Source organism: Chenopodium album, chromosome 21, assembly GCF_948465745.1.
Source record: "Chenopodium album chromosome 21, dcCheAlbu1.1, whole genome shotgun sequence".
NCBI classification, from domain to species: Eukaryota; Viridiplantae; Streptophyta; class Magnoliopsida; order Caryophyllales; family Amaranthaceae; genus Chenopodium; species Chenopodium album.
The window spans coordinates 11,923,800-12,066,593 of record NC_137854.1 but is presented as its reverse complement, the minus strand read 5'-3'; the positions used below and the strand labels follow the sequence as shown (position 1 = coordinate 12,066,593).

The 142,794-nt window shown below is 34.6% G+C and overlaps 9 protein-coding genes and 1 pseudogene across 11 annotated transcripts; 4 read left to right on the top strand and 6 right to left on the bottom strand.

Moving 5' to 3' along the window:
• Positions 1-746: 746 nt before the first annotated feature.
• LOC145600975 (uncharacterized) lies at positions 747-7,917 on the bottom strand. The gene is made up of 14 exons (XM_081656865.1): positions 7,466-7,917; positions 5,147-5,258; positions 4,831-4,943; positions 4,617-4,739; positions 4,349-4,521; positions 4,161-4,236; positions 3,547-3,633; positions 2,417-2,497; positions 2,291-2,323; positions 2,004-2,057; positions 1,871-1,912; positions 1,401-1,479; positions 1,245-1,315; positions 747-1,123 (listed from the first exon to the last, which is right to left on the bottom strand). The coding sequence occupies exons 1-12, from the start codon at positions 7,679-7,681 to the stop codon at positions 1,432-1,434; spliced, it is 1,158 nt and encodes a 385-aa protein (XP_081512991.1). The 5' UTR covers positions 7,682-7,917; the 3' UTR covers positions 747-1,123; positions 1,245-1,315; positions 1,401-1,431.
• A 1,732-nt stretch (positions 7,918-9,649) lies between these two features.
• On the bottom strand, positions 9,650-16,868 carry LOC145601533 (uncharacterized). The gene is made up of 4 exons (XM_081657567.1): positions 12,811-16,868; positions 12,629-12,716; positions 10,910-11,037; positions 9,650-10,213 (listed from the first exon to the last, which is right to left on the bottom strand). Exons 1-4 carry the CDS (start codon positions 16,626-16,628, stop codon positions 9,904-9,906), a joined length of 4,344 nt encoding a protein of 1,447 aa, XP_081513693.1. The 5' UTR covers positions 16,629-16,868; the 3' UTR covers positions 9,650-9,903.
• A 19,501-nt stretch (positions 16,869-36,369) lies between these two features.
• LOC145602417 (putative glutamate carboxypeptidase AMP1) lies at positions 36,370-46,010 on the top strand. The gene is made up of 10 exons (XM_081658610.1): positions 36,370-37,290; positions 40,080-40,322; positions 40,625-40,777; positions 40,854-40,922; positions 42,099-42,186; positions 42,941-43,024; positions 43,126-43,214; positions 43,649-43,762; positions 44,901-45,035; positions 45,410-46,010. Exons 1-10 carry the CDS (start codon positions 36,370-36,372, stop codon positions 45,587-45,589), a joined length of 2,076 nt encoding a protein of 691 aa, XP_081514736.1. The 3' UTR covers positions 45,590-46,010.
• A 1,150-nt stretch (positions 46,011-47,160) lies between these two features.
• On the top strand, positions 47,161-52,193 carry LOC145601955 (uncharacterized). Of its 2 annotated transcripts, none has more exons than XM_081658046.1 (5): positions 47,161-47,372; positions 47,582-48,629; positions 48,711-48,860; positions 49,960-50,145; positions 51,585-52,193. In XM_081658046.1, the coding sequence occupies exons 2-5, from the start codon at positions 47,604-47,606 to the stop codon at positions 51,663-51,665; spliced, it is 1,443 nt and encodes a 480-aa protein (XP_081514172.1). In that variant the 5' UTR covers positions 47,161-47,372; positions 47,582-47,603; the 3' UTR covers positions 51,666-52,193. The 2 variants fall into 2 exon arrangements, with proteins under 2 accessions (XP_081514172.1, XP_081514171.1); XM_081658045.1 differs by having other exon boundaries at positions 47,162-47,372; positions 47,556-48,629; positions 51,585-52,188.
• Positions 52,194-71,904: 19,711 nt separating this feature from the next.
• On the top strand, positions 71,905-79,524 carry LOC145600125 (putative phospholipid-transporting ATPase 9). Its single transcript, XM_081656014.1, has 11 exons — positions 71,905-73,588; positions 73,998-75,376; positions 75,812-75,922; positions 76,086-76,362; positions 76,475-76,563; positions 76,644-76,752; positions 77,276-77,485; positions 77,583-77,708; positions 77,814-77,912; positions 78,020-78,211; positions 78,549-79,524. The coding sequence occupies exons 1-11, from the start codon at positions 73,190-73,192 to the stop codon at positions 79,170-79,172; spliced, it is 3,615 nt and encodes a 1,204-aa protein (XP_081512140.1). The 5' UTR covers positions 71,905-73,189; the 3' UTR covers positions 79,173-79,524.
• A 1,625-nt stretch (positions 79,525-81,149) lies between these two features.
• LOC145602309 (putative calcium-binding protein CML15 pseudogene) lies at positions 81,150-82,071 on the bottom strand (annotated as a pseudogene).
• Positions 82,072-84,566: 2,495 nt separating this feature from the next.
• Positions 84,567-85,381, bottom strand: LOC145603015 (uncharacterized). Its single transcript, XM_081659148.1, has one exon. It carries the CDS (start codon positions 85,200-85,202, stop codon positions 84,660-84,662), a length of 543 nt encoding a protein of 180 aa, XP_081515274.1. The 5' UTR covers positions 85,203-85,381; the 3' UTR covers positions 84,567-84,659.
• Positions 85,382-86,910: 1,529 nt separating this feature from the next.
• Positions 86,911-93,956, bottom strand: LOC145601132 (uncharacterized). 2 transcript variants are annotated; one of them, XM_081657077.1, is made up of 9 exons: positions 93,816-93,951; positions 92,111-93,240; positions 91,066-91,473; positions 90,894-90,980; positions 89,306-89,376; positions 89,144-89,220; positions 88,883-89,030; positions 87,912-88,073; positions 86,911-87,832 (listed from the first exon to the last, which is right to left on the bottom strand). In XM_081657077.1, the coding sequence occupies exons 2-9, from the start codon at positions 93,198-93,200 to the stop codon at positions 87,242-87,244; spliced, it is 2,634 nt and encodes an 877-aa protein (XP_081513203.1). In that variant the 5' UTR covers positions 93,201-93,240; positions 93,816-93,951; the 3' UTR covers positions 86,911-87,241. The 2 variants fall into 2 exon arrangements, with proteins under 2 accessions (XP_081513203.1, XP_081513201.1); XM_081657075.1 differs by having other exon boundaries at positions 92,111-93,956.
• A 10,074-nt stretch (positions 93,957-104,030) lies between these two features.
• Positions 104,031-109,853, bottom strand: LOC145601358 (uncharacterized). Its single transcript, XM_081657367.1, has 8 exons — positions 109,439-109,853; positions 107,765-107,889; positions 107,634-107,671; positions 106,998-107,108; positions 106,827-106,906; positions 106,445-106,481; positions 104,555-104,596; positions 104,031-104,454 (listed from the first exon to the last, which is right to left on the bottom strand). Exons 1-8 carry the CDS (start codon positions 109,721-109,723, stop codon positions 104,369-104,371), a joined length of 804 nt encoding a protein of 267 aa, XP_081513493.1. The 5' UTR covers positions 109,724-109,853; the 3' UTR covers positions 104,031-104,368.
• A 1,651-nt stretch (positions 109,854-111,504) lies between these two features.
• Positions 111,505-122,011, top strand: LOC145602208 (uncharacterized). Its single transcript, XM_081658382.1, has 13 exons — positions 111,505-111,956; positions 112,036-112,169; positions 112,747-112,864; positions 113,950-114,031; positions 114,109-114,179; positions 114,286-114,327; positions 117,126-117,250; positions 119,315-119,408; positions 119,569-119,638; positions 119,716-119,900; positions 119,981-120,086; positions 121,318-121,404; positions 121,598-122,011. Exons 1-13 carry the CDS (start codon positions 111,850-111,852, stop codon positions 121,697-121,699), a joined length of 1,323 nt encoding a protein of 440 aa, XP_081514508.1. The 5' UTR covers positions 111,505-111,849; the 3' UTR covers positions 121,700-122,011.
• Positions 122,012-142,794: the final 20,783 nt, after the last annotated feature.

Below are 142,794 nucleotides of genomic sequence, written 5' to 3'. Positions count from 1 at the left end.
CGATAAATTTGGACGGCAGTGTTTAACATCCCCCAAAGAGAATGGATGAAGAAGAAGTGACGGTTGGGAGTATGGACTTAAATGTCCAATGTGTCATAGAGTCTTAAGGATTCTAAGGTGATCAAATAGTTTCATTCGTTGACTCGTCATATGATATGATAATTGTATAGAAAAATCAAGTAACACAAACCACCCAGTCAACAAATGAATGAAGAACGTGAGATTGAAAATTATTTCACAATATTTTGTCAAGTTGGAATTAGTCTTGTTTTTGTCATACAATATATCATTTACATGCCCATCAGGCCATCACCGATTCACCGGCCCCAAATTCTCATAAACCATAGAGTACAACTATATAAGGCAGTAATAGAGATTAGAGTATATTTGAAATTAAACAAGTAATAGAATACTCTAGCTGTTTTAGGAAGTTCCCCTTTCATTTTTATTAGATACACATATCAAGAAAATATAAATGTAATACAAGTTGGTATATGTCGATTTATGATTACTCTATGAAAAGTGAAAATGTTTAAGAAGAAAAATAGTTTAAAAAGTGGACTAAAATAGGATAACTCAATACGGGATAATATTGATTAAACAAAACGGAACAAAGTATAAGTGGGAAGAATTTCATTAAATGACGTAAAGCGAAAAGTGGAAATAACTTCATGTAATAGAGTGAATGTTTCGTAAAAGAGAAACAAAAAAATAAAAGATTGTACAACCAAATCGGTTGGAATATATTCTCGCCAAAGGTATTCCTTTATTAATTTTCTTCCATGGAATGCTTTAGCTAATTACTAATTAGTTCTCTATTATAACTACAATATTGCTTACATTAAAAAATTAGACTTAAAGTGTGACCTAATACAATTCTTAAGATGGCATTGCATGCAATTTTGCAATTCAATGCATATATCTACAGATTCTACACTTTCATCAAAACAACCTCAAACTTGTACAATAATTATATATGCAATAGATTAATAGAGATTCCTAAAACTAAATAAGGAAAGCCTCAAGATAGAAGCGGCGATTCAAGGTTAGCTAAGTCATCCTTTTGCTCAAGCTCAGACTGTGATTCAAATCTTGATCCCAAGGCGATCACCAGAGCAACCATCTGTAATATAAAAGTACATGTAAGCAAACAGAGTTTCGGGTGACAGTTGCCAGTTGGGAGAATTGACGAAAGAAAATGGACAAGGAGAAAATAAGCAAGAAGGGAAAAGGAGGGCGTGTACCATGGATAGTGATGAGCATATAATACTAAAACCTTTACAGTTAAACGGAGCATCTTCAGACAAGAACCATGCTGCAAGGAGAATGGTAGAAAAGTCAGAAACATATATGCTAAAGAGACGTTCATGTGTTTGACATTTAATGATAAAATGACTCACAGGTTAATGGGCTCATAACAAGTGGTGATAATTAACTTGCAATGGATTGGACACCGGCAACAAAACCTTGAGCTTTACCCTGCAATCACAAAAACAACATTTTTAATAAACAACAGAAAAATAGATCCATGACTTCCTCAAGGAAAATATCAGTGCATTCAGAAAGTATATGACATATTATATGACATGAATGCTGTCTTGATGGCCCAAAAAGGCGGTGATCTGGCCTCTCAGTGCACCTGAGAACTGTAATAACCTCTGTCTGATCTGATCTAAAATTAAACTGATATTATCTGTGTTGTGACATTGTAAGTTTAATGATTTTAGTTTATTTAAATAATCTTAAGCTAACCAAATCTAAATTTTAAGCCTTTAGTATAGATAGTTTGAAAGCATCATCCTTCAACAATATGCATAAATAATAATTTGGAAATCGGTGGGAAAACTTAAAGAAGAGAGCATATACAAACCTGATTATTAGAACTTGATCCTTTTGAAATAATAGCATAAGTCTGCAAAATTAGTAGGCCATGAAATAATATTAGACAGATGTAAACAGTATGTAGCGCTGGACCAGTAAAGGCATTGGTTTCAAGTACTCACAGAAGGTTTCACAAGCACATATATAACTCCGAATGAAGCACTCAAGTATGGTACCTGCAATGCAGCTAAAGAATATTAGCGCAGGTAGAAGGTTATGAATATCCTCAGGGTAAATCTAATGCTGCCAGCTACTGAGCTACTATCAGGCAATCGCTTGTATATACTAATGATCTCACAACAGAATAAAAGTACATGTTCATTGACTTGGCATTGGTAAATTTGAACCTAGAGTATAATATAATCATCCCTACATCAAGTTGCTAACACAAAGTTTTAGATGTGCTTACCCAAGCTGCCCAAGCAAAACCATAGAACAATGCCTGCAAAAGGTATTTCAATACGGAGTAAAAGTTAATTGAGTGTATTCAGTTTTTACAATTAGTTAGACAAATAGAACTTGATTCATCACTTACATAAGCTATTGATGCAAGTAATGCTGCGCATAATATCACTCTTTCTCCAACCAATGGATTGATAAGAGGAAGCACCAATATCTAAGACAGACCACAAAGTAGAAAATAATCAAGAAAGAAAGTAGAAGAGCTGTTCAGTGTATTATTTTCTGGCATTAGCAGCACATATAAGCTTATTGATCTGTATTTGTTCAATTTGACTGCTATATATAATCATAACTAGATAAAGCCCGTGCGATGCACGATTTGTTTGAATTTTCTAAAATATATTTTTTTGTATTTATGTGCTAAAATTTGTTGCATATCCCTACCTTATAAAAAGTAGAAACATACTCTTATGAATAGTGTAATGGCAATTATACCCTTCAAAATGTGTATTTACATACATACCCTCATTAATATGTAGATGCTATTTTAATAAATAGTGTTTAGACAACTATACCCTCTAAAATATTTATGTACTTTTATGCTTTCATAAATGTTAGTTGTCTTGAACATTTATACCACCTAAATATAGTTTATTACATATTTTCTCTTATTGTTTTTTTTTTTTTTTAGGAAAAATTTCTCTTATTGTTAATTTAACTAATTTTGTGATTTAAAAGCCAAACCAAAAAAACCTTCAAGATATGGCTAGCTATGACACGCGCATCGCGTATCGCGTTAGCTGCCTTAGTTTAGATAAAATTCTTAATATCAAAAGATAATATTTTATATTTAATTAATTTAAACTTAAAAATATCATTTGTCAATTTTGCTTACGTGGCATTTGAATTATTTAATTGTAAAATAAATTAATAATCTCTTACTTAATTGGCTACAACCAAAATCCTACGTGGCGCTTGTTGCATATTTAGATAAAATTCTTAATATCAAAAGATAATATTTTATATTTAATTAATTTAAACTTAAAAATATCATTTGTCAATTTTGCTTATGTGGCATTTAAATTATTTAATTGTAAAATAAATTAATAATCTCTTATTTAATTGGCTACAACTAAACTTTATAATCCTACGTGCGCGCTAAGAAAATTAAATCCTATGTGGCTCTCTAAAACTCGGGAAAAAAGTCCCCTTTATATATATATATTAGATTACTAATTTCTTAGTTTGTTGTACAAGAAATACCTGAGAAACAATTGAACCAGCTCCAACAACCATCAATATCTCAGAAAATTGATTTTTATTAAAACCAAAAGCTGCCTTCAGGTAGTACTGCAAGGAAATGATAGATATATCAAACTTCATAGCCCGTTAACTAAGTCTTTAACTCCTTATTACATACACAAGATGCCTTACTCATGTTTGAAAGATTGAAAGCAGATATAACACAATATGTCAAGCATGATGACTTAGACAGACACGTGAATTATAAAATTCCATGAGTCTTTAGTTTGAACCATCCAAATTTACACCAAATTAAAGAAAAGAAAAAAAAGTTAAATTTAGGAGAATTTCCTTGCTGATATGTCAACAACAAAGTCACAACAGGGTCAAGAAGAATGACATTTTGTTATATATACACCGACCATTTTTATATGACTTGTGAAAGCTTCAATTTTATGTAAATCAATTGTAACAAACAGATATGAAGGTTTTGATAAATGTGATAGATTATCGTTTATAAAATCAAAGTGAATTAGACATGCCAAAAATTCAGGGTAAAGTAGAGCAGTCTGAGTAATTCCTAATAATTGAAATCAGATTTAGGTGCTAAGCAATATTATCGTCATGAACCTTACCAATAAAACACTGCTAATCCCAGACATTCCTAGTTCATAAAAGAAAGAGACTAGAGAAATTCCTCGAAGTGTTGGACTGCAGCAAAGGAAATATCATCAATTAAGTTAGCACGGCACTGGTATAAAAAAGTTGATCAGTAATCACAAAGAAACTGGGAAACAAGCAAATGGGTGTACAATGACTCAACCTGCTAACAACTACACTTGCAGCATATTTCATAGAATTGAATCGCTGTTTTGGGAATGTTAGGAACTTGCATAATAATGATGACTGTGGATCCTGTCTTTGTCTTTGTTTAACAGTTTCCGGTAAAAAGAACACCATATAAACTGGGCAAAAGATCAAGAGAGCAATTGAAACCTGGAAGAATCAAGAAAACATCTTTATTGGTGATTCATCTTATATTTATTAATTAAATCTTATAATAACAGTTGACAAAGGTACAATGAACCTACCACAAAAATGTATTTTTCCGGCAGAAATCGAGCCAGCACATTCCCTAGTACATGTGATGCTGAAAAAAAACCAGTGATCCAGCTAAATGCTGCAGCTCTTTTGGAATCCTCAATCACATCTGCCTATGAAAGGACAAATTTAGATTTAAGTAATTAATACTTTGTATAAATTGTTTCCAAATTCCAAATGATGAGTTGAAAATTTGGTTCTTACAGCATAGGCTACAGCAATGCAGAAGATACTCCCCTGGCTTATTATGTAGGAGATTGTTCGAAGAACATAATAAGCATATACAAATTCTCTGGATTGGTTGATGGCAAGTAAGGCTGCAAGAAATTAGAACAATGAACATTAAAACTATTTAGTTTAATTACAAAAAAGGGTTTAGCAACTCCATATTTTGATCCAATTTAAGTCATTTTGACCCAAATAGCATGATTTAAGGTACCAAAACACGATAATGTTCCCTGTCTTAATGAGTAGAAAAAAAATTCCTTGAGTTTTACTTGAAAGAGTGTTTATAACATACTGAAGGGAATTATTGTGGTTGATAGAGTAATAAGGAGCAATGGTTTCCGCCCATACTCATCAGCAAGCTGCCCCAACAGTGGAAGTAACACCATCTTAAAAATTCCAACAACCTACATGTTTCAGATACTTGTATTAGAAACTTATAAACAAGGCAAAATTATACTTCGTATCTACTTATGATTAAAAAAAAAAGAAAAAGAAAAAAAAAAACATACACTAGTGTCCAATGAACACCACAAACAAGAAATGCATTCAAAAAGTATTACATCAGAGTTCATAATCCATTGTCATCAAGTATAAGTACATAAAAAATTAAAAACATGGTTACCAACTTTCTTATAAACGTTTTTTTATTTTTAAATTCAACAACCAGAAATAACAAAGTTTTATTTTATTGTTTTCCTTGCAATCCATAAACAAACGAAAACCAATCTATTATCACACCATCAATGTCATTTACGGAGTATTTGTTATCTAGAAAGCCAAGCATTGAAACTTTTTCGTCACAGTGTCTATTCCTAGAGGAAAGAGTTCTTCAACATTTTTTTGTCCAAATTACTGAAAACGTAGTTTAGTGCAAGTTTTTGCATCATACATAATTTCACTTACAGAAATTTTAATCACTTTTTTTTTATTTATTTTTATTTTTTTTTGTACTTTTTATCTTGATTTTCTTAGTGTATAGAAATATCTGCATTTTTGTGGTGAGACAATGACTATATTTGTAGTTTCATTGCATAAATTTGTTTCTTATCCATTGGCTGTTGCTTTTCCTTTATTTCCTACAGAGAGTATGTGATTAATTTTCTCTATCATTGGGGAGCCCATAACTCTACCATGATGGTTCAAGATAACATGTCATAATCTACTTTATCTCCTATGATAATGACAACTTCAAGAAATTCTTGCACCAATACAAACAAAATCAAGAAAATATGTTACACCCATAAACAAAATAATAACTTACTGTATAAATCTCGTTACATAAAAACAAATTTAAATTGTTTCATTGTGAGAAAGTTTTGTTTCAACTTTCAAGTGTGCGTGCACACACAGCCACACCAAAAAAAAAAAAAAAAAAAAAAAAAAAAAAAAAAAAAAAAAAAAAAAAAAATTTGTTACATCCAAAATTAACCAATATCTAACGGTTTTTTTTTATTTTTTATTTTTTTATTTTTACAAAAGGCAAAGGATGTAAATGAGATCAATCACATATATGTAGTACTACCTTCGATTTCTTTTAATTGCAACTTTGGTATTATTTGAGAGATATAAAATATTTCAAAGTTACGACTAAAAAAAATCGGAGGTAGTATTAAAGTTCTTCCTACCATATAACCAAATGAGCTAATTGGCGTCACATGCATTAATATGGAGGACTTAAAACTAGAATAGACTAGTTAAATTGAGAAATTGCGAGAGAAAAGGACAAACAAAATTTTGTCAATTTTCAGATAAACTTGCAAAGAAGAGTCCATACTCAAAGTGTATGGTGTCCCTCTCTAACAGCCAACTGCCCGCCATTTTCCTTTCTTTTACTTGTTTTTTTCCTTTATTTGTTTACGTACAAGCAACTTTTTTTTTCAGACATAAAAGCCAATAATAAACATTCTTTAAATATTAATTTTTTTTAAGAAAAAAAACATAAAGTAGCAATTAATTCCCAAGGAAAAACCAACTTAACGAATTAATTAAACCAATAAAATTAGTGACTACTGACTAAAAGCCAAGAAAATAAAATATTTCATGAACCTTCACAAATCACAATTGCCTTTACAAAGTTTTTTCTTTCTCTATTTTAAATACTATGGCATCAAAATTCAATTATTAGTTAGCACAACTTGTATAAAAATTATACATTAATGTACACTAAATAACAATTTAATCTTATTGATTAATCAGTAAAGATACTTTTTTTCACGAGGATGGCTTTAGACTTTTCTACACTAACGTCAGCTTATATCCGAAAATAAAATTATTATACTCTATCCGTCTCTAAATTACATTCTTATTTCTAGCCTTTATTCCTTACATAATAGAGGAAATATAATTTAGTAACTGAAGGAGTACTTATTTGTAAAAAAAACACTTAAATTTAAATTTTCTTAAACAAATAAGGATTAAATTAGATTACTACTCCGTAATTTTGATCAGTTTAAAAATGAAGTAACTTTACTCCGAATGTACAACATTTATTATACACCCGTTTGTACCTAAAAGTTTGTGTGTTAAACCAAATTTACTTTTTCATTATAAAAAAAAAACGCGAAAAAAATAATTAAAAAAAAGAAAAGTGTAAGGAAGAAGAAGAAATTACAGTTTGTTGAACGCCGTTAAGATAAATAGCTTCAGAACAAGTAGTTTGTTGAGGACAAAGAGCACGAGTAGTAACATCTACCAAAACAGACACCGTCATTTCCTCCGCAATCCAATGTACACATAACGGCAATAGTAAGTTCATCAATGGCCTTATTTCCCTCATTCCTTTCCCAAACTCCGTCGTCATCGTCGTCGTTGAGATTGTTTTTGACATCGAAATCAACTTGAACTCAACTATGTATAATATGATGATTATATCTAACAAACAAAAAAAACAAGGTAGAGATGATAAAAATGAAGGTGAGATTTATGAAATAGCTTTGAAGTGAGCAGTATAAAAGGACAAAAACAATAATCTGGGAAGACGTAATTAATTGAATCGAATGAATAAATAGCTGAGAAAGATCTTGATTTTTTTTTTTTTTTTTTTTTTTTTTTTTGGTGGGCGATTAATTTGGGATAGAGTGAAGGAAGAAAAGATGTGGCAATATATTAGTCGTAGAAAGGAATTAAAAAATGGGAGCGTGAGAAGAGGGGGTGAGTTACTGTGGAACATACGCTGGCGCGTGTTGGTCGTGTGATTAGGACTCTACTACTTGTGCCCTACCTTCTAGCTTGCTTGTAAATTTGTAATCCATGTTTCTCAATCCTCACATTCTACATAATCCTCACTTCTTATAATTATGTTTTTTTATTACAAGGTTTTTAAATGGGATATTCTCTTTGTTTTAGATTAATTGGTTGGGTATTGAGCGTTCTTGGAGCGTTACATAATTAACATTAATTATATCGATTGTTGAGGTAATTTTGGTATGCATATCAAACTAAGGGTCTGTTCATATTTACTTAATTTCAGTTCAGTTCAGCTCCAATCAATTCAATTCAGTTCAGCTCCAATCAATTCAGTTCAGTTCAGCTCTTAATTCCTTCTCTCATAAAATATTCATTTCAGCTCAATTCAGTTCAGTTCAGTTAGCTCCAATCAGTTCAGTTCAGTTCAGTTCAGCTCAGTTTAGTAAATGTGAACAGACCCTTAATACTTCATAATATTCAAGTTATCTAACGCCTCAAGACGTTCGTTAGCAAGATTATAAACTCCTACACCTTAACAGATGAGGGTTTATTTGATTTTTTTTTTTTTATAAAAAAATTATCATATTAAAAAAAATACTCGTACTTTTTTTTTTATGTATCATTTTAAAATTTTTGGAGATAAAAGAGAAAGAAAAAAGATGAACCTCATGTAATACGAAAGAAAGAGAAAATTTATTAACTAAAAAGAAAAATGATGTATCTAAATTGAGACTTTCATTCCTCTAAAATAAATAAATAAGAAATAAAATATTAAAAAAAAATAATAAAAAAAATAAATAAATAATTGCCGCATCTAACAAAAACATGTGATGGTTTGTTTTAGTAAGGCACCCCTTAAAGTTTCCATTAATTACATTAGAGTAATTATGAATGTTTTTGTACCAACTAATTCAAGTGGTTTCAATAACTTACAATAAGTTAAAACCTTTTCTAAGTCCATTTGCATTAAATTTTTTTTTTTTTTTTTTTTTAAAAAAAAGGAATTATTCTGCTGATTATTACTCCGTGTGTTACTGAATAAAATTAATATTTATTTATCAATTTTAATTAATTAAACAATTATTACCTACTAGATCTTTTTTTTTAAGGCATGCTTGTTAATATACAATTTCAATCACTAATACTCCGTATCTTTAATTATCTTAAAAAGCTACTAAGTTGTACTTCCTCCGTTTCTTTTTACTTGTAACACAGCCTTGTGGCACGTGTTTTGAGGTCGGGTTTATGTAATGTAAACGGATAAATTATTCATTATAATTTTTACAAATGATACTTTAACCCTATTCTAATCTTCGTGTAAAAATTATATTGATAAAATCGCTCATTTACCCTCACTAATCATCTCCTAAAACTGCGTGCCTAAAAGGTGTGTTGCAAGTAAAAGAAAACGGAGGAAGTATTACAAAACTTTTATATTATTAAAATTCACATTTCTAATAAGATCCCATTTAATTAGAAAGTGTTATTTCTGATTCATAAATCATGAAAGAGTAAAAGCATATTATGTGGATAGTGTCTACAATAACATTCAAAACAAAACATATCCGTCATGTGTGAGGTGTGACAGGAGTCAGGACTTGAGTTAAACTGATATAAAAGTGTGCCTTATTTATTAATTTAATATTTTGGAAAAAATCAAAAATAAAGATATCATAAATTGAAAAAATAACAAGGTTTTGGACTTAATTACTTTGTCAATGTTCTTAAAAAACTAATCCATGGAAGAGTCTGACTTTACAGGCGGAGATTACGAAAATAGAATAATGAACATATAGAACTAATAAACACATTTTAAATCATTGATCTGTACATTTCAATAAAACTAACCATCGGTGTTTACTTTCATGCAGATTGATCAGACTGATGTTTTGAAGGATGGAAAACATTATGCATCTTATGCAACAATTTTGATTTATGGTGTGGTTTCGGAAAGCAAGAAGGTTGGCCTGATTCATCGGATGATGATGTATCCTTCTCCTTGGCCTTAGCTTTAGCCTTTCTCCTCTTGAGTTGGAAGAATTGCTGCATTATGTCGGCACATTCTTCTTGCAGTATCCCTCTTCGAATATCCATCTTTGGGTGGAAAGGATGTACAGGAGCAGCTGGCTTCTCTGTCTCTTCTGAAGGATGTTCTTCAATGCCCGGAAAAAGCCTACAATGCATCCACATAAGTAAATCTATGGATAAGTTTCTTTATTCAAACTTTACAAGTTAAGGTCTGCTTTAAGGAATTCGTATGGGCAACAAAGCAAGATAGTATTATACGCAAAATTTCAGGATTGACAATTTTTTTAACCTCAACTAAAAAAAAATTTGGCTAAAAAAAATACAGTATTGCTCATATGTGCAATATGATATGAACTCAACCATTAATATTCACACTATTAGTGCAAAATACGAAGTATGAACTAAATATAGTCTTCAGGCACATATATATCTAATGAGGCTCAGCTGCTCAGGAACATGAGATAATGTCTGTTTTTTTTAGGAGCATTAGAAATGCCTATTAAGGGCACTGGCAGCACAGGTGGGATGAGGAAGGAAGGTGCATCTCGCCTGAAAGTCAAAACTAAAAAGATACAAGAGGGTCATCTATTTGCAGTCAGATAGTCAGCTACACCTATTAACATATACTTCATATAAAGTTACAATGGTCACTAACTTGCTAATGGAAGCATTCTCCGACATAATTCGAAATAGTTAACCAGTCATACTCATAATCCTTATGGCTAATATTTTAAGGAAACACCAAAAGTAAGTTTCAGATAAAGTAATCCAAGTGAATGTATAGTCCATACTCCTTAGAGACAAATTAACTGCTATGAGAAATAGTTTAATTCATCTATACCTTATCCAGCTGCCATCAGCTCCAAGAAGCTTATTAGGAGCACCCCATACAAGGGTACTGATTCTGGCTTGAAGAATGGCTCCAGCACACATGGGACATGGTTCCAGCGTTACATAGAGAGTGGTTTCCTGAAGAAGTAAAAAGGGAGATAATTTCAGGGCATACAAAATCAAAAGAGCTCCCAACAATAGTAAATGTTACACTTCGATTTTTCCACTGTTGAAATCAATCAGAGAATATAGATAGGGCTGATAGTTATATACACATAACAAACATCATTATTTTTATCATGCGGAGAAAAACAAAAAAATTAACTGTGAAAAATAAACCACAGCAAGAGGACAAGGTGTCCTCACAACGAAATACATTTAAAAATTAACCAGTTTCCAACTCACATATTGTATAGCTTTGGAAAGTCCCAGCCACATTGACCCATTAAAAAAGATGCTAACAAAGTCGCTTTGGTTACAGGGATCAGTAATATCATGACAAGCATAACTAATGGTCTTTTTTTTCACCTTTAAAACGTTCGAAAGGGTGAGGATGGATACACTAGGAAGAAAAAACATGAGGATACATGTGATAATGACAACAAGAATGGCAATAGTTCCATAATTTACTATCATGTACTATAGGAATTTCTCTTACTATGTATTTAGAGTCTATGAATGGCCTGAACCCCAAGATTCATACTACATCCTTAAAAAATCAAATAAAATCAAAGGAAGCACAAAGATACCGCATATAACAAAAATTACATCATCGGCAATCAGGACTTGAGCAATCTCAAAAAATTGCAGTTTCATACTTTCATTATAGCATATCTACATAATTTACCCATTGTATACTAATTATAAAAATGTCCAACACATTCCACTTAAATTTTAAATGTTTGCGTGGTTATTCGTTGCATTACAAATTTACTGCACATAGTCATTGCCTTACAAATAAACATACACTAATGAAGTCCACATTCAGGTAACATAGTTCTGGCAGTTGAAATAGAGAAAAAACTCAGGAAGACTTACAGAACAGAAGCACAAACAATCAGAAGATTCACAAAATATACCCATATGCATCCAACACATACAGATATCGGATACTTATGATAGATGAAATATTGAAAAATGAGGAGGGTGACAAACACATGCATAAGCTAAACAATTGATTAAGAAACCCTGCACCACTTCATCAACTTGTTTTAAGACATGTTTCAACATTACACTACATATGTAAGCATATGTGAAGAATCTGGCCATCTGTTTCAAGGGAATAGTCTAACTTCCTAAGTATCTCATATTTTGAGCTTCAATCTGGACAATAGTGAATCTAGAGAAGATTTTCCATCCCGAACCTTTACAAGCTACCCAAGCCAAACATCAGCAAACTGAAGGAATTTGTACAGTGAATGCACCAGAAACTTATCCAACCCAAAAGTCAGCATTTTATCACAATGTCTTACAATATGAAGGTAAGTAATTGAAATGGACTTGAAACTTATCCAACCCAAAAGTCAGAAACTTATCCAACCCAAAAGTCAACATGTTCCATTGTGGGTAAAAAGAAAAATATGCAAAATCAGAACTTTTAACTATATGAAGGTAAGTAATTGAAATGGACTTGAAAGGCCCATAAGTCCTCTCTTTGGCACATTTCACACAGACAAGGTCTACTAAAAAGAAACCGCCGTTGAAATTTCTGCAGTAGAAAGGAATTTACCGAAAGCCGCCATGTCCGAAGGAAGTTCGAGGCCTCCCTTATGCAAAGCATTTCAGCATGGGCAGTGGAATCCCTCAATTCCTCTACCCTGAAACATGCACAATAATTAGACGATAAAGTTTAAAACATAAGCAGAGAAAATAGTCTTGAATTCTTATTCTGGGAATCACAAGTATACTTACAGATTGCACCCACGAGCAATGATTTTTCCGTTTTGCACCAGTACTGCACCAACTGGAACTTCCCAAGCATCAGCAGCTTTCATTGCTTCTGAAAGCGCTTCCCTCATAAAAATTTCATCAACCTTCCGTTGCTCACGTTCACGTCTATAAGCATCTTCCCATTCATCATACCTTTGCAAAACTACCTTGCTGCGTTGAAGCTTCTTTCTTTTTAGTTCATCAGTTTCCTCAGAAGCAGTAACATCAGTCTCTCTTACATCAACAGCAGAATCCCTTTGTTCTCCTGAAGGACTAATGGGTGCCTCATTTTTCTCAGGTTCATCAATATCTTCAAAAGCATCTGATCTTCTCAAATGGCTGACAGAAGGTTTCGATAGATCCATAGAAGGGCTGGATAGTGACATAAGTCGGGGAACATTCAAGTTGATATTTTCACTAACAAAGGCATCTCCTGATAGTAAACTGCTCTTTACTACACTAGAAGAGGATGAAGCACCTGCATCAACTTTGCTCAATTTGTCATCCACGTTCACTACTATATCCTCCTCATTCTGACTCCTAGTGGTCTCCAGCAATAATTGATCAGAAGTAGCCTCTTGCAGCAAGCCTAGCTGCTCTGCTTTAATGTCATCCTCATCTGCTTCATCTGCCTCATTTCCAGAGAACCATGATTCGCCACCAGCAGATCCACTAGGTGAGGTCTTTCCTTCACCAGGAGACTTCTGTTTTTCTGAATGTGAACCCCATCGAAGTCTACATACATTAGCAACAGTGCTCCACAAAGACTTTCCTGTCCTAACAACAGCAACACTACCAGAAGATGGACCCTCTAACAACTCCATTTCTGAGGCTTCATGAACAAAGTGATCCTTCACATCCCACATCTGATCTGAGGATCCCTTGGTTTCTGAATCTGCAGATGAACGCTTTGAATCTAGCTTCTTTGCCTTTTTCTTCTTAGGATCAGGACTAGCAATCTGAGATGGACGCTCTGAACCTTGCTTCTGTAAGTCTATCTTATCAAAATCCGATTCAGTTGATCCTTTCAGCATATACTTTTCATCTTGATGCTTTGAATCTAGTTTTTCTAATTTCTTCTCAGTGCTAGTGTCAGATCTTGATGCTTCGAGTCTCATCTTCTCAGCAAATTCACCAACAATCTGAGTTGATGTTTCATGCATACGTGCAGCTGAAACTAGCGCATCCCCATGAGTATACTCCTCACCAGACATGCTCTTGCTACCATAGACTTCAACATAGGATGATGAAGTTCTTGATGGAAGGTGTTTAAGTGAACTACCAGAACTAGCTTCTTTGGTCTTTCCCATATTTTTTCTCACGGAGCTGCTTGATGCTTCTTGAAACTGGGAGCTGCTTACAGATTGGTATGATGGAGATGTCATCACTAGCTTTCCACTTTTAACTTCTTCCCCACTAAATTGTTGAACAGCTGTCTGAGAAATTAAAGGTACTGAGGGTTGGCTTATAGTTGCTCCTCCAGAAAATTGTCCAGTGACAGGGCCCTGCACCTCAGATCTAAGTGTAGATTGAACAATTGTTTCATCAATCCGCTTGCGTTTCTCTACTAATTCCTCTACTGATTTCACCTTTGATTTTAAATAAGTTTGCTCGTTATATACAAACCTATCAGAACCAGACTGACTATTGACCTCCAAATCGGAAGAATGAACTCCTGAATCCCCTATCTCAGAATGAGGCACTATACTGGATTTAGTATTCTTAGTCACTTTACCATCTGATTTTTCACGCAACCTTTTTACTTCCTCAGCTGCAACAAGTGAGGCTGTCTTTTCCTCCAAATGCTTCATTCGAATTTCTGATTGCTGCTGTGACCTAAAGATATCTTGAGAATAACTAGCATCAGTATCCATGATACCACTGTAATGTTGGAGCTTTCTCCCTGCATCCACTAGATTAGTTCCCAAATAAATATCATAATGCTGCTTATTCTCCTCCTTATGGGAAGTTTGAAGTGAAATCGAACTCTTTTCCTCCTTTCTACGTCTACTCTCAGACTGGTTTTCTGTAGTAGTTTTTGACTTTTCCACCAAATTACGCATCTGTGCTTCTGATTGTTGTGTTTCCCTTAAAATGCTTTCAGCATGTATAGCATCAGTAGAAATTATATTATGATAATGTTGGGATTTTCTCTCTGTGCTGGTTTGTCCAGTCACCACATGAATTTGGTCATGTTGCTTACTATTTTCCTCAACTGAACTTTGGTGAGAACTTAAACTCATATCGTGCTTCCTTTGTCTATTTTCAGGCAAACTTTCTGCAGTTGTGGTCAATTTAGCACTCACCCCAGTCAGCCCAGCATGCCCTTGGAAGTCTGATTGTGTCTTTCTTTTTTCCGTGTTTCTACCACATGTTTTGCAATACTCACATCCTGTATCTTGAGCTGAACCGACCACTTTCAAATCATCTTCCTGGCTAGATCTTCTCCATGTAGTAGAGCTTGATTCAACATTTTCTCTATTTTTTTGTGTCAAATATTCATGTTGACTGCTAGATTTAGAGTGTCTACTAGATCGATTGTCGTTTTGAATATGGGAATTTGACTGCCCAAAAGATTTTACACCGGAAGTAGACTGTTCTTGATAATTCAAATGCTTTTTTGAACTTGAGGCAATCATAGAACTGCTTTCTTGAGCCTGGGATAGCTTAGACTGCCTGAAATATCTAGAATCAGTTTCTACGGAATCTTCAGTAAGCTTTTTCTCTGATTTCTTTCTCCAATCCCGCTGAATAGAGCCACCAACTTTGAATTCATCACGTTTACTACTTCGCAAATCCTGATCTTTCTCATCTCTATACCTCTCCCAGTCTTGCTCAGTAGCTTCACTAATTACAATGCCCCCACTTTTCCCTGAATCCTTTTTCTGGCTGGTCGACAACTCTCCAACAAACTGATCTTGCTCTATCTCAACTTCCACATCACTCCCAAAGTCCCCTGAATCTGAAAGAGAATAATAGGATGAACTAGATTTTCTTCTCTTCAACCTTCCATCCTCATCTATAGAGCTATTCTCCCTTTCTTCATCCCTCTTATTACCCTCATACCTATCCTGAACCCTACCCCCCGACTCCATTCTATAATTCTTCCAATCACCCTCCCTATACACAGAATCCACGTTCAGCTTTCTATCCTTTAACCTCTCATTTACGACATTCGGCTTTCTATCCTTTAACTTCTCAATCACAACATTAGGCTTTCTATCCTTAAACCTCTCGACATTCGGCTTACTCTCAGCTTTCCCTTCCCGAGGAGAGCTCCTTATTTTCCCCCTAACAACCCCACATTCTTCAGCAACCTCCTCACTCAACAAACTAAGCATAGCATCAACATCTCCAAGTGCATTACTTCTAAAATGGCGCTTAGGCCTACCTATCCTACCCCTAATCTTATCAACATCAATACCCCTCTTCTCTTTAACACAACATTCCTCATTACAACTTTTCCTACCAAGTCCACCCACTCTCTCCTTTACACACCTAGATTCCAAGCAACAACACCGCCCCACATCGTAAATCGAAGACCGATAACAATACCGATCACTAGAACCCAATATAAACCTCCTAGAAGGAGGGCATTGAATCAAGGTGGACTGCCTTAACCCATATAAAACACTAGGGTTTGTGGGTACAACTAATTTACAAGAATTAACAGGAAATGAACAACAACAAGAACAACAAATTGATGGGCATTTTTCAATTGAACAACAAGAGTAATCATTAAAAGCAGAATAACTTCTTAGTGATATAATTGAGCTACTACTGTATGTTGTATACATCATAAAAAGCAATTCTTGAAGCTGAAATAGAAAGAGGAGAGAGAAAGTAAGATGGGAATTTCTTACCTTGAGAGGAGAGAGAAAGAAGAGAAGAGTTTTAATGGAGGATTTGAGATGGAATTCATGTGGGTGTGTTGAAGAGATCAGATTTTCAAGGTTTGAGACGATGATGACGATGATTTCACTGCATTTGTTCTTTTTTCTAACCAAATGGGCACTTGGCAAATGGACAAAATAATTTCGTGAAAGGATATCGAGAATTCTCAGAGCATCAATAATGGAGTTTCTTAACAAATAAAAACTTTTGTCAACATCCGATGTACAATAAGTGAAAAACTAAATGATGCCCTTTTTTTACTAGGTAATGCTCGCATTTAAACATGAATAGATGAACATATCCTCATCTGTATTCTACGTTTTTCATCTCGCTAACTTAATGTAACATTCTCTCCTCCCAAAAATTAAATCACCACCAACCAAGCCACCACCGACCGAAAGCAAGGTTGTAGCCGGAGTTTAATGCGTGTTTTTTAAAAAAAAATGGTTGGAGGCCAAATGCCTTGTTTGTTCAAATATCCAAGTTGAAACTGCCTAAAATTTTTAAGAATCCTAGAGAGAAACTAAAATGCTAGGCGTTTCTCCCCTGAGTTTTGAAAATTTTAGGCATTTTATTTTTCTAGTTTTTTGCTTTTTTGTTTTTTAGGCAAAATTACACTCATTGACACCAATTTAATACTACCTCCGTTTCTTATTTCTTGCAACAAATGAATATTTTATATCTCACAAATAATACCCCTTTGTTGCGAGTAATAAGAAACGAAGGTAGTAGTATGTTGCAAATATTGACACGAACTTGTATCACTTGTTAAATTAACACCAACTTGCCCAAAAAAGAATAAAATTGACATCAAAGGCACTAATCATTCAATATTACTCAATGTTTGTTTCTCTCTCCATAGTGAAGAAGCTCTCGGATCCCCCAACTGTCGATGTAGGTCTAATTTGACTGAACCACGTAAATTCTTATGTTCTTTGTTTATCTTTTTTTTTTTTTATTGTTTTCTCGTTTTTTATTTTCATTGACTTGTTCCACATTAATCAAAAACAATTACACCCCTATTTCCTAACACTATTAAATCTCCAATGTTGTTGGATGCTTTGCTAAAATTATTGTGGTTGATTGGCTTTTAATTAGGGGTGAGCAAAAATTCCGGGTACCCGAAATTCGAACCAGAAGCGAAACCTGTTAGGATCCAGCGGGTCCGGAATTGGAATTGGAATTGGACCCTGGTGGTTCCAATTCCGGGTAATAATTTAAGGACTCGATTGCAACCGGTTCCGATTCTAATTCTCAATTTTTTGGAACTAGAACCGGTTGGGTACCCGTTTACCCAACATATATTTAACTAAATATATTAAAAAACAAAAAAAAATATGTTGAATATAACTAATTAGTAAAATAAAAAAAATATATTAATATTTAATATAAATAAAATAGCTTAATGCATATAAAAAATATAAGTATTAAACACTAAAAGTGAAAATAACCAAAAAAAAAAAAATTATGATCTGTATTATAGTTTAACACTTATGTATATAAGTGGGTATCTGGTGGAACCAATTCCAATTCCTAAATTTTAGGACCGGTTGTACCGATTCTAATTCCGGTTCCAAATTTTAGGACCTGGTCCCAACCAATTCCGGGTCTGGATCCTAAAATTTTGACCGAGTTCCCGGTTTGCTCGCCCCTATCTTTAATTGATAACTTACATGCATGTAGAGTGTTTTATTCATGATTGCAACCTTTGGACTGATGTAAATTATCATAAATTTACGGCCTGGTTGCTTATAATGTTGTGATTTCTTTTTATAATATGTGGTGCATCTCTTATTTCTTTGTTTTCATTCTATTTAGAAAAACTCAAACTATTGGGTGCAGGGACCCGCACCCAACAGTTCGTGCAGCTACTCTCCTCTTTCTCTTTCTCTCTCCTTCTTCTCTTCCCTACTCTTTCGCTTTCCTCTGGTCCTCTTTTTTTACATCAAAACTAAAATTAAAATAAGAAATTTACATTAATTATATTCCATAAAACACCTGTCAAAAAAAAATATTCCATAAAACAATCATAAATTAATCAAAATTGATGATTTTCCGATTGAATCGAAAGCTGCTATTTGCGATTTTGGTGGTGCGATTTGTGCCCTGCAATTGCAAACTCCACCCTTCGACTTGCAATTTCTTCCCTTCGACCTGCGATTTGCGATCTCCTTCGACCCCCACCCTTGACCTACGATTGGTGGGAGTGAGTGCGAGAAGGAATGGAATAAGGAATAGTGGTTGTGTTGGTGGTGGGGGCTATGACAGGGGCAGTGGAAAGAAGGCAAGTGTAGGCGTCGTTCGAAGTGCGCCTACGTAAAAGCATAGTGTGAATATGCTTGGCACTCATAGGAAGTGGGAATTGACATATACGATTAGGGACAAGGAAAGTAGGGAGCCGCCAACAAGTTTTTAAGGAACTTGTAAACCGTTCACGGATCATTTAAGGCAACCACGATTAAGGGACAACGAAGGCAACAACGATTGACCCGTGAAGGTTACACCCCATTCATAATCCATGAGATTACTAACTCCATATGGTTCGGAACCACGAAAGGAGGATCGGGGATGATGGTACGAAGTGAGTCATGGAGTCACATTCGCCCGTATTGGCCTCTACTCGATTCTTATATCGAAAAGCATTCCTGTGATCTCAAAGGCATACAAACAAAATTCAATTCGCTCCAAACTATTATTATGCTAAATTGGTTTAATATTAATGCAACATATAATTCTAAAATATCGTGATCACTTGATTAAATAACAAGATTAAAGGAACCTAAATCGGTTGTCCAAATTATCTTATTAGGCGTGATTTTCAATTACATATTCCCTTCAAACATGCAATATGGTGATCATAATAAATAATAATAGAATGAACATTAATATTGGAAGCAATTCAACAATAAATCCAACAATATAAAATCGTCAAAAAAATAATAGAAATAAAAGGAACATGATTCCTTACTTTGATTTTGTTTGCTTGCTACTATAAAAACAATAAACGCGTTAGTAACTTCAAGGAAAATTAAACAATAATTAAAATGGAATTAAATTAAACTAAATGAGAATTGATTTGGGGCCAAACCCTCAAACAGTTCTACCTTTCACGCCGTGGTTTAAGGACAGAACCCCGGGTAAAGTACGGACTCCTTGGAGTGCTTAAGGAAGGTATTTTGAAAGAGAGAAAGGTAGGTTAGTGTTTAGGCTAGAGCATAGAAGAGAAATGAGAGAATTAATTAGTGCCCCGTACATCAGAAATGAGGGGTTATTTATAGGAAAAATGTGCTGAGGGAACACACGGAACCCTAAAATGACAGAAACCCTAGAACAGTTTCCCGTGACACGGCAAAATGTACCGTGACACGGTAAACTCCACCGTCAGACGGAAGAGAATCCTGTGACACGGTGCACTTTTGTGTGATGCGGGATACTTTTAAACAAATGGGGGAACAAAACGCGTCAGGGTTTACACGGAAAAGACACGAACTGTACCCGTGTCACATCAGGTTTCCCGTGACACGGGATTCTTTGCCGTTAGACGGGAAAGATTCCCGTGGCGCGGGATTCCTTGCCGTGACACGGGACAGTTTTTACCCTTTTTTCCGTCCAAATTCATTTTTTAACCCTAATTTCATTCAGCATTTTAAGTGCCGATTGATAATTTCGAGCCATTTTTCTGATTTATTAAAATCGGGCTAAAATAAGATAATAAATAAAAGGTTTGGGCCAAAATAAATAATAAAACAATAAAAGGTTTGGGCTGAAATTAAAACTATGCTTTTACCAAACACCAAGACTGATCCATGGACTATTCAAAAATACGGATTTAATTAAAGTTTAAGCACTCTCGGGATTAAATACTAAACCCGACCAATAGTGGCGGTGAAAGATTGTTCATCATCGGTTTTGGTTTTGGGAGACATTTTTAGGTGTCTACAGAAGCCCCCACTTTGACTGAGTTTGTAGAAACGTAAGTTTCGAAAACGATAGTCAAAGTAGTCGATAGGGACGGAGAGTGATTTAAGACGTTTTGCCATCCTAAATCACTCTGTATACGCCGATACCTGCAGAAGAATGTTAGTTCCACAGATAAAAGTGTAAAGGGATAGCATACGTATCTGACACCAGTGTATCGGTGACAAATGATGCTTGGTATCTTCCTATGCTTGAAGGAATCCACCGGATGATGTTTCGCTGAAATGCTTTCCATGCCTGAGGAAAGCCGACTGATGAATTTGGTAGCTTTCTATGCTTGAAGAAATCTACCGGATAACATTTTCCATGCTTGAGGAAAATCGACAGATGATTTTGGCGGTTTTCTATGCTTGAAGAAATCCACCGATAATACTTTCCATGCTTGAGGAAAGCCGACAGATGATTTTGGCGGTTTTCTATGCTTGAAGAAACCCGCCGGTTGAGATACTTTCCATGCTTGAGGAAAGTCGATAGATGACAATTTTCCATGCTTGAGGAAAAACTTGTCTGATGATGAAATTGCAAGTCTCTGTGTATCGAGAACCTTGCGCCGTGAATCGTCTTCACTTGGGAGATGATCACTAAAATGATGAAGGTTCGATTGTCCCCGAACGTGGGCTGTAGATGATCTCTAAAATGATGATGGTTCGATTGTCCCCGAACGTGGGCTGTAGTTGGTTCGCTTGTCCCCGAACGTGGGCTGTAGATGATCCGCTTGTCCCCGGACGTGGGCTGTAGTTGGTCCGCTTGTCCCCGGACGTGGGCTGTAGTTGGTCCGCTTGTCCCCGGACGTGGGCTGTAGTTGGTCCGCTTGTCCCCGGACGTGGGCTGTAGTTGGTCCGCTTGTCCCCGGACGTGGGCTGTAAATGGTCCGCTTGTCCCCGGACGTGGGCTGTGGATGAGACCTGCAAAATAAAATTTGCCAAGGGACTTGTCTAGAAGGGACTCGTATAGACTATGATTGACTTGACCAATGACTTGACCAAGCATGACATGACATGTGTATGACTTGTGTATTGAGTGGGTGTGTGCACAAACACAAGCAACTGAAAATGCAAAAGAAAAAATTTTCCGTCATTTTCGTCATGAGTGGAGGGTACCGACTTTCTCCCGTAAAAGAAAGACGTGAAAAAAAAGTTTTGTTTTCGAACTTCCCTTAATGAGAAAATTTTGAAAAAGTTTTTGAACTTCTTCTAAAGAAAAATACGAAAAAGGAAAAGAAGTTTAAAACTTCATCGTTGAGCAAAGCGAAATGAATCGCATGGATTTTCTTCTTGTCGGATTGAACTGCTCGTCTTGAAAATAATGTATGCATGATACATGTTCTTAGGAAGGAGGCTAAGGATAATTACATCATGTGACACGATAGATGAATAAACTTAGGTCATGGAGCTAAGTATCATATACGGTGTATAGAAATGATCTCGAACGTCGCTTAGGTCTGGAAGCTAAGCACGTATATAGATAAAGTGATTATTGCATAATGAACGTTTCTTAGGTCAAGGAGCTAAGCACGATATGCTTTGTATGATTGACATATAAATGTTGCTCAACGCATTATGCGATGTGTGAAACAATGAACAATGCTCAGCATCGCAGAGAGCACTTCCATACAAAGAACAAATAGGTAGGGAGAAAGAGGATCCCCTTGACGTAAACCACACTGAGGATGGAAAGACTCGGAAGGAGCACCATTAACTAGCACTTGATACGACACCGTAGAAACACACTGCATGATTAAATGAATCCAATAGGGAGGAAAACCAAAGACCTGAAGCACCCGGGATAAGAACTCCCAACTAACCCTGTCATAGGCTTTGTTCATATCCAGTTTCAGTGCCGCATAAAATCGTTTTTTGGCTCTGGAAGCATTCATGAAAGAAATCAACTCATGTACCATCAAACAGTTATCTGACATTAGCCTATCAGGAATAAAGGCATTTTGGTAGTCTGAGACTAAATCTGGAAGTACACCACGCAATCGATGAGAAAGACATTTAGTAATGCATTTATAGACGACATTACAAAGGCCAATAGGACGGAATTGAGAAACAGACTCGGGGTGATCCACCTTCGGAATTAAAACCAAGAACGTACGATTCCAATCCTTAAGTAAATACCCATGTGCAAAAAAGAATTGAACAGCGGTGATCACATGGTTTCCTACCTCATGCCAATAGCTTTTAAAAAACGCCGAAGAAAAACCATCCGGACCTGGAGATTTATCGTCTGCAATGTTGAACATAGCCCGCTTAATATCATCGGCAGAGAAAGGAGCTAGTAAGGACTGGCGATGCGTATCAGATAAAGACGGCAAATGAAGAGATTCCCAAGAAAACCGAGAAACAGAGGATTGAACCGAGGATGGGCATTGCGAGTCTCCACTATAGAGAGCCTTGTAGAAATCCATCGAACGAATACCCCCCGCATCCGAAACCCAAGAACCGTCATTATCCCGCAAACCCAGAATACAGTTTTTCCTCCTGCGAGCCTGAACAGTTGAAAAAAGTAAACGGGTATGCTCATCACCCAACGCATCCCATTTCAATTTGGCTCGCTGTTTCCAAAATAAAAAGGCCGCCTGAGCCACAGCAATCTTCTCCATTCGCACTGTATGGAAAAGGCAACGGTCGTAACGAGAGTTAAGAACAACAGACGCTTGGAAACATCAGCAACCAAAGATTTCCAATCAATACCCCACATCTTCTTGTGAGTAACACACCAGGCTAACAAACGATGACGAAGAATACAAAGCCTTCGAGATAAAGAAAACATTCGAGAACCCGGAACATGTATTGCAAAGATAGACCTCACCATGTCTGCCACATCTGCAGATCTAAGACACCAGTTTTCAATTCTGTATGGCCTTTTACAAGTACCTGTAGAAAAAGAATCACTCAAAATAATAGCTGCATGATCAGAAAACAAAATAGGTTGGTGCTGAACAAAAGTAGCAGGCCTATCCTGTAACCAAAGAGATGTATCATATGCTTTGTCCAGTCTCTCAAAAGCAGGATCTGACACTATTCTCCCATTAGTCCAAGTAAAAACAGGTCCTGTAAAGGGAATATCTATTAGACCCATGTCTAATTTCCATTGTATGAAATCGTGACGGCCAGGAATATCCAAATTTCCCCCTACTTTATCCGATAAATATTCAACCTGGTTAAAATCGCCGACTAACACAACATTCGGATAAGTAGCTAAAATATCAGAGATATCTGACCACACCGTCATACGGTCAGAAACATGAGGCGCTCCATACAGAAAAAGGACATATTTTATTACCAAATTCTCCACAATCCGACACAATATAACATGCGGAGAAATCAAAACAGGATTAATCACAACTGGGGAAAACCAAAATACACAAAGCCCACCACTAAGACCTACCGAATCTACACCCACAAAACCTGAATATGACAGGGAAGATAACTTTTGCATTGCAGAATTTACACACACCATAGTTTCAGCTAAAAACACAATATCGACACCCTGAGAGCGGACTAAGGATGCAATGTAAGGAACTTTAGGGGAGTCCGCTTGACCCAAACCCCTACAGTTCCAAGCCACAATCTTCATCTACCTCCTGGTGGCCTTAAACGGGCAGCCACCAAGCCCTCAGAAGAAGAATCAGATCGAGACATCTGAATTGGAGAAGAAGTACCGATCCCTTTACGGTTCTTAAAGGGAAGACAGACAAAATCCGAACCTTTATCCTCAAAACAACACAATAAAATTTTAGCAGAACTCGAAGACGATCTCTTCATAGGACCAACTGACTTCACCCATCCCCACTGTTTCCCATGATGTTTGAGTATATCCGACCCAACCCTCTTTACCGGCAATGGACGTCGTGCTAATCTCTTAAAAGGAGGATTCAGGTGTCGTAGAGAATGTAATCTGTGTGAGGAGAATAAAGGATTAATCATTTTGGGCTTAGAATTGGGTAGGGGGGTTTTAGAGGGTGAGAAATGGGATGGGGTTGGAATGCGGGTAGGATTTCGAGGTGGAAGATTAATATGTTCTGTGGATTTAAAGTACATTTTCCTCTTTTTTGGGGAGGAGAAGGGTGAATTATCCAACACAAAGGGTCTTTTTCTTAAGTGGGTACTCTGGGGTTTGGGTGGGACAATGGCTTTGAAAATACTCCTAAGAGTCACTCTAGATGTTCTATATTTTTCAGTCCTTTTTAGACCAATATTTGCATTGGAGAGATTATGATCCTGATCAAACGTTGATGTACACAATCCAAATCTATCATCCACCAAAGAAGTAGGCCTGAGAGAGGTCAAAAGACAAGAATTCTTCTTATGTCCAACTCGATTACATCTAGAGCACATAATAAATAGATTCTCATATCTGATATTAATCCATTTAAAATCAGAATTGCCAATGTCCAAGAAGAAACCTAGTAATAATGGTTCAGAGACATTAATTTGGAGCTTTACTCTAAGCAAGCATGTAATTGAACCAGGCAGAGGATCGTCAACACACAGAATGTTCCCAGCCAAAGAGAGCATCGGTCTAACAACATCTATCTTGCATAAATTTAGAGGCACCTCATCAAGTTTAACCCATATAGCAGCCTTACTGAAATTGACATCCCTGATTGAGGCACCCGAAGTCCAAGGTTTGAACACTAGAAGAGCCGCCTAGTACGCCAAAGTTCCCTGCTCCAACATAGCATCTCTATCACGAGCATCTTCACATAGAAACAGAAAGGTATTGTTGAACTTCTGAACTTTAATTTCCCCAAATCTTACCCACTGATATGACACCCAATCCTGAATTCGACGTTCGGAGAAGTGCCGATAGTCTACAAATTTCTCGAGAACTAGATGCCGATGGAAATTGGAGTATTGAGGTTTTTAACAGGACTGATTCCCGCTTGGATAGTTATTAAAATGAGACGAAGTCATAATAATTAAACGAGGGATAGAGACAATCAAGGAACTCGCAATAAAAAAAACTAGGAATAACAATCAGAGCTATGAAAATAACAACCACAAAAAACAAAGCCTATGTTGACGCAGAACAAAACCATTTAATTGAAAGTAACACTAAACTTTAATCTCAACCTTAAGGAGTAGTGAAACTGATTAAGGACAAACCGTCGCCGCTGATATAGAATCGTCACCGGTGAACATGAAGAGCCGCCGGAGATTAACAACAAGCAGAAACAAATTGAACTGAAGGTAAGAACACGGAACATCGACTCAAACACCTCCAATTTATTTAATAAAATTGGGGTTTCTGACCAAAAGAGTGTAAAAGTTATGTAAATTTGGTGATTGAATTGAATAATTGAGCGGTGGAAAAAAACGGTTGTCGGTGATTAACGATGGTTGTGTTAAGGGCTCTAGTAATTTCCTAGAGAGAGAGGCTCTCTACTAGAGAGAGAAAGTTTTTTTTAAGAATCTAATTAGTTGTATATGCATTTATATATTGAACTACTGTTGCTTTGCTTTTTAAGGTAGTATATGTATCTGTTATCAAGTTTATTAATTTAATAAAATGAAAATATATGTATATGTTATCAAGTTTATTTATTTAATTAAATGAATTTTCTAATCATATTTTTTTTGGGCTATTGTGTGTGACATGAGGTCCAAACTGTTAAAATAACTATACGTGAGATTTTGATCCAAGTGGCAACACTTTGACCATATCTTACTTCAAGACTTCTAACTAAAGCTTTATATATAAATTCAATGTTTTTGTGTTTGAGTAAATTTATTTTTAGTTGTTTTAAACTTTAGGCTTGAGGGATTTTATATCAAATCATTTTCCGTCGTACTGGGCAGAACACTTAAACAAAATAATTCTGAATTATCACGAATGTCTCATTTAGCAACTAAATGGACAATCATGTTTCCTATCCATTTTACTTAAGACATTCTAAAAATATGAGAAGATATCATAGTTTTCTAAACGTGATAATTAAATATTGTTGGAGTTTTTATATATTTCCCATAGTTAAACTCCAAGTCTAGATACATTTGCTTCAAAAGATCAATCAAAAAATTTGCCTTAATTGAGTGACATTAATCACCAATATTTCTTTGTGCCATATTACACTAATACTTCCTTATTTATCCCAGCCGTTTGCATCTTGATTGAAAGGCTAATTTGAATCCTCTTGATTGATTAGTGGTGATGACTTGATTTTAGGGAATTAAAATTCTCCTTTGACTAATCATGTGTCCAAGTACGTTATGCACATCATAGCATCAATACTATATATAAAACAAGCCTTTGCATTTCATGGGAGGACGAAAAGGAGAGACTTTTTTTCTTTACTCCAAAAATGTTACACAAAATAGTTTCTGGTTTTGGGCATTGATCATGGTGTTCTCAATCTAGCTCTCCGTGGTACACCGAAGAGTTAGAGTCGTGTAACCCTAGAGGTCGATTGCTATGAGTCCGTGTGTACAAGTACGGGGCAAATTCGACTTTAGGGCAGTGATGTTATGTCACGCCACGACATTAAATCAGATAAGTTTGTTCTATTATTAATTGCTATTAGTCATAATTCCTACAAATATATCATGCAATAGATAAATACCCTCTTAATATGTAATTCATCATGCTGTAAATGTTACCAAGGAAAGTCGTAAATTCTTACAAATACATTAGGTTGCGTTTGGATATGCGAATTTCATTTCAAATAATAAAATTCAAATTCCGAAATTGAAATTCTACATTTCAAATTCAAATCATGTGTTTGGGAAATATGATAATTTCAAATTTAGGATTTCAAATTCAAATACCTGTTTGGGAAACAAGAGAATTTCAATTCTAGAATTTCAAATTCTAGTTGTTGTTTGGGAAAAACAATGGAATTCCAAATTCTAAATTTCAATAACTAAGTTCCAACTTAACTCTAATTATCTCTAAACTTACAACACTACTACTCATCTATACACAAAATGATCCAATCTAATTTTTGATCATCGGGTAAATTTTTCAGCATGTCAAACTCATCAAGGGTGCCATTTACGAATCTCTTAACCGCCCTCAAAACTTGGTGTCGAGATATTCCAAGTACACTAGACACCTCCTTGTAGATTTCTTGACTAGTTGGCCTTGTTGATTTACTCATCACGTACTCCTTGAAAGATTCGGCAAAGCTACTCACAGCATCTGCAAGACGATCCCTTTTTAACCTTTTGTTTGATTCTCCAGAAGGTGTTTCTGATGTACTTGCATTATCATTTTCATTCTCCATTGCTGCAGCAGCTTCTTCATGCTGCTCAGCTCCTTCACCAGTGGCTCTATCCGAGGCAAACAAAACACATATATCATCCCAATTCTCAATGAATTTATTCTGATATGCAGCGGCTTGGGGAGCTTCCTACATTAGCAATAATCAACATCAATGTAAGGCAAACTATAATCAGAAAAACAACAATAAATTAACATATAATCAGCATCACAACAACTCTTAAGAAGATCAGAAAAACTGACTTTACTAAGGCCATCTCAGAAAAATAGATTGGAGTAAAAACGGCTATCTCAGAAACTCAAGCCAAACAGACTGAGCTACTGGCCAACTGCTACCAATTTAAGATGATATACACAGCAAGGTGGTTATAAAATCATTTACTAAGAAAAAAAAAGACCAAAACATCAACTTGTCATGTTTTAGTTTTATTTAAGCTAATCAATGATAACAAGATTACAGGAAATCAAAGGTAAGTCCAACCACTAGTGATTTAGAGAATGAATGGATATAGTAAATGCTTTATAAGTTGATTATAACAACTGACCGTCTTTAGTTCTAATACGAAGTATCAGGTAAGCAAATAATGAAATTCAACTTATGGTAAATTATGCTTCTATGTTAGTACGGAAAAGAGTTATTCATCCCTGTATCAACTATAAATAATTCACAGCAACTATCAACTATAAATAATTCACAGCAACTATAAATAAGAAAAGCTTGCAAAAAGCCAAAACAAGCCTAGAAGCAGAACATAAAAGTGAGTGTTCAGATGCCAAGATGAAATTAACATAAGTTCTGATTTTACCAGTATGAAATTAAGAACAATTGTTATAAAACATATTATAACAAGCAGGGAGGGGAAAATTTCAGGTGCAAGTGAAACAATTAACAACCACAAGGATTTGCAGCATAAAATTTAATACAGTGAGCCAATGAAACAAGGAATAAATGAAGCATACCGTACAGTACGTATACCAATCAGCAAGCTGTTCTGCAGGGATCACCACCATCTTTTTTTTTCATCCCATTTGAACTTCGTGTAAGTTCGAATTTCAGTAATAACAGAATAGTGCTTCTTCCAAACCTTAATCCGATTCCTAACATGATCTACAGTTATAGACATGCCCAAGTCAGCCCTTAACTTGTCAACCACGGCTTGATATGCTTGTGACTTAAAATCTCCATCACCCTTGTTCCCTTCATTTATTTGCTCAAACAATGTAGAAGTAAGTATCTCATCCATTTTTGAATTCCACGAAACATATCCTCTTCTAATAGGAGGACCCATATGTTGTTTGCCTTGTCTTTTAGAAGTCATTGTTCCTAAATATCACAATGTAAACATTAGCAGACAGCCAAGATAAGCAAAAAAAAAAAAAAAGTCAGCTAAAAAATAATCTGTGATGCATATATAGTATCATGCAGAACTTAGGTGAATCTATCAGCAATAAATGTTGGCAAACACAACACATTCCAGCACTAAACACAACACATTCAAACACTAAACAAATGCAATAATGCAAGGCAGACCTAGTTGCATACTTAAAGTAGCATATAATCAGAAATAAAACCATTAATCACCTATTATCCATTTCATTAAGTAGTTAAAATTCGAAGTCTCCTCCCTTGATACTCTTTAAACATCTTCTTGGCAAGTTTATCCCTAAACTCATTCCACTCTTTTGTTGACCGAGCACTGGTAATATAGTCTTCTTCTTCTTCTTCTTCTTCTACATCGATTACTTCCATATTTAACAAATCTTGTTCTACCTCTTGCATAAGAGTCGTTTCTTCCATTTTTTCCTCTCTTAAAAAGTTATGGAGGATGAAACATGCATTAATTATCCTAATTTGAGTCTTTTTCCCAAAAAAACTAGGATCCCTAAGAATGCTCCAACGTTTCTTCAACAACCCAAAAGCCCTCTCAATAGTGTTTCGGGCAGAGGAATGTCGTAAATTGAAAAGTTCCATATAATTTGTTGGAGTGTTTCCCCGCCACAAATTTAAATGATAACGGGTTCCTTTGTAAGGAGCTAAAAATCCCTCACAGTTTGAAAAGCCCAAATCCACAAGAAAGTATTTGTCTGCATTATCAAATATAAGATTAATCATATAACATTCAATATAAAATAACTAAGTTATGATGGAAAAAAAAATCTAAACTCTTACTTCTTGGTATTTTAAGCCCATTAGGCCTCCTTAACGCATCACGAAGCACACGAGGATCTGATGCGGACCCTTCCCAACCAGGTAAAACATATGTGAAACGAAGATTTGAATCACAAGCCGCTAAGACATTAGTACTAAGGTCACCTTTCCTATCTTGATATCGAGGACGATCCTCAATAGGGACGGTCATCTTAATGTGTGTTCCATCAAGAGCTCCAACAACACCCTAGCATTATATTTCACAATACATAACTTAGGCTAATAAAAAGAAATTTATATCGTTAAAGCTATAGGTCATGTTGATTTTACCTCAAACCATTTCCACTTGTTATCCTCGGCAAAACTAGTGGTTTGGTCAACTTGCTTGATGTAATACTTTCCAATCTTCAAAATAGATTGGAGGACTATATGGAATTGACGACTCACAGTCTCTCCAGAACGGGCAAAGATAGCTTGAATTGTTCTATTTTTCAAATCTTGGGCAAGAATATGAAGAAACAATGCAACTATCTCTTTTACCGTGACATTTCTTGTTGTCTTTAAACCTTCCTTAGTTTGCAATATATGACATAATTTATTAAAACACCTTATGTCAAGCCTTAATTGCTCTCGACAAATCTTATCATTTTTTAAAGTGTTCATCCAAGTAGCTCTAGTTAAGGCACGCTCATGCTCATTCCATGTTACCTCCTTAAGCCTATACTTTTGACCATAACATGCACCTACTACTATCATAATAAAACCTATAACTACGACAATAAACTCCATATCTTCGTCATCATCCCTTACACGTTTTAGCGACTCCCGAGTAGAGACTTCCTCTGACATCTTTTCAATTATGAGCTGGAAGAATAAACAATACCCAAACTCAAACTTTGCTTATCTTAAGCCAATTCAATAGTATCACTAACAACTTGTAAGCAACAACATTTTAATCAACCATAGAAGTATAAAACAAATAGAAAACAGAACTATTTCTCCTACAGACTAAAAAAACAGAATAATAACAGAAAAGGCAAGATTTGAAGATAGGAGTATTTACAGAACCATGAAATAACATAAAAAATGAAGACACTAAAGACAAGTTTATACTCTACCAAAGTATTATTGCATGTTTGTACTATCAAGGGCCTACAAACTTCAATGCTTGGTTTTATGTATCAAACCATCAACGAGACAGATTAGACCAGTAGATAAAAACTCATGATTTTTGTAAACAATTTCTTGGCCAAGCTACTCTACTCAATTGATCATAGCATTTCAAATAAGAACACTCAAATTTCAAACATTCAGATAGCAAAGATACTATTTTGTAAACAATTTCTCACTTTAACATTTCATCAAACACCTAGAGTGCGCTGACATACTAGCGTTTTACCACACAATTTATAGTAAAAATGAACAAAAAAAGAGCGAAAAAAATCAGCAGACATTATCAATAAACCCTAGATTATGAAATTGATATTCGATTATTTAAGAAAAATTACCTCAGGAGCCGATTCAATGGAGGAATCTGCTAAAATGGAGGAGAGTGCGCCGCTGGTACACTTTGACGGAGGAGATCGAGCTTTAATGGAGCTACAATGGAGGAGAGAGAAAATTGGGAACAAGCCCTAGGAGAGAGAAGTCGACATTGACAGCATAAGAGATATAATGAGTTGGGCTTTTTAGAATTTGAAATGACAAGTATAAGATTGGAATTTCAAAATATTAAAATATACTCTTATCTTTAAAATGTTGGATTTGGGCCAATTTCAATTCCCAAATTCAAAGTATATCCAAACAGGTTGATTGGGCCAATTTCGGAATTTGAAATGAAATCATGCCATCCAAACAAGCCATTAAAGTATATAGATGTTGCTAATTCATGTATTTAGTTGAAAATAGGATAGTATATTAGGGTGCATAGTGCACCCGGAAGGCAGAAAAAACAAATGGTTGTTTGATAAAGAACATATCGTGTTTGACAAAGAAAATAATGTTCTTTTATACTTATGTTCTCTCACATATATAAGTTGATGAAACATGTTTTTTGGGTTTCAATAAAGTATATTCAGTGAATTTAGCTCGTATTTTCTTTGAGATAATGAGTGACGCATAAATTCTTTTTTTTATTATCATATATCCATTTTTTTTTTATTATCATATGTTCTTTGAGTTTGATTAGTGTGTTCATCGGGTATATATTATATGTTCTTTACATTATACATCATATTCTTATAACCTTTGTTATTTTGAATTTTGAATTTTGAAATTTAATTTGAAACTAAAATCTTGAAATTTTTTAGTTGAAAATATTTTAGAGAGAGAAAACTAAAATTACTATGGAAAGTTGAATTTTTGATGAGAGAGAAAACTATTTTTGGGAAATGATATCTTTAGTAAAGATTTTTCTGTTAATGTTCTTTTCAAAAATCTACAGGTTCTTTTTCGATCATTATAAATGTTCTTTCCGCCTAATTCATTTAACCGGGTGACAGATCATGCATTAGTATTTAATTTATTCGCTACCAATACAACTATTTATTTTTATAGAGGTTGCTCATTAATTTGTATTTGTGTGGAAGAAAAATTTCAATAATCCATAAGTTGACCATATGAAAATATACACAATCAAACAATTTTCATATATTGAGCACCCAAAGCAACCAATTTATCTGCCTAAAAGTTAGTTTTTAATCTAATATGATTTTCATTATTGTTAGTTAAAGAATCAAATAAATGGCATTATGTGCGTGAGAGATTTTGTGGTGTAAATTATTAATTAGGTTTTATGAAGAATATTTTCGCGATAAACTTTGACATGTATAGAGTTTTGTGAGAATCTGAAATTAGTTTCTAGAGAGGGGCTAAAGGAGAAAAAGGAATCAATTTGAGTTCTAAGATCAACATAGTTCTCGTGTTGTTAATGTTATTTTCGTAATTTTATAAATTTAAAAAACTTATTTATTTTAGAATTGATTCATTTAATTTTTGAGTGATTTCATTCATTTTTACGGGCTACATTTCTTTTATTGAAATTGAAGTTTACACAGTTGCAAAATTACAGAAGATAAAAAAAAAAAAAAAAGTTAATGAATTTGGAACCGTAGGGATCATCCAATATATGTTGATCAGATTAATGTTCTAAATTAGCTATGTATTTGGAAAAATTACCTATAACAATCCAACCTTTGCCCGTTCTTCCAAAATAATCCGACCTTTTGGTTATTTCAGATTAATTAACCTTTTACTCGCATATTTTCATATCGAACCTAGTTGGTTATTATCAACTCGGTATAACCAATTACCTAGCATATATGTCAGATGTGACTTCATGATTTATATTGTTTTATATATATATATATATATATATATATATATATATATATATATATATATATATATATATATATATATATATATATATATATATATATATATATATATATATAAATATTTTTAACACAAGAATGTACTCATGCATGCTAATGTATGGGATATATGTATGTTTAAGAAAAAATTGAAAAAAACTAGTATAAGTGAAAGTTATAGATTTTTTTTTTTTTAGGAAAAATGAAAATAAATAATCCCACCTTTGCCCGAACTGAAAATAACAAACCCACCTTTTGATATTTACGAGGCAAACCCACCTTGGTATGCCATCTTCTTTTAATGAACCTTTTTACCTACAACCTGTTAAACAAGTTAAAATTTTTTTTTTTTAATTTTTTTAAAGCCACATGTTACTCAATAATTGGTCCAAATAAAAATAGTTAAAGACAAAAACAAAAATATGTAAAACAAAAAGAAAAAACCCACATCCACCGGCCACCCCCCAACCACCGCGTGAAACCCTAACCCTTACCCTAACCCCAGTGAAAGCCGGTCGGCCGCCACCCTAACCTCTCGAAAATGGCCGGCTGGAACCCCCTTATACCAAAAGCCATCCTACCCCCGAAACCACCATAAATCACCACAGTCGCCGTCCTTAAAACCAACACAGCCACCGAAAACCTTTCTCTTACCGCGCGGAAACCCCTGAAACCTCCATCCGAGCACCGAAAAACACCACATGACCTCCCTAACCACCCCGAAAGACCCCACCTTACCTCCCTAACCACCCAAAATCTCCCTTTTACACCCTAAAATCCGCCAAAACCCGCAACGGCCCATAGTTTCCCTAGTGGGCAGATGCCGGCCGACCGTTTTCGGAGGCTAAGGAAGGCGGCCGGCGGGTTTTCGTGGTGGATGGGGTAAAGGCTGGGTTTCAGTTGGTGGCTAGAGTTTTTTTTTTTTTTTAGAAAATGAAATGCACCAATTAAGATTTGACACGTGGCATACAACCTACTAAACTCGGTCACCAACATGTCAAGGTTCATGAAAAGAAGATGGTATATAAAGGTGGGTTTGCCTCGTAAATATCAAAAGATGGGTTTGTTATTTTCAGTTTGAGCAAAGGTAGGATTATTTATTTCCATTTTTCCTTTTTTTAAAGGAGTTATTTTTTTTGAGGAAGCCTTAATTAATCTCTGGGATAAACAAAATTTGTTTATCACATGAAATTTTGGTAAATAAATCAACAACTTTATCAAGTCATCATCAATGTGAGACCCGCTTTTATTGAAAAAATTGTTGGTTTATTTACAAAAATGTCATGTGATTAACAAATTTTGTGCATCTTAGAGATTAACTTGTATTTACCCATTTTTTTAAAGTTAAATTATCTAGGGTTGTGGGAGTTATTTTCTTATATTTTAAAAAAAACATAGAGAAAATGCAAGAGAATTGAGAGTTGGGGGTAAGGGGGTTGGAGTGATGTGAAGAAGTGTTGCAAAAACATCTTTTAAATTATTTTCTCTCCTCCCCACCACCACCGCATCCTTCTTTCTCTCTCGGCTTCCTCCATTACCCCCACCACAAACCACAACCCCCACGAACTACTATCACCCACCAAAATTCATTAACACCCCTGCACAGCCTCACCACCACCCACTCACCACGAACCCCAAACCAAAATTCATGAAGTTGATTTCGTGTGGGTAGGGCGGTGGGTGTTAGGTAAATTGTTTTGGTTTTTTTTTCTATTTATTTATTTTATTTATTTATTTTTAATGCTGTGTTGATGGTGGCCGTGAAGCGGTGCAGCTACCATGATGGCAATTGGTGTTTATTAAAGAAGGGTTAGGAGGTTTTTCGGTGTTGGTGGTGGTTGTTTAAGGTATCACAAAATTCGAGAAAAAAATATTTTTGCACCACTCAGAAAAATTTTACTTTGTTGTGTATTTTTATGGTTAAATTATGGCCCTGTTTAGGAGAAAGCTGAAAGCTGAAGCTGATTGAGTTAGCTGATTTTGACTAGCTGATTTTATTAATTGATTTGACTATCTTATTGTATTAACTAATTATATAAAAGTGTTTGGTAAATAGCTGATAGCTTAAAGGTGTTAGCGTATGTGAAATGATCAATAAGCTAATTGTAGGGTAGGTAGTTTAGATAGGATTTTAAATTAAATGAGGTTATAAGTGTCATTTCACAATAATTAATGAATAAGCTAATTGAAAAAGCTCCTAAAATGAGCTTTTTCAAAAAGAGTTTATTTAGTGGAATAAGCTCTTTTAATAAGCTTACTACCAAACACTTGTATTAGCTTATTTGACTAGTCAATCAGCTAAACTTAGTCAAATAAGTTATTATACCTCCAATAAGCTTACTACCAAACATGGCCTATGTTCATGCTTACGAAGATACTCTCTTCGTCTATAATAAAGAGAAAAGTGAACATTAATAAAGAGATGGAGGGAGTAATATGTAGTGTAAATAATCCCATAAGGCCATAACCGAATCATCGCAACAATCAAACTTAAACCGGTTGGTTTGCGTCTAATATAATAACATTTCCATAGGAACGAGATTCTCGAATGTAATGGAATATCCTTTTAGGAATCATATTATACGTTTGGAATTAGTATATGGTTCTGATTTCTGGAAAACTACATCTTCTTCGATTCATCAGGTTGAATGTCGAATAAAAAAAATCTGGGAAAAATGACTGTACATCAACCAAGAACAAAACCAACAAATAAAGTGGGACCCACCACTGGTCTCTTCAAATTATTTGTTGACCCCACTACTTTTCCATTGAAAGCCACTCTCTTCACTTTCAGACAGACACACATACCATTTATCATCGCCATTAATATAACCTTTAACAATCCTCCATTTGTTGATAAAAGCAACGATTTCTTCATCTTCCTGATTAATTTTACAGTACCATTTTCTCTCTCCAAAAATGTCTCCAAATCGTTGTTCAACCATCTTCAAACGCCCTTCAACAACCTTCATCTTTGTGATTTTGCTCTGTGTTTTGGGGTTTTACTCCTTTGAAAAAACCCAGATTCAAAAGAGTGCAAAAACCCAGAAATTGTTGAACTTAACTCACCATTTTCATGATACTTTTCTTTCTCTCTCATCAAATTACACCGTTTCACAGTATCTTCGTGCGCTAACTCTCCACCCCCACCTCGCCGGAACTCGGGAGGGTTATCAGACTGCGCAATACGTCAAAACCCACTTCGAGAATCTTCATTTAGAGACCAAAGTGTCGGAGTATGAGGTGTTGTTGTCTTATCCGACGCAAATTTCGCTTACGGCGAAGTTTAGTAATCTAAATAGTCAAGAAATCGAGACTTCGGAGGTGGGGTTTGACGTAGTTCGGCCCTACCACGCTTACTCACCGTCGGGGACGGCGGTGGGTAAGGCAGTGTTTGCGAATTACGGGAGGGATGAGGATTACCGAGCGTTGGGGGTGAACGTTAGTGGGTGTGTGGTGGTGGTTAGAAGAGGCGAGGGGATGTCCCGAGGCGGGGCGGTTAAAGGGGCGGAACTAAGAGGGGCTATCGCGGTGCTGATGTACACTGAGGGGGAGTATGTTAAAGGGGTGGAGAGAGGGACAGTGATGAAGGGTGTGGGGGACCCACTGAGTCCTGGTTGGGGGAGTGTAATGGAGGGAGGAGAGAGATTAGGGAGAAATGAGAAAGAAGTGGAAGAAAGGTTTCCTAAAATTCCATCTATGCCAATTTCTGTTGAGACAGCTGAGGTTATTTTAAGGTCACTTGAGGGACCTCAGGTGCCCTTAGAATGGAGGGATACCCTTAAAAATAGCAATTTAAGGGTTGGTCCTGGTCCTACTGTGCTGAATTTTACTTATCAGGTATAAATTTTTGGAAATTTTAAGGTTTAATTTGGAAATTTGAAATCTAATGAAGTTATAGTATTTGGATTGTTGTTTTTATTTGACTTTGTGTTATGTTATGTATGTTAGGAAATGTGGTCCTGAATTATGTTGTAACTGTTTTTTGTTGGAACTGGTGTTTTTGCTAAAAGTTATGGTCTATATTATGGTGGTTTTGTATCTTTCTGAATGTGGTAGGCTGAGTGAGTAAAGTGTTTCTATTTTAGTTTCATATTTTGGTTGTTGGAATTGCTTTCATATTAGGAAGCCATGTTGATATTGGGAAAGGCAGTGGTGAGATTTGTTGTGATGACGGTTTTTATGGTTGAGGGTTGTCGAGGTTTGGTTGCTGGATAAATGAATTAGAATTTGTAATATTTTGATGTTCAAGTTAATTTTTAAAATAGATTTTAGGTCCACATATATATATATATATATATATATATATATATATATCCACAATAAAAATGTTATGGTAAATCATCAAAGAAGAAAAGGTGTAGTGATGATTTAGCTACTAGAGCTAGCCATTGTGCTCCTTTTGTTGCTAGTTGTTGAATAAGGTATCTGCTTTACCTAGCAGCTTGAAGGTTTATTGTTCTAGGTAGTTGATGAATTATATAGGAAAATCCTCAGTTTGGCCCTTTGTTCATTGATAGCTCATCTTCGTGGCCCTTAGTGCATACTCCTCCTGATGAAAGCTTTCGTCCAAATTATGATATGTTTGATGATAAAGTTCCTTAAAGAATAAAATTGAGGCTCAGGGATGAAGCTTTTATAAATAACTTCCCCTCTTGTTTGTTAGTTCATTGCTTAATTTTGTTTTTATTTCACTGTGTATATAACTTATCTCTCTCTTTGTTTTCAAGAAGACTAATGAGGTTCTTATTGATGTAATCAGTTCTTTTAATAATGATGATTCATGACTAATAAAATGGTCCTTGAGGTTTCTGTTATGCAACTTTATGACCTTACCCCCTAACATTTTTTGGCAGCAAACCTGCAAAATCTTTTTAGAAGGGAAGGTAGTAGGGGAAAATAGAAAACATTTGTATAAAAAAATATTATGCAAAAATTTAAAGTAAGAAGATGAATTTTGCACTAAAATTTAAAAATAAGAATACTTCTTAGCAAACATTTTAAGCTGGAACTCTCCATAGTATTTCCACTCTAACAATATTTAACATGATTATTTCTCTATAAGTAGCTGTATTTCTGTAGTTCTCCCTCTACGTAATTTATTATTTAAGCTACTACTATTGATGCAGCTACCTAAAACGGTCCTCTTCCCTAAATATTGATTCTTAGCTCATATGTCCTACTGAACTATCAACATGAAAAGCTTGAAGTCCTATAAATTTTGTTTGTTGAAGGATTTTTTTTTTTTTTTGTATTTTTCCATCTCTAAAAACCCCACTATTTGATTTAAACATATGTTTAAATTTTATTTTAAAATACCACCTAATAAATTAAATAAAGATTGATTTCACCATGCCTGATTCCGATGATGATTCCAGCTGTGGGGCCCACACTATTATTTTCCCTTTGTTTTCACTTCTATTTCCATGATTTCCTCCTAATTCACTATATCAAAATGGTCAATAAAATCCTAATTAAACATGTAATTATCTAAATTTAACAAATCCCATTTTCATTCACATGAACCTTAATCATCAAACATGTGAATAGCCGTTATGTGGGACCCACAGCCGGAATAATCACTGGAACCAGGCAACATATGGTGAAATAATAATAAAAAAAAAAATTTCTATTTTATTAGGTGGTAATTTAAAATTTAAAATAATATCTAGGTAGTAAATTACAAAAAATAAAAAATCCTATGAAATATCGTATTATCAAAAGTACAGAGGTATCCTTTTAAATTCACTTTACAGTAAAGCATCCTGATGTTATGTTGAAGTCTGATAAACAAAACATGGGGGAAATTATTTGCTTAAGATTTAAAGAGCTTTTGTTGCCAATTACAAGTATCCAATACCTATCGCTTGAATTCTTTATCATATGTATGTGTAAGGGTTTTATCATTTTTCACAACGTTAAAAACCTAGTTTTAATTGGCCTGGTATCGTGAGAACCTGTATCATTGATTGTTTTCAACTTGTTTAGCTATAAACACACATAATTTGTTTGGTGCTTTATTTGTGTCTTGCATTTATTCTACTCCATATCCGAAAGATGCACGCATATTCTGTTTTGAGGTGTTTTTATTTGATGTACCTATTTCTACTTTACACACACACACACACACACACACACACACACACACACACACATTTACCTTTTTCTACTTCATTCTATTTTGGGTAATAAAATTTTTTATGCTTCATTCTATTTTGGGTAAACAAATATTTATACTTCATTCTATTTTGGGTAAACAACATTTACTATCTTACTCCTTTGCCACACATACACACACTTTGTACAACCTCTCTGTTACTATATACACGTTTTTTTTTTCCCAATCCGTACAACCTCTCTGTTACTTTATACTCCATTTTTTGTAAATCCACCCAATTCTCCTAGAATTAAGAGTCAACAGTAAATAGGTACATCAAAAGAAAATGGAGGGAGTACATGCTTTCCCAAATTGAGTGTTCATGTTGTAAACTCCAAATGGCTTGCTTCAGAGTGCTAAAGGATGAATAATTAATCAATCCATAGATTGTTCGAAGGCTTTCCTTCATTGCTTAATGTGGTTCTTATTGTCTGATTACATATTAATATTTGTATTTGGTTCTCTTATTCAGGGAGAAGAAAAAAATGCGACAATTCATGATGTTTTTGCTTTCATCAGGGGATCAGAAGAGCCAGACCGTTATGTACTTCTTGGTAACCATAGAGACGCGTGGACATTCGGTGCTGTAGACCCTAATAGTGGAACTGCTGCCCTACTTGATGTTGCTCGTAGATATGCCTTTTTGATGCGCTTGGGATGGAGGCCTCGCCGAACAATTATTTTTTGCAGCTGGGATGCTGAAGAGTTTGGGATGGTGAGTAAATTTTATTTCTTTCCCTTTATGACATGTGTCATTCAAATCTTAGCGCACTTGTAAGTTATGCTCAAGCTTTGTGCTTGTTTTAACAAGAAATGTAACTTGCTGTGACCATTTTTTGGTCCTTAATACTCCAAATGCTTAGTGAACCTAGAAATAATTATACTGAGAATTAATTAATGATACTGATTTTAATGGATAAAGCTGTTTGTCCTGCATATAGCTACACCTCATGTGATTTCTTCATTAGGATCTTGTTAATGTTGGTTCTTATTTAGTCATATCTAATTCTTTTCCAGATAGGTTCAACTGAATGGGTTGAAGAAAACATTATGAATCTTGGCTCTAGGGCTGTAGCCTATTTGAATGTGGATTGTGCAGTTCAAGGTCCTGGATTATTTCCAAGTATGACTCCACAACTGGATGATCTTCTAACTGACATTACGAAGAAGGTAAGAAAATTATGTGATAATTGAGCCATATTGAAACATATTGCTAATATATGAAATTTGGCTTGAAATGGTGTAGATTGAGGATCCTGATGCTGCAGATAAAACTATTTTTGACCAGTGGACTGCCAGGAATAAAGGCATCAATGTAAGCCTCTTGTAGTACTGCCCTCTTTTCATGTAGTAGTATATATACCTGGGCCTCTGCTCCAGCGTAAAATTTTCAGGATCTCATTCTCACATCTCTTTTTGAAGTTGTGCAACTCTTTTCAGCAAACCACTTTGTCTCGAAGGTATAAATGATTAAAATACAGACTTGGGTGAATAGATGGACCCATGGAATTTAGGTGTTGGAAAATCTACTTTAGTTGCCAGTTGGTATGTGTGTGGAGGCAATACCACGGTTTAGAGTAGTCTATTTGCCATATTATTACTTTGGACTTCAGGAGTTGGGGCCCATGCTCTAATATGTTGTCTGAGATTCAAAACAACATTAAAAAAGTGAGGGAATGCCTATCTCTGTTTCTATTCCATCCATCCACCGATGTTTGTCAAATTTCTCTTTCTTTGAAGTCCATAGGTATTATCAGCTCTTTACAAAATTATTATTAAAATCCCATTAAGCTACATGATGGTTGGGTGGTCAGTAAGAAAGCTGGAGGCGTCATTGTTGTGATGTTTGCAATTCTTTTTCTTCCCCTCATTAAGTCAAATAATAGTCGATAGAGGGACTTTAAATTTCTGTTTTCATAGAGAAGCTTGAGATTGGCGTTATTATCTGCATTATTGCAATTACAAATAACTTCCTATTTTTAAAGATTCAAAGTCATGAAATACATGTGGCTCTGCTGAGACTGGGGGATGGCTTACCTGGATATGTAGCTCATTGAGTGTTTCTAGCTGCTTCAAAGTTAATCTTGGTTTTGGTTGGCAGTTTGAAGGATCTTGCTCCTGTCAGCACCTATTTCCTATTTGAGTGCCATTTCTCACTGTTATTGTTTTGTCATTTGTTGACACATTCTGTCATTATGTGACTTGCCTATTGGTGAGTAACTTGCCATGAATTGCATGCTGGCCTCAAACATATGAGTGTAATAATGAGAGAAAAAGAAAGGGTACCCAGATTGCATCTCAGGTGACATGCCTAATTGATTGCCACTTCTCATCAAAAAAACGTTTGCATCTTAAGTGAAGGAATTAAACATAGTTGATAACTGATGTGAGCCTTTATCATTAAAGCAGTACCACAAAAAGGGGAAAATATAATGAATCAGTTTCATTAAGGGCATGTCAGCTTTTTAATATTTTCATCATTGTTTTGCAGATCCAGAGGCTTAGTGGAGTGGACTCTGATTTTGCTCCATTCTTGCAGCATGTAGGGGTTCCTTCTGTTGATATATACTATGGGAAAGGTATTTCTCTTAGAGGGCTCAGTTAATTAATTTGTGAACAAAGGGCTTTGTGTCATTAATGTCATCTTTTTATGTTTCTTGTAATTAATGATGTCTTACTGGGTAGAAAAGGATCTGCAGAGTCCTTATTTCCCATCAACAGTCAAATCCTTTATGACTTGATTAAGATTCATCAGATGGATCAATTCATTTTGATTTCCTTGCATGCTGACCATAATTAAAGTCTAAAACTAGGTATAAGGGGATAATTAATGCGTGTGTGTAACTATTTCCATTACACATCAGACATTCATACTATGGAGTATCTTTAGCTATGAAATTCCTTTCCCTTGTCCACTACTTGTAATAGAAAAGCTGGACTTTCAAAGTGGATTGTTGTGGGGGAAAAGGCTTGGTAATGGAAGACACAAGCAACTTGATAGAAACAAGAAAGCAACTGTATGAGGAGGATCAACTATCTGTAAACTTATGTCGACATCAGAAAAATCTTTTTTTCTTTATATGCTAACATTAAGTTTTACATGGAAATAGTTTCATAAAAATGCCCTAGTGACAACTCTTAAGATGAAGCCCAGATTATGGTGGATAAAATAGATTATTGTTCATGAAGGTCTATGTAATCTTTGATTTTTCTGAAAGAAACCGAATAATCTGAATTATTTCATCCCCTATTTGTTTGTTTGTGCTCAAAACTGTGATATTAATCTTTCGATGTCATAATGCTGAAAATTATAATTTATCACTTTGCCCCCAGATTTTCCAGTATATCACACAGCTTTTGACTCGTACGACTGGATGTTAAACCATGGAGATCCTTTGTTCCATCGCCACGCGGCTGGTCAGTTTCTGTTTTAGTTGAAGTTGTAAATTGTATTTTTAGGAAGGCATGGCTGATTCTTAGTGTCCCAGTATGACCTTCGTAAATTATGATTTGTATAGTGGCGGGACTTTGGGGCCTTCTAGCTCTGCGTTTGGCTGATGATCCCATTCTCCCCTTCAATTATCATTCATATGCAATGCAGTTACAGGTATCCCGTGTTATACTTAATTTACTCTTCACTGTTTTTTTTTTTTTTTTCCTGTGGAGTTAATTAACTTGAAGTTCTTTAGCGTTTTCTTGTATAACTTGCTTTCTAGTAGAAGTCATGGTCTACTTTCTATAAGCATGATGGTGCAAATACATTTTATATAGGTATAAAAAAAGTAAAGGAAGGATATCACTTCGTGCAAAGTGCTGTTAGTGATAATTGTATAATCTTCACGTGCCTTCTGCTACTCCTATTATTTTTTTTTATGTTTGACAATATCATAAAGATTTTTAGGTGGTCTATTGGCCTTTATTATTCTGTTATTGTAATGATCTTTTTCTGTCATATGGCATATCTTGGTTCCAACTTGGTCAAAGCTTCTCGTGCTATAAGAATTAGAGGGCTAACCAAGTGACCTTTCTACGTCTATGCAGGAGTATGCAAGTGTCTTGAGCAATAAGCTGGAAGGCCGTGTGTCCTTCACTCCTATATCTACATCTATCAAAAATTTATTTGCAGTAGCTCAAGAAGTCGAGGAGGAAGCAAAGGTGAGATAAGCATTTCTAACGACATTTGATGTTCATGTGCTAATACCTACGGGCATATGGTAACTAATATAGCTAACTTAGTAATGTATTCTTGTGTCATTATATTTTCCTTACGAAATTTAAAGTTCAAGCTATGATTAGTTCAGCTTTTTCCGGGACTCTATTTCCTATTTCAGATTAGATTGGATTGGGCAATAAAATCAGATCAAATTAGTGAATTATTTTGACCAATCCAGATTATGAAACCCGAGTAGAGTATTGATAAGCATTAGACAGTAGGTGGAGTGGTAATATGAGCAACAGTAGGTCGTAGGTGAGCAGCAGAAGTAGAAGTAGCAGTAGGAGCTTTTATAATTAGAGTAGCTTGAGTAATACTAGATGTAGTAGTCTGGTGGTGATGGTACAACAAGAGCAGCAGCAGAAGTGTTAGCAACATTATTAGTAGCAATGGCATCAACAAAAGGCAAAAGCTGTTGTAGGAGTAGGAAGAAGAGTCTTAACAGCTGCAGAAGGCGCGTTGGCCATACTAGCAGTACTGTCATCAACACAAGAAGTAGCAAGAGGAAGAAGAGGGGCCTTAGTAGCTGTAGACTGGTGGTAATTATGGCGGACATGGCGTTGGTGTTAGCAATAGTTGTAGTGCCATGACCAGTAGTAGCAATAGCTGGAAAAAGAGCAGCAGGAACAACCACAATTAATATGATTATTGGTCAGCTTAGATCAGACCACACTCAAATTTTAATTAGTTTCGATAAGAGAAGTCAGAGCACATCAACAAAAGTCTAGTTAGACATAGCCTCAGTAGAGAAGTAGAATATACAAGGGGTCTTCTTGGATTTGTGATTCTCTTAGATAAAGTTGTGTCCATTTACTGCTCCACTAGATTCTAGCTCTGTGATCTACAGAAAGCAAGAATTTTTGACATCAACCATTCAACTGTCCTGAATATTGTAATTGAATACATGGCATTGGGCATAACATAACCCCCCCCCCCGCCCCTTTTTTTTTTATTTGTTCTGTTGCATATTGCATGTATGAATTAGAGAAGAAGCGTCCCTGCAGGTATTTCTTTTTTATTCTTTTAAATGAAGAAACATAGCTGTTGGATGCTGTTACATGTTCATAATGAAAATTGCAGAATCTAAGAGCTGAGGGGGTCTCTAGTGATCTTGAAGTGCTGAAGAAAAGAATGTTAAATGATCGGTTGATGCTTGCAGAAAGAGGTTTCTTAGATTCTGAGGGGCTGCTAGGGAATCAGTGGTTCAAGCATCTGGTAAGCGATGTATCTTCTTTGTTTTAAGTTTCATTATTTTACTACATAAGATAGCAACAATGAATTTGTAAAGGTAATTCATGGGAGTCTGTACTCTGTAGTATGCAGAGGCAAACATCATCTCCATGTTGCCACTATATGGTACTAGCACTCTGCATAAGCTGTGCTTCTTCAAACAAATTATAGTGTATTGCTTTTAAGAGATAGATGTTTATTTCTAGTTTTCCGGTCATTTCATAAACAAAGACAATTATGATGTGGGATAAAAGGAGCAGGAACAAGAATTGGAAAGCTCAAATTATTTCTGTCAAGACTCAAGATTCTTGAATTCTTTATGTAGTGTCTAAGGGTTTTGCAATAATATATGGTTACAGGTTTATGGACCTTCCAACCACTATGATAGCAAGGTAGACTTCTTTCCTTCTATAGCTAATGCTATTTCTCAATCTACACAAACGAAGAGGGAAAATCAAGCAACAATACAGCATGAGATTTGGAGGGTTGCCAGAGCTATCCAAAGAGCAGCTAATGCTCTGAAAGGAGACCTAAGTTGATAGAAAATGTGGGCAAATTTCACCTACACACATTTAGCCTCGGGCGGGTGAACATATTGTTGTTACAACTTGGTCACTGGACCTTCGTATAGCTAATGCCATTTTGCAGTGGACACATGAAAAAGAGAAGGTCGAACACTTTTTCAGCGTCAGATTTTGAGGGTTGCTGACTTGCTGTCAAAGAGATCAAGGTTGGAGAAGTATTGTGCCGGTTTAACTTGAACATATTTAGCAGCTGGCAGGTGTGAGATTTATTTGATGCATTCCTCTACTTTTCAGATGAAATGTAGAGTTGCTTAATGTTGGCATCCTTCTGCCAGAAAATACGCGTCCTATTTTTATTGTACAGTTGAAGCTGTTTCCGGAATGTAGGATGCGTGAATCTTACTGGAAATCTTGTATATGTATTTATCTTGTGAAATGTAACCATATTCCGCTTGCAAGCAACTGATGTGTGTTTGTTTGCCTTCACCTTTCTTGAATAGTGATGCTGATGCCAATTTTCAAGAACATAGCAGCAGCTATGACTTGTGTCTTGTTCTTGTTTTTTTTATTTATAAATGATTGGTTGATGATAGTTTGTTGATCGTGTTGGAGGGTTATGAAAGGAGCTTGCATAACAAATTATTTGGAAGAAAGCTTTCACCTTTTATCCTACACCACAAATAAAATTATATTCAAAGATGGAAGAGCCCTATATTGTTGGAAAAAATTTGACTATTTTTTCCTGATTGATTAACGAATTTCCTAATGAAACAAAAATGTTTATTTTCGTGTAGTCATCTAAATTAAAAACTTAAGTATGGCACGCTATAAATTCTAGCAAGAATCATTAAGTACTTTCGTGATGTTTGTTGTTCATGTAGGATTAACGGGATAGTAGTGTACTATATTTTTGGGAGACGGGAGGACAATAGTATGCATTCTATGTAGGTATGTTGGAAAAGAGTCAGTTTTTTTATTTTTTATTTTTTATTTTTTTTTTATTATTTTTTTTTCCAAGTACAATAAATTGACAAATTGTGCACAATAACATAATGCAATACTAGTCTAGCTAGATGATGAGCTACATAATTTATTTATCCTATCACATGAGAGTTGAGACTAAGACACATAATTAAATTACATACTCATTGACAAATATCTTCAAGCACAATATTGACAATCCTTAGTAAATGAAACATCAACATTTAATATCCCCTTCACCTCTTAAGATTCTTATTTCATTCCCAATAAAATATAAAAACCTTTCCAACTATAGACCAAACAAATCAAACTAGTACGGGATTAAATCCATATCAATCAACTCCACTTCAACAAACAATTGAGCAAACGACCTCTTAAGGCCTGTTCTGATGAACTGAATTTATTGGAGCTGAATTGAACTGAATATTTTATGAGAGAAGAAAATTAAGACAAAAACTGAATTAAACTGAACTGAACTGAAAATAAGCCGAAGAGAACAGACCCTTATTCCCTGCCCATAAGACGTCGTAAGAACTTAAGAAGTACTTACCAATAGATCTCGAGTTCGATCCTTTCCCTTCCCTTGTTTTTTATTCGATTTTTATGTCTCAAACTCTTAATATTTCTCAATACTAGTCACTACTCACTACCACCTTCCAAAGTCCAAAAAGTTCATTCTAACCTCCAGCTCTTCCCACCGCCGTCAACCAAACCACCGTCCCACATTCCGGCGACCATCGTAGCTCCGACCAACGCTACGCAACCGGGGACAACAACTGCAAACTGGGTTCTTCCTCATCAAATTCAATATTCAAAGGTAAACCCCATTTGTCAATTGCTCAAGTTCATATATTTTTCTTATTATTAGTGCTATAAGCTTGTTTGTCAAGATTTATAATTTTATAGACTGAAATTATTGCACAATTTGATGTATAAAACTTGATTATAGCATTAGATTAGAATACTGATGATAAAGTTTATAAATTTTTGTATTGGCAAGATGAACCCTTGATTTAATTTTGATAGAATTTGGGGAAGAGGGGTGAAAATGAGAGGAAGAATTGGGTTGTTTATGAATCCTAGTAGTGTAGGAAGTACAACAATTGGGAGGACAAGTAAACTTGTTTTTTGTTCTGCGTTTTCTTCTGCTGGGGATGGTTCTGGAGGAGGAGGAGGTGGTGGTGGAGGTAGAGGGCGTGGCCGAGGTGCCGCCTCGGGCTCTCCTGTTTTTAATTTTGTGGCTGGAATGACTGGTTCTAATGAGGGATTGGATGATTCGGATGGATCGTCGACTCATCATGCTGGACGTGGGCACGGTACCTCATTCCGTCCTTCGTATAATGGGTTTGTTGCTCCCAACCCACCAGGGCAGCAATTAGGGTTAAGTCGGGGTAGAGGTGGTCCGGTTCAGGAGGCGGGAAATGAAGAGGATTTGCAACCTAAGAGGCCTATTTTTCTTAAGAAGAATGAATCAACAGGTAGTAGTTTTGAAGCTGAGTCTGTTGCTTCTATGCCTCGTCAACCCATTGGAGAGAAGAATCTTCCTGAAAATATATTGAATGTATTGGGAGGAGGATCAGGGAGAGGAACCACTGAAAGAAGACCGGTTAGGGAAACTAGAGCTAAGGAAGAGAATCGGCATCTTAGGCCAAGGCAGCAAATTGGTGCTCCTCCCTCTGAGGCTGGAAGAGGGAGAGATAGATCTGTGAAAGGAGATACAGGCTCTGCAGGTGTAAGGAAAAAGTTAACCAAAGAGGAATTAGAGAAGGCGAAAAATAAGGCAGTTGGTATCTTGTCCAAGGGTGATGATGGAAAGGAGGGTGGGCGTGCAGCGGGAGAAGGTGATCAGAGGCGAAGGGGTGGAAGACCAAAAGATGACTCGGATGATGAAATGTATGAGGATGATGATGAGAATTTTGCCATGGGTGATGATGCAGATGGTGAGAAGTTAGCAAAGGCACTTGGACCTAGCAGGATGGCTGAACTGGCAGAGGCATTTGAAGAAATGAGTACTGATGTCTTACCTGATCCTGAGGAGGATGAGCATCTTGAGGCACTTGATACCAACCTTAAGGTAATAACCTCTGTTTGTTTTGTTTTTAAATAATTAATTCGATAGGCTATTTCATGTGTTAACTTCACCTTTGGATTGTAGATCGAATTGGAGCCTGAATACTTGATGGGAGATTTCGAGACAAATCCTGATATTAATGAGAACCCGCCTATTCCTCTTCGTGAAGCTCTTGAGAAGATGAAGCCATTTTTGATGGCTTATGAGGAAATAGAGAATGAAGAAGAGTGGGAAGTAAGCATTATTCTGCTACATTGCAAGCTCTGCTATTAGCTTGAGCTCTTCAATGTTATTTAAATCCCTTTTAGATGAATATTATTGTTTTTTATCTAGAAAAAAAATCAATGCAAGTTGTTTCTTGTATCTCTGCATATTGAAGCATATAGAATCCTTTATGTTTAAATTGGCCTTTTTCACTTAGCTTGCATTAATATTTGACTTCCTTTTAAATCATTGATTCACCCATCTTGATTTTCATATGTACTAATTGCATTGTGAAATAAATCGTACATGGTAAGATAGAAGGAATTTGAACACACACTCACACACATAGGTATATGCAGTAGTTATATGGGAATTAGCTCTTTCGCAGCCTTTGCGGTATTTGGGGATGACCATAGGTTCCTTCACTGAGGCAGACATATCAGATCTTGTCCACTCTTCTCTATCTTTTACTCTCCCTTCTTTCTCCTATGCATAAGTTGTGTCTCTTCATTCTATTTATAAAATGCTGTTAGTCATACTAATCTTCTGTGAACAATATTTTTGTATGATTCCGTATAATGAACTTGAAAGTTATGATTTGGATTTATAAATAATGAATTCACTGCTACCTTTTACTGCTGACCTGTGGAATGACCTGATTTTCCATTTGTCCATAATGGGGGTTTCCATGAACAGGGGTGGTCACTGGAATATAGGGTGGGGGGGGCTTCATGGGTAGTTGCTTAACTATAAGGGAGCAAGTTTGTCTTTATAAGGATATAAAAGTGTTGACTAAACTGGCTCTTTTGGAAATCGAGTCTCAACCATTGGTATTCATTGACTGACAACAGAACATGATTTAACTTTTCTTTTACAGAGTTGACTTACTTATATAGTTATATGCATGATTCTAGAAATAGAAGTTTTTACTGTCTTTTCTATGATACCTTTACACTGCAGATATTTTTCCCAGCAAGATAGTGAGATGCATAGCTCTTAAGAGTATCTTCTGTTTCTAAGCATTTTGGATGTTTTTTTTACTCATGGCTAGATATTTAGATGATTAATTCATTCTTCTGGGCCAATATCCATTTTTATATACTGAAACCTATTGTATGGCTAATATCAGGAAATTATGAAGGAAACAATGGACAAGGTTCCACTTTTCAAAGAGATTGTGGATCATTATTGTGGGCCTGACACGGTAACTGCAAAGCAGCAACATGAAGAACTGGAAAGAGTTGCAAAAACTCTTCCTCCTAGTGCACCAAATTCAGTGAAGCACTTCACGGACCGCGCTGTTCTCTCACTTCAGGTTGGTCTTTCCTCCCTTGCAAAGTACATTTTCAGGGTAAATTTTTTTTAGGGGTAACCTTTGGTGGTATAATACTTTAACTTTCTGCTAAATAACTGTGGTGCATTAAGCATTTAAGCATTTGAGCTTCAATTCTTGCTGTGCGCATATATAAGTTTTGAAATTGCATTCATTTTTTTTTTCTCTTTCTATTCTCACTTCACTAGATTGGATTTGTTAAGATGTTGGTCCATATATACTACGTATAAAAACTAAGAAAGTGATATAGATTTTGATACCTCTACGGTGCTCTAAGTGGGATGTTGATCATTTTTTATCATTGTTGATCAGTTATTCTATGGTGTGTTGATCATGGGTGGATTTTAAGCAACTTAGTGCTCATCTTCATGCATCTACACAATTAAGGAAAGTAAATGTTTTTGCTTTTGATAGAGAGATGTACTAATTATATTGTACTCCCTCTGTTCCTAAGTAATATTACCGGCTATATACTAAAAATGGGGGAAAAAATAAGATAAAAAATCCACCCACCCTGAACCTAAGGCTGTCAAATATCAACCTGACCTGAGAACATCCGACCAAATACAAAATGAACCATTTTCATACCTGACCTGCATGAGCACTCTGACCTGCAAGCCCAACCCGACAGGATCCAAACCGAACACAACCTGCACCCCTGATTTGACAGCTATATTAGAACCGCACTTTCTCGGTACCGTTTCTCGCTTCATCAAAATCTCTGTTTCTCTTGCTACTTTCTCCATCCAGTTTCAATTTTTATTCGCATGATAACATGCAAATGCCACCCCATTATAAATTTATAATTATTAAACTTTCAAAGCCTAGCAGGACGATTAATTTGGGACAGGACGGAGTAGACTGAAGTTTGTGTGAGCCTACAGAGCCTGCATGTATAGGCCAACATATTCTATAAGAGGGCGTTAGTATGGACTTATGTGATAGATTTAGCTGCTTTGTCTTATGCATAGAACTGTTACAAATATAAAATTTGTGAAAAGGATGGTGATTGCCCCACTTTTGTGCTACTGAGATAAAGTTCTAGGGTATAGGGGTGAGAAGAGAGCACATAATCTCTTTTGAACTTCCAGGTGAGCATGTTTGTATCAAGATTTTATCAAGTAGAGGGCTTTGTTTGGAAACTATGTAAAGCATGTGATGGCTAACATTCCAGCTGGCATCTGTCGTTTTTTTTAATATACCTTAAACTCAATATCTACTGGATAGTGGATATCGCCTATCAAGCAAACAAATAACTTTGAAAACAACCTACCCTGCTTAAGAATTGTATTTATTTCACCCAAGTTCCCTTAATCTTTAGCCTTTTGTGCTAGGAGAAATGTACTCACTGCATTTCCTTTAAAAAAATGCGGTTTCAATCGTTAATACACAGTAGTAATTTTGAGTTAATTGTGATGCAGAGCAACCCTGGCTGGGGATTTCATCGAAAATGCCAGTTCATGGATAAGTTGGTGCTCGAGGTTTCCAAGTCCTGCAAGTGAGCAATTTTTTTTAGTCTCATTCGATTACTGTTTCTGTTTGGCTGTTTGCATTCTCCAACATAATCATGTTCTGGACATAGTACATCCTTTTCCTAAAAAGGAGAATTAGTTTTGAATAAAACTTCATCCATTTACAGCTTTAGGAACTTATTTGTACTGGTTGAATCTTTCCAATGTTTTAGCATGTCATTCTTTTTGAGGAAAATTTTCATCAATCATCATGTGGACACATACACATGCTAGATTAGACTTGTATCGTTCGTCCATCACTTTGCAGTTTTGTTATTAGCTATGAGCCTATGATAGGCAAATTTGTACTCGTAACCGACTGATTGATTTGCTGAAATATAAAAGGGAAAGAAACTGTTAACTGTAATCAGCAAAGTTCTTGAGACTGACCTAGTCTCTACTCTCTAGTTGAAATACTTGATTTGTTCTTGGGCTGTCAAATGTCCTCTTTAATGGACAAGGAAAATACCATATAAATCATGCAACTTGTTGGGTCATTGCCCAGTCAAGTTTGGGCCCATTCTTATTTGCTAGAAAGTGGAAAGTACCAACGAGGCCCATTTGCCAACTGAATCACTTAAATGGAACTATGGAAGTGTAATTTACTCTATTTTCTGAAACTGGCTGTAATTTTCCATTACTCCAAGAATTTGATACATAAATTTTTTTTTAATTTTGTATTCTATTTTTTATTTTTTTTCAATAACACTTAAAATATGAAGTCTTTGATTATTTTTGTTCTTTCCACTTACTTTTGTGTCTCATAAGAAGATTTAAAATAGAAAAAACGAAATCGATTGAAGGGAGTATTGTTTTATTTTACGATTTACATGCATTTTGTGCTTCAAAACAATATTGTTTAGTATCAGAAGCAGTGTTAATGTTGTTACCATTATCATCATTACTAATTGCAACTTGTGAAATATATTTCTAAATGCATTGCTAACATAATAATCTAAATTTTAACATCATAATGTTTGTCATCCGACATTATTATTAAATTTGTTTAAAATACTTGTAATGTACTCCGTAGATAGTAAAATGGAGATCACATATGAAAAATAAAAGGCAGAATAATAACCATTAATGTGGCCTTTTCAAATGTATTAAATTTAAAAGAACAAAACATAATGAGAAACTCATTTTTCTTATGATCTTTTTAAATCTTACCATAATAAGAAAATAGGTTTTATAAAATGCTATATGTAACCCGAAGGTTTATATATAAGCATAAAATATACTCTTGAAAATTGTATAAAATTATGAATTTTTGACAAAAACATGTATAAATCAGTGTAATTAGTGTTTATATTTTTATAATTTATACAATTTTTTAGTGTGAATTTAATAATAATATGTAGCCTTAAAGGCTATGTATAGCAATTTCTGTTTTAAAATACGACTAAATTAGTTGCTATCGTGTTAAATCACTGCCTAACATGCTGTCGGGGGCTTAAGAAACATCACTCGTTTTAGCTGAACCCAAGAATAAGTCAGTCCATCTAAGCATTCCACAAAAGCCCAAAATAGTTTATGGACCGATGCTTGGATTTATTGTGCATATTTCTGCGTTAAATAACACTCGAATTATTTTCATAATGTGGTCCAACTTGTATTTGGTTGAACTATTCGCCTCCAAGCTCCAACAAAAATTGCTAGTAGATACAAATTGACATGGTTTATGAATGTAACAAGATTTTCACCCGTGTGATGCACGGGTTGTACGTAGATTCACAAAAGTGATGATGAAAGACGCGTTGTCTCAACTCTCAATGAAGAAAATTAAAATGTGTGTTCACAATTGTATATACTAAAAGGACAAAGTAATCACGCTAATAAATCACATTACAAAATCCGTTTAACATTACTTACATTGAAATAATAATTTTTTTTGTCAAATATAGCAATGGATTTTATTTTACGTCTCTAATTTTAGCTCATTCATGTCCTTTGTCATCCTTTGCTCCTAAGAGTATAAAACAGAACTATATACTAGAATACTACTATATGCATATACAAGTATGTTTTAGTGAAACCTAGGAATTAGTAGTATAAGAAATGTATATGATGTTTATCAATATGCATACAGCCATACATGTTAAGAGAATTTAGCCAAATTATTGATAAATTCTTCTAATTGCCTTCTGTAATCTAGCTGTTCCATGACATAGTCTTTTGCAAGAATACATGCCTAGCATAATATTTTTTTTGTTAATTTTTAGTTGATTTAAACAAATAACCTGACTTTTCTTTTCTTACTAAATTTCAGCATGCAGTAAATTAATAAAAATCCACTAGTAATAAGGTCAAAAAAATATAATTATTCACCGATCCAATTTATATATGAAAGAAATTGACATGTAACAACAGATTAAACGCAGTGGTAACAAAGTTGAGCCGAATTTGTATCAAGTATCATCATCAAACCTTTAATTAGTAGGAATAATACAATTATGTGAAGTATATAACATAAACCAACTAATGCTTTTTAAAATACACTTAAATGATACTCCGTATCACTTCATTCTCACAATTACCTAACAATGATATCTAACCTTTTTTTTTTCAAGTATTATCAAATCTCCAATTGATAGAAGTATTATAGAAATTGCCAACGGTTTTGAAAATTATCCATTAGGTTTGGTGGAACTGTTGTATTCTTTTTTCTTTTATAATATTTGTAAATACGGAGTATAATATAAAATAAGGGTTTGTTCTTATACATTGAAATTCACTTCAGTGCAGTTCAGCTCCTAATTTCCTTCTCTTATAAAATATTCATTTCAGTTTAGCTCGGCTCAGTTCAGTACTTCAGTTCAATTCAATTCAGCTGAGTTCAGTCAATGAGAATAAACCCTAAGTGTTTAAATAATTCATAATGTAACTAATGAATAAGACATATACGTAAAATTTAGGTGAAGATACCACTACGTCCACTACCTAGCTCCTTACGATGAAATGTAATGTAGACTGAGCTAAGCTAAATGGATGAACAGATGAGAATAGTACTCCATGTGATAGAAGAATAAGTATTAGGGAAATGACAAGTTGCATGTCTAATTAGAGGTTTCTTACTTTGAATAACGGATGAAAGTGCTCAAGTCCGAAGACAAAGTTTCAATTGTAGAAAGATATCCACTTACGTCATCTAATCCTAGAGAATTAATTAGATATTTAATGTCAATTTTGATCAGCTAGCTTCTAGACATTCTATACTCAAATTATGCATTGTTGATTTTTTAATACAACCTCCGTTAAATGTTAAGTGCAACTTTAGAATATTTTATATCTCACAAATAATATTTCAAAGTTGTACATAACATTTAACGGAGGTAGTATTTAATTATTTTTAAATGTTAAGCTCACACTCATCCAAGAACAAGGAAGCAAATACAATGGCTAGAAGACTAGCAAACACATTGACAAAAAAAAGGGCCTAACTAAAATGACATGTGTATACTTTGGTCTTAATCTAATTCTATAAGTTACTATTTAGTTGCTTATAGCTTTGGGTGTTATACTTTTATATTTCTATCTATGACATTTCATCATTTGAAACAGTATTGTTTGTGCACCCGATTACATACCCTATGAAAGATTAAGTTTGTGTGTTCATGCCAACGAAATACTTGGTAGAGTATTTAGATATCAACCAAACCACCAATAATAATATAATATTATGTTGTATTCGCCTTAAATATTCATAATTTATCATCTCCTGCCTTATATTGTTGGACCCAATTATAAACGAAGTATATTACTTGTAATTCTCTTACTCTCTATCTCTCTAATGAAAAGTGCGAGTGAATTGTGAACAATCATCTTTTGAATTTTCAGTAATTTTTGTTTCTACAAATTAGGGAAACGGAGATAATACTCATATAACGTAGGAGTTAGGATTAGTGGAATTATATTTCTATAGTCACTAGCTAGCATATACTAATTAAGTTTATATGCTACTAGTAATCTAGTATTGTAACAAGGCAAGATCGGTTACATATGCCATTACGTCTTGATCAAATTTAGTGAGGCAGTTCAATGGCGTGATTATATTTATAATTTGATGACGAATGAACGTTTGTTTATAGGTTCACAACAAATTTAATCTTCTAATCTTTCCTTTTTTATGTCCTAAACCTCCAAATGCAATATTTTTTATCAACAATACTTGAAAGCAGCCAGCTTATGCAAATCATCAATATTAGGCCAAATTAATTAAGATTAAATTTTTGCTACAAATTCTTTGGTTGAAAAACTCATGATAATTTCCTTTTATTAATAGCTTGGAAATAAAGTACCCAATCAAACTTAATATAAATGTATTTTAGATGCTACTTATTTCAGCATAAACGTCACAATTAGTTATTTTATAATTGCTTAAACATCAATTCATATACCAACTTTTTGGTATATTTATCTTGAGAACAATCAATAAAACCTAATACAAATATTATTTCAATAATATTTTTTGTTTGATAGTATTTGTTTCTTTATTTTTAACATTTACTTGAAACCATAAAATACAAATATTAAAAATGATACTTTTGCATGGATAATCCAGAAATAATTGCATAGTGAGTTGTACACAAAAGTAGTGTAGTAGCTAGATATTATTTTGGCCCCATAAATGCATGAATTCTGTCTATTATTATTTAGAATAATCCTTATTTACCAATTCAACTGCTTAGATTCTATAATCCATATCTAAAAAGAAGGTTTAGTCCCACCTCTAAAGATGACAAAGATTGCGCACAAGGCCAAACGAGTCTTATTCAATTTCAATGTGTATGTAACACTAAAGTGTGTATTTTATGTCTAATTTGATGTACAATTTGATATTGAATTAGACATGTCATGTACGTGGGATGTTATTGGCCTGGATTCCTCTTGAAACAAATTTTTATTTATCAAATTCTTATAATTTTTACACATACCTAATTGAACATATATATTAGTGATTAAAATTATGCACTTGGAGACCGTAAAAGTCAGAGTGAAATATAAACCAAGATGTTTGACTCGATTTTTAATTTTTTTAATTTTATCTTTTCTTATTTCAAACAAAATAAATTCAAATAAGTTTAGGAGTATAAGTGTTGATAAATTGACATTCGTATAAGTTTTGTTATATCAAAAAAGTTAAACCAACCAGAGTATATATTCCGACATCAACACTCTTTCTTACAAACTAAACCATAAATTTTGTATGTAATTATATTAGCATTGTTTCCATAGCTAATGAAACTTTAATTTTACATAGGGAATGAGCTTGCATGTTTTGGGTAATGAACAAGTTTTAGATCTCATTGACTCATTCTACGGTTAAGAAGTTAGTCATGCATGTTCATGAAAGAGAAAGAAAGAGACCTAGTTTGGAAATATATATGCCTAGCTAGTTGCTGATACAAGCAATATATAAGCTATGTTAATCTCATAGAAGAGTGTGTTAACTGTTAATCAAGTAGTAGTCACTTGGATTTCATCAAAGACATTGAATTTCCATGGTCTTCTTAGTAGTTGAAATTCAATAGGAATTGCATGAACTATGATCTTGGAATCTTGGATCCACATTTATGATCATATAGGATCATTTATAGTTGTTATCTCCGTCTCAAAATTTTATTTTTTTTTTCGCGTAATTTCATATTAATTCAAATAAACAAAATATGAAAATAAGGGCATGTTCTGATTGACTGGAATGAGCTGAATTAAACTGAACTGAACTAAATATTTTACGTGAGAAGGAAATTAAGAACTGAACTGAATTGAAATTAATCTGAAGAGAACAAACCCTAAGTTGAAACATACAATAAAGTTATGGCAATACGTGAGCTAGTGAATGTCGTTTGATTTTTAGCTGTCTCTTAGGGATGGCAAATAAGAGAATTCTCGAATAATTATGTCTTAACACAAAAAGATATTAGTACTAGCTAAGAAGTACAAACAAATGGGATTTTTAATTTTTTTTTTTTTTTTTTTTAGTATTGGTTGTATGAGGTTTAGATATGACACCCCTCTTGCTTTAGAAATGCATGAGGTATGTCCCTTTTTGGTGCAATATCTTTTAACATACATACACTTGCGGAAACATATCAAAATCATGGTTGGGTCTAAACAAGGTAAAGCTAGATTGAAATTTGTGATGCATGGCGTTAGGCGTATCAATAATACTGTATGTATTATTTGCTTTTTTTTTTTTTTAAATAGTAAGTAGTGGAGGTTGTTAGCATGCTGAAATATGCACATACACAAAAGACGTGATTGAAACCTATGCTTTTTGCACATACTCATTTTATGATGTCACCTCAATTCCTCGTTAATAATCGCCTTTTTTTTATAAGATGCAATCATATCATTGCACTCCCTTAGTCCTTAATTAATTATATGCTCTCAAGTTATATTGAGGAGAATAGATATGAGAAAAATTTACTGAGATCGAACGTAATGTAATTTTTATGAAAGTAAGGATATAAATCCCTATTGACATTAAAGTATGAGGCAATTTATTAGGAACGACCCAAAAATAAACTAAGGCAAACAACAAAAAAGGGATAATATCTAGTATTAATAAAAAGGTCTGCTAACAAGCAAGGAACTTAATGAAGTTCGAGACATGTTGGCGTCTTTCATCATCTTTAATTTGTAAATGTCAATTATATTTGAATTTATATTTTATTAACTTTTTAACTACATTATTAAATAATTAGCGTTGTTTGTATATATGTATATGACACTTTTTATTTATTGTATTGCATTTGGGATTATATATACATACATATATATATATATACATACATACATATATACATATATATATATATATATATATATATATATATATATATATATATATATATATATATATATATATATATATATATATATATATATATATATATATATATATGGGAGGGATCCGGTAAGAACCCCACTTTATATAAGAACCCTTTCTTATGTAAGAACCCTAATTATGTTCTAAACTTTTTCCTATGTTCTAAATTTTTTTCAACTTATGTTCTAAAGTTTTTCCTATATTCGAAAAATTTTCTTACTTATTGTTCCAAAATTTTTCCAATGTTCTAAATTGTTTTTTAGATTATGTTTTAAATTTGTTCCTATGTTCTAAATTATTTTTTTCAGCTGTTCTAAATTTTTTTTTCTATGTTCTAAATTATTTTTTCAGCTTATGTTCTAAAGTTTTTCCTATATTCTAAATTTTTTCTACTTATGTTCCAAATTATTTTTAATATTCTAAATTGTTTTTAGATTATGTTCTAAATTTGTTCCTATGTTCTAAATTATTTTTTCAGCTTATGTTCTAAATATTTTCTATGTTCTAAATTATTTTTTTCAGATTATGTTATTAATTTTTACCTATGCTACAATTATTTTTTTCAACTTATGTTCTAAATTATTTTTTCTTATGTTCTAACTTTTTTGGTTGTTTATGTTCTAAATTTTTGCTATCTTTCAAATTATTTTTCTTATGTTCTAAAATTTTCTGCTTATGTTCTAAACTTTTTCTACTTATGTTCTAAATTTTTTTTTCTATGTTCTAAATTTTTTTTTCTATGTTCTAAATACGAAATTCTCAAAATTACAGAAATGCCATTACTAAAGGATCATTTTAGATGGTTAGATCAAAACTAATAAAGGGCTGAGATTGGTTTTTATATAAGATTGGGTTCTTATATAGAGGAGGGTTCTTACATGAGCCTTCCTCTATATATATATATATATATATATATATATATATATATATATATATATATATATATATATATATATATATATATTGTTGTTTTTATTTCAATTTAGAAATCATTCTTATTATAATTGTTAGTAATTATAATTAATTACAGTTAATTATAATTATTAATAATAATTATATGATGGCAGAATTAATATCCGATGTACAAGTTTTTTTTATATTATTATTATTATTGCAAGGAAAAAAACATATACATGTAATGGCACTGGTTAACCGGTGCCAATTATATTTAATACCAAAAAAAACCCTGGGAAGGTTAAAAATAAATATTAACCGATGCCAATGTGTGTTATTGTTATTGCCACCGGTTTTGAACTGGTGGCTTTTTATAGAAGTATTGACATCCCTTAAATGCTCAAGACCAGGGTTCAAATTAAAACTGGTAGCATTGAGAGGTTTTGAACCTGTCAATCTACTTTTTTCAATTAGTGTAAGGTCCCTTTTTATGAGAATATATTTTGTACTCTCATCAAAAAAAAAAAAAAAAAAAAAGAGAGAGAGAATATATTTTGTACTCCATATTATATATGTATATGTATATGTATATATATATGTATATGTATACATATATACATATATACATATTAATTAAACTCCGTAAAACAAACATGCACAATTAAATAGTTAGACGTGATATTTAACATTTTTTTTTTGAAACATATTTAACAATTGTTTTCGACTTTTCGGTCATGATGTTAAATTAAATTTGCAACTTTCAAGCTAATTAAATGATGGTGATGTGATCTTATATTTTATCAATGTAAAGGATGGTGAGAGCCAACGTTTTGATATATTTTTTTTTTCCCTATCTTGTTAAATTGGAAGTTAATAAGTTATGACATTATATCAAGATTGTGGTTAAGTGATTTTATTGCTAGAAGTGGACAACCTCAAATGACACAAACCACCTCCACCCAATTGGCTCATGCAATAACTAACGTTGCACAAAACAAACATTTAGTGGTAGTGTTTTTTTTTTTTACTATTTTGTCTAATCACGTTTTCCACTTTTCCTTCTACTACGGGATCCTACGCGCGCGATGCGCGCTGTGTAGGTAATGTTTCAAGTTGAGTTATTGCAGTTAGTCTTAATACCTTATGCATGTTTGCATATATTTTATTATAACTATTTGTACATATGCGATTAATATGTTGAATGTCATGGATCTTAGCAATGCTCAAAATTTTAGCAAATTACTCTAGAATTAGTGAAGGAGTTGTATAAAGTATTGAGTTCTAGACATGGAAATGTTTGTTGTATTTAAAGTACAGCTTGAAATGGTTCAATTAGCAGGACATCACATGTCTATATTTTTCTTGTATTCATATCAGATACCAATACACCTCACTTTAAGTTTTAATCGGTTAAAGTTATGATCGTAATAATTACTGTAAATGTCATTTAACAATGATTGCCTTGTAAATAATTAATTTTATAGAGTAAATTAATATTATAAATCATTAATTTATTTTGTTAAAGTTACAAAAATAATGAAGTTATTTTCTTGAATCGGTAAAAAATGAAGTGGACAAAATGGACCAAGTAACCTCAAAAATTAAGGGTCTGTTCTCATACGATTATTTTCAGTTCAGTACAGTTCAGCTCTAATAAGTTCAGTTCAGTTCTATTCAGTTCAGCTCCTAATTTCCTTCTATCATAAAATGTTCATTTCAGTTCAGTTAAGTTCAGCTCTAATATATAAGTTCAGTTCAATTCACATGTCTTAATGCTTTCGGAATCAACGAACATAGTGTGTCCTTAGTCGGTAGCAAGATCAGAAGGCTCCAAGAGCCCTGGATAAAGATTGAAATCTTGAACTAATCAAAACTCTCGTTCAATTCAGTTCAGCTCAGTTCAGTCAATGAGAATAGACTCTAAGTTAAGTGGAGAAATAAGGTCTAAGGATTAATAACAGTAGATGTTGAGTAGAGAAATAAGGTCTAAGGATTAATAACAGTAGATGTTGAGTGATTGACTGTGTGAAATTGTCAATCAAGTTCATCCCCAATTCAAATTTCTACCAAGCTAGTGTTCAGTTCAAATGAGTAAAAACTTGGGCAATTATTGCTTGGACCTTAAGAGTCACCAAACTAACTAAACTATCTCAATGGTATTAATACCGCAATCTCTTGAATAACTTTCTGGTTATTGTATTTGACCAACCTTTGTCTTAGCTTCTATTATATATTATTATTATTATTATTATTATTATTTTGTTAGAACTACTCATATGATCTTTCGGATTTCACTTTCATGAACTTTTTTAAATGAACCAATACCCTTGTAAACTTATATCGGTTTTCTCTTACTGTTCGAAATATAACCGATTCACCAACCCACACTTGAGCCTGATTTCTCATATATCAATTTCAGTTTCAACACAGTTGTTTTTGCACTATATTAGACAAATGCTTGCTTCCATAGTTCCTTGTGCTTCATATAGGAAAGAATGTAAAATCAAAACCTCTCTTAATCATACTTATGAAGGTTAGGTTTCAAAAAAAAAAAAAAAAAATACTTATGAAGGTTAGAATAATTAAAGCAATCCTAAGTTGATTATACTGACAAGTGAGCAATTAAATTAACGATAAAACTCATGTTGTGAAATTGATCAATAATAACAAATTAGCAATAAAATAAATACATTGATTATTCATAAACTACTCATACAACATTAATTGGGGTATACAGGTAATTAAACATTTTCAGGGTTAAAAATGTCCTAACACTATTCATAAGAGTATTTTCCCACTTTTTATAAGGTAGGGATTTACTCAACTTCTTTTGTTATTTTTTTAAAAGAGCCAAAATTTCAAACTATTTCATAAAAAGGGAAAGTATAATTACATAGTACAAAACATCATTGTCGACTAATCAAGTGTATTATATATAATATCACAATTAAGGGTCCATAAAGGACGATATGTACCATTGGCGCTACATATGCCTACATGGCAATATATATATGGCATTCGATCATGTCATCGTTATCAATTTATCATTATCACTTAACAAATCATTGTAATGAAATGTATAAAAAGTTGCAAACTTTAATAATCATCATCTAAATTACAACCTCAAAGTTTCATAAGAAAGATTTTGTATGGCTGTGATGCCTATTAATATTCAAAAATCATTAAAAACTCGAAAACTTGTGATGTTAATTAATATGCATTCGAAAACTTGTGATGTTAATTAGCAATTTATGCATCGTTGAATAGTGATGCATGTGCCATTATTTGTTTGTTCTTTCTAATTATTATTGCAATAAAATTGGTTTTAATTTGTGAAAATAATTGTATAATTTCCAATGTGAACATTATTTTCAAATCAAAGAGTCTTAGTACCCATTTGATAAAGCGGTCATAATTAAACCCCAAAATTGATAATGAAGCTAGATGTACGTAATTTGTAAGAAAAATCGTACATGTTGTCATAATTATCCATGGTAATGCGAGTTCAGACTACTCATAATATCTCATTTTATTCATATCTTTTAAATTGAGAATGAAATAGGCAATGGTGTATTTGTGTGAAGTAATGATCAGGTTGAGAAAGCAATAAATTAAGGAAAAAAAAAAACTAAAACACACAAGCTAAGGATTTACATGGTTGCATTGATTAGCCAACTAGACCTAATCTACAAGTGAGGGATTCGAGAGCTTCTCATCAATTCACTATAATGGAGAAAGAACAAGAGGAATAATATACAAGGAATATCTAATGGCATAACGGCTTTGAGGCTTCAATCTAAACTATCACCTAATGGCGGTCGTTTCTGATTACACTATTAAACAAACCCTAATTTGTTTTCCAATTAAATTCCTAGCTAGTAGCAAGCCGCCATATGGAGAAACTAAATTAACAATATTACATAAACTATGCCACAAAGATGTAAAACCTTAAATTGGGGCACAAGAGAACCAAAGGCTGCATGCAAGCCTAAGCTAGATGTCGCACATAGTTTTTGCGCGCAGCCTATGCACGCAAGATGACTCTCGCGCGCTAAGTGCTTCAATTTCAGCATTTGGGTTTGCACATGAAGCTAAGGTTTGCATGCTCAGAGTTATTCAATTGCGAGTTATGGTATGGTAACATTTTCATGACGACTTTATATAATCCAAACCATTTACATACGGAACAAGAAATTCTAGTATATATGACAAGAGTATGTCATAAACTCAACATCGACACGCTGAGGGTCATGGGTTATGTTTAAAAAAAATTATTAAAATTTGTGACATTATCACAATGGTCAGCGGGCCCATGTGTTAGCTCGATTAACTTTGTTTTTACCATATTACAAAATATATATGAAAACTGTTGAAGAAAAACACATGTTAGAAATAAATTATTTACTACTTTGGTCATATATATGGACAATATGGTAATATAATAATTAAATTTTTTCCAATAAAGTTTGAGTTATACCGAGTAGCAAATTATTAGAGTGGAATTATAAACAAAACATTTTATATTTTATGTTTTAAATTATTTATATATTTATGTACCATGGCCTTTGAATAATTGTGTTTCTTCTAGAGACTTTGTCATGCTAGCAAAACTCATTGTACTTCGCATTACGGACTAATCTATAAGTTGGGCATGTGTAGAAAAATTCTTTTTTATAGAGCTTAGACTTTTATTTATTTATAATATTTTTTTTTTTTGGGAAAGAGAGGGGCAATTTATTTATAAATATAATTTTATAATTTTTGAGAATTTAATTTATATTAATTATTTTTAGAGCTAATAAGACTTAGCAAAGATGGTCATTGGTCAAGATGAAAATTCAAGGCAAAATATGATATCGGTAAACATTATTTTGCAGCAGGAACTAGTTGACATTTTGACAACCAGACAAACTATATAATAACATGTTAAACTATATTGACCATGATTGGAACCTTCAATTATCTTATTACAGGTCAATTTCATCAACCTTAATTATAACACATTATTTTATTATTTAATAATAATACTAATGCTAGTGTACTAATTAATGATCAAATCTTTTTAGCAACCAAAAATAAGAATAATTCAGAAAAAATAGAAAACTTGAGCCACAAACAACGTGTTAATTGGTCCAATTTGGATCTCATTACCGGAAAGTTGGGGAAACTAAAAAAGTACGCTTGGGTCGTCACGCATATTTGAATTGCACGGGTAAAAATTTTCTAGATTCCTTTATTTTATTTTTTTCAAAGTTGTTCTTATTATGTAATGCCTATATAATATTCCTCAAAAATCAGAGTCAAATGTTAAACAATATGTAGTAAAATGCAAGAATTATTTAAATTTAGAATAAGTAAAAATAAAAAAAAAAATATCAAGATGAGAATAGAACATAAATATCTTACTCCGTCATTTTTAGATTAGTTGCGTCAGCTTGACCGACAAAATTTTTGCAAACTAATTGACTTCAAGTAACCTAAAGAAAATAATACAGTACAACTAATCATGGACAAATTTTTGCAAACCAAGCCTTGAACATATTACTTGTTGATTTACTACATTAATTGACTTCAAGTAACCTAAAGATTTCCTCTAATTTTTTATAGTCAAAAGATTTTAAATAGGCCGGACTAACATTATGAAACGGAGGGAGTACAGTATCAGTCTTTACTTGTATTAATTTTTTATAAGTTTACTAATACTAAAAATATTAATAGATAAATATGTGTATCGACAAATATGCTAGTTAGTAGTAATGGTATAAAAATGTATTTTAAAAAAAATATATATATAACGGAGTATATTAGTTACAATCACATATGTTTTTTTTTAATCCAAAATAGACAATTTAAAGCAAAAGCAAATTTCTAGGGACCTTTATCTATCACTGTATTTTGGCACGCATTTTATAGTAAGATTTCATAATAAGTGATAATTGTGCTTCTCCTTTTCGTCTTTTGTAAGGATAACTCGATAGCTTTGTGTAATTGTGTATTATACCATTTGCCAATGCATGCACCTTCAATAATTTCGAGGGTCTGATATACTGATATTCATATAAAGAGCTTTTCAAAAACCTAATTCGATAATTATATGCATACTCAATCTAATACGGATCGGAGTAATATAATGATGGTTCATGTACGTGATGATCCAGGCTACCAATACATACCATCAGTGTTGCATCAAGATTAGATTGTGGAGGTCTATCAAATTACTTTGCTAGTAATATTAATCAGAAAGTATGACAAAATCATGTATCGATTGATATAATTAACATTTTATTTCATTTATTATCTTCTAGTTTTAGCTTCGTTCTTATACATAACCCTTAGGATTTTATGTATCATCATTCAAGTCATCAATGACAAGTTTTTTACTATTTTTTTTCTTTTTTGGGGCGTAATTACACTCATGGACATGATTATATGATTCAATATTGCAACCATTGACATGAACATATCTTTATAATTAGATCGACATTATCTTGGTCATTATAAAACTCGGCGACATAAATAGTTTATTTAAGACACTTATAAATGACACTACATATACTTCGTATTAAATTAGTTACATGAACTATGTCAACATTTATAGATTTATTTAACAAGTTAATGTCATTGAGTATGTATAATTATAATCTAGATTGATACGAATTTAAATTAATTATGTAGACAAGTTTGGGTCAGCGATTAAACTTATGCCATAATTCATGTCAATTAGTAGTGTAATTTTGCATTTGAGTAGAAAAATCCATATTAGTGTTAAAGCCAGTAAATTGTCATTAACTCCATATACTATATTTCTCAAAAAAAAAAAAAAAAAAAAAAGGAAAAAACCCTTTGGTAATAGTTGCTCATCAATTCTACGTTATACGAGTACCATTTATGTATATAACGGTTTCTAATTCTCCGTAACACTTGCATAAAGAGCGTTGCATGCATGCAATAATGCATTACTTCATTTACTTGTATTACTTTATTACCCATGAATCACGTTTTGTGTCACCAATTAATTGACTTCGGAAAAAAAAAAGTAAAGGTAAAACAAAAATTAGTAACGTAGATAAAAAAAATAATAATAAATAATAAAAAAAAAGAGAATAGTAAAAGTGAAGAAGATGAATAGGAAAATAAAGAGAAAACAAACATGTGAAACAGTGAAAGTATGAAGCATGTGATGTGGGATATAATGATTGGTCAAAGGATTCTAGAACATGAATTGTTGAAATTATTAGGCCAACAACGACAATTTACGTGACACGTATATGATTTGTATGTAATCAGGTTGTACCATTATATGTACAATGTTAGTGTTAAAGCCCCATCAATGGTAGCGATAACCTACTCCTTGATTTGCCTAAGGTGGAAACACCCAAACCTCCCTCTTTGATTGTGTACTTGTGGTTGGTAACCCGCGATCGATTTGGTTTCTGACTTATCTCATCGTCATTTGTCAATACATGATTTCAATCATTAATGTGTTTGATTATAAATAATTTAAAATTAAATTTGAAAGTTTATAATGATATGATTTTTTGTTAAAACTCATATAAATATGTGTTTTTTTTTATTCACTACAGATCAGTTGCAAATATGATGGTGGAGACATATTCACAATGACACTACCTCCACCATCCAGTTATCAATAAATCGGTAAAATTAGTAATATGGAGAAACACGTTTATTGAAAGAAGTCACTTATATAATAATACTCCGTTCGTATGTATTATGTTAATAGGAAAGAAAAGTAGGCAAAAACGGATTGAAGATTAATATAGAAGTTCCACATATGCATCATATGTAGATCACAATTATAACTTAGCTTTAATTTTATGGTCCTAATTCTAGCTAGTTCCAAGTAAACTTGATGAATATATGTAACTATAAAGAGAGCGAAGTATACAAATTTTAATTTCTATAGACAAATCCAAGAATGATTCTTCTAGAAGAGTCACATAAACTCACAATTAATCTAATCACTCTACCACATGATTGAGTAAAATATTAGGAGTAGCATTTTTATGACCATAGATAATGATACATAATTAATTTTAGATTACAATATCCCAGACAGACAACTCTAACACTCTATCATTAATTCATTATGTTTATCAATGATTTTGTATTTTTTTTTTAATGGTTTTTATAATTCATTTATCTATGATGATTAGATTCTGATGCTATTTTTATTCTTTTTATATGTAATATTATCATACATTAATACCCATCTCTTCTAATATTGTTTTGTGGTAGGTGCACCAAAGAAATATTTCAATATATAATTGGATTATAGTTTCTTGTTTCAGAATGTTGTACCCATTTCGTAATTATTAGGGAATACTGACAAGTTAATCTATTTGAAAAATACTTTTAAAACAAAATAAAAGAACTCCTACTTGGTGACAATATATTTATTTCCCGTGTTTGTCAATTTGATGATTAAATTTTTGGGAGGTACTTAAAAATTTTGGATCAACTTTCATCTATGTCCGTTCAACTTTTTTTTTTTTTTTTTTTTTTTTTTTTTTTTTTTTTTTTTTTTTTTTTTTTTTAAGGGAATGAATTAATGTTAGTGAAGAGAATGTGTAATTATTTTCTTAAACATCCGGTGCTTTTGTACCTTATTATAAAAATTCTCTCAATTTTTTTTTAAGGGAATGAATTAATGGTAGTGAAGAGAATGTGTAATTATTTTCTACATCGGTGCTTTTGTACCTTGTTATAACAATTCTCTCATTTTTATATATTTATTATTTATTTTTTTATTCTTCTCATTTGTGTTTTGCACAATCCCCTCTTAAGTACAATCTCTATTTTCATATTAAATTAAATTTATGAAAATTATTTGATATTATAAAAATACAAACTATTACTACAAATCTAACAATATCTCACACGATAATTTAGATGAGGCCTTGGATTAAGAAAGGTACAAATTAAGATAGTGGTAATTTATATGAAAGTAGGGGCACAACATTTTGGGATGCTTGAAAATAAAATACGAGCATTATACTATGGTACGGAGAGAATATTATATTTAATGTATAGGATATTAAAATTAAAATAATCATTGTAATGATGACAATATTGATGTTGACATAGATGGTGAAGATTTATTTGAAATTTAATTAGCCTTTATTACGTACTATTTTAAGATTTCATCAACTTTTTTTTTTTTTTTTGAAACCAAAAGATTTCATCAACTAAATTAGTTGGTATTAGATAATAATTTTTCAAAAGGCATATCGAATAATAATAATTAGGTCAAAATTAAAATATATATGAAGTATCTTGTAAAATAATTTATTTTTGGCTTAAATATAAACTTTTTAAGAAGGTGATGGATTCTAAAATTTTTGGTTTAGAGAAGTTGAGTAAAAAAAAGAGAGGTTTGACTAGTCCAAACCTTTGGTGAGAATGTTTAGTTGAAAGAAAAGTTTAAACGTACGTAAAAGTCTATCTTATATACTCTGTTTTGTAAGAGGGTTTTCTAAATGCATTAGTGAAATGACTATTCTAACCAACATTTAGTCAAATTTAGTACCATTTATTAAGATTTTCGAAACGTTATTTTTCATTATACTCGTTTTATTGTAGTAAGAAATGTCAAACACTCTTACACATCAAGTTAAACATTCATTACAACAAGCTAGTCGAATTAGCTAATACAAACCGCTAATAATTATTCATCTCTAATAGTCAAACAAAGCCCACAAAAACAATCAAAGAATCTCACATTCTTAATACATACCTTAAAAATCTTTGGTTCAAACTCAAACATGTAGATATTTTCTAATTAAAAAAATATATGGTACGGATGAATTATTTAACAGTTGAGTGAAGCGACTAAATTACGTCTAAAAAGTTTATTAACATTAAAATAAAGGGGGTTTAATAATTGATTATTAGGTTATACAAGCCTCCTTAGAAACGCATGGGATTACGTAAGACACCAAAGACATTTGACCGATCTCACCGGTTGCACTAATTACTCACCTCTTCCCGTATTATGCCCTTCATGACGGCGTCACTCTTGTTCTTTTATTAATTACCAACTTTTTTAATAAAATTAGTTCACCAACTTGTCATTTTATTCACTCATTTAGTACCACCTCAGCAGGTTTCCAGTCAATTAAACTTAACTAAAAAAAAAATCACATTTTTACTTTTGCTCTATTTTTTTTTTTTTTATATTTTTAGTAATGAGTAAAATATTGATGAGCTTGTAAATTTTGCTAAAAATAAAAATGGTTATACTATTTAAACTTGAAATTTAAGATACAAGAAGTCAATGGCACAATGTGGTGGCTAGTTGTAAGTTGTTTACATGATTGATGTTTGATTTGATCCGCATTGTTCGATTGGTTTTTATAATCTAGTCTAAATATGAACGAGTTATTCAATTCTCAACTTGGTTTGTGATATGAAATTGTATTTCAGTTACTCCATGTCTCCATAAATAACTTAGCTTCGGCTTTACTTTGAAAAGATACTAAGAATAAGTACATTGATTAAATGTATAAAGTTAAGCTATGAAGATAGCATGTTATTTATTTATATAATAAAAATATTGTGTATAGGTAGTTAGTTTGTTGTAACAAATACGTGCCATGAGATGATTTGAGGACTCGCTCTCAAATACATTATAGAACAAGACAACAAAATACGATAATAAAAGAGATGAGTGTTTATGACGAAATTTAGATTTTCTCATATCAAATAATAATATTGTTTTATTAAATTTCGAAAAAAATAAGACAATAATTCTTTTGATGATTTTTCCCCCTCGGCAAACCATCATAAGTTTCTAGAAAGCCTAAACACATTTTTGTAGGCTAACCTAGAACAAAACCCATACTCCGTATCAATTATATATGATATATTACTTGCTCCCCAAGCCTAAATTATCCCCAGATTATCACTCTATATACCAAAAAAATTTCCATTCCTAATTACAAACATCATCTAATTTAGAAATCATAAAATATAGAAATTTATAAAAAATACAAAGTACGTACATTATATCTTTTTCCAAAACGGATTTAACGTGTTTGGTTTTAGTAAGTTTAATTAATTTTCTAACATTAGGGCCTGTTCTGATTGACTGAAATCAACTGAATTGAACTGAACTGAACTGAACTGAACTGAACTGAACTGAACTGAACTTATTAATTAGTGATTTTTAACTACGGATTAGTGGTCTTTGATTATATATTACTATACCTATGTGTATATACAAATGTACTATTTCATATGACATAATTATAAAATTTATAATATAATTATAAATTTATGGAAAATATATTAAAAACTTGAAACCTCTAAATATTTTAAACACATATACTATTTAATTTTAAAATAAAATAGTATTATGACAAAAGAACACAAAACACTTACATGTAGCAGAAAAGCAGCTATGGATATTGTCCGACAAGAAATAACTGATCAGATATGGGAGTCAGTTCAGAGGAATGCCGAGGTAATGGAGGAGCTTGGTGGACAAGAAGAAGATGAAGAACTAACTGACTATGAAAATTAGTTTAAGTTGTGTAGTACTCTAATTTTCTCAATAAGATTAACAATAGAAATGTGTATCAAAAAAATAGAACCATTTGAACAATGAATTGTATCGATATTATTATTATTATTATTATTTATTAATATTAATATTAATATTAATTATTGTTATTATTATTATTATTATAATTAATTATTGATTATTATTATTAATATTATTGTTATTATTATTATTATTATTATTTATTGATAATAATAATAATAATAATTATTATTATTATTTGTTGCGTCGTTGTAATAAGAGCTTAAAAGAATGAAATTCGGCTTTATATCATTAGCAATATCATTAGACATAAGAGCTGAACTGAACTGAGCTGAACTGAACTGAACTGAACTGAACTGAACTGAACTGAATTTCAACGGAAGAGAACAGGCCCTTACTATTAAATACCTACACTCAAGTTAACTTATTTGAATTAACAAGTTCAAAAATCTAACACCAACACGCCTATATCATCTCCTCTTTAGCTCTTCATCAAATTCTCAATCTCCCTTAGGCGGTAGCTATTCACCTTGGCTTAAAATCAACTACGGAGTAATAGCTCTAGCAGGTCGTATTAATTGACTAACTAATTATACCAACTAATTAGACCACACAATTTTTTCTTTTTATTTCGGCACCCTAAAATGTACGAAAATTATTACCATAAAAGTGAATTAGGGAGCTAAAAATATCCCTAATAATGCAAAATTGAATCAAAGACACAACACAACAAATCACACACATGACACATCAATTCAACTTTATATTTTTATTTTTTTGTTTTTGTTTTTGTAATTTGTAAATTAATTTTCACCACTCCACTAAATAAAGTAAAAAAGATAAAAAATTGATTTTACCACAAGAGTACATCTATCAATTTTAATTTTTAATCTCAGTAAAGAGTTCTTCACATGTCTTTTCCTCTAAGATTCAGCAAAACAACAGAAAACAAAAAGTCAGTCACACAAATCACAAGAAGAAGATTCACAGAAAAAACCCCTGAAACCAACAAATTAATTTTTACGCCCACCATTAATAATTTCTTCATCTTCTTCTTCTCTAGAATTATTATTTTGTTTTTATTTATTTGGGTTTAATTTTCCCGCGATTCCCAAATCAAATCAATTGCAGTCATCTTCAATCATCCTCTTTTGTTGAAATTATATATTCTATAAAAAAAAACTATATAATATACGATTATACCATACTATTCCCTTTTAGAATATTCTATTTTATTTTATTTTATCTAATATAAAGGTCTTAAATTTCCTTTGTGGGGTTGTTGATGGTAGTTGAAAATCTTGAATTTTTATTATTATTACATTTTCAATTTCTGGGTTATTTTTCAATTTTAATTTAAATGGATTTTATATTATAGATCAAAAAAATTGGGCAAATGCGTGTTAGATTACAAAAGGGTGGAAAGTCAAACGAAAGAGAGATATGATTCAAGTCTTCGTTCAAAGCTGCCTTCTTTGGTCGAAGAAAAAAAAATAAAAACTTTAAAATGCCCTGAAAATTCAACATATATAGTTTTCTCTCTATTTTATCACCTTATATAATTTTGTTGAATGTGCAACTAATTTTCTCTTCATCTTCATCATCATCATAAATTTATTTTATTTTTTCATATTCTTGATATCTTTATATAAGGTGATTAATTATCTTTCTGGGTATTATTGCACTTTTGCAGAGATTACTCAATATCTTGTGGGATTTTCTTGTGTGTTTGAGGTTTGTTATAGTTGTCTATTTCCACAATACAGCTGGAAAATTTTCATATTTTTTTACTGCTTGGTGCAACCACTGGATTAATTTATTGTCTACACAAGTGAGCCCTCGAAAGGGAGTGTACTAGATTTAAGCCCGGGCGATACGATTAATTGGGTCGGGTTAGTGAAAATCATAGCACTATTTTCATTTTCAAGTTGCTGTTGGAAGGAAGAAATAATTTTGTCAAATTATTTTTTTTACTGGGGTTTAGAGCTTTTTTTTCTGGGGTCAGGTATTTATTGGGTTTTGTTCATACAATTTGGTAGTTAGTTGCATTTAATTAATTTCTTGGGTACTCTCCCATAATCTACACTTGGGTGGTGTTCTTGTTGAAGTTGGAAGAAAAAACCCAAAAAAACCCAAAAAATCTCATCTTTTTACAAGATTGAGTGAAAATTATTGCCAAAAATCCCATCATTCTTACAAGATTTGAGCCATTTTTAGTCAATAAAAATGGTTCATGGAAGAAGAAGAAGGAGGTTGAATTTCAGCAAGATCTATTCTTTTCATTGTGGAAAAGCATCTTTTCAAGAAGATGATATTTCACAAATTGGAGGTCCTGGTTTTTCAAGGGTTGTATATTGTAATGAGCCAAATAGTTTTGAGTCTTCAATTAGAGATTACCCAGATAATTATGTTAGAACAACAAAGTATACACTTGCAACTTTTGTACCCAAATCTTTGTTTGAGCAATTTAGGAGAGTTGCCAATTTCTTTTTCCTTGTAACTGGAATCTTGGCTTTTACTCCTCTTGCACCTTATTCAGCTGTTAGTGCTATTGCACCACTGGTGTTTGTTATTGGTGTGAGTATGTTGAAGGAGGCAATCGAGGATTGGCGGCGAAATCAGCAGGTATTTGATCCTATTTCTATCTCTAATTTAGCTAAAAATGGTGTTTTTTTTTTTGTTGATGATTATTGCTTGAGTTTATGTTAGTGAATGTAGAAGTAATTGTTGTTTGGTGACATTTTTGTTTGCTAAATGTGGCTTGCATTGTTAAAAATTTAATAATCCAACCTAACTTTATGTGGCTGTAAATGGCATGTGATTAAGGTCAAAAGTAAGCTTTGATGATTATGTTTGTCTTTGAATTCGATTGATTTTTGTAATTTAGTTGTTGATTGAACAAGTTCTGAGTTTCTGACTGTAACAAGGTGGGGGTGCATTGGATGCTAATTGAATTTTTAAAATAATTGAGCTTAATAGCTGGATGTTGATTTGTCAACCAGTGTATGATATATTGATTTAATAATTTATTCAGGATGTAGAGGTGAATAAGAGAAAAGTACAAGTACATTTTGGAGATGGGGAGTTTAAGGAGTCGGAATCGAGTTATCTTAAAGTAGGGGATGTGGTGAAAGTTGAGAAAGATGGGTTCTTTCCAGCTGATATCCTTTTGCTTTCATCTAGTTATGAGGATGCAGTCTGTTACGTCGAAACCATGAATCTCGACGGGGAGACAAACTTGAAATTGAAACAAGCTCTTGAAGTTACTACATCTTTGCATGAGGACTCCAGTTTCAAGGACTTTAAAGCTACTGTAAGATGTGAAGACCCTAATGCCAATTTGTATACTTTTGTTGGAACTATGGATTATGAGGAGCAACAATTTCCACTCAGCCCCCAACAACTTCTCTTGAGAGACTCGAAACTTCGAAACACAGATTATATATATGGTGTTGTGGTTTTTACTGGTCATGACACCAAGGTTATGCAGAATGCCACTGACCCACCCTCTAAGCGAAGCAGGGTTGAGAGGAAAATGGATAAGATTATATACTTCCTATTCTTCATGTTATTTTTGATGTCTTTTGTTGGATCCGTTGTGTTTGGTGTTACTACCAATGATGACCTGAAAGATGGCGTAGTAAAGAGGTGGTACCTTAGACCGAATGCACACCCGACAATTTACTTTGATGCCAATAGAGCTCCACTTTCAGCGTTTTTACACTTCCTCACCGGCCTTATGTTGTACAGTTACCTGATCCCTATCTCCTTGTATGTGTCTATAGAGATAGTGAAAGTTCTCCAGAGTCGTTTTATCAACCAAGATATTCAAATGTATCATGAAGAAACTGACAAGCCAGCTCATGCCCGTACCTCAAACTTAAATGAAGAGCTTGGTCAAGTTGATACAATACTTTCTGATAAGACAGGCACTTTGACATGCAATTCTATGGAGTTCATTAAGTGTTCAATCGCAGGGACAGCTTATGGTCGTGGTATTACAGAGGTTGAGAGGGCTATGGCCAAAAGAAAAGGTTCACCTTTACCCAATGGATTGATGAATGGTTTACAGTCTATGGTTAATGATCATGATGAAATCGAGGAGGAATTCGCTGAGGCAAATTCTGGTGTTAAAGGGTTCAATTTCAAGGATGAAAGGGTTATGAATGGCAACTGGGTAAACGAGCCAAATTCACATGTTATTCAGATGTTCTTTCAACTACTGGCTGTTTGCCACACAGTGATTCCTGAAGTAGATGAAGAAACTGGGAAAGTTTCCTATGAAGCAGAATCACCCGATGAGGCAGCTTTTGTTATTGCAGCTAGAGAACTTGGTTTCGAGTTCCACAAAAGAACTCAGACCAATGTTTCATTGAATGAATTGGATCCTGTTACAGGAGAAATAATTGAGAGGTTAGCATTTTATCAATTACATTTATCTCTTTTATTCTTGTTATTGCATACATTTATTCTTTTGAAGAGACTGAAAATGGAAAAAGTGTATATTCTTTGCATAAGTCATAATATATTTTGTATAAGGTTTGTCTAGTTTAGAAAATTGAATCTATGATTCTGACTAGACAATCAGATTAATTTACCTTATTCATTGTTACTGTAAAAACTTCAAGATTTCAGTTTCATCATCAAGATGCTTAAAACTGAAGTAAGCATTAGAGACTAAGATAGTCACCATTATGCGTGCTGATTTTGCATAGTGTACAAGCTCTTCATATTCTGATACTTGAAAATAGCAACGTAGTTATGTAGTCTTAGACATTTTCTGAACCAGTGCAATTCAAACCAATGTTTATATTATGTCCTTTCTTAACATAAATTGCCGTTATGCAGGGATTTCAAAGTCCTGAGTATCTTAGAGTTCAATAGCACTAGAAAAAGAATGTCAGTAATTGTCGAAACTGAGGAAGGGAAAAAAATTCTACTCTGCAAGGGTGCTGACAGGTTTGTTTAAACCACCTTTTCTTACTCAGCCCCTTTTCCTCTTTTCCATGCGTAAAATTGTACTCGAATTTTGCTATGACAAGCTTTGCTTTATTCATAACAACTTTTCTAATATATATTTTTTCTGACGGGTGTTTTGTAATTTCCTTTTCATTTTGTGCAGTGTTATGTTTCCACGACTAGACAGGCACGGTAGCCAATTTGAGGAGCAGACCAGAGACCATGTAAATGAATATGCTGATGCAGGACTGAGGACTTTGATACTTGCCTACCGGGAAATTGATGATGAAGAATACAGAGAGTTCAATGAAAACTTTAATGCTGCCAGGAATGCTGTTAGTGCAGATCAGGAATCACTAGTTGAGCAAGTGGCTGAGTCAATTGAAAAAGATTTGATTCTTCTTGGTGCAACTGCTGTTGAGGATAAACTTCAGCGTGGGGTAGGATTTGGATCTTTGCTTGTTCTTTTATAAGGAAATTGAGCTCGGCAAAATAAACCATTGTTAAAGTGTTATCGAACTTGTCTAATCTTTGCATGTAACCTGTGTATAGGTTCCAGAATGCATTGACAAACTTGCCCAAGCTGGAATAAAGATATGGGTCTTGACTGGGGATAAGATGGAGACAGCTATTAACATCGGGTATAGTTTTTTGTCGTACTGTTATCCACACTTGCTTTAAATCCAATTCCATTTCTAACTTTAGCCTATGAAAACTTCAGGTTTGCTTGTAGTTTGCTGAGACAAGGAATGAAGCAAATACTGATTAGTGTAGAGACCCCGGAAATCAAAACATTGGAGAAGTTGGGTGACAAGGATGCCATCACTAAGGTGAGTTGCTTACATTATTAGTACTAATGCACAATGAAATAAAACAAAAAGTTTTACTAACCATCTAAAAAACAACCATTATCCTGACCTTCTAAAAAACAACCAAAAAGTTTTACACGTGGCCTTTTAAAAACTCTTATGGCCCAGGAAATAAATATCTTTGCTGTCCAGTTTACTGCTGCTTCTTTGGTATTTTTAATGCACTCAGATGAATATATCATGAACATTCTTTCATCTAGGGAATTGCTCGGTTAGGCCTAGATTGATTGTGCTGATGCCAAAAAGTAATTCTCAGGAGGAATTCTTCTAGCCTTTGTAGCAACACTCCTGTCTTTGTTACAAAAGAATTAGTGTCACAACTGTCACTGTTAGCTATTACTTATAGGTTAAAGGGATATATTGCCAATTGTATAGCTCTTCATCACATGGTCTCCTAAAATCTTGTGCCTCCCCGCCTTGCAACTACATGCTGGAAAGTAATATATTCACTGTAATATCTAATTTGATGATTCATACATTGTAGGCATCCAGAGAAACCGTGCTCAAGCAAATTACTACTGCTAAGACTCAACTTGGCGCATCTGGCTCAACTTCCGAGGCTTATGCTTTGATTATTGATGGGAAATCTCTCGCATACGCTCTAGAGGATGATATGAAGAATTTATTTCTAGAGCTTGCTATTGGCTGTGCCTCAGTTATTTGCTGTCGCTCATCACCCAAGCAGAAGGCATTGGTGAGTTCACTTGACTACTTATCTCTCATGATTCCAAAACTTTTCTTATGTCTGTATTTGCTTATCATGTTTTCTGAATCATTCTGAAAAATCACAGGTCACAAGACTCGTGAAAAATGGTACTAATAGAACAACATTAGCCATTGGTGATGGAGCTAATGATGTGGGAATGCTTCAAGAAGCTGACATAGGAATTGGGATCAGTGGTGTTGAAGGAATGCAGGTATATACACACCATGCCTTGGGAATTGTCTGATTTGTTCTAGTGCTGTCGCTTAAACACTCATTAAGCCTTTTGCACAATATCTTACCCTTTCTTTCATGCCAGGCTGTAATGTCCAGTGATATTGCTATTGCTCAATTTCGGTTTTTGGAGCGTTTATTGCTTGTCCATGGTCATTGGTGTTACAGAAGAATAACCTCAATGGTATCGTCTACTAGAAACTATAATTCCATTTATATTAGTTTAATTTCCACCATCATTTTGGTATTTCAAGTGATAATTTGTTGACACATTCTTATTTTCCTCGGCAGATCTGTTACTTCTTCTACAAGAACGTAACTTTTGGAGTCACGGTTTTCTTGTTTGAGGCATATGCATCATTCTCTGGCCAGCCAGCATATAATGACTGGTTTTTGTCAACATTCAATGTATTCTTCACATCGCTTCCTGCAATTGCTTTGGGAGTCTTTGACCAAGATGTTTCTGCACGTTTCTGTCTCAAGGTAGATTTATTGTTCTAATCTCACTACTTATTTAAAAATTTTACCATTACATTTTATTCTTTTTGAAAAAACTTGTCCAAAAGTAGGTTGAATATTGAGTACAGTATTAGATTATACTATTATGGTGACAAAATGTTAAGTAGTGCGTTTGTTTTTTTTTTTTTTTTTTTTTTTTTTTTCTTTTTTTCCCTTTTTTAAATGCAAATCTTTAACATCGAACCTGAACTAAATCTTACTTATTAGTACTTTACATTATTTAAGGATAGAGGGATAATTAAATAAATTTATGAATGCTCAATTCATCTCACACTTTTCTCTATAAATGTTCCTGTGGCAGTTCTCTTTACTATATCAAGAAGGTGTTCAAAATGTCCTCTTCAGTTGGTTGCGTATACTCAGCTGGATGGTTAATGGAATGATCAGTGGTATAATCATCTTCTTCTTCTGCAAGGAAGCCATGTATAATCAGGCTTACAGTAACGACGGGAGGCCTGTAGACTTTCAAATCTTTGGAGCAACTATGTACACATGTGCTGTCTGGGTGGTGAACTGTCAAATGGCGCTTTTCATTTGCTACTTTACACTTATACAACATATTGTCATCTGGGGTTCAATTGCTCTTTGGTATATCTTCCTCTTGATTTATGGCTCAATGAATCCCAACTTTTCAACTACAGCATATCAGGTTTTCGTCGAGTCACTTGCTCCAGCACCCAAATTTTGGCTCCTGACATTTTTTGTGGTGATCTCAGCTTTACTCCCCTATTTTACTTACTCCGCTATACAGATGAGGTTTGTGCCCATGTACCATCAAATGATCCAATGGCTAAGGCTCGAGGGTCAAACCGAAGACCCCGAGTACTGCCATATGGTCAGGCAAAGATCAATACGACCACAAACTGTGGGCTATACTGCTCGTGCAGCAGCTAGAAAGAAGGATAGACGGAAAAGTAAAAGCTGATGACATTTTGTATAGGATCATTAGAGAAAAAAAAGTCATTGAGTGAACTCCTCAGAACTTGGAGGGGACTAAGGTCATTTTTCGGCCTGAATTTTGTCGTCGTTGTCATTTTCCAGATGATTTGTACAGAAAAAGTATACTCAGAAGCTGTATCATATGTGTCAGATAGGGCAGAATTAAGAGGCTAGAATATGTACATTCTTGCGTTATCTTTCCATCAGCAACTGCTAATATTCTTTGGTTATAGCTCATAATTGTGTAGAACTTTGTACAGAAATCCAGTGTTCTTATATATAGAGAAAAAAAGATATTGTTTATTCTACTAATTTATAAAGGCTTCTTCTTTTTGTCATAGGTGACTATTTAGCAACTTACAATATTATTAGAAAGTCCCATAAAAAGTTTCGATTCAGCTTAGCATCACCATAGCTTATTTTTCATTCAATAGTCCTCACGGGATCGATTTGTACTAGTTGTACAGACTTGAGATGTACGACATTATACGTTGTGCACACGTAGTTACTTCTAAGCTCTAAACTACGAGTATTATGGAGTATTTGATATTACAACATACTTCAGGTAAGCACACAAGTTTGATAACTCTACAAATATATTTACCTAAAATTTATAGAGGAATAAATTATGGTACCAAACAATTAGATACCCTTTGCCAAGTCTCCTAAACTATACAAGCACATGAAAACAATGGAGAAAGATTAAAACATCATCCATCAATGTGGAAAAGGCCATTCATTTTGTTTGGGGGCCATGGGCCATAATGGTTGTAAATATGTTAATGTAGGAATAACGACACTAGTAAGAGATTTTTCTGATTCTTAACCATGGGTTGGTTGGAGTCCTATGGAACACATGATGGAAAACTCGAGAGGGTATAATTTAAGTGTGCGTTCTATTCATTGATTTTCACGTATTTGAATTCATCTAAAATTGATTAGTTGAAAATTGAGCTTGGTTAACCATTATTGTCCGTGATTTGAACTTATTTTTCATAAAACTTATTTTATCCGAAAATATAAATAAGATATTAGGACCTAATTGTACATTTGTAATAGTTAAACTCATCACTGATCAAAATCATTGATAAGAAAATTTCAAATACTTAGCTCTGATACCATGAGACAATATGAAAATATTTGCCGTACCTTTCCCATTGATTAAACATTAGATATATACAAGACTATACTAGGCTAAGGGCTAAGGATACATAAGTAAATTACAACTAATAATATACACTAGATTATTTACATAATCTAACAAACATGACTAAATCAAAGAAGACAAAGTTTAATTGGGTTATAATCTTTTCATAGCTACACTAAGAACATTGAAAACAGAGATTTAATTGGGTTAGTTAATCAATACTTGGACCTTGATAATTAAGGTGGCTACCTATACAATGTTCTACGTGTTGGAGATCATGGTTATTTGGCACAAAATACTTAATGTCATTAAAGGTCCCAAACTTTGGGCCTGGCAATATACTCAAACCTTTAGAGGTCCCATACCGTGAGCCTGGCTCTAATAACATATTAAACGCGGGCCTGGGCCGCACCCGCAAACCAAGAGAGAGTGTCCACTTCACAAGATCAAAGGAGATTCCATCCCAAAACCATATGGCAATAGGAGGAATAGCCCCTTAGCCTTATAAAGTGTTTAACTCTCTCTTCTTTAATCAATGTGGGACTCTTACATGTGTTACTTGGTGGGATTTACTTCAACACAATCTTATAGAGATAAAAGACAATCTTATAGAGATAAAAGACTCATAACATTGGTCCGAAACCATACAATAATTCCGAGGATACAAATTCTTGATTAAGGCATACAATAATTCCGAGGAACGGAATTAGAGAATAGATAATAATCAATCATTGAACATTCACTAAAGAAAAAGTAACGCATACGCTAGCCCTCTGGAAAAATTACAAGAGTCAAAACATAAAACAAATCATTGAGTTTAATTGCAAATCTACAAGAAACCTGCATTCGCCAAATTTGCAAAATGCAGAATTCCTCAATCAAATCATTAAAAAAAACATTGTAAATACCAACAATTTTGATCAAATCATTCCAATAATTAACAAAAACCCATGAATATAAACATGATTTATATACTTATATCATTGAAAATTACAAAATCATACGTAGTAAATTTGATTGTAACATCTAAGAAACAGGACAAGTAATATTAAGGCCAAACATATCAGCAGCAGAACGACCCATAATATTAGCAAACTCATTAAAACTAATAACACCATCTCCATTTGTATCAGCTTCCCTCATCATTTCAGCCAATTCTTTGTACGTCAATGGATGACCCATCTTAGCCATTGATCCTGCTAGCTCGGCTGCCGTGATGTACCCGTTCCCATCGCGGTCAAACAGCCGAAATACATCTAACAATTGTTCTTGGTTGATCATTATATCGTGGTTGTTTAGCTCAGGCAATAAGGCCTGTGCTAGCTCGTCGAATTCAATGTAGCCATTACCATTCGAGTCCATGGATGTTAACAACGCGTATATTTGATCACCCGTGTGTTTCACCCCTAGGGAGCGTAACAACGCAGCTAGTTCTAGCTGCGTTATGCTCCCATCCGAGTCCATGTCGAATCGTTCAAATATGTGTTTTAGTTGTTTTATTTGTTCGGGGTTGAAGGTATCCATTTTTTTTCTAACACGGGTTTGATTTCAGGGCGACGTTTAACAATTCCCTTTTATTTGTTCAAATTGTTATGGCTCATTTTTTCGCCATAACAATTTGGTTTTTGGTTATATAATTATGATTGAAGAAATTTTTGGATAAGAAATAAAAGGGTGTAAGAGGGGTTGAATTGAATTGGGGTTGAAATGGTCTAAATTGGTTGGGGGGTTTAATTGTTTGAATGATCAAAAGGGAAGCAAGTGGGGAAAATGTTGTGCATGTATAAAGTTATGGTCTTGAGTCAAAGAATTGATTGTGATTTTGATTTGTAAAATTAGGAATTGTAAAATAGTTTTTTTAACTTGAAATTGTTGTCGTTCATTTGCCAAATTTCTAGGAGTTTTTATTACCAAATTTTTGCTGTAATGTGATGAAAATTTGGATGTTTTTATTTTTTGATAAGTGAATTTGGATATTGTATTTTTGGAGAAGAGGTTTGAATGGTAATTACACCTCACATAATCATGTTTGTGACATTATTATTGTAACCTGGTTTTTTTTTTATTATTATTTATTTATTTATTTTGTATTTTTTTTATGCAAATTGTTATTGTAACATGGTAATATACTAATATCCACTTTTCCATTTTTTTAATGCATATATATATATATATATATATATATATATATATATATATATATATATATATATATATATATATATATATATATAGGGGAGGGATCCGGTGAGAATAGGCCCATATGTGAGAATTTGTATTTATATGAGAACTGATCTTAAATTTAGAACATGTGAGTACAAATTTAGAACATAAGAGTAAAAATTTAGAACATGTGACTCAAATTAAAATTTAGAACACATGAGTAATATTTTAGAACATCAGGGTGAGTAATATGTTTAGAACATCTTATTTAAGAATTAGAACAAGTGACTAAATATTTAGTAAATTTGCTTTATGAAATTTTAAACATGAGTAAAATTTAGATCATCTGATTTAAGATTATGAACATGTGAATAAAAATTTAGAATAAATTGATATAAAATATAGAACATGTGAGTAAAAAATTTAGAATATACGAGTAAAAAATAGAACATACGCTTTAAAATCTGGAACATATAATTAAAAATCTTAGAACACACGTTTTAAAATTTAGAACATACAAGTTAAAATTTTGGAACGAGTTTTTTAAAATTTATAATATCAAACTTAACTAATTTATGGTTTAGAACATGTGAGTAATAAATTAGAACATTTGATTTAATTTTGAACACCTAAGGAAAAGTTTAGAACATCAGATTTAAAATTTAGAACATAAGAGTTAAAATTTAGAACATAAAAAGTATTCTCACATATGAAAAATTCTCACATAAAAAAAATTCTCACGAGAGCCTTCACCTATATATATATATATATATATTTAATGCAAATTATTATTGTAGCATGGTAATATACTAAGGGCCTGCTCATATTTACTTGATTTCAGTTCAGTTCAGCTCCAATCAGTTCAGTTCAGTTTATTTCAGTTCAGTTCAGCTCCTAATTTCCTTCTCTCATAAAATATTCATTTCAGATCAGTTCAACTCAATTCAATAAATGTGAACATACCCTAATATCCACTTTTCTGTTTTCACTTATGAGTTATGATTTCTCCATGCTAGGCAATTGATAACAACTTTACAAAGTGATTTTTTTTCAAAATAAATATTATTGTATTATTTTAGCCATATTTTTTATTATATGTGTTTGGGCCTGGCCAGGTCTTGGCCCAATTACTTATATAATGACGAAAATATCCTGTACAAGGATTAGGCTTACCTTTCTTAAACAAACCCATAACTACGGTTTTTTTTTTTCTTTTACAAGATTTTTATCTTAGTTCACATAACTAGGTTTATTTTTTATTTTTTATTATTATTATTATACTCTATCATGGAGACCTAGAAGGATTTATTTATTTATTTTTATTTTATTTTATTTTATTTTATTTTTGTTTTGTATAGAACAAGAGGATACAAGTTTATAAAGACCTTATAGTGCGAGTCAATTGACATATTTTTGTAATTAAATTAACAAAATTGTTCATAATAATTGATATGATATTTTTTTTCATTGTAAAATCAATAAGTACTTAGTAAACGTGGATCTCATTACCACCCAATGTCCTAATAAGGGCCTGTTTTGATTTACTGAACTGAGCTAAACTGAATTAAACTAAACTAATTGCAGCTGAATTGAACTGAAATAGAGCTGAAATGAATTGTTTATGAGAGAAGGAAATTAGGTTCTGAACTGAGATGAACTAAACTGATTGGAGTTGAATTGAATTGAATTGAAATTAAGCTGAAGAGAACGAGCCCAAGTGAATCAATTAGCATAGGGCGTGCTCAATCTTACTAGTACCTCTTTCTTGTTCCTTTCATTAAATCAAAATGGATTTTTTCAACAAAAATTCTCATCCCCTAATAGTCCCCTCCTATTTTATTCCCAATCCTTCCAAAGTCCAAGCAAACAAAGAAATCTATGCTATCCCACCTTCAATTCCAAGTACCAAACCCCTCTTAATATAATTAATTAAGAAAATATAACTTTATCCACTAAATCCTACTCTTTTTATCACAAAATACACTATACAAGAATCTAATATAACTATACACACTTTTTATAATTAAAATATTCATAAAATGTAACATGATTGGAAGTCCAAACCTAATGTATCAATAATTAATTGATGACTAAGTCATTCATTACAATAAGCGACTTTTGAGATGAAATAATATAATCATAAAAAATAACAATTATAGATTGTTAATCAAAAGATTCAATTACTTCAATCAAATGAAACTTTACAACGTGACTACCAAAATCTAATTCATCTTCTTTTGTCAATCTCCTATTACATTTACAATAACAATTACTACTTTTTCTTGTTTGAATTTCAGAATTTCTTCCCCAAAAACTACCAAATCCAAATTCACCCTTTAAAGCCAACTCCCCTAACACCTTATCAACTTCTTCATCACAACTCCCCCAATCATGCAACTCATTCATTGCCATACTTTCTAATTCAAGAATTCTCAAAGACATTGACTTTCCACTTTTATCATCATCATCTAACCCTACAAACTCGTCCCCATACACCGCCGTTTGTTTATCCTCTACCATTTCTTGATCATCACCTTGTTTCTTCTTCCTCCTCTTCCTCAGCTTCCTCTTTGCATACTCCTTAGTCTTACGAGCCACACGACGAGGGAGTTGTATAAAGACGAATATAACGAGTTGTAGAAGCAAGCATTGACAACAACATGATATGATGATACAATCAGAGATAACCGCGTTACAATCCTCCATTTGGAGCTAGTCGCGCAGCTAGCTAGCTAGCTATCGAGGGATCGAGTAAGGAGATGTTGTGATCATGAAAGAAAAAGTGATTATTATAAAAGAAGAGAAGAAGAAGTTGTTGCTTGTAGAGTTGAATGTTCCTTTCTCATGTAAGGAGAGCATTGTGAACAAGGGTGAAGCAAGCAAAGGAGAATGAATAAATTTTTCTCTTTAATAAAGTTCTTTTCTTTTTAAAAAAGGATAACTTCGAAGTTTGTATTTCATAGACAATACATATGGGAGCGGAAATTATTTCCGCTCCCAGGTAGTGGTTTATAATTTGTCAAAAAAATTCGAGTTAGGAGACAAAAAAACTTGGCAAATGGGAAATTATAATGAGGTTGGCAAAACACAAGAATACAAGAAGAATCAAAAGGAGATGTCAATTTGATGTTCCTTCATGTCTACTTAAGAAGGTCCACTTCCAGGTAACTTTCTTTATCAGTAGCCTACATGTGACAATGGCTTGTCTTCCAGGTATAACCAACTTCTCTAATCATCAATCTTTAATACTTCTCATCCCCTCATCCTCCCTTTAAGATAACAAATTAATAATGCGTAACTATACTCGAGGTAGGAAGAATAATATTAATCTGCGATACTTGGTAGGAAAATTTGTCAGGAAATACCGAATATATTGAGTATACAAGTATTAGTTTTGTAACGGATTAATGTTGTTAGACAACAACCTACCTTATTAGACATTTTCTTTAGTCTTGGTTCTCCTAACATAAAATAAAATTAGAAGTAAAAAAATATAAACTTATTTTGACCCATATATTCTCAACGTCCATCACTATAAGATTGTTTTTTTTTTTTTTTTTTTTTTTTTGGTTGGTAAGGAGAAGGATCTTATCGGGCTGAAACCTTTCATAAGTCCTTCCACCCCAAAGTGTCTCTAATCCTACAACCTTTTGGTTGTGAAATGCATGCAAACAATTCTACTAGACCAAAATTTGCTTGATCATTTGCTTTGCTTGGTCATTACTATAAGATGTTGATGGTCAATTCTCTTGATGGATCATGGATGGTATAACCGTATAAGCCATACACTGCTCAATTGATGTTCAAATTATGTCATGTATTAGAGTCAAAGGCGATTAACGAGTTGAATGAGGCTAATCTGAACTTGGGTTAACCCATAAGTTTACCTTACCTCGGTACTAATCTTTTTAACACCCCCGAATTCGAGTATTAATTGTAAAACTTAAGCTCATTCATAAATTTTTGCTCTTTTAAGTAACCTTCATATGCTGCGATCTTCTTGTTACAGCATCAAATCTTTTGCTTAGCGTATACAGGATTGTAAGCCATATATTTCTGATACTTATACAAGCACATGACAAATCTTGCTATATATCTTTAATTTCTTATCCTCTAATATAATTTATAGAAAAATTGAATGAAGTTAGCTGAATCACTTGGCCACTGAACTTGATACATGTGCTATATCTTATCAAGGTGTCTTGACCTTGAGCACCAATTTATTGCATCCTTAAGCAAGAGGTACAATTACCGAAAACACTAGATCGAACAAGGGACTTCAGAAACAGAAACAACATACTCTCTCCGTTCAGAAATAATAGTTACATAACTTACATTGTCCCAACACCTTATATACACAAAGAACCCTCCTCGTACTTCTCTATAACGCAATCTCAGTAACAGTAAGAGGGTATAATGGTAAAATCAATCACAAAATTGAAAGTAGTGTGAGCTTATTCCGAATATCCTAAAATAGCATACTTCATATGTGCATGACTATTATTTCTAGATAAAGGGAGTTGTGACCAAACATGGAGTAGGATGAAAAAAAAAAGAGCACCTTCATCCAAAGTGAAAAAATTTGCTAAACAAAATCTTTGTACCTGTAATACTTACAATGATAAAGAATGATGGAGAAAATGCAAAATTTCTGTGCAAAAAATGCAGCAAAGAGCATAGCTACATGTTCCATAGCGGAGCCTAGCCTTCCAACAATCATATCGAACTTGAGATGAATTCACCCTTTATAAGCTTGTCATCCGGTTCACGCTGTCTTCCCTATAAAAATTTGGATTCCTATTACCCTGATTGTGTTGGCTTGGATGACCCTCGGACGAAAAGTAACCATAATTTCCGCTAGGGTTCCTGTTACCCTGATTGTGTTGGCTTGAATAACGATCAGCCAAAAAGTCGAGATTATTTCCACTGGAATTCCTATTACCCTGATTGATTTGGCTTGAATGACGCTCTGCAGAAAAGTTGTCATTATTCCCACTCGGATTTCTATTATGCTGATTGTGTTGGCTTGATTGATGCTCGGCCGAAAAGTTAACATTATTTCCACTTTGGTTAGGAAAGCCCACATTCTGAGAATTTCGATTATGCTCATGCTGAGTTGAACGATCAACATTCTGCCTGCTCTGGCCTGAGTACCCAAAATTCTGACTGGGATTACTGAAAAAATCACTACTATCTTGACTACCGCCACCAAATGCCATTCTCCGAAACCATCTAATTTCAGCAGATTGTTGAGCAGAATCATAGAGCTGACTTTCACCCACCCTAAGCCCATTTGAAAGATCTCCAGAGTCGGACATGGTAAGAGCTCTGAGAACCTGTAGAACAAGAGGGTGAACATCATATCACTTCTACTCCCTCCATACTAGCAGTAAAAACAAATTTAATGTCAATTACCAGTCCCATTCTCGGTCTCTTGACAGATGAATGCCTCACACAAGCTGCAGCTGCCTCGATCATTCGAAGCATCTCACTCTCAATATAGTTCTTTTCAAGACGTGGATCTACCAGATCATCAAGTTCTCCAGTCTCAAGTGCATGAACAAGCAAAGGCCGTGCCTAAAATGGCAAAATTATTTGAATTATAATTACTGTAAAATATTACTATTGAAATAGTTTGTCAAATAAATTTACCACACCATTCAAATTAGGGAAGAACCACATCATATGAAGCATGAAAGCATGCCAAATTATTACTATCAGAACATTTAGAAGATAACAAATGGGGAGAAGGATAATATATTACTTCGTACAATTTAGCCCATGTGATATTAAGGCAAAATTTTGAAGGTTAAAAAAAAATAAGAGAAGGAAAGGAGCAAAGAGGGCATGTGTATAATTTGAGCCATAAATTTACACCAAATAGCAGAATGGGACTATTTCACAACATGCCAAATATTAGATGATAACTTTTATACTTGATACTTCTTCTGTACTACCTTCTCTTCTTTGAAATGGCTTATAAGTCTTTTAGATGCAAACACAATCTCGAATAGTTAGGAACAACACAACATACACCACAACCTTCACTAGCAGGAGTCATACTAGGTGGTGGTTGTTTCTATTTTTCTTCCATCCATGCAGACCCTCTTAATTTATTTTTGCAAAAGTAAATACAATTGTGTTTGGTGGTCATGTATATTTCACAGTTTCACTCTATCTGAGCATAAAAGAATAAAAAAGATTATTTTTCCTTATATAAGCCATACAAAGGTTATTGCACTCACTAATATTAGAGGCTGGTACTCAAGCCAAATCTAGAATCCCAACCTCAGGATATTGGTACTCAAGCTTATGAAACAATGCCCCATTTCTTGCATGGAGACTACACAATGACAGGATAATTTGACTAATGGCAAGATACATACCCATTCCACTAGACTTTCATCTCCCAAAGGTTGCGTCTCATCTACAGGCTTGCGACCAGTGATAAGCTCTAGAAGGACGACCCCGAAAGAGTACACATCTGATTTCTCAGTCAACTTACCAGATGTAGCATATTCAGGAGCCATGTATCTGACATCAGACAGCACCAACCAGGTATGTTAAACAAAGAACATGTTATCACCTAATTAGATATTCACTTGATAGATATACCTCTAAAGGCAACCATTCTAACTAATACCTACCCAAATGTTCCCATTACGCGAGTGCTAACATGTGTCTCTGCATCCATTGCCAATTTTGCAAGTCCAAAATCTGCAACCTGGAAAGAAAACAGACCACTAAACCCAAAAGGTATATAAAGGAAAGAAATTGAGGAATAAAAGCCTTGTGAGCAAACTGCATACCCGAGATTCATAGTTGTTATCTAAAAGAATATTTGTCGATTTAATATCTCTATGAATTATTCGTGGATGACCTGACATGAAAAAAAAAAAAAAAAAAACAGTAAATTAAAGAGAATGAAGTGTATAAGAAGACAAATTTAGGACAAGAACATTACAAGAAGCCATCAGTGTTAGTCTAAAACAAGTAGTAGTAAAGGACCATGTCAAGTATTCAGTCTTCAAATGTATAAGCCTAAATCAAGTTGACAATGGAGAAAGGATAGATAATGGTCAACATATGTCTAAGAGTGTATCTCTATGAGACTATGACTATGCTTCCATTTAACTACAGAACATAATTAAAGGACTCTTAAGTAGAGGGTCATGACACTAATATAATATTATGGCAAGTCACAGTAAATCAAATTGGTTTTCAGAAAGACATATGATCATGTGATTAAATATGTGGTGACAATGCAGGTATATACAACCTAATGGATAGATGTGATCTAACATGACATTGCAGTAATGGGGAAAAAAAGAAGGGAAAAAAAAAAAATTAAAGCACCATCCAGACATCCAGGGCACACTCCTCATATCCTAACCCTGGCTAGCAGTAAGTTTAGTGAAAGCAAAGCATGTTAGCAGTTGTCACTCACAGACTAAAGATTAAGGTATAACCATACTGCTAAGGTTGAGACCTGACCGCCTGTTGGTGAGAGATATATAAGGTGATTAGGGATGAAGCAACGTGGGCATACTGTCCTGCCTGCTAAATTTTAGAAACCTTCAGCTACACATGGGGGTAACAACCAGAATGAAATATTATTTAATCGTGGAATTAGGTTGCAGGGGAGCCCCATTCGCGATCGTCTTTGTAGGAGAAGCCCTTGATCAATTTTCCGATTCTCCTCTTTTGAATTTTTTCAAATTAGACTGGATATGGGTATATGATTAGACATGCCTCACAGTAAGTTTGGATAAAGAAAAGGGAAGGAAAAGAAGGGGAGCGAGGGGAAGTGGAGAGAAGGCAAAGTGAGGGGAGGGAAAAATAATGAATTTTCTTTCCAAATCTCTCCATTGTTGGAGAGATTAATTTCTTACAATTTAATCCCTCCCTTTCTCTCCCCTCCAATTTCCTTCCTACCTCATTTGTTATTTTAAGACAAATTCTAGACAGAAGAAATTCAATTTTTTCATCTTCCTTCCCTTCCTTTCCCTCCATTTCCTTCAATCCAAACACACTCTCAGAGTTTAAGACATGAGGGAACTCCAACATTTCCCTATATCTGCACACGGCTTTGATATTTGAAGACAAATTCTAGACAGAATAAATCAAATATGAGCTGCTGAGAAGAGAAAAGGAGAAATCTACTGTCCAAAATTTGAACTCCGCTTTAATATTAGATCTACTGCATATATGCTCTGGACATTTTTGCATATATGCTCTGGACTCTACCCCCTCTTCTTTTGCATATAGTTGCAGCACTTAAAAAACCCAAATGCATTCTCAGTTCACCAGTAAATGTTTTTTGTAGATAATTGTGAGACATATAGTAACTTAAGTAAGCATTTGTGGTAGAATATTAAAGCAAAGAGTAACACTCACAATCTTCATGAAGATATGTGATACCGCGAGCAGCACCCACAGCAATTTTAATACGTGTTGCCCAGTCCAAAACCGGCCTTTCTTCTCCTGCCAAGATAAGGGCAATTATTAAAAAATCTACAAGAACTATAACAAGGTGCCAAAAAACAAAGCAGAGCTATAAGGAGCAAACCTTTACAATGAAGATGATAATGGAGTGTGTTGTTAGGTACATATTCATAAACAAGCAGCCTTTTATTCTCTAAAATGCAGTACCCAACAAGAGAAACCAAATGTCTATGATGTATGCGACTAATTATTTCCACTTCTGCTTTAAATTCACGCTCCCCCTGTCCACCGCCAACTTTAAGCTGCTTAACAGCTATCACTCTACCATCTGATAGAAGTCCTTTATATACACGACCAAACCCACCTTCACCTAGAACTTTCTCATCAGAAAATCCACTGGTAGCATCATACAACTCTTGATAAGTAAACCAGGACCTTGAATGGCCATATCCACCATAATCAGTGGGTGTTTCTGTACCAGAGCCTCCAAAATTTGAACCTGGATACTCTGTCGTCACTAACAGTTTTCCATCTGTAACCAATAAAGTAATCATTTGAGTCATATTACAGCGAAATTTTACCCAATTCACCCACATTTACAAGCTAGTTAATTATAAACGTTATATAGACACGTTCACAAGCTTCCTAACAGTCATACACCATATTGATGAATTTCTTTAACTAAGTTTTCTTCAGAGAGTATCATTTTGATAGACAACTGCATAAAGGATTACCAAATAAGACAGTAGAACTTTGTTGGTAGGGGTGCCTGATCATTTGTAAAACTTTGCTGAAAGAAAACTACATACTTTTGGGGCATTAGTTGACGCTATCTACAACTTGGGATGAAGTATTATATCAACACCCTTAATCAAAAAGCAAGCAGTTTTCAAAATGAGTTACTTCTTTACAAAATTATATTAGTAGCATTCTCGTAACATTAACTCCACATATATTCACAACTCAAAAGTTCTCACCAGGAAAAAGCAAATGACACATAATGAGATAGTGTATTAGAAAGACATCGAAAGGGTTTCAGCCAAAAGTTTCTTAAAAACCTATATTGATCAAAAGGAAAATAAGAACTGAACAATCAGATTAACTGCAAAATGAAAACAGTTATCAGTAATCAACATTCTTCAGCCACAGCAAAGGAGCAAAAATATTACCTGATCGTGGAGAAGAGCCAATTGAGGCAGGAATGACATGCCCATCATAAGGTCCAGAAGACTTTTTGTTTCGCTTAAAGATCCACACACCAACCAAACCAATGAGTCCAAGCATTAGAAGGCCAACTACTACACCAATAGCAACAGCTCCTCCCGTACCAATTCCCCCATTACTGGGGGCATTATTTGCAGTTTCAGATGAACCAGGACCTGGTCTATTACCCGGTAAACTAGAAGTCGGTGGGACTAAGCCTGGAGGCGGCGGAGAAAGTTGCAATCCAGGAGGTGCACCTGGTTTTGTAGAAGGTGGAGAAGCTGGGTTAGGATCAGATGGAGGTGGGGCATCTCCAGAGGGTGGAGTTGAACTCTTTGGAGGAGATGCAGCAGGTGGAGAAGGTGGGCTTCGAGGAGGCTGTGATGATGGTGGTGTTGGCTTTACAGGAGAAGTTGGTGCTTCTGGAGGAGGTGAAGTTTCTGGTGGGTTCGATGCTGGTGGAGGTGGAGACCCCTCAGGGGGGTTTGACGTTGGCGGTGGAGGGGGAGGATTACTTGGTGGGTTTGCTGCTGGTGGGGTAGGAGAACTTGTTGGGGGAGAAGTCGTAGGTGGTGAGGGGGAACTAGTAGGTGGGGTAGATGATGGGGGTGGTGGAGGTGAACCAGTAGGCGGGTTGGCAGGTGGTGAAGGAGGTGTAACTACTGCAGGTGGAGGTGCATTTACTGGGGGATTAGTTGTTGGAGTAGGTGGTGAAACACTGGGGACCGGTGGTGGGGAAGCAGTGGAGGGAGCTGGAGGAGGGGATACAGGTGTAGCAGGGGGTGGTGCACTAGCAGTAGGTGGGGGAGGTGACTCTACAGGTGGTGGTGTAACAACTGGAGTTCCTTGATTGCTAGGGGGTGGAGCATTTGGCACCGTAGACGGAGGTGAAGGCGTTGAAGGATCCGGTGGATTGGCAGTGGGTTGTGCAAGAGGAGGTGGTGATGTTGAAGGCTGTGGTGGTGGTGTTACAGGCAATGGTGATGGTGGTGGGTTAGAAGAAACTGGTGGTACACCAGAAGGTGCAGAATCAGGAGATGGCGATACTGTCGCCATCTAACAGCTAATCATATCTACATAAACATCATTTTCAAACCTAAATTGAATAAATTTTGAGGTAACTCAGAAATTGTTCAATCAATCTTCTATATCAACAAAATTCAGCAATTTCAAACTCCGCAAGTCTCAACAAAACCCTTAATTTCATACAATAACAACACAAATTTCTCAACCACCAAATTTGCACAGCTGGTATTTATCAATTGCTATAACAACTGAACAAGATTATCAATTATCAATTCCCTCCAAATAAAATTCTCAGATTACACAAGATAATCACAGAAATTATGATATACCCAGTAAAATTCTGACAAAACCCAGATCAAATTGCACAAAACCAGCAAAACCCAGATCAATTACACACAAAACCCAGATCACAAACTTAGAAATTAAGATGAACTACAAGTCTATGAATGAAATTGAGAAAACCCCAGATCAAGAACAGAACTTTGAAGCAAACCCAGTTGATAATTCTCTGAAAATGACTAATTAAATTCAGAAACTTCCAAATATTCCAATAGTATCTGAATTCAAACCTCAACTGTGCATCACAATTTTGAATGTAATGAATGAGAAAAAAGAAAAAAACGAAAGAATTTATGTAAAGCTAACCTTTTGTTGTTGGGTAACTATCAACGTGAAAGTGAAGAATTACAGCAATGATTTTCTAAAAGAGTTACAAAAATAAACCAAAAAAGAAGGGGAAGTATAAGACTTGGTCACTTTGCCGTTAACATTCTCTCTAGATCTTCTCTCTCGAAAGCGCGGCTATTGGCTGTGTTTACACACGGTATTGTAGGGCCCACTCTAGCAAAAATTTCAGCTGACAACGACATTATAAAAACGAACACTCGTAACAAAAAATACTTATAATTAGTACTACTAATGATTTTCAATTAATCGAAGATTAAACTTAGACAAAAATGCCATTTGAATAATGTTTATATCATAATCACATCATGTGTTTGTCTTAACCTTAGACGTAAAGTTAGATCATTCGTAAAATGAAGAGTATATTTCATATTTTAGATGTTTGGGTTCGTTAGTTTTTAATTCTGGCATTGTTAATGGACTAACTCGACTAAAAGCTTGAATTGATAGTTGAACTCAATGATCGGTTTATATACTGTATCACGTCCCCTAACATAAGAGCTCTTTAGATTTGATGTGTAGATGTAGCATGGACCATCCGCATATCCTGCACAAAATATTTCGCTTGAAAGTGGGGGTGGATGAAATTTGAACCCGCTAAGTTAAGTTTAACTCCGTTCAAGTTTAGATCATTATTTGGCCTAATCAAATTTGAATCGGATCATCATCAATTATGAAGAAGAGTGTAGTAGTTGTTGATCAATCTATTCAAGTTCAAGTTCACACAATGCTAAATCATGTTAGGGGCAGTCGGATAGGTAAGTGGAGTATAGGTTCGTGTTTGGGCTGAGTTTGGGTTGATAATAACTGGGTGGGATGAATTTCAAATTGGATCATTCTTGGTCTCACAAGTTCAACATATTAGCTTGTCAATTAACTTAAAACTGAGTTCAATATTTTGTGGTCTTGAAGATTTTTACCCTAAATTATTTGTCATTCTCTCTAGGATTTCTTTCTTTGGAGGATTTTTTGTTTCCTTCACTATTCTCCGAGCTCTCTCCAACTCCTTTTTTTTCCCCCCTTCTTGGTCTCAGTTGTGAATCTTTGCAAGGGCTTCCACTAATATTCTTACCGGCCTTGGCAAGCCTCAAAAACTTTTTTTTTTAATAACTACTTTCAATAATTAGATTTTATCCTTGATATGATGCTTTTTATATTGTGTTTAATTTATTTGTTTGTTGTGAGGTGAGGATCGAAGATATAAGGTTACATAATCACCATAAGTATATAGAGAGTTGCATAAGTATTCACCCAAATGACTATGCATCCATAAATGGATTTCAAGTCGAATTAGTGCTAAATCACATATTGTATTGCTTTAGATGAAAGGTATTACTGATTGTTGATCGAATCTGCGAGTAATTTCACCTTATTTTTGCTGAACTTGATAATGTTTACAAAACTAATTTTTTTTTTTGTTGTACTTATACTTCCTCCATTTTTTTTATACTTGCAACAATTTGACTTTGTTATTATTTTTATTTATAAGTTCCACTTTTCACTACCGTTGATGATTTATAGCTAAGCAAATATATAGTCATGTGAGATCTTGAAAGATTCGTCTCGATTTATTATATTATTTAAATAGCATATGTTTATAATTATTTCATATTGGTAATTAAATATATTAATAATTAAAATAATACATCGTCAAGCGTGAAAATAGAAGTGTTGTAAGCTACTACGTATGAAACAATGAAGGAAGAATTATTTTTACTAAACTGAAATTATATTTGCTGAATTAAAATTATTATTATTGATTACTTATTACATTTCTTCATTTAAGTTACTAATTTTTATTGAAATGAAATTATTATTATCGAACTGAACTTATTTTTATTAAATTGAAATTATTTTTACAGAATATTAATTTTAAAGGTGAAGTAAACATGGCATAATTAGTTCTAAGGTGCAGTGTTATGTACTTATGTTGGTTCATTAGATTTTGGAAAATTTGACAATTACCACCTTTGATTATGTCCATTTTAGCAATTACCACCTTCTATTTTTTTTTTTGAAAATTACCACCTTCTATTTTCAAAAACATCAAAAGTTACCACCTTCTTGCCTCTCAACTACCACGTGACGTCATTTTGGGCTCATTCTTTCCCTTTCCTCCCTATTTCCCTCACATTTCTGATTCCTAACTCGATTCTCATCCCCCCTTTCACTTCTTTTCCCCCAAACAATCAAAAACACTTTAATTCACTCCTTCAAATCAAAATTGACCAACAATTATTGATGGTTTGGGGGAAAAAAAGTGAAAGGGGAGATGAGAATCCAAATAGCAATGAGAAATGTGAGGGAAATAGGGAGGAAAAGGGAAAGAATGGGCCCAAAATGACGTCACGTGGTAGTTGGGGGGCAAGAAGGTGGTAACTTTTGATGTTTTTGAAAATAGAAGGTGGTAATTTTCAAAAAAAAAAAAATAGAAGGTGGTAATTGCTAAAATGGACATAACAGAAGGTGGTAATTGTCAAAATTTCCTTAGATTTTTTTAGGAATTGTTTGTATGTGTCATTTGACTAATAATTGTTTTGACACGTTGTTTGAGTAACTTTTATTAATGGTGTAAGCATTAAACGCACTTGTCAAAGATTTATTTATACTTTAAGTAAATGTGCTTGTATTAAGTCATGAGAATTATGGGAGAAAAATATACTTTATTGCCATTTATGGAATTAAGTTAAGGATAATTTCAGGAAAAAAAAGGGATGATTTAAAGAAAAATGAAAATTTTGTAAAAAAAAGAATAAATAATTGAATTTGGAAATCATCAAAAAGCTTTACAACAACTTTTCTGGCAGGGGTTGCTTATTCAGGGGTTTCTTGTAGGGATTACTTAGCTTTTAGGGGTTACTTTTTTTTTTAAGGTTGCCCACCCGGTTCACCGGAGCTTAGCTCCAACTACATCCGGATCCGACTCGGGTAGCACACCTGGCTTATGGTGGGTGAGTCTCCCAACAAGAATTTCTGCGTACGGTGAGGCTCGAACCCGAGACCTCCCTTAAGCGACATCAAGTTGCTTACCACTTGAGCCAACTCTTGTTGGTCTTTTAGGGGTTACTTACACAGTCGATTAGTGCGATTTTTGTGTAAGAGTAATCCTTGACTGACCGAGTAACTCTTGAATAAGTAATCCCTATAATTAACCCCTGACTAAACAAGTAACCCCTAACCAAACGAATAACCTTATAAGTAACCCCAGTCACACAATATGATCAGTCACATGCAAAAAATTACGAAAGTTTTAGGCCTAGTGGCAAAAATTGAGAATTTTAAAGTGGGTGTCAATTACTCCTTGTGAAGTTATGTCATCTTTCCTTTTATTTTTTTGTTTTATTTTTATTTTTAATTTGTTTAATTGCATGTTTGTGCTAGTTTTGCTAAGTAGAAGTATAATATTAGTGGTTGACTACCACATTATGAATTAGAAATATCCAACTTGGCGTACTTGATTTTTGTCTTGTTGAAATTTTTTTTTTTTTCAGGGCACCGACATACCTTTTTTTAAAAAAAAAAAAAAAAAAAAAAATTTATTTCGGGGTGAGTTTGACCAAAAAATATTTTAGATTCACAGAAAATAACTAAATAGTATATCATATACTTCGTTTTCCATATGATTTTTGTAACAAGAAAATTTTATATAATTTGATTTTTTTCTAATGGTTTTAGCTTTTACGCCAATGCTTTGATATCTTTAGTAATTTAAACTTTTATATTGACATGCACAATCCAATAATCCAGTCAATCATTAGATGTAGAAGTTGAATTGTATATACTCCATTATTTTTATAATTTTTTGTTATACCTTTCTACTTTGTCAAATTGTCACTTCCAAATCATATCCAAAAATAAGTAACCTCATTTATATTTGGAAATTTTGACTTTTACCACAAAAAAAAATCAAAAAAATTGTTTTTTACCACCAAAACTTCTAAAACTTTTATTTTACCACCAAAAAAAATTTCTAAAAATTGTTTTTTACCACCAAACGTCAAGAAAACCGTTAAATCTAACGGCTTAAAAAAAATTTCTTATGTTTTTCATAGGTTTAGGGGGGTACTTTGGTTCTACGGGACCAATTTGAGGTCAAAATTGACAAAAAATGATCGAAAATGCCTCATTTTGCGTGTTTACGCAAATCGAGGTTTTTTTAAACACGCAAAACGAGGAATTTCCGATCATTTTTTGTCAATTCTGACCTCAAATTGGGTCCGTAGAGTTAAAGTGCCCCCCAAAACCCCTAAAAAGCATGTGTTTGACACGAAAATCGAAGAATTTAAAAAATTCCGTTAGGTTTTTGACGACAGGTGGTAAAAAACAACTTTTAATTTTTTATTTGGTGATAAAATAAAAGTTTTAGAATTTTTGGTGGTAAAAAACATTTTTTTGTTTTTTTTGGTGGTAAAAGTCAAAAAATCCTTTATTTTTTTTATATATTTATACATTGTTAAATTATTCTCATTCTTTTGATTTTCTTCAACGATATTTAGTTTATTTGAAAGTATATATGCTTCTGTCGTCAAGCATGCTTAACTTGTTCTTAATTGATGTAAGTAGTAATTTTTTTTCAAATAAAATTTACTTGATCTAGTGGTTTGACCTAGCTACCAATCATCCTTTCCTTTTAAAAAGTTTGAAATAACTTTTATAAATAGTGTTTGAATAATTATATCTCTAAAATTTTATAGACTTTTTTACCCTTATTAATGTTAATTGTCTTTCTAATAATGTGTTGACATTTATATCTCTAAAATATACTCCCTCCATCTCTTTATTAATGTCCACTTTCTCTTTATTATGTAAGTAATAAATGATAGAAATTGAACATTAATACAGAGGCGGAGGACAAAATATTTGTTTACATATTCTCCCTCATTAATACTATAAGGTCTAAACGAAAGAACTTCTCAAAATATAATAGCCGCCTAATTTAATACGAGGTAGAAGATTTAGATTGTTTCTCAAAGTATGTGCAAAGGTGCATTACATTTTAAAATGTGGAGAAGTAAAATGAAAATGTTATTAAATCTACTTTTTAAAAAATGACGTATGTTTCCATTGTGATATAATGTGGAAAATCTAATCATGTAATATCGTCTTACTCGTATATTATTGGAGTGACCACAAGAACATGGTTCAACCTCAATGGAATTCCTTTAGCCTCATCGAATATTAAGTTGCATGGGCTTATTGATGATCTTATTCGATCTTACTCCTAGACTCCTAGTTGACGCCTCATGTAGAAATATCTATTTGTTGTCCTTCATGACATATAATTGAATGATTTTGAGTATATAAGCCTCAAGATACTTTATCGTTTTCAGTTTAATTTCACTAAACTTAACTTATATTTGCGAACATAAATTAATATTTTTTCTATTGTACTCAAGTAAGCCAAAGTTTATTGTATACTACTTGTGCTTTGTAAATTTTTCGATAGATATATTTTGTAAACAATGAACTATTTTTTGGGTAAATATTTTGTATATTAAAGATTAGGAATTGCAAATTTTTTTAAGAGGGAAAATCTCTCCTTTCCTTCCCTTTTAGTCTTTTGAAGACCAATGTAATCATAATTTAAATTTTGCTCAATAATCATCCCAAAAATCACAGCACTTTAATGTCACCACTCACCACGTACACTACCTAAACCTAATTATAATCTCAACAATTAAAGCAAGAGTACATAGAGTTGGACTTGAATTGAGTTGCGCTACGGCATGAATATATATATTTTATTAGTTCATTTTTGACATAACTCGCTTGACTTTATAAACTTGCTGACATAATATGTATTCACGCAGTCACGACCTATGCCCATCTTTAAGCAAGAGTCAACAAAATACTTATAGATCAACAAAAGAGACCATAGTATAGTACCCAACACTAAGAAAAATGTAAGAGATGCACACTCAAAGATCAATGTCGGTGGAAGATACTAAAGTCTTAACATACTCAAATGAGTTGATGACACATTCTAAGTAGCACTACCAAGAAAATGGACCTACACATCTTTGTCCCACACTAAAGTAGCAAGATCTTAGGCTAACACATGTTAGTATCTTTCACATTTTTCATGTTAATTAAATCATAAATTCTACCAATTTTAATTTTTGATTACACAAACCCACGAACCCCAATCATAAGATATGTTGACTTATAAAGCCATTATATTATACTATATTATAGATTGCATAATTCAGCAAATGGTTACGCACCTTATTATGTCACTTTTTGGTGCGTCTTTATAGAATTATAATATATAGTTTTGGCCCAAATTTCATGCACCAATTTTGATACAGCTAGGCCATGTAAGTGACGCATGCTCTCCTACTCATCAAACTATATAGTGCTACACAAAATGCTTTGCGTTTACGCTCAACAATTCAATGACAAGTACTATTTGTTTATTCTAATTTCTATGATACTCCTAAAGTTGCGGCAATCTTGAGCAATCACTTGCTTCGTTTTGACCCCCTACCCTAGTAAATTCTAATCCATCATTGTGTATATTGACATCTTAAGAGGTTATTAGAGCCGTGAACAATTTTATCATGTCCAAAGTCTCACTCATTACTTTTGATCCTCGTATTTTCAAAACACCCTCCAAATTGCTTACACTTGGATATCGAGATCCCTCTATAATTAAAGTCTAATTTACCGCCTCTGAAAGTCAAAATTTAATACACTATTTGAATGAAATTAAACTAAATGAGAGTTGAACACTTGATTTGAACACCGAACCCAAACATATTCTATACATTAGTTATTGATCACATATGAAGTACATCTTTATAATCATTACTATCATACAGAGTGATCGATGTAATTATCATTTATAATCATTACTATTATACAGGATTTGGGCTGCACTTGATTGGCAAAACCTCGTAAGTATATATATCCTAATATTCTATGTGCATCTTTATAATCATGACAAGTGAAGTATATTTTGTTAGTTATTTAAAAGTAAGTGGTTTTTTTTTTGGTGAACACGAGGGGCAAGTCCCAAAAGAAAGTAAAAGCTACAAGGCTAGAAAAGAAAACGAAAGCAAAAAACAAGGAAACAAACACAAAAAAAAAAAGCAAAAAAGCAGAAAGCTCAAGCAACCAAACACTATGAAGCGGCTCATAAAACACCATCGTCAAGCAGTCTCTGATGGTGCCATCTGAGGCTTCGTCACACCACACAAATCCTCCAATAAATGGCCCGACGAAGATAATGTCCATGCTCGGGTCATGCCCACTATTGTGCTATCATTCATTTCAAAAAATTAATGTATACGTTTCACAACTTCCTCTATAATATTTAAGCATTAAAATATTCAAATACATAAATTAAAATCTCACCGGAAGTTGACATAAAAAAAATCAAACAAATAGTTAATATTCCATACACATAATACATATATTTGTTTTTTTTTTTTTTTTTTTTTTTTTTTTGGTAAATTCATAATACATATATTTATAGAGTAATGAAAGAACTTTAGTAGAAACCAATGAAGTTTCTAACATAAAAGTAGCTCTTACGATGATACAATCAGTCTACCATATATGATGGTGTGGCTTGCACACGTCGATGAATGACATGCACAAGCACCAATCGCGATACATGTATGACATTCTTGTTAAATGACTTACACGTATGACATTCTTGTTGGGTGACTTACACGCATTACATCTATTTTAATGCCATCGAGTACAGTACATCTTTCAGGTTATACATAAACTCAGATCGAGTAACTCGACATGTACAAATGACCTCGAAAGCTTACAACCTTGATTACAACTTACAAGCATAATTATTATTCGATCAATCTCTAATCTCTACATTATATTGTATTCTAGATTTCTAGCAACTAACAAAGTCGTACAATACCTGTTTTTCAGGCATATTTAAGGCTAATTAGAGTCAATGTTTCACACCTATATACTACTTTATTATATTTAATTTACTCCATGCATTATTTGATTCATTTCAACTTGTAGTACGAAGTACTATTCTAAGATGTAACGTTGGGGTTGAAGAAAGACTTTTCAAGCTAAGTCAACGTAAACTCCTTGGAAGTAGAGAGAGGATCTTGCATTAATTGCATGTGTTTTGTCCACGACTTAACTGTAGGAGTAGTACTTACTTGCATATTTTTGTGCTACTTGAAGCTTATGAAGTTATGATTATACCGAATCTCAATTTGTGATTTTAAGTATTGAACTCTCTTTTATCTCTTTATGTTCTTTTAGTTTTAACTTTATTTAATATGAGACAATCAACGGCTAAACATAAAAAAAAAAAAAAAAAAAAAAAAAAAAAAAAAAAAAAAAATTAAAGACAAAGGGAGAGTATTATCGTCTTATCGATACTAACATATTTAAAGGCGTTCCTAAAAATGTCTCTATGCCACGTGGACCCTCTCACTAAGCCACGTCACTCACTCAACTCCTTATTACGCCACGTTATCCACTCATCAATTCCTCAATATACCACAACCTTGGATGAGAAGGTTTGAAACCTTGACCTTTTCGAAGAAATGTTAATACTTAACCATCTAGACAAATAGTAGATTATGCTTTAATGTTGCACACTAAATAATATAATACTATAAAAATATTGAATATACATACTACATACACACTTTTATAAATAATGATGTTAAAAATTAGCAGTTGCACAACTACACAAGTAATATCCCTGGACAATGTCCGGACTACTCACTAATTTATTATAATAAGGTTTCATCTAATAAATCAATTCCATTCAAGTTCTATTTAATTTGAATAAATGAAATAAAGAAATTCGTTTAAATTTTGAGTAACATAAACTTCCTAATTTCGGTCTAAATCAAGCCATATTAATTGAAGTAACGTTCAACAATTTTAGTCAAATATGGAATTCTAATACGGTAATAAACTTAGTCATATTGTATATGTCTAGGCCATTTGCATGGGTAGGAATGAAAGTTTTTTTCAACTCAATGGTGATGCCCCAAGCTAGGTTGCACAAGAATGAGTACTGACACGAATACGAGTATGATACGGATATGAGAAAATGTCTATCTCAAAATAAGGAACACGAATACGGGATGTTAAAATTCATATAATATATTTTTGAAAAAGTTTTTAACCATATATTTGTCATTTCATCCTCTTATTAGATCATACTATATGAAGGCACACATATTATTTAACAATTACCTTATTTATCTAACTTTACTTAAATTTTCTTATTAAAAAAAGTTGAACAACTCATATAATAGCAGGATACGGACCGAGACGTATCATCGTGTGTTCCACGAGTGTCGATGTCTGATACAGTGTCCGATATGAACACGACATTTGGATGAAGCTTCCATGTAACCTAGGTGCCAAGTCAACATCCATATATGGATTAGTAACCATTTTCATTTTATGATCAAATGGGTAGCCTTAATACGTACGTACTCCATAGTACGTTCTATTTGTCTCCCTATTGAATTATTAAAATAAAAAAATTAAAAAAAAAATCCTTTTTTTCCCTACTCAATTCACCTTTTGAGCTAATTCGGATTCGGGTCTTAGTTCCGTGTGGCTAGTTTCAACTCCCACCCAAATGTTGTTACAAGAGATCAACCACAAGCAATTCTCCCTATCAAATGCAGCCTCAATCACCATTGCACCAAAAAAAAAAAAAAAAAAAAAAAAAAAAAAAAAAAAAACTATATGGATTAATAGAACTAAAATATATTGGACCTAGTGGTTAACATCAATAACATGTACTGTACTCCGTAGTGTTAATGGGTTGATTAATAACCTCCTTAATTACAAAGCCCATTCTTTGGCCCATATCCTGGGCGTATTTCTTCCTACTATTCGGTTAAGCAAATAATTTAAGTGCCCGTAGTAAAACTGTGTACGACTAATCACCCGTTCTTCATTGAGAGTGGGAGCTTTTATAAATGTCGTAAGACACTTCCTAGTTCTTACATTAATATTGTATTAATTTAAGAATGCACGACAAAACCACACATCAATCAGTGTGATTAATGTTTAATGAAGCTTAATAATATCACTTATGTTTCCTTATATTAGCTCGGAATAAAAGGAACTTTGGGTGGTGCAACTGTATACGGGACTTAAAGAAGTCAGACTATTGGCTATATACTTCAATTATTCAATATATATAAGACAATTAATCAGTAAAAGTTGGCTCCGATCATCATTGTTAATCATGGTGCAAAAAGGCCGATTTATTAGGCTAATCATCAAGCTAGCATGAAACACAGGAAACATTGTGATCTGAGTAAAAACTAAAAACTATAGAATCTGGGTGTACTTATACGAGCTAAAACACTCTACGCCTCAATCTGCATAACAGAGTACCACAAATGCCTGCTTACATGAAATCAGCATACAAAGTTACAAGCAACGGTGGAAAACCATCATTTGGACTGATCAATCACGATGAACCTACTCCAGTTTTGAGTAGCCATCAGCCCCTTCAGTTAAGATCAAGACTTTGGTTAGTTTGCTGCTTATTTTCCTTTACTAGCCAAGTTTGATTTCCTTCTAGATATAACCTCAGCAGCCCAGCTTTTTCCTAATTCAGTCTGAAATTTTCCTGAAAATTGTATAAAGTAACATTAGATATTAGCTATATGAGGTTATGGAGCAAAAGGTTAGAGTACTAGCAACATTTCATGAAAGAAAGCCGAGCTCACCAGCTGTTGACAAGAAGAACTCATCAAGAACCATCCCATGCTCTGTCAAATAAATAAGGAAGCAAAGATTAGACCTCAAAACTTTAATATCAATGCAGCCAAATTAAATTTTCCATCTTTGTGCTAAAATCAAACAGGTACAAAAACATGATAGTAAGCCATAAGAATGCAAGTAACCATGTAAACCCTGGCCCCTGGGTTATACGATCCCTTACTGCATTGGTCAAATCAAATGTGTTCCCATGAGCAAACATTGACACTATCAAAATATGCTTGCGCTTGTCTAAATTAGCAAATTCAAGTACATTAAATCATTAATGTACAGGTCTCTTACAAGAACAATGCAGCATCATCACCTCGGGAGCTACATCCATTTAGTCCAAGACTACGGCCCAAGTAATTTAGCAAGCACGAGTAGGTCAAGCACCAATCCTACAACTTAGTGTTTCAAGATGCATCACTACTATACAATCAAACATTTTATATTCTTCACTGCAGGCAGGCAACACATGCTGTCAGGGATGCTTGATTCTATGACAAGAGAGGGAGCAGAAACATGGTAAAATGCTGACACATAAGTCCCACAATATCTAATCCAAATGCATTTCTTAGTGGTGATTGACCTCACATAGGAAAGATTATGCATGGCCACATGGGTTGAAATAAAATCTAATAGTATTTTATTCTTCATAATTGCCAAGAGCCCGAGAGGGATGCCAAGAGAAAACAAAATCATCAGTAAATATGCCTGTGGCACTACCAGTGATGCCTGCTAGCAGCAACACAACACGACTGAAATACATTGTTAAAAGGTTTAAGAGATGTGAACCAGTATGAACATGTTGGTTCAGAACTAAAGATATATGACTGGCATCAATTGGAAGTGGGAAGGGGTACAACAAACATCGATAACACCTGTTCTTTTTGTCAAAAATGAAGTCGATTCTATCTTAAATTCAATTCATTGAAGGCCACACTAGAGAAGATGGGAGTCAACTAGAGAGTAAAAGCTATAAAAAAAAAATTATAACAGAGATAATTTATTATGGCTGGAATACATTAGAGAGGGCAATAAGCATTCACAGAAGACCAATCCTCTTTCCTTGTATACAGTAATGACTCCTGCCTTACCTCCCTTCTTTTTTCTCTCCTCTGATCAAGTCCCCCAACCAACCAACATCTTCAACTTCCCAACACTCATTTAATACGTCTCTAATTGATTCCCATTGTACCCTTGAAATCATCAAATAAACCCCTTAATCCAATCCCTTGTTAGTTGTTACATGCAAGGAATAATGAGATGTCATTTATTACTCATCTCTTAACTTTCATTTGCGAAAGAGTGATGTCACATAAACTTAGACATGTTACATATCAATTCCAAAAAAGATACTTTAATGTTCAATGGGAAAAAAATAGACAAATTTCAGTGAGGGGAAGGATATCCATGATCATAAATATCAACAGATAAACCGAACAGCGTAGCCTCTCTTGAAAGCTTTTTGCAAATGAGTAAAGGTGTGAATGTCTGTCGATGTAATTTCAAACGAAAACCAGGAGAGCACAAGACGAAGCTATGGTCGAAATGCAGAAGAGGTTTACAAAAACACCGGAAGTTTAAACCTTAACACCAGATTTATTAAAAACTTAAAAAGTAATGCTTAATTACAACTTGAACGCCAGTTGTGATACTACACTATGAACTAAATAAGTAGTGTAAGAGCCATTGTCCAGAATAGAGGAGCCAGCCAATAGCCACCACCGAACCAAGTAAAAATGAGCATTTAACAATGAGTAGTAGAGGATAAAGACTGGTGACAGAGTTAATACATGAAATTAATTGTCAAAATAGCAAGTTTTCAGTATTCAGCATTTAGGTATAAGCCTTACCAGTTTCATACTCTAACGCCTGAAGAATCATTTCGACCTGGATAAAAGTAATTACTTATTAGAAATTTGGTAGACCAATAAGGTGAAATACAGGTTAACGGAGTTCCAGAATTCCGATTAAATAAAAAAGCAAATACAGTACATGATTATTATAACTAGAAAAATTATGCAGCAACAATTTTTTTTCATGGGCTATTGTATGTGCCTTTCAAAAACCCCTATGAAAGCTAAGTCAACAAAAATGTCCACATAAAATGCTAAAATTGCAAAGGCATACATAATACATACAACACAAAGGCATTAAAAGGCATCCGTTTCACGTTGAATATGTGTCATTCAAGTTACAACAAGCAAAAAACTGAATATGCTAAAAGTAACATACTTTATCAAAATCCTTCACCAGATTAGCTTCCAAAGAAGAATTATTTTCATACTCAGTCCAGAGTTCTTTGATCTCGTCAGCTGCAATCACAAGAAAATATGAGCAAGATTCCATACTAACAAAAAAGATATGCAAAATATTAAAGAAGGCAGATATTGCCAAGTTGCCAACCTCTCATCCCACCACCAAGAACTTCACACATTTCATTCAATGCTGCCTGCTCCATTCTGCTCTTTTCTTCTTTTGGTATGCCATCAGAGGGTGTTATATCTCCAACAATAGCTAGTAGTATTCCAAGGTCATCAAGAGGATAATGAAACGAGTCAGAAATCAGCAATCTATGGAAAATAGAACTCAACACAGTGCGATAATTTGAAGATACAAACGATGTTCACACATCAATCAACAGTGATTTAAAGTTCTAGCACAAACAAGATAATAGGACAACATAGGAGTAGACGAGTAGTAGTGCATAAACAAATATGAACCTGACATTAATCTTTCAATGCACTAAAACACCCTCTTTAAATTTCACTTAAGAAGGCACCACAAGGGTTAAGTAGATACTATCCCTAAGTAGTCAAATTCAAGAGAAGCTTCAATAAACCCCAAATTGATATTTAGTTTGCAACAGATGAATATGTGATAATTACACTATTTTGGTTTATACAAAAGCCAAAGAGTCCTAATGCAGTGAAGAAATAAACAATATAGGCAAGCTGATTCTTGTCACAAGGAATATCAACGACTTAAAATACCATGAGAATATAAGACATTGTTAGAAAAAAAAAAAAAAAAAGAGTATACCTTCCGCAATATCATGAACTACTGCCATCTTGATACATCTGCGCAAAGCATTGTCAAAAGAAGATAATACAGCTCATCAGCAAGGGAAATACCAATATGTCCAAAACAAGCATAATTGGTTAGCATCCAACCTCTCCCTGTTCACACCCGGAATGTCCCCAGCAATCAAACCCATCAACGCCATTCGATACATGTGATCAGCAATGGATTCAGGGCCCTTTATCCGATGATTAATCCATCCCTTCCTTTTTGTGGTCTGGCAAGATAAGTTAAAAGGCAGATATAAAACAGAATGGTTGAATGAAAAACAAGATATACTCCATCTTGTCCAGTTACAAAGTTCTCAAATTACAAAGTTATTACACATCAAGCTGGTCTAATAACATGAATACATCATACAGAACTAAAGTAATAACACATTAGTCATGCATGTCATTACGTTGAGAGAAGCAGAGAACATCAAGTAAAATGGTGAGTTTGGCACTGTAGAATATCTTAAAGCAAGAGTTAAGCATAAGATGAAAACTGAAAAGTAGACCCTAGAGAAAGATGGAAGTGATGAAAGGAGGTAAGGCAAAAGATATAAACTTAAGAGGGTAAAGCTGGGTGATTTTAGCACTCTCATACCCCCCCCCCCCCCCCCATCAAAACTTATTTTTGTCTTATTATTTCACAAGACAAATCTCAGCTTCATTTCCCTTAATTGAAATTTGGTCCAGCAACACAGAATTACAGAAGATATAGAATCGAGGGGCATTCCACTACGGCTCCAACCAAACTCTTGCCTATCTATAAGTGGAGGCAAGTTTTGCAAGATGATGCGCCTCCAATTCCCCACCATAAATACATGGACAACCTTACAATAATTGAAACTTCCAACTAAAGCTAAAACATATTGGACAATAATTTGCACAAATGATCTTTCTGACAGTCTGAGACCTTCATCATAGTCACGTCCATTCGCTCTAGTCAATCACTCTCGAGTCTCAACCAACACTTCTCTAAAACCAGCTTTGCAAGCATAAGTCATTGCAACCACAATGTCTGCAAAGCCTCAGCTTTCGCTTACACAGCAACAACCTCTAAATCCTAACCCAACCCCGCCCCCCAATGTCTCCATTTATACAAAAGTAATGACAAGCATAGAGAACCTCTGCTAATATACAAAGAAGATTGATAATGAAGGCATGTTTTTTTCAATTAAACTTATTTTTGTCAAACCTCTAAGCCAAAATTCACAAACAAGAAGTATTTTTCAAAGTTGAAAAGCACATGGGCATACTCATATCTAATAGTCCACTACCCACCACAATTAAACACACATATGATCAAAATTCTTCAAAAAGAACCCAATTGATGATCATGCAACACTTCAATAAACCCACAGCAACTTCAGCAGAAGCCTCGAAAAGTCGAATTCACCCATTTTGAGATGAAGCATTACATAAATCTCCTCCCAAATGTCAAATAAATTAGGCTCTGAAACCAATCATACTCAACAGTCAACACCAACATTATAGTCCCCAACATTACACACACCCACAAACATAAACAATACTTGTAATTTGCAGTAACATTCTATCAACTCTTGTTCAAACCCCTAACAAATAATTCCCAGCTCATTTGGTAGGCAGTAATAAATAGTTAGTGTCACATTGCGAAATTACAATTAAATTCATGCCCACCTACCAAACGGGCCGTAAGTATAATCTAGAACAACTAATTTTAGAAATTAATTGTAAAAACTCAAAAACATGAATTCAAAGAAATAAAAACCAATGCATTAATAAATAAAAAAACAGTACCTTAAGGCGATGACACAATGTAAGAAAATCAATGGCGGACGAAGGCGAAGGCGAAGGCGAAGAATTCGACATGGCAGAAACAGTAGAAGTGGAATTAAAATTAGGAGATTGACAACAAAGTGAGACCAATTTCAGACCTCCATTGAAATTCTTCGATGAAAACGATGATGGTGAGAAGGAAAAGGAGAGAGAAAATTGGCGGCGAGAAAGAGAGTGATAGGAAGGGAAAGAGGAGTGAGAAATTGCAGGAGAAGAGAGCGATGGATTTGCAGTTGCAGACGACATTTGATCGAGTTTGTAATGTGGTGAAGAAATTTTTAGGCAAAACAAAAGTATGTCAGAAAAAACAAGGCTGTGAATGTTGAGTAGAAGTGCAAGTTTTTTTCAGAATTGTTGTTCGTTTTTGTGTTTTGGTGGGGAAGTTGTGGTTTACGGTTGCTGTCCATTTGTTGAACTATGGGAAGTGAGGTGCGGTTCGTGTGGTTGGTGTATGATTAAAGCTTGTTGTTATGGTTCCGGTCTAAGACCCCCCACTAGCGACTTAGTGTTAAGTCGTTAACGGGTCGACTTTATTAGGTTAAAAAGAATGTGTCGTATGATTATGTAGCTTGCACAGTTGCACACAAAAATATAGTATTCTCTTCAAAATGAAATGTAGTTGGTACGCTTTGGTACTAGGAGAAAAAAATACGAAGTATAAGTAGTGAAAGTAGGGTTTTAGTGAGAGTGAAGAATACTTTGCAATTTCAGAATCTCCTTATCGAATGGCTTGTTATCTCCAGTCGGAATAGGAGGGTCAATTCCTAGCCAAACTGGAAGGTACGGTTGGATCACCTTCTTTTCAAGGAGAGCGGCTTGTTGGTTATTTTGTTTTGACACTTCACTAAATAAAATTTCAGTTAGTTTAAAGATAAGTAACTTTAAAGAAGAAATATAATAGGAAATAAAATAGTTTAAGTTTAATAAAATTAATTTAAGTTTATTAAAAATAATTTTAATTTATTAAAAATAATTTAAGTTTATTAAAATAATTTCAGTTTGGCCCTGTTTGGGAGTTAGCTGTTAGAGGTTAGTTGATTGAGTTAGCTGATTTGACTAGCTGATTGTGATAGCTGATTTGGCTAACTTTTAAAAAAATCGGATGTACAATAATTATTGTACATTCATTATAAAGATAGCTAAAAGTGATTAAAAATTACCTCTGAAATGAATAAAAGTTACCCAATGTGCGTAAAAGTAACCCAATTCAAATAAAAATTATATTCACTTTATTAGTAAAGAATCACATTTTAAATGACTAAAAATCAATTATTAGTGATTGAATGTAATAAAATTACCTTTATAAAACTTTTCTTGTTGTCTATTTATATAAAAATTGTATTATGTTTGAAATTACCCAAAAACAGGCAAAAAGTTATCCTAAAATTAGCTAAAAGTTACCCTTATACTGCTCGATGTACACTAATATTAGTGTAAATCGGACGTATACAAAAGTTTTTGGTAAAACTATTTGGTAAGTAGCGGTTAGTTGTTAGCTGTTAGCTATTTCAAAGATAAAATAGCCAAAAAGCTATAAGCTCTTCCAAAATACTTCCTCCGTTAACTATTATTTGCAACATATACTATAAACGGATGCTAACTATTATGTGCAACAAACGTTTTTTTTTTTTTTTTTTTTTTTTCCTTTTTAGGGTTATCATTTCTCTCTATCTCTCTTCTAATCACATGCACCCAACTTTTTCTCTCTCCATTTTACACTCACAAACAAATTTTGCCTAGTAGTCCGCAAACAGCTCTTTTATTGCAAACAATAGTTAACGGAGGAAGTAAGGTTTTTGAAAAAGAGCTTTATCATCCAAAACTCTCTTTCAAATCTCTAACTGCCCAACACCTTAAATAGCTTTTTGAGTTGGTTAGACCTCTCTTTTTCCCTCAAACCTCTAACTCCCAAACACCCCCTTCAGCAAAATTAAGTTAAGTAAACAACGCTTAACTTCTCACGTTCTCCAAACTAACATAGAACTATAGAAGTACAACAACTAATTTTGCCGAACATACCCGAAAACCCCAAAATAGTTAAACCTCAATCTCCTACTCTCCTCTCACAGTCTCACTCAACCAGCCCCTTTTTCACCTTCCCTTCTACTTCGCCGTGCCATCACCAATTCACCGCTCAGCCGCCCACCACAGCCATTGTCTCCGCCCACCACCACCACCATCACCCGCCGCACCATTCCCTCTCTCCTTGCCAAAGTTTCAACCTTCATATCTCAAACATTACAGAATCATACATTACTAATTTATAAAAATCTCTCTTGTTTTTTTTGAATAACAAATCCTAATTTTGCATTCGTAAAATTATCATTGTCAAAATCACAGCAAAATCAAGGTTATTCAGTTATAAACTTATAATGGCAGAATCAAATCAAAGCTCAAGATTGACATGGGAAGGTTGCAGTGTTTTGCTTGATATTAATGATGGTGAACGCCTTGTTTTCGCCCGCCTTTCTCCTGCTGCGTAAGTGTGTTATGATTATTTATGGAATTAATTTCTCTACTTTAATACATTGAATTTGAATTATTTTGTTATTTTGCAGGACTTTGAAGATTGGCAAGAAGAATTTTTCATTGCAGCCCATTGTTGGTTGCCCTTTTGGTTCATCGTTTCGTGTCGAAAATGGGAAAGAAGGGCCGTATTTATCTCGTGTTGTACCTTCAGAAGAGGAAGGAGGTATCTTTTCTTTGCTCTAATGCTGTTGTTTTTTCATAAATATATTTGTTTGAATTGGCTTAGAATTTTTTTTATTAAGTTCTGGGATCGATTTTGTAGGCTAGTGCTGAAACTTGATGTGTGTATATTTGTAACAAAAATTACATGGTGTATAGCATCATTGTAACCTCAATTAGGGTAATGGTAACTATATAGCTTTTGAAGTTAGCATCAATTTAGGACTTTGAAAGATTGTTAGTGAAATATTTATTGCCTTTTCTGATCAAATGGACAACTCTAATTGCGGCTTGTGTTTGTATGTAAACTGTTGAATTCATTGTTGTCTTCGTGGTTGTTTGACTGTACAGTGAGTCCATGACACTGGGATTTGGGTCTTGTTGTCGGAAAATGAATGATTATGCTAAATAACTTTGAATGTTGTTCTTGTGAGATCTTAGACCTTAGTGATGTCATTTAGTGTGCTTGATTTGCATTCAACCAAAGAGCTTCTTTTATCGGTTTTGGAGCTTGTATGAGTCGTATCTGCTAATCTTGCACTAGATAATATCTTTTGTTTCTCTTCTTCTTCTCATTCCAGGTAATAATGTTCAAGAGGAAGAAAATGTGACAGGTGAAGAATTGAGAGATAATAGAGCTCTAGTTGATAACAACACTGCTCAAAGTCTTACTGGAGAGGACATAGATGAAATGCGAAGGTTAAAAAATTTCACTTTTCTCTAACCTGAGACGATTTGATTTTAGTAGAGAACCTCGTGTTTTTTCTTGTTTGGTCTTTAAGAAGGTTTCTGGATATGAGTGTTTTTAAGTTTAAACATGAGTGAGCTGTCAGCAATCATTCACATACAAGAGGAAGTATTTGATGGATTGGCGATAACTTGTTTATTAAACAGCAAAAGCAACCATGTTTATTCCTCCTCAACCTCCATTACTTTCATCTTCATCCTCCATATTCACCACCACTGATATTTAATCAACAACCTTCAGTTTTTAGAAAATATTTTCACCTTCAAAGATAATAATTTTGGTTTTTGTTTATGAGGAAAAATAGGAAATAAACAAATAAAAAGGATGAAATTTCTCTCTACAATCACTAAGTTTGAAGAGAGCAAGATAATATAGAGAGAGAAGAAATGTCAAGGTCTAAGCTTTACCTCCGTTGATGAACGTTTATGTGGTCAAATTCAAACATAAATGCTCCAGCTTCTCTCTCTGTATTATCTTCCCTTTTTCGCATTGAAACATTGCTCTGGTGGTTGTGAGAATGCTTATAAATCTCTGATGTGGTAGTGATGCGGTGAGGCGGCCAAGTTTTAATAAAATGGGTGTGGGATATTGGGATTAGATTTTGGTAGCTAATTGTAAGATGCAAGTGTGGTTGATGGCGGAACTTTCATTATGGATGGTGATGAGGTGGGTGTGGGGGCAGTGATGTGGCTGTTGGCAGCTAGTCAAGGGTGATGGTCAACTAGGGTGATGGTGTTGAGGAGTTTGAGGGTTTTGTGGGGGGAGGGTAATAGACCTTGGATTAGAATGTTTTGGAGGAGGGAAATGTCAAAATACAAAAAGCCATCAGTTAATAAGAAAAATAAGAGTCTTTTACTCTCTTGATTTCTCCTAACCAAACAGCCCGTTATTGGTTTATTCCAGCAAACAACTTTAATATGCTAATTGCTACCTTTATATGTTATAGACTTCTAATATAGTTTCTAGTTGCTAGCAGTAATTCTTCTTAAGTTTTGTTTGTGCTGATGATGTCTGCAAAATCATTGATCTTGTACAGACAAGGTGCAACAGGTGAACAGATTGTAGAAGCTTTAATTGCCAACAGCACAACTTTTGAGAATAAGACATCTTTCTCACAGGTTCTTTTACGAATATCAAAGTTATAATAGAAAAATGTTTCCCAATATTAGTGTGTTGATTAATTTGTCAATTGCAGGAGAAGTACAGGCTTCGTAAGCAAAAAAAATATGCTCCCAAAGTACTTGTTAGGCGTCCTTTTGTTCGAAGGTAGGCATCAAAGTTGTGCTACTTTGATCTACTCCAATTTGTCAGAGATGTTAATTTTGGGTCTTTCAATTCAAGTTTTAACTCTGTCCATGTTCTCTGCTTGCAGCATATGTGATGCATACTTCAGGAAATATCCTGCTAGAATTGGGTAATGTCATTATTTTACCTTCTTTTCGCTTTATTATGAGCAATTTTTTACTTCATACTTTACTATGTGCTAATAAGTCATCTGACAATTATAAATTTGTGCTTGCTGGAGCATTATCAGTTAAACCTGTATTACTATCCTATCTTTTATGGTGCATCTCAAATTGTGTGTTGTGCCTCCTTTCTTTGGTCTGAATTATGATGTATTAAATTTATTTCCCTTACAATTGTCAAAATTTTCTGCGGCCAAATATTGAGAAGCAGTCAAAAGTTTTTTTTACTCCTAGATTATAGTTTTAAAAAGCATGCCCAAGGCTCAAGCCATAGCGCATCCACCATCCCAGACGCAATACATTCTAGAAACCTCGCTCTTGCCGCTTTTTTCATGGCGTAAAGCAGAGCGCCTTTGACGCTGTGTGGTATGAGGCGTGCCTGGGTACATATTCTTTTGAATTTTTGGATAAAGTCAAACTTTTCAAAATAAATGTCTGTGGGCTTATGAAGTACAATAATCAAGGCTATTGGGCAAGGTACTTTAGTTAATTGCATAAATTGTCTTAATTTCTACCATAAATGGAAATCCCCAATTTGGGAGAAAAACCCTAAATATCAAAGTCTTCTATTTGAAGAAAACCCTAACTCGAAACTTGGGTAGCAGCGATGGTCAGCACCTCGTTGGACTTAACAAAGATTGCTTAAGCATCAAAGAGGGTGTGGTTAGGGGACTTGTCTGGGCGTATTACTTTCAAATCGTCTCTTTGTTGTTTGACTTAAATCCCTTAGTTTCTAGCTTTCCAGCAGCAAACTATTGGGAAAGTGAGCATTCTTCTTAAAGTGAGGGCTTTTTGTGGATTTTGGCTTTGGATAGGATTAATACTATTGACTTGCTTCAAAAGCTGTTTGAGTGTTTGGTTAGTAAGCCATATTTTTGTATCCTTTGTCGAGCTGCTTAGTGAGTTTGTTCATATGTATTTCTACATTGTGACATGGCAGGATTCCTCTAGAGGAGGTTGTTGGCTATGCATAAGGAATCTTGGATATCCCTTTAGAGGTTGTGGACTGGCTACAATTTAGATTTCAAGGGTTTGGTAAGTCTAAGGAGAAGCAACTGTCATGTCTCAATGCTTATATGGCAATCATGTGGTGTGGGACTGTGGGTGGCTGGAGCAGAGTTGAGATCACTTTATCTTTTTAATTATTAAGAAACCAAGTCACTTATATAGCTTCTTTATAGTTTAAGTGTAAGTGCTTTGACATCGGATCGTGATGTGTGCTCTTGCCTGTTTGTCGGGAAGGTTGCAAGCTTTGTGTGGAAATAGGGCTTGTGAGCAACAAAGCAACACAAGCGGGTGTCTCGAGGGCACTCCTATCTATTGATGATGGAGTATGTATGATTGGGGCTTGATAGCATCTAGTAAGTTTAAGTGTTAAAACTTAAAATATATGTGAAGACACAAAATCTGTAAAGTTGTAACGACTAATATGCATTAAATGCTTAAAGTGAGGCATCACTTGATATGAAGCTTTTGGGTTTTCACTAGTTTTGCTCCCAATGGAGCTTTGAATTTACACTGTTTCCCAGGGGAACACTGGATTGATGTAAACATAATAATGGAATCTAAAGCCTTGGAAACTTTTACAAAAGCTAGGAAAACATCTTACAGATAGGAATCACCCAAACAGAGTTGTTTAGAAAACTGGGTTAAGAAGTATAACTCAGTTTAGCAAACAACTTGTCCTCTTTGTTTTATACATCTTATAACAGATGATTTTTATACTTTTTTTCTTATTTTCATAAAAATGGATAAGGGCACACAAAATATTGATGAGGAACTTAGTATACTCTAGTTATCTAGCTTTGTTCCCCATTGAATATAATACTTTCACTCATTCATTCATCTTTGATCTTTTCCATTCTCTTGTCTCTAACTTTGAATGAGGAGGTATTTGAAGACTTACTTCACTTTCATCATTTCAACTTCTGAGCTAGTCATTATATGATCATTAATTCATTATTTGAACTAATTGTTGAACTAAAGTGTAATACACTCAAATGTTGTTGTAAAGTATAATAGAGAATTACTATTAATTGCAAGCAAATGTTAAGGATATGCAGCCACATTTGGGGTGAATTTTATAGTTTCTTGGGGTTAATTAAAGAAAAATAAGGAGTTACTAAAAATATTTTATGAGCTAGGTTTTGAATTCTTCCTATACATTGGTGTGCCTTTGGCATCAATATAAGGTATTTAGATAAGGAGTATTCTTGGAAGCCCCTGAAGCTGTTACTTCTAATTATGCCTAATTGAAAAACATTACTGGATTTAAAAAAAAAAAAAAAAAAAAAAAAAATCCGCACACCAGTTAAATTTTTATTTTGATGCTTCAGATGAGAATTCAAAACATCTTGTTAGGTTGGTACTTATCTTGGCATTAACCTTACTGTAATATAGTTCATTATTTTGTTGATGATTTTAAATCTGGGAAGTGTTGGAGTTGGATATTATTTGAAATCATAGTACTAAATCATGGAAGGCAATAAAGGATTTTCAAGCTAATGGGCAAAATATATGCATAGCATGGCTAACAGTATGGTGGCCTTGGGGGAGACATGTAGCTGTAGAGCAGAAAATGCAACGGACTTGTTGCTTGTTATAGTTTAGAACTTGTCACTTAAACTATTTTATTATTAATTTTATTTATTTATTTATTTTCAAATATCCAGGCTCCTCTATGTTATCTTGTCTTTTGAGTTAAGAGGTATCTTTCAGATTAACTCATCCTGTCTCATATTTACAGTTGCTTACGATCAGATTCTCTAGCTCTTCTACTTTCAATGGCCAATGTTACTGCACACTCAGATGTCTTGGTGGTAGATATGGTTGGTGGGATTGTTACTGGTGCTGTGGCAGAACGTTTAGGAGGTACTTGCTCTGATTGTAAAATGCGTTCCACTCTTTATTTCTTCTTTATTTTATGGATGTTTTGTTTTGCACCTTGTCACATTTTGTCCCTATCCTGTTTCCTTGAGCATGGAAGTAGATGCCATTTTAATGAGTTAATGACTGGTAGTCATCCAAATCCTCTCAGGTTTTGGAAGCCTCTTGTTTTGAGGCTTCTGTGTGCTGGGAGCCATGCAATTCATTATTATGTATCATTCGTCCTTTCTTAAGTCTTTAGATGAATGGTTCATCATCTTGAGGACATTTTTTTTTCTTTCCCTTCTAGCTCTCCTCCGGTTATCAGGGTGATTAGAGTTTGGAAATGGTGGGTTGATGTTGTACCTATCTCCCCTTTTCTAGGCAAGATGGCTCCTTCATGCAGATTGCTTAGTCACCCTTGTTTCTTGTAAAGTTGAAATTATCTCTTCTCTGGGGACATGCTTAACTAGAATTCTTTGTTTTGCAATCTTTCATCCACTTGCACAAAAGTTCAAAACATATTTCTGGATTCCAAGTATACATTGACATTTTATGGCCTTAGTATTGCTAGGGCAGTGGAGCCCATAGAGAGTTCAGTCTACAAGAAGATGGCATAAGATACTAACACATCAGTTTGGATAAAGTAATTAGGTGTTATCTAGACTTTCTTAGAATAGATTGACTCTGTAGCCTTTGTGTTACCTTGTAGAATGAAAGCTAAGCACCGCTGCTATAGTTAAATAATATTCCATGATTTGCCAGAAAAGTTGTACCAGATGCTTACGGTGTGAGAGGATGTGTGTACCTTGCTTATTTTCTTAGCCTTTATGTATGCATATGAATGGATTTTAATGGTTAAACTTACCACTAAACTATATAAATACAACTCGGACAGTATTTCCTGGTTGCAATAAACCTTCTGCTTGTTGGTTCATAGGGATAAAAAACTCTTGCTGTATGGGACTGAGAGAGAACATGTGTACATTAACTTATAGCTTATTGAGAAAGGGAATCTTTTTATTGAAAGCATAGCACTTGAGGCTCTCATTTGTCTATTAGTTGCACATAAAAGCTCCCATTTTCTTTGGTTTTAGTAAACCACCTATCCGAATAACTAAGTGATTGCCTGCGAACCATTTCTCAACTGATCCATGAGCATCACTTAATACATGAGCTTAATTTGGATTAGAGCATCTCCTTTCATACTTGGTAATGATTCAATTTTAGTATAATTATTTTGATGGTTTAATGGATCATCTTAGTTAATCTATTTGTGAATAAAGAAGAATTTCAAGTGGCCTTAAATGTTTATTAGGGTTTATTTTTGCTTTATAAAGCCTACGCATTTAAATAATAATAAAAAAAAATGCTAGTTCAATCGATATAGAAGTTTGGATCATGAATTGAAAATTTGATCCTTGGGCTTAAAGAGTGGGGCTTTTTGACTTTTTTGTTTCATCTTCTTAATCTTTTGTGGAAATAATTATGTTCTGAGTAAATTAATCCTTGCTTTGTGCTAGATTACAGAGCTGTTAATCCTTTGTGAAATGATTTTCACATACGAGTTTGGTAGGATAGCTATTAAATGTAATAAATATTTTGGTAGTGCTTAGTGAACAGATAAAGTTAAGAGAAAGTGTCTTGTTAGAGACATAAGGGTTGATTTGATGAAGAGAGAAGGAAAAGTTCACTTGACGAACTGTAGAAGGTAGAAGCGTGAAGGCTTTTATTTTTAATATATTTATTTCCTGTCAATCAAAAAAGGAGTTTGTATGGATCATGAAGAAATATAAGGAGTGAATTGTTTGGTGCTATTTTCAAATTTTAGTTCCTATCTCCTTTTATCTACCCAAGAACCCTTTATAAATCATCTTTGCTGTGAAGATTTTCTGGAGATGTTATTGTAGATTTGTTGTCCTCTTGGCTCCATTAATAGCACATAATGAGAAAATGTCACTTGAAATATATAAATCGACATTTATACTATGAAGGATTTGTAATGGAAAGAAAATATGTGTTTCTTATCATGTAAGTTGGCTGTTACTTAAAGTGTATCGTTTTGACCAGGTACTGGGTATGTTTGCAACATGCATCTGGGTGTCACACCACATTCCTTGGAAATAGTTAGGATCTTCAATTTCAATAATGACACCTGCAAACGGTAATAGTTGTTATATTTTTTGATTATAAATTGCAATTGGTTTGACACCTGCTATTTCTTTATCAAAATATTTGTTGCACTTCTGCTGGGTGACTGAGAAGTAATATTAATGCGCACATTTCAAGTACTTTGAACCTTATTAAGTTCCATGTACATTCAGAATTGTTCGTTGTTGTCTCAATGATCTATGCCCCGGTCAAAATGGAAGCCACGTACAAAACGATAACATGGTAGTTTTTTCTGCTCAGAAGCCAAGAGCATTATTTCCAGCTGCATACATTTACTAATCTATTACACTTATCTGCAGGCAAGTGATTCAGGGAATCACCTAGATGTTATTGAAGAGGATGTTTCCCTGGAGGAAAATAAGACATCAGTGGACACTCCCAACAAAACTGGTAAACGGGATCCCACAACTTGCAAAGCAATAAAAGCAGGAGAAGTGGCTTCAGAAGAACTTATTGATTCATGGAAAGAAAAGGGTTTTTCTAGGTACTTCAACACTGCTCCTAGTCATCATTTTGTCATTTAAAACATAAGGAATTTACATATCTGTTTATGGATCTTTGCAGCTTAATAATTGCAGCACCTGAGCAGGATGTATGGGGCATATTGCAAAAGCTACTACCTCATTTATCATACTCAGCCTCTTTTGCAATTTATCACCAATATCTCCAGGTCTCCTGCAATTAAATCTTATGTATCATGTTGCACATATATTCTTACTGTTGCATGTTCATTTATGACTCCGCTATATATGCATATTGATGAGATGAGACCTGCTTCCCCATTTTTTCTTTTGGAGAGTTCATGTTCATACTTGTAGTAGCTGCAATACATGTTCTATATCTGAATTAGGATGGAATGCAAAGATAATATTTTTTTTAAAAGAGTTTCATATGGTAAAAACTATTAGTCAGTATTTGTGAGCCACTGGTTTAAGCATGTGGGAGAATTTGATTCCCTTGTAGATGCGTACTTATGTGGATGAATGAAAATGGTTGATGTGACATAAAATTTGCTAAGGGTTTATGCACTTCAAAAAGTTGAAAAAAGTTTCAGCCACGGTTAACAATTAATAGAAAAGAGAACCGCAATATCTTATAGAGTTTCAATAGAGACGTCCAAAGCGGATCTAGTCAGTGAGTTGCCCGGACAAATAAGGCAATACAAATATGAAGTAACATGCTATCTGGTGTAAATGCTTCTAATTATGTCATAATAAAGATTTTTTTTTAAGTATTCCTTGAAACTGGAAGAATTGTTGCATCTGTAAAACATATCTTACATCCCTAATGTGGTCAACGTTGATAGTCAGCTATGACCTTAACACGTGGAGACTTAGGAGCTGCTTAAAAGTTTATACACTGAAGGCACCAAAGCCTTGTTTGTAAAGGACACAGGTTTTGATATTTAAATAAATTAAATCTAAAAGCTTTGTTTCTGGAGCATTGGGTCCTATTATAATGAGAAATTATCATGTGACTTGTATTATCTTTAAGGTCTTATTTGAATCTCGAAACTCTCTAGTTTCTTCTTGCAAAGTTTTCATGTATCATGACAATAAGCTTGGCTATTGGAATGTCTTTTTCTTAGTCTCTTTAAGTCGAGGTAAATTTGTGTACTTTTTCATGAGTGTGATGTGATATCCATTGCACTTGTTGAATATGATATCAGAAATTTAGAATAGCTCTCATTGTTAAAGCATGTTCAAAGATAGTGAATTATTTGCTCATACAAGAAGTTTTGTACATGATTTGGATTGCAATATTATCCTGTAGATAGCTTTTCTCCTTTTGTCAATTCAATTATTTGCAAATTTAAACTACGTATTTAGTAAAGCTTTGCACTTGCATGGAACATTGTCGCATGGGAAAAAAAAAAATTCACGTTTCATTTCTGTATGCAGCCACTTGCAGAATGCATGCACAATTTACAAAGCGAGAAACTAGCAATTGGATTGCAAATTTCGGAACCTTGGCTCCGAGAATATCAGGTTACAATCCTTTTTTGAATTAGTTTCTTTTTCTAGATTGAAACATGTAATTAGATCATGTCAAAAAAATAGAATAAAAGGATTGGATAACACTCTCTTTAGAGGAAATATTGTATTCCGTATATAATTACTTTCGGAATCTTAATGAATGTATCAGCAGGACTTAATGAAATCAATTGTCGACATGATGCAGGTACTTCCATCAAGAACTCATCCTCATATGCAGATGAGTGCATTTGGTGGATATATACTAAGTGGGACTAAGATTTGTACGAGTGAGTCTGGTGCTCAATAACGCGTATACAAGGGGTAACATGTCTTTTAGATGATTATGTTGTCTTATCCAATGATTAAAAAGCTCTGTTAGGTAGGGAAATGTACTTGACATACGAGGTTAAAAAGCAGGAACTAAGTCCTCAACCTCAAGAGTATTTTTGATATTTATGTTTCGGTGGTTGTAAGCGATCCATAGTTAACTAAAACGAGCTTTGCTTGGTGTATTCAAATTTGTTGAAAATTTGAAATGGGTCTTTGCTGTGAAAGAATGTGAAATGTGTACGCAGTAATTGTTTTGGACAAATTTTGTAACAATATTAATTTAAGAGAGGGGGTCAATGATTATACACAAAAGTTTTAAAAAAGCGGGTTTACAATAATTAGTGTGTGGCGGACAACAAGTGGAAACTTACCCCTACTCACCTGTGTGCAAATTTACCCACCCAAAAATAAAAATTAATACTCCTACGCATCTTTTCTCTTTCCTCATTTCATTTCTTTTTATTTTGGCTACCATCTTTCTCTCTCTTCTGGTTTTTACTCTCTCATCTCTACTCAATTTTATCTCCAGTGATTCAAGCATGTAGAAGCAATCTTCCTTCGAGTATCAAGTTTATTTCCTCAATTATTTGTGTTTTATCTTAGTTTGATGTAATTAAATTCTTGCCTTTTGTTTTTAAATTCCTTAACTGATTTATTTCTTCAATTTTCAACAAATTTGCAATTTAGTTGCTACTCGTAAACACGATGAAGAAAACTTTCAATCTACCTTCTGCTGAAGACGATCTACATGCATTTGTTTATAGTTTGAAACTAGGTTAAGTCCCGTGCCATGCACGGTAATTTTTAAAACTTAATACTTATCATTATTATTTAATTATAAAAAATTAAACCTAATTGCAAAATAGGATAAAAGAAACTGTAATTACAAAAAAAAAATTTAAAAATTTATCACACTAAAGAAAACAGAGAGAATGCGAGTGAGGGATAGCTCAAGTGGTTAGAGCTCCCTCCCGGTTCCAGGAGATCTTGGGATCGATTCTTACCCCCGCCCTTGTGGCTCTCTTAACACACACACACACACCAAAAAAAAAAAAAAAAAAGAGAAAGAATAATATATACATAACTAATAAAAATAACTATGAATTACATCATAAAGTTATAGATAGAAAACAATTATTGCATAATATTGTATAAAAAAACATAATATCTTTGTTTGATTGTGTACAAATGAAATATACTTATTAAATAGGAAGTTAAATATTATTGAATAGTTTGTATTAAAAACTTCTCTAAGAAGCTTTGGCCAAAAAAAATAAAAAAATAAAAAAAAAACTTTTGGAGGGAAAATTTTTAACCAAGAGATGACATGTGTCATTCCTGGTTTCGCCTTTAGTATAAAGTTATAGATTTTGAATTTTGTTGCTCTAGTATGTCAATTTTTTATTTTTTTTTTGGTGTAATACTGTTTACGTTGTTTAATTTTTTTAATTTTCAAGCTCTGTTTTGGTTAGTTTGATGTTAGTAATTTCCATGTTAATGTACTTTTATTAATATGAGCCACTTTTGTAAAAAGATAGGTACCTTTTGTGGGTAAAAAGGGTAACTTTTATGCATGAAAAAGGGTATTTTTTGTGGGTTACTTATGTGGAAAAAAGGGGTTATTTTTGTGAAAAAAAAGGTCACTTTTGTGAAAACAAAGGGTCTCTTTTGTAAAATAAAAGGGTCACTTTTATAAGAAAAAGGATCACTTTTCAGAAAATGTTCGATGTACAATAAAATTATTGAAAACTGGGGGCATGCAAAAGTTTTTGATGATTATATTAGTATAAAGGTTATTATATACATGAATATTGATTTAAAGGGCTCCACAGAAAATAGGAATTTAATACGAGAGGAGAATTATAATTCAAGTAATGATTATTTGAAGAGTGAGTAATGATTATATTTAGGAAAATTTACAAATTACAGCCATTTAAAGTCCGTATTTTGCAAATTGCAGCTATTTAAAAAAAATTGCAAATTGCAGCCCAAAAGTTCGTATAAATTGTAAATTGCAGCGCGATTCAACTTTTTCATCGGTTTACAAGTCGAAAAAATCTTTGATTAAGGTTTTAGGGGCCATTTAAGTCCTTAGGAATCCGAATTGTCGTGGTCAAGAGGTACGACAAGGAATAGAGTGGATGAGATAAAACAATACTTTATTTGTCGATATGTATCGGCCATTGAAGCATGCTGGAGAATATTTGAGTTTGATTTGCAACATCAATATCCTTCAACGGAACTTTTTCAGTTTCATCTACCTGGTGAACAATATGTAGTTTTCAAAGATGCTACGGCAATTGTTCGCATTTTGGGTCCGCCTGAAATTGATATAGTTCCTTAAAACAACTAGTTAATAATTATTGACTTATTAACACCTTAAACAATATAAAATTGTTAGTGATTGAATGTAATTAAATTAACACCTTGAACAATCTAATGATGGTGATAATTATTATCATTAACACCTTGAACAATCTAATGATTTATCATCATTAGATTGTTCAAGGTCTTGAAATTCATATTTTCGATCTTCGGTCCGATCCGGTCCATAACCCTATAAAAACCGGTCTTGGACTGGACCGATTTTTTTTTATTAAAGATATGCGTGAAACCTTAAATAATGGTAAAATTATCCTTAATAAACTTAGAAAACTTTAACTTTATAATAACTAGGTTAGATCCCGTGTCATGCACGGTTTTTCAATCTTTGTCACGGAGTATCAATTTAAGTTTTTCAATCTTTGTCACGAAGTATCAATTTAAAATCTTTTATTTTTTATTTTTTATTTTCTATTTTATCTCAAATCAATCTACTTAATTATTTAATTTTTTAAAAATATTGCTTTCTTCATTTTGAACCTTGATGACATATTTTTTTCAAATATGATAATTTTTCATTCATCAACTATGTTTAGTTGAAAAATATATATTCATGATTTTTTTTACTATAAATAGTCATTATACATTAAAAAGTAACTACTAATATAGGAATTTATTTATACAAAGATATGATTAGATATTTAAGTTTATAAATATATTATTCTACGATTTTTTCCCCCTAAATTTTGGAAGTAAATATTTTGCGTATATTTTCTATCAATTTAAATTTTTTTTTTTGAAAAAAAAAACTTATTATGGACACACCAGAAGATGACACGTGTCATTGCTGGTGTGTCTTTTAGTATATTGTTATTGATTGATGGGCCATATTACGGGGGCTTCGTGTGAAGGATGATGGTAATATGAATAATCGACCTACATCAGTAGCATTGACATCTCAAGCCCTGATTGCATCTTGGAGTCCACTATATAAATCAGAGCTCATTTTAAGGAACAATCTAAATTAACACCCAAACTTTTAGCTAACTTTATAATAATGGGCCATATTACGGGGGCTTCGTGTGAAGGATGATGGTAATATGGCTTCACACGAACACCGGCAATTGTTCGCGTTTTGGGTCCGCCTGAAATTAATATAATTCCTTAAAACAACTGGTTAATAAATATTGACTTATTAACACCTTGAACAATTTCTTGGAAATCCTGAAACATTTTGGTAAAAACTTATCAATTCATATCTCCAATTCCAGCATTGCTAAATAATATAGAGATGTGACATGTTCTCTTTGACTAGTATTAATTGATTAAAAGTTGTTTTTTTTTCAACTTAAACTACTTCTCTGTCTTTAAATGTTTGTCTTATCTAATATTTACTACTCGGTTTTATATTTGGAAACAATAAGAGCTAATAAGATCCTACATGATTTTGTTTTAAAGTATAGAAATATCATTAAATTACCATATTTCATTTTCATTAAATCTCTTAGGATTCCAATGAGACAAACAAAAGAAATTGGAGGGAGCTTAAATTAATTCTGCTAATTCAAACTATAATAAAACTACTTACTTTTGGATTTATTGACTTATGAATTTACAAATTATAAATTTTATATTTAAATCAACAATGAAATTTTACAATTCATATTATAATAGACTTTGTCCCACATTTATAAATGAGATAAAGCTACATAGGAAGAAAAGTCAATTAAGCAAAAAATAACTTATGGTTTACAATTCTTTTGATACCAACATAAAAGCAAAACTTTGAGCTCACACAATAGTTTAGACTTGGATTATTATTGATTAATTATTATTAATCAACTCATACAAAGTATAAGTTAACAAAACAATAGTTTAGACTTGAAATTTATATTGACTAATTATAAGATTTATAACAATAATGAACTCATACAAAGTATTAGTATAAGCCATAAGGTAATTTTAGCTCAGGTCATTTCGGATCTGATTTGTTCAAGTCAAGTAATTCGAGTTCAAATTGGGTCGGGTCAAAATCAAGTCAACTTTACTTTCAGGTCTAGTCAATTTGGAGTCGTTTTTTAGGTCAAGTTCGGGTTAGAATTAGTAGGTCTACACGCACTATAATTTTTTTTTTAACTTTTTTTTACAAGATAGTTCAAACAAAACAACAAAAACATATAATTTCAAACTAATAAATTAAACATTTCTATATTGAAACTGAATTCAAACACTCACAAATAACTTAGTAAGAACTACAACAATGAAAATAAGTATTGTTACTGTGAAGATGGGTTTATATATGTTCATACAAAAGAAGTTGAAAATTTAATTCTCTTAAGCCAAACCAATTGTAAATGCTTGTTAACAAAATCATAAACAATTTTGCACATTTACCATAAATCCATGAAAAGTTCAATCCATACCTGAAGATATGTGTTATGAATTTCCGCGTTTGGAGAAGGAATATGTTCACAAGCCAATGTAGGGATTTTAACAACATCAACTAATACCTCCAAAATAGTTTTAATTATTGACCAATCTTCACCTCCATCTAGACATCTGCTTTTCACCAAATCAAAATCTCTAATGGTCGATGAATTTATGATGTTGGCTACTCTGGTATCGAGTTCAAAGAATTGCATCCATTGATTTCTAAATCAACAAGTGAAATAAGATGGTTAAGGGAAGGCAAGCTCTTTAATTTCGGGCAGTTCACGACCTTAAGCTCGTGAAGGCAAGGTATATTGGCTTCCAATCCTTCCAGTTCTTGAAGCTCCACCATGTCATGCAATATCTTAACAAATGATATGATGTGTACTTATACCGCTGATAAGGACTAGAAGGTCATTCACCATCCATGCAGACAAATGTTTTAGAACCAGGAATATGGGCAAAGTCATGAGAAAATTTATGTATTTCATACCTCATCAAACCATGACTGTCAATAGCTTGTGGTTGAATGATAAATCTTTCCAGTAATTCATTGAAAATTGTCTACCTGTTAGTCTCAAATATCAAAGCATGAGGTAAAACTAGATGCTCACCAATCCATAAATGAATCAAATCCTCTCTGCAAAAAGCATAGTTGTGGGGGAGGATAAGATCATCTGCTTCATGACAATATTAAGAAAATTTGTCTGCTTTGCTTGTATAGCTAGAGTCTACTTTATACAGCAGGTTTAGGGCTTTCTATGTACATACTTCTAGCTTTCTCAAGTCACATCCATGCAGTGGCGAATCTAGAGTTTGATACATTATCCCATAATTTCTTCAAATATTTGTTTTACCAAAATTAACCAACCATCGGTTCAACCAATAAATCTTTTGCGAGATTGATACATTATTTACAAATTTGGAGGACCTTGTAAGGGAGATTCAAAGCATGCCACCTCCCTTCTGATACTACTACACACCATGTAAAACGTTACCCTTACACATTCATGATTAAGGTTTTGATTGACTTAAAACGGAAATGTTTAACTCAAGATGTTAAACTACCTAATAGAGCTAGACCATCTTCTGTTGAAGATGGGCATTTTGTTTTCTTTGGAAAGATAAGGCCATGTGATCTCTTCGAACCCCAAACTGCACATTAGTCAGTGTTTTGATACAATCTATTCTTACTAAACTGACCAAAGAAAAGTTTTTTACCTAGATAGATTTTTTATTATATGAGGAATTCTAATGCGCGGGAATTTGATTTTGCAGTTACCCAATTCATAGATGATATGTGTTGTCTGTTTCGTTGTTCCCGAATATCCATGGGCATCACTTTGCAAGAACATGTATATTACTTTGGTAATATTGTCGTGGTTCGTCTAAACACAATGGGTTAAGATCTCGAACCGATGGGGGAAGAATTTGAGGAGTTTGGGAGCCAAGTCTTCGACCTTTTGCAATCAATTGGAATACCATCAAATTTAACCCTAACCCAAACAAACCTCATCCTAAATGTGTCTTAATTGGTTATTAAAAAACTATGTGCATTTAAGGACTTCAATTCCGTTGGTTTCAGCTTCCTAACAAATTTGTCTGCTTCACATCTATAGAACTATAGCTAGAATCTACTTTATGCAGCAAGTTTAGGACTTTCTCTGTACATACTTCTAGCTTTCTTGGTGTCACATCCATGTAGTGGCGAATATAGCATTTTATACCAGTGGGTTCATATTAAATTAAAATTTAATAAATTATATTATAATTATTTATAAATTAACAAATTACATGAAACTACGTATATATGTATATTATATTGGACATAATTGACACATATAGTTATTGATATTGATAAATTAATTATAATTTCATATTACTTTTTCATATTAAATAATTCAATGTTAAATAACTTATTATTTTTTCATCTTACTTCCAAATAAATAACAAATATTTGTTTCACAAAATTAAGTAGAGATGTTAGATATTAGGGGAAATCTTACCCAAAATTAGTGGGTAAAAATCAAATCCATAATTTCTTGAATATCTCTGACGCAAAGGCAGAAAGAATTGCATCACCCATTATACCCTTTTCGATTAGATAAGATTTTCTTTTGCCTCAAAACCTTCGTGAAAATTGCAATTAAGGAAACTTTAATATTGGTAAGCAATTTGATATTTGGAAAGTCAGAAAAACCTAATTTCAATAAAAAAAAATATAAAATAAAAACTAATTATATTCTAGATCGTTTCAATCACAAAAATTTGGAATTTCAAATAGTATTTTTCTATCAACCCTACCGCAAATTTATACGATAATAAGGGAATTTAAGGCATTATTCTTATTTTTCAACTCTGTTAATTGTAAAATTTTATGTTAATGTCGGCTAATTTGAATATTTTTGAGTTTAATGTGTATAATAAATCAAACTTACATATATTTATGTGATACATATATAATGGCAGACAATGAATATCTCCGGAGAATAATCTGCCACTCGACTGCTTGATCTCGTAAACCATTTTTGCTCCTCTGATGTTAATATGGATAATCTTATCTCGTATATAGTGGCTAATGAGGTTCTATGCTCAATTATAAGATAACAAATAATATTCAAGAGAATAATATTGAAGAACTTGAATCTAACTTTGAAATTGAATATGAAGAGCCCCCACATTTATATTTTATTGATCCTGTGCACTTTGCATATGTTTATTACTAATTTAGTTCTCTCAAGATGTAAGCCTTGAATATCAATAGTTGTATAACTCTAGTTATTTGTAATCAAGACTTTATGGTGCCTCCTTGCTTTATTAAATTTTAGGCTTTTATCTTGTTCTAATAAACCTTTTCTTCTTGTAAGTGCATTAGAAACTTTGGGCCTTTAGTCCTTAATATATTTATATCTTTACATGTTTTAAAAAGTGTTGTTTTTTTTTCCTTTTTTTTCTTTGTGGTTAATTGGAAGTTTGGAATACTTTTTTGAGTGATTTTTATTTCGTATAACTTTTTAAAAATTGAGAATTGTTGCAAATATATTAAGTTGAATGTTATTTTTTAAATGAATGAGATTTTTTAAACTATGGCACTAGAATTTCCAAAAAAAAACAAAAACCAAAATTAAAAGAAGAACTTTTTTTAATAAAAATAAAACCAATTTTTTTCAAAAAAAATAAAAATAAAAATAAAAACCCATAAAGTGAACCTAACTAGTTCAATGGAAAATGAAAATAAATAATTTTTTCAAAGTAAAAAAATTTAGCTAGTTATTGAAATTTATAATTAATCCATTTTAGTAAATCCTTTCGTAAAATTAGTCATTTTGGTAAAAAAAAAATCCTTATTGTTGTCATAATTAATTATTTTGACACATTGTCTTAATAAAATTTGTCCATCATTTCGTTTTCAACCTTAGTGACCCAATACCTTTGTAGAAAATGAAATTATGGCGAAAGAACTAGGTAAATCATAACATTTATAAGATTAAATCAAATAGTGAAGGATTATAATAAAAAGGTAGAGGAATGAAAAAAAATAATTTTGATATAAAGAATTATTTTTGTTTAAAACAAATACACCCAATTGTATATAATAGGAATCTAAATTTGTAAACATATACATATTCATATTTAAATCCATCATATCCGTTTATATTCATATTTTAAAAAGTTTAAATCATATTGGTGAGGGTTATAATCAAATCACAGAGGGTTTAAAAACTATAATTTGAAATACAAACAATTATAAAATTTAAGTTTTATATACCATGGTCTAATATTTTATTACCAGATTTTGTGGTGAATAACTGAATAGAAACTTCATATTATCTTAAACATTTTTTTTTGACACACTCTTAAACATTTTATTAAAATTATTATGTTACCAAATAACATACTTCGTATTAATTTATGAGCAAATACAAGTTTATCTGCCAGATTATCTGGTGGCAATTTATGTAGATATATTCAAAAAGCGTGGTCATTTATTAAATATTTTTGTACAACTGTCCAATTATTACTTGCAGTTTGCATTTAGCATATTACGCATGTATCACTCAATTAGGGGTAAAAGTATAGTTGTATTTATAGAAATGCTCATTAATTTTTTGTTCAAAATTGAACAAAAAATTAAAAAGGACATTTTTTGAAAAGGACATTTTTAGCCTTGTTAGAGTCCTACATGACTCTATTGGTTAGATTCCTAGAAATGCTCAGTATGTTCATCGTTTTAACCTTGTTGTTAATTTTCCCTTCTCGAGAAATCTAGGGCATGTGATAATAATATCTTTTAGCACAAAAGCTTCACTAACTGCTTCTCTTATAGTCCGTCCAGAAGGAGCACTTTTCGTAACTTGAGCCCCCAATCTGAATGTTTTACACCTCACCCAACTGGAATTATCAGTGAATTCAATATTAACAATATTTGAAACTCCTTTTTTACGAGTAAAATCACGCTTTCTCCAGCTATAAGGGGCCTTTTGACATCCCTCTCACTGAGCACATAATTCTGAAAATTCTTTTTGGTGAAGACATCAATATCATCTACTGGAAAACTACCATCAAGAACAACAATCCTTATTTCAGCAATTTCTTCTACAATGCTCCCAGAATCATCTCTCAAAACTACTCTCAATAGAGCCCCTTGATCTTCCAACCTTCTATTTGTGAATATTGTACTAGCATTTTGGCCTTCAAAATGCAATCGCAGACTCCTTAATGTGTGTAGATCAATATAGAACAACACAAATACAGAAAGTACTAAGTCAGACTTTCTCTGGTAAAATTAAAGGACAAATCATACCTAATTCTTTCCTTTTTGTTAAACTAGCTCAACAATCAACCCATAATTAATCAAAAAACAAATTTAGAAACTAATGCAATTATCAGTAGTGTAGTAGTATTGCTGGGACAGGATTCATAGCAAACTACAAAATAGGAAAAGATCAATTAAAGAATACAATAATTGACTTCACTCGCACATAATAAGGAAACAAGCTGAAAATGGAAAGATGCATGGTCTAAGATATCAAAGAATATTCAAAAAATTATAGCTCATCAATCAAGGACTTGATTGGGTCAATCAAGGAGTCAACAATCAATTAAAGATCTTATGAAAACTATGGAATCAATCAAATGAAGCTAAAATGGGAAATTAATAACTTGATTGACGGAATATTATTCGCGCAGTGATCCCAACTGAGTACGGACAGTACGGACTCAAGTGCACATTTCTGGGTAAGTCAACTGCCTTACTGAGCCTTTTTGAGAAAGGCAACTTCCCTTCAAAGCTCGGACCTTTTGAAGACACGTAATGAATGCTTGGGCAACAAGAACAATCAAGTCCCATGATTGAAGGAGCAAATCAAGGAAATATCAATCACCAAGTCAGATCAACATTTCCTTAGATATGAAGATGTCTGTTTCGGGGTTTTTTGTGATTTCCTCGGATACTGGTCACGCCATGCTGACAATGAGACTCGGACACCTGCAGAACAACGAATATTCCGGTGATCGGAATATTCGCCTCCGACGATCAAGTCAGTGATCGGAAACCGGAAAAGGCTAGAGAGAGAAAGTAGAGAGAAGTTGGAGCTTTTTGTGCTCTATATTTATGTTATGTCATAATCCACCCCTCCCATCATAAATGATTGGGGTATTTATAGGGGTGGGAGCATGTGCCCCTCTAGGGTTTATACCCTAGAATTTCGTGACATGATTGGCTGCGCAATCAGAGGTCGCCACGTGTCATGGGGGGCGCCGTTTTACGGCTTTCAAGGGTTTCTCGGGATTTGGGCCTGAGGTCATCAGGGCCTTTTTCTCTTTCTGATGTTGTATTTGGGTATTAAAGGTAGCTGACATGTGTCACCCTGTCAGGTGGACACGTGTCACTCTCTCATAGGGCCACGTGTCGCCTTCTTATTGGGCCACATGTCACTATGAGATTGGGCCACGTGTCACCATTAGGGTAGCTGGGGTAACAGGAGGTTGTTCGGCCTCTTCAAATGAGGCAGTCAAAGGATTGCTTGAATGTATGGTAGTACGTATGTCTTCTACATATCCGTCCTCGCCTGGACGAGGACCAGTATTAGGTGTCTGACCATCTATTGCCATAACGGACGAGTATCCCCACAGACGGCGCCAAATGTTTCGGGGTTTTTTGTGATTTCCTCGGATACTGGTCACGCCTTGCTGACAATGAGACTCGGACACCTGCAAAACAACGAATATTCCGGTGATCGGAATATACGCCTCCGACGATCACGTCAGTGATCGGAAACCGGAAAAGGCTAGAGAGAGAAAGTAGAGAGAAGTTGGAGCTTTTTGTGCTCTATATTTATGTTATGTCATAATCCACCCCTCCCATCATAAATGATTGGGGTATTTATAGGGGTGGGAGCATGTGCCCCTCTAGGGTTTATACCCTAGAATTTCGTGACATGATTGGCTGCGCAATCAGAGGTCGCCACGTGTCATGGGGGACGCCGTTTTACGGCTTTTAAGGGTTTCTCGGGATTTGGGCCTGAGGTCATCAGGGCCTTTTTCTCTTTCTGACGTAGTATTTGGGTATTAAAGGTAGCTGACATGTGTCACCCTGTCAGGTGGACACGTGTCACTCTCTCATAGGGCCATGTGTCGCCTTCTTATTGGGCCACATGTCACTATGAGATTGGGCCACGTACCGGGGGTATTTTTACCCTAAACATTTGCCCCTCAGAGGGGGTGGCTCGTACACTTACTGGCCGCCTCCTCTGATCTTGCATTATTGACGTCCTGGTACTCTAGGTTGGGTTTACCTCCCACCGGCCCTGGACGTCCATATACTTTGGACTCAAGGCTCTTTTTGCTACCTGGACGTCCTTGTGGTCTGGGGTGAGCTTGTCTCCTTGCTCATTTGGACGTCCACACTTTGCACTGGACGTTCTCGTACTCTAAGAGAGGCTTAACCCCTGGGTTCATTTGGACGTCCACATACTTTGGACTGGACGTCTTCATACTCTGGGAGGAGCTTATCTCCTAACTACCCAGAGCGGCCATAACAGTGGGGCTGGACGTTCTGATACTCTGGGAGGAGCTTATCTCCTAACTACCCAGAGCGTCCACATATTTTTGAGTTGGACTGGGCTTCCATGATTTCAGGCGTACTCTCTGGTTCTTTCATCATGCTGCGTACGTCTGAACTTTTCCCTTTAAACTAATCGTCTGAGAACTGGGTGGACGCATTTTCCCCTTAGATATTTTCAAGTTTTGGAGACTAAGTGTTGAGGGTGTAAAACTCTTGGATTTGTCACTTAACTCATTTCAACTCACTTTGACGTGCCGTTAATTGTCCGTCTGATTTTTTTCACAAGTTAACAGAACCCTAACGTCGTTCTGTCCCTTTCTTCGAGTAATTTCTCAAGAAGTTACCGTTTGAATGTTTAAGCGGGAAAGATGATTTTACCATTTTGCCCCCATGAGTTCATTCTATAAATATGGGGAGTGAATTCTCATTTTCACACTTTACCCAATTGTGAATTCTAGAGAGAAGTCAGAGCATTCTAGTGAGAGAAAATGATTTTTCCCTTAATCTTCAAGAGCGCCGCCGCGAGTTTGAGTTTTCCGGGCATTTTTGAGTTTTCCGGTCAATCTTCAAGAACTTCACCACCACCTTCAAAGTTTTCAGAACGTACAAAGGTAGGCCGTCTACATCTTTCTCTTTTACTTTTACTTGTTTTCTTTTTCTTTACTTCAATTCTGGATCCATACTCGGCTTCGTCCGACTCTCCTCATGAGGCCGCCCGTTCGCATGGGACTGATGAGTCTAGAGTGGACGGAGAAGAGTTGTCTCCTCCTTGGAGTGAGTCTATGTCTGATGTGTACATACTCACCCCTACTTATTCTTCTCTGTCCCAACAGGCAATGGCAAGGACAATGCGTACGCGTGAGCGTCATGCGGCCAGGAACCCAGACGGCAGTCTGGTTCACCCTAGGGTCCCTTATGACCCTAGCAACCCAAGCACAATGGAGGTGGAGACTACCTCCACCACCCAAACAACGACCGCCTCCACTAGCTCTCATCACTTGGCCGTGGAGGTCACTTCTTCTCTCGAGGAACGCCTACAAGCTAAAGGCGCCTCGTCCACTCTTGCTCCGGAACTTAGGTTCCCTCACTTCGCCAGTTCAGTTATGGATGGGGCCGAACTGGTAGCCTGCAAAGACCATCCTACCGATGTTGGGGCAGACGCTGCTGGTTCGTCCGTCCCCTCTTCCTCTCAACCTCTGCTTTAACTGGGCGGGGCGGACAGACCTTTGACGGGAATCTCAATCAGGGAACCGTCCGACCTGCCTATTCGCAACGCCCCTCCTTCGAGAAATGAGGCGGACGCTGCCAAAGACAAGGGCAAGCGTCCGATGGTTGAGGAGGACGTTCCTTCTTCCATGGGCGTTCCTAGCTCAAGGGGCCGAAGCTCGGCCGAAGCAGCAGATTTGGACAGGGTGCTGTCTTCGGAATTTGGGAGTGCCCCTTCTCACCAAGTGGAAGAAAAAGAAGTTGAGAAAGAGGCCGTGGGTGAGACGGCCGAAGGTGAGGCGGTGGCCGAAGAAACTGTCGCCAACATTGATAACTTCAGGGACCCGTACGCCTGTACAGTTGGAGAGACGGCCCTGAAGTTCTTGAAAAAGGATTTCGAGCAGTACAAGGAGTCCCTCCATTTGGGGGAGGGATTCGAGATACAAGTGCCCAGGAAAGCCATTGCTGTGGCTACCTGGGATGAGAAGAAGCCGCGCAAACGGGCGTTTTGCGTTTACAGGGCCGCCTTGGATGTAGGCCTTCGCTTCCCTCTTCATCCATTCGTCCGGACAGTTCTGGACGAATACGACATTGACCTTTTCCAACTGACGCCAAACAGTTGGTTAAATATTTTTGGATACTTAGTGACGTGCATCTGCAAGGGTTTCACGCCAGACTTTGCAGTCTTCTATGAGACGCACTCACTCACTCGGCTGGAGAAGGATGTGGATGGTTGGCTCGTCTTGAGTGCGACCAGGGATTACATGGTCGTGGTCGACTGTGTCAGCAACTGGAGGGACTGGAAGCACCGATTCTACCGCATCAAAACCCAAGATGCGGAGTTCAACCTCCGCATGAACAAGTGCCGTCCAGAACAAGTGCCCATCCATCCAAGCCACGAGCACCAGCTTGAGTATTTCAAGGTCAACCGAGTCAAGCGTGGTAACAAAACCGAACGTGTCCCTAGCCATTGGGTTCCTCTTGCCAATTAGCTTAGGGACACTACCTTCATGTCTGCGTACGGCCTGTACCAGAACATGCCCCAAGGTGGACACTTAGATATATAAACTTATTGTACGCACGTAGAGTTTTTAAAAAAATAACACTTTTGCTTTTTTCTCTTTGCAGCGGAGGCGTACGCTATGCTTGACAAGGCTCAAAAGGGAGAGGTAGAGATGTCCGAGGTGGACCTGGCCCGTTACAAAGCTCGTTTCAAGATGTACGAGCAGCTCAAGGAGGTAAACACTTAGTTTATTTTTTGAGTTTCTCTTTCCTCATTGTGTCCGTTCTGCTATATTGGGAGGAGCCTACTTCCCGAGTTTGCACGGACGCTTTTCGTCCGTTCAGGCATGCTGGAAGGGAGCTCCTTCCCCAATTCATACGGACGCCATTACATTCCTTATCTTGTAAAATTTTTCTGACTTTGATTGTGTTTTTGCAGTCCTCCTCTACTCCGAAGGCAAGGAGGAAGCAGCCGGCTTCTTCATCTCCGGATGCGAACGCATCCAAGAGAAGGAAGATGGTCGCCACCAAGACTCCTTCACAATCAGCGGCCAAGACAAAGTCGCAGACTGCTACAACGCAGTTCAAAGGAGAACAGCCCCGGCTGACACAAAGCGGGGTCTCCAAGTCCGCGGATCCTGGAGCTGATCAGGTCCGTGATGAGTCCGTCCCTTTGGACGGTGGGGATAAGTCAACCCCAGAAAAAATGACCGGCTCCCTCTCGATTCCGGGAATCGAGATAGCCAAAAAATCTGACTGGCTAACTGCCAATCAGTCGGCCACTGAAGCTGATGCTGGCCGCCCAGGAAACGAGGGGGAGGCCTCTTTGTCGCCTCCTCCCATCAATCTCTCTCCTCCAAGCTTCTCCACTGGTTAGCCTTTCTCCTTTATTTCTCGTACATTTTTATTTACTTGTACTTGTAAATTTTAGCTAACTCTTCTTGCACGGTCGTCCGCAGATATCTCAGAGGATATGCAACTGAGGATGCCCGGCCAGTCACTGACTGGTGCGGACAGGAAGGCCATGCGCGAGGCCATGGTTCGCGCGGTCCCCCAAGCGCAGCGTGACAAGCTGCGGGGGATCAATGAGGGATTCCTCGGCCCCATGCTCAATTGTAGTGCTGAGGTACGTTTCATTTGTATCGTACTTTTTCTTTCCAACACTTAGCAGAATTTTCTTATATTTGACTAAATTTCCCTCTTTTGTCCGCAGCTCTTCCTCCGCCTGAACGCCTTCCTAGACTGGAAGGACAAAGAAAATGAGCGGTTGAAGCAAGCTTGGCTGGAAATCAGAAAGGCTGAGGACGCTGTAACTGGGACGGCCGCCGTCCAAAGGGTACACTTTGAGACCCAAATAACCGCGCTGTCCGACAAGGCGGCGCGGCAAACAGAGGACCTGGTCAAACTGGGCAAGGCTCTCGAACAAGAGACCGCGGCCAGGGAAGCCATGAGGATAGAGAGGGACGAGGCCATCCTAGAGAAGGAGAAGTGGAGGTTGGGCTTCGAGGCGTCTGAGGCCTTGAAGAGTGAGCTGAAGTTGGCCCAAGCCAACCTTAAGTCTGCTTTAGATGAAGCGGACGCGCTGAAGGTCGAGGTTGAGACCTTGAAGAAGTCCGTTGCGGACTATGCTGAGCAGCTGAATGCTCCTCGGCCACCCAGCGCGGAGGATATCGTCCGCATAGAGCAAAACGCTGAAGACAGACTTAAGGCATACTTCTTCGATGCCTTTGAGCTGATGGTGGATGAAGGTGAGGCCGCCTATTATGAAGAACGCTTCAAGAAGCGGTTGAACTATGTCTGCCTCAGAGAAGAGGCAAAGAAGGCCGGTCAGCCTCCTCCCGAGCTGGTAGTTACTTCTCTTGAGTCCGGAGAGGACGAGGAAGAAGAAGATGAGGAGGAGGAGGAGGAGGACAACAAGGCTGCCCCGGTCGCGGACGCCAAAAGTGCTGAGGAGCCTGCCAAAGATAATACGTCTAAATAGAGCTCAGGTCCTCCAGCAGCCGTCTGCTCAGCTTTCCAGCTTTCCTTCTTTTTTTCAGCTTTACTTGGTTTTTGTTGTAACTTTTCTTTTTTTGTTCTTATTTTGAGGCCGCCTGTTTGAGCGGTTTTGTACACATTTCGGCCGCCTTTGCGCGGTCTAATTAATGAAAAATTTGTCCGCCTTTCGAGCGGTTCTTTCACCTCTGTTTTATACTTACCAATTTTTGCAATTTCGTACTTTTTGAATGTTTTTCGTACGTTCCTAGGGGTATGCCCCTTTATTCGGTATTCGCCTAGTCCATTCTCTAAGTGGTTTGATTAACTTGGTAGTTTTTATGCCTTAAAGGGTATGACGACTAGCAAGTTAATCAAATCATAGTAATGATTGCCCTTGGACTAGGTGAAGCACCGAATCAACTTAATTGGTCGTTCGGCTATCTTTGTACGAGTAGTCCGTTGAATCTATCGCTCGGACGTACCCTAGAAATCCCAAGTATTATCTCAACTTAGAGATTCCTGGCTCGGCCGGGCTAAACGCCTAGGTATGCCCTTGCCCTATTTGTAAAGGACACTTGCTTTCTACACAAGTTCGGAATACCTTGCCTCAATCGTTCGTCTTGAATGGGGCGGACGCATTGTTCTCTGAATTAGATCAGTTTTCTTTTTTTTTTTTTTTTTTTTTTTTTTTTTTTTTTTTTTTTTTGCGTGGCCGAATTGCTATATTGGGAACAACCTTGCTTCCTTTTTACTTCGGCCACTCAGTTAGGCTGATAAGCCGTGTTGCTATATTGGAAGCAACTTAGTAAATCATTTCATTCGGCCTTTACTCTCAAATTATAATATGCAAATAAATACAAGTAAAATAGCAAATAGTTCAACAATGCCTGACTTTTCATTAATTTCGTCAAATGTACATTGTTGTGGCCGTATGGCTTTAATTACAAGGCTCGGTCAGTAGACCTAGCTGTATACACAGCTTTTTGGCTAAGTACTTAAAGAAATAAAAACTTAAACATGATATTTCTTCAGATTGTCAGTGTTCCATGTCCGTGGGATCTGACGGCCATCAATTACCTCAAGGCGATATGTGCCGTCTCGGACTTCTTCCCTGATTCGGTACGGCCCCTCCCAGTTTGGGGTCAACTTGCCGTCCTCATTGGCACGGCCAACAGCTTCCATTTTTCTCAACACTAGATCCCCTATTTTGAGCGGCCGCTTAGATACTCGGCGGTTATATGCCCTTGTCATCCTTAGGCGATAAATTTCATGCCTAAGCGCCGCATTGCCCCTAGCTTCTGGAAGAAAGTCTAGAGCGGTCTTCATGGCCTCTCAATTGGCCGATTCATCATAAAGCATTGCCCGCAAAGTGGGCTCGTACATTTCAATTGGGAGTACAGCCTCAGCTCCATAAACCAAAAAGAATGGAGTCTCCCTTGTAGAACTCTTCGCTGTTGTCCGTATGGACCATAGCACATTGACCAACTCGTCTGCCCATAGGCCGCCTGCCTTTTCAAGCTTGCGCTTGATCCCATTTGAAATCAACTTGTTATAGGCCTCAAATTGACCATTGGCTTGTGGTCGGCCGACTGAGGCAAAACAATGAGCTATGCCCTGGTCTCCCAACCATTCCTTGAGTTGGCGCGTCTCAAACTGAGGTCCATTGTCGAACACCATTGACTGAGGTACCCCATACCGAGTGATTATGCTCTTCCAAATGAAGGCTGACACATCCGTCCATTTGATGCCCCGGACGGCCTCAGCTTCAACCCATTTAGTGAAGTAGTTTACTGCCACTAGTACATATCGTCTCTGGCCGGATGCTTGAGTATACGGCCCCAAAATGTCCATACCCCATTTAGGAAAAGGAAGCGGACTACTGATGGCTGATAGACTATTTGCTGGACGATGAATAAGGGTTGAAAACCTCTGGCACTTGTCACATTTTTTCACCATTTTCATGGCATCCGAATTCAAGCTCGGCCAGTAATAACCCAAATGTGTCGCTTTTTCAGCTAAGGCTCGTCCTCCAATATGTGAGCCACAATGTCCCTGATGAAGGTCGTCCAACACATCATGCCCTCTTTCAGGAGTTATACACTTAAGGTAAGGCTTCACAAAGGCTTTTTTGAATAGCTCCCCATCCTTCATCTCGAACCAGGCCGCTCTCCTCTTCATTAGCCAACTCTCTTTTGGATCGTCCGAAAGTATTCCATCCCTTAAGTAGGAAATAATTCCGTCCATCCAGGTTGAACTTCTATCTATTATCTGAACGGGCTCGGCATCAATGCTCCTTTTCTCCTTTACTTCCCAAAACACTGATCTTGGAGTATCACATGATGCCGAGGAAGCCAATTTGGAGAGCGTGTCCGCTTGATGATTTTCTGAACGAGGAACTTGTTTGAGAGAGAAATGTTCTAGGCCCTCGGCCTCATCCTTTACTAGCTGCATGTACTTCATCATGGCCGGCTCCCTGGCTTCGAAGCCACCATTGACTTGGTGAACTATTAGCCGAGAGTCCGAGCATACTTCAACTTTGGTTGCCCCGGCCGCTTTACACATCCTTAGGCCGGCCAACAATGCTTCGTACTCAGCTTCATTGTTTGACGCTTGGAACTGAAATCTCAATGCATACTCATACTTGTCTCCCTCAGGAGATTCACATATAATACCAGCACCACACCCGGTCGCTGTTGCACTACCATCCACAAACACTTTCCAGACTTGGTCCCCGGCCGGCTGAAGATCAGGCCGTGTCATTTCAGCCAAAAAATCCGCAAAAGCTTGCCCCTTAATTGTCTTCCTTGGTTCAAACACAAGGTCAAAACCTCTGAGCTCCAAGGCCCACTTGAGCATGCGACCACTTGCCTCTAATGTTGAGAACGGCTTCTTCAAGGGTTGGTCTGTATAGACCACAATTGAATGTGCCAAAAAGTATGGCCGCAACTTCTTTGATGCCATGTACAAGGCCAGGCCAAATTTTTCAATTGGGGGGTTCTTAAGCTCAGCATTGTGAAGTACATGGCTGATAAAATACACTAGGACCTGATGGCCGTCCCTCTCAGCAAGAAGGACGGCACTTAGAGAGTGTTCAGAGATGGCAAGATATATATATAGCTTCTCATTCCTGAGCGGACTGACGAGGCGAGGCAATGTATGCAAGTGACTTTTCAATTGTACGAATGCTTCCTCGGCCTCCTCTGTCCACTCGAACATGGCCTTCTTCTTGATAGTTTGAAAAAAGTAACGACACTTATCCCCTGACCTTGACAAAAATCTTCCAAGGGCTGCTAAACAGCCGCTCAGTCTTTGGACCTCTATAATTGTTCTAGGAGATTTCATGTCAAGGATGGCTTGAATTTTTTCAGGGTTGGCCTCAATTCCACGTTGATCAATCAAAAATCCGAGAAACTTGCCGGACTCAACACCAAATACACACTTCTTTGGATTTAACATCATCTTATGCCGTACCATCATAGGCACCCACTAGTACACTCTTCACCTTTGCTGGTTGAGGGGACGCTAGTATGTCTTGCGAAAACGGAGGCGGCTTATCTCCCAAATTCAACAAACACATTTTCCAATCAATGGGCTGAGGCTGAGCGGACGTTCCAGCCAGGTAAGGGGCCTGGCCGAACATCTGACCATACGGCCCATATTGCCCAAAGACTTGGGGAGTTGGCTGTATCAACCCATTGAGTACTTGAGGGGGCTGATATTGTGATGGCTGAACTGGAACGGGAGTAATAGTGTGAGCAGCTTGACTTCTGCTGGAAACGGACGTGTTGGTGTATTGAGAGAAAGATTGGTTGGAGACTTCATCCGACATGGTTGGGGTAGAGGCCGTATCAGAGTATGCGGCCCTCTCCCTTTGCTTGTGCCGGATGTAATCCCTTGCGTCCTTAAAACGCTGTGACGGCTCAGTCTCCACTCTTTTCGGCTGTCTGCCCCTCCCCCCAGCCGACTGTGTTTTCGTCAACAAGCTAGAGAAGTTGGTCTGTGGGACTCGGGGAGACCTTCCGTGCGGACGACGGAATGGGGTGTTACCAGCATCAGTTGCATTGGTCTTGTTGTTGGCTTTCTTGGAAGTGCCTCCTCCCCCCTTTTGCTGGGTAGCGGCCAACTCTTTGCGGAGCTTAGTCAGCTCGGCCATTAGGGTAGCTGGGGTAACAGGAGGTTGTTCGGCCTCTTCAAATGAGGCAGTCAAAGGATTGCTTGAATGTATGGTAGTACGTATGTCTTCTACATATCCGTTCTCGCCTAGACGAGGACCAGTATTAGGTGTCTGACCATCTATTGCCATAACGGACGAGTATCCCCACAGATGGCGCCAAATGTTTCGGGGTTTTTTGTGATTTCCTCGGATACTGGTCACGCCATGCTGACAATGAGACTCGGACACCTGCAGAACAACGAATATTCCGGTGATCGGAATATTCGCCTCCGACGATCAAGTCAGTGATCGGAAACCGGAAAAGGCTAGAGAGAGAAAGTAGAGAGAAGTTGGAGCTTTTTGTGCTCTATATTTATGTTATGTCATAATCCACCCCTCCCATCATAAATGATTGGGGTATTTATAGGGGTGGGAGCATGTGCCCCTCTAGGGTTTATACCCTAGAATTTCGTGACATGATTGGCTGCGCAATCAGAGGTCGCCACGTGTCATGGGGGGGCGCCGTTTTACGGCTTTCAAGGGTTTCTCGGGATTTGGGCCTGAGGTCATCAGGGCCTTTTTTCTCTTTCTGATGTTGTATTTGGGTATTAAAGGTAGCTGACATGTGTCACCCTGTCAGGTGGACACGTGTCAGGTGGACACGTGTCACTCTCTCATAGGGTCACGTGTCGCCTTCTTATTGGGCCACGTGTCACTATGAGATTGGGCCACGTACCTGGGGTATTTTTACCCTAAACAATGTCAATTAATATTGTCAACATTACTATAATAGCGAGGATCCTTCAATATTTACCTTTATTAGACTTATAAATCATTATAAATAGAATGCTCATTGTAATAGAATTCATTCACACATTCATACATTGTCTAATACAATTTATTACACTTTTATACT

What these genes read in the sequence shown, in the direction of transcription:
- LOC145600975 (XM_081656865.1), bottom strand. Translation starts at nt 7,681, where the DNA reads ATGTCAAAAACAATCTCAACGACGACGATGACGACGGAGTTTGGGAAA. An exon ending in TTAACGGCGTTCAACAAACT is followed by an intron (nt 5,259 to 7,465) that starts GTAATTTCTTCT and finishes TGAAACATGTAG; the next exon opens with GTTGTTGGAATTTTTAAGAT. An exon ending in CGGAAAAATACATTTTTGTG is followed by an intron (nt 4,522 to 4,616) that starts GTAGGTTCATTG and finishes TGATTCTTCCAG; the next exon opens with GTTTCAATTGCTCTCTTGAT.
- LOC145601533 (XM_081657567.1), bottom strand. Translation starts at nt 16,628, where the DNA reads ATGATGTATACAACATACAGTAGTAGCTCAATTATATCACTAAGAAGT. An exon ending in TTCGGACATGGCGGCTTTCG is followed by an intron (nt 11,038 to 12,628) that starts GTAAATTCCTTT and finishes TTACTTCTTCAG; the next exon opens with GAAACCACTCTCTATGTAAC. An exon ending in GCTGATGGCAGCTGGATAAG is followed by an intron (nt 10,214 to 10,909) that starts GTATAGATGAAT and finishes GATGCATTGTAG; the next exon opens with GCTTTTTCCGGGCATTGAAG.
- LOC145602417 (XM_081658610.1), top strand. Translation starts at nt 36,370, where the DNA reads ATGTCTCCAAATCGTTGTTCAACCATCTTCAAACGCCCTTCAACAACC. An exon ending in TAACTGACATTACGAAGAAG is followed by an intron (nt 40,778 to 40,853) that starts GTAAGAAAATTA and finishes GAAATGGTGTAG; the next exon opens with ATTGAGGATCCTGATGCTGC. An exon ending in GTTCCATCGCCACGCGGCTG is followed by an intron (nt 43,025 to 43,125) that starts GTCAGTTTCTGT and finishes TGATTTGTATAG; the next exon opens with TGGCGGGACTTTGGGGCCTT.
- LOC145601955 (XM_081658046.1), top strand. Translation starts at nt 47,604, where the DNA reads ATGAGAGGAAGAATTGGGTTGTTTATGAATCCTAGTAGTGTAGGAAGT. An exon ending in CACTTGATACCAACCTTAAG is followed by an intron (nt 48,630 to 48,710) that starts GTAATAACCTCT and finishes TTTGGATTGTAG; the next exon opens with ATCGAATTGGAGCCTGAATA. An exon ending in GCGCTGTTCTCTCACTTCAG is followed by an intron (nt 50,146 to 51,584) that starts GTTGGTCTTTCC and finishes ATTGTGATGCAG; the next exon opens with AGCAACCCTGGCTGGGGATT.
- LOC145600125 (XM_081656014.1), top strand. Translation starts at nt 73,190, where the DNA reads ATGGTTCATGGAAGAAGAAGAAGGAGGTTGAATTTCAGCAAGATCTAT. An exon ending in CTCTGCAAGGGTGCTGACAG is followed by an intron (nt 75,923 to 76,085) that starts GTTTGTTTAAAC and finishes CATTTTGTGCAG; the next exon opens with TGTTATGTTTCCACGACTAG. An exon ending in GAGACAGCTATTAACATCGG is followed by an intron (nt 76,564 to 76,643) that starts GTATAGTTTTTT and finishes TGAAAACTTCAG; the next exon opens with GTTTGCTTGTAGTTTGCTGA.
- LOC145603015 (XM_081659148.1), bottom strand. Translation starts at nt 85,202, where the DNA reads ATGGAGGATTGTAACGCGGTTATCTCTGATTGTATCATCATATCATGT.
- LOC145601132 (XM_081657075.1), bottom strand. Translation starts at nt 93,200, where the DNA reads ATGGCGACAGTATCGCCATCTCCTGATTCTGCACCTTCTGGTGTACCA. An exon ending in CACATATCTTCATGAAGATT is followed by an intron (nt 89,377 to 90,893) that starts GTGAGTGTTACT and finishes TTTTCATGTCAG; the next exon opens with GTCATCCACGAATAATTCAT. An exon ending in ATAACAACTATGAATCTCGG is followed by an intron (nt 89,221 to 89,305) that starts GTATGCAGTTTG and finishes TTTTCTTTCCAG; the next exon opens with GTTGCAGATTTTGGACTTGC.
- LOC145601358 (XM_081657367.1), bottom strand. Translation starts at nt 109,723, where the DNA reads ATGTCGTCTGCAACTGCAAATCCATCGCTCTCTTCTCCTGCAATTTCT. An exon ending in CATTGTGTCATCGCCTTAAG is followed by an intron (nt 107,890 to 109,438) that starts GTACTGTTTTTT and finishes TTATCTTGCCAG; the next exon opens with ACCACAAAAAGGAAGGGATG. An exon ending in GGCGTTAGAGTATGAAACTG is followed by an intron (nt 104,597 to 106,444) that starts GTAAGGCTTATA and finishes TTTATTTGACAG; the next exon opens with AGCATGGGATGGTTCTTGAT.
- LOC145602208 (XM_081658382.1), top strand. Translation starts at nt 111,850, where the DNA reads ATGGCAGAATCAAATCAAAGCTCAAGATTGACATGGGAAGGTTGCAGT. An exon ending in GACATAGATGAAATGCGAAG is followed by an intron (nt 112,865 to 113,949) that starts GTTAAAAAATTT and finishes GATCTTGTACAG; the next exon opens with ACAAGGTGCAACAGGTGAAC. An exon ending in TGTGGCAGAACGTTTAGGAG is followed by an intron (nt 117,251 to 119,314) that starts GTACTTGCTCTG and finishes CGTTTTGACCAG; the next exon opens with GTACTGGGTATGTTTGCAAC.